Source organism: Platalea leucorodia, assembly GCF_965183815.1.
Source record: "Platalea leucorodia genome assembly, chromosome: 11".
NCBI lineage: Eukaryota > Metazoa > Chordata > Aves > Pelecaniformes > Threskiornithidae > Platalea > Platalea leucorodia.
The window spans coordinates 11951817-12074764 of record NC_138833.1 but is presented as its reverse complement, the minus strand read 5'-3'; the positions used below and the strand labels follow the sequence as shown (position 1 = coordinate 12074764).

The 122948-nt window shown below is 42.1% G+C and overlaps 2 protein-coding genes across 11 annotated transcripts; both read right to left on the bottom strand.

Moving 5' to 3' along the window:
* Positions 1-25108: 25108 nt before the first annotated feature.
* MAPK9 (mitogen-activated protein kinase 9) lies at positions 25109-58134 on the bottom strand. 10 transcript variants are annotated; one of them, XM_082323701.1, is made up of 12 exons: positions 57997-58134; positions 53203-53377; positions 48486-48615; positions 47226-47284; positions 46062-46200; positions 43738-43903; positions 42362-42433; positions 37913-38095; positions 36857-36981; positions 36223-36286; positions 34536-34607; positions 25109-26219 (listed from the first exon to the last, which is right to left on the bottom strand). In XM_082323701.1, the coding sequence occupies exons 2-12, from the start codon at positions 53322-53324 to the stop codon at positions 26182-26184; spliced, it is 1170 nt and encodes a 389-aa protein (XP_082179827.1). In that variant the 5' UTR covers positions 53325-53377; positions 57997-58134; the 3' UTR covers positions 25109-26181. The 10 variants fall into 10 exon arrangements, with proteins under 10 accessions (XP_082179827.1, XP_082179823.1, XP_082179825.1 ...); XM_082323697.1 differs by lacking the exon at positions 25109-26219 and adding an exon at positions 26550-33744; XM_082323699.1 differs by lacking the exon at positions 25109-26219 and adding an exon at positions 26550-33744 and having other exon boundaries at positions 53203-53358.
* Positions 58135-59453: 1319 nt separating this feature from the next.
* On the bottom strand, positions 59454-77433 carry GFPT2 (glutamine-fructose-6-phosphate transaminase 2). Its single transcript, XM_082323851.1, has 19 exons — positions 77368-77433; positions 72325-72432; positions 71526-71624; positions 70725-70850; positions 70082-70140; positions 69430-69564; positions 67900-67961; positions 66267-66346; positions 65859-65976; positions 64995-65158; positions 64348-64443; positions 64143-64240; positions 63677-63797; positions 63199-63356; positions 62949-63063; positions 62290-62417; positions 61429-61596; positions 60826-60987; positions 59454-60215 (listed from the first exon to the last, which is right to left on the bottom strand). Exons 1-19 carry the CDS (start codon positions 77372-77374, stop codon positions 60171-60173), a joined length of 2049 nt encoding a protein of 682 aa, XP_082179977.1. The 5' UTR covers positions 77375-77433; the 3' UTR covers positions 59454-60170.
* Between the last annotated feature and the right edge of the window lie 45515 nt (positions 77434-122948).

Sequence of the window (122948 nt, the reverse complement as noted above, 5' to 3'; positions counted from 1 at the left end):
GGCTCTCTGTGGGCAGCCCCGTCCCCTCTCCAGGCCTTGATTCCCAGCTAGACAAGAGGCAATATGGAAAAGCCCCATTTCTCATGGTCTGGGGGAAGGTAAGTAAATTAAAGGCCATAACATACCCTGATACTTCAGTGGTGTAGATAACTGAGGCTGGTCTTAGAAATACCCAATTCCTGCTTAGCTGGTGGAGTAGGTCCAGCTTTTAACAGGCTGCTGTCTCCATCACAAAAATACAGAGAGATTTAGCAGGTATGAAAATGTCTGACTTCCCTGCGGCTTGAGAGGCAGCAGGGGGAAGCTTGTGCCAACCACGATTAGAAAGCGCTGGGGTTTGGGTTGACAATTGCACATCGTCTAGAGGTACTGTGTGAATTAAGAACTCTCTTTGCTAGAGGCAAGTTGCATGGCCAGACACCGGAAAGGATTGTGAAATACTCATATTCTCTGCTGGAAAGAGCCTTGGGAGTGCAAACTATTTATTAAATAATAAAACTCAAACTGCTTTTAATATTTTATGTGAGGGGCAATGCATTGATTTTTATTATTTTTAATAAGGCAAATTTTAGACATCTTTGGAGGAACAGGAAAGGGATCTATTCAAAATAAGTGTAGATTCTCCACAAGCAATCCCAGCCTTTGTTTATTATGCATATTGTCACATTGCAAGATGCAAAAATAAGAATCAACAAAGCACAGCCTGTTGTGTCAAATTGCTTTATACTCTAAAAAAGCCAAAAGGGAGGGGGAGCTTTAGGAATGCTGAAATGACATCAACTCTTCTCTTGATCAAAATCAAGACTGAACAAGTAGAAGCATGTGATCTTTCCAAGCGCTGAATGCCAAGTGACCCCATACCAGGAAATTCTGAGGGCCGCATTATAGATTGAGCCTGACATTTATCAAGGAGAGGCAAAGAAACATTCAGTGAATGTTTGGGGGTTGGCTGGAGCTGGTAATAGGTGGCCATGAAGAAGATTGGTCAAATGCTAGCATAGCTGTGCAGCTCAAGAACATGAGAAGAAATCCCATTAAATGTGACTAATCAAAGATTTGGAGGGGAATGGCCTAATAATGCCTGCTGTTTGCCTCTCTGGCATGGCTTTTTCATGCTGCTAAACATTTTTGAAGCTCTGCATCCTGGCCATTTGTGTGTTCAGTCTCAGGCCACAAAAGCACCCTCTGCTTGAGCTTGTTCCTGCTGCTGCCAGCTACATTCTAGGGGAAAAACAAGCAAGCAAACAAAAAAATCTCTGGTCCAAATTTAGGAGAGCTGGACAAAAATAAATCACAGAGCTCATCTCTTGACAATTCTTCAAAAGAAATTAGTTGAAAGTAAATCAAAGGCTATCATCCAAGAACAGCAATGGAAAAACACCCTAGAGACATCCAGTTCAAGCAGTGACTTCAAGAGATGGGCAAGTATTGATAGGAGAATATGGCACTTTGTGCCTTCCCTCTGGAAGTCTTTATTTCTATCACAAGATGCTTTGCCCCAGGGCCTGCCTCTAGGAACAGGCTGTGCAAGGTACCAAAAAGCCCCAGCTGCACACACAAACAAGGAATTTGTTGCTTCTTGATGGCCCAGATTGCCCACACAAGCAAAATCACAGGATGAAGCCGTGCTGAAAATCTATTGCACAAACAGGAACATAACCCTAAAAAAAGGGATCTTCCTTCTCTGTTTTGCGCTGTAAGAGCCTCAGCTTAATTACTGTGTCTAGCTGGGCATCACACAGCAAAGCCAACCACAACAGGTCCAGAGGAAAACAAAAACAGCCTGGAAAATCAGTGGAAAAAGACTGAATGAACTGGGACTATTTAGCTGGAAAAGAGAGCAAGAGAGGATCATGACGAGCATTTCTCCATGTGGATCTGAGCTCCTCCAGAAAGTAGAACACAATGGGAAGCTGAAGAGCAAGATGGGCAGGTGGGGTCAGGTATGACACAGTGGGGGCTCAGCAGTGTCCAACCTGCAGCTCACAGGACCATGGGACACCATTCACAGTGTGCATACAGCCCTGCGAGACTGAAGCACATGCCCATGCCATGCCCACCCTTTGGGACCAGCATCGCTCTTAAGAGCCCAGCTCTGCAAACAGGGATAAGTGAGCTTTGACGTCTCACAGCACAAGAGCCCCATCCACCCATCTCATGGCCACCATCTACCGGGTGCAGCTCCTGTTTTCCCATGGGACTGGAGGGGAATATCTGGGTCAATCCGTACCCTGTATCCCTCGGGACTCGTAGCTTTCTCCTACTTCTGCTTTGGGTTCACATTCAGAGAAGCAACATTTCACCTCTCCCAGCCAGCACAGTTCCTTCACTACCAAATTGCTGGTTAAATGAGAATTCAAAGGAACATTTAAAAATTTCATCAATGCCACTTGGACATATGCCTTCAGGCTGTTTATCTTTAAATGAGATGTCACATGTAATTTAGTGGCTATATTAAGTATTGTTTTTCACTTTCAGCTGCATTGCTGTGGGCAGCCCTGTATCAGTGCACACCTTCATTCTTCATTAGGAGAGATAAATGAAAATGGCACCATTTTTCTGAATTAAAGTCCAAATATCTGACATGTCAATATCATCTAATGGAACAAAGCACTACAGATTCCTAGAGCAGGTGTTTAATTTGCATGTTATTACTGACAAGCAAGATTAATTCTTTCCTAAATACTTATGCTGCAATAACAAGAAAAGCAGAGGGGAGTTATACTTAAAACGGCAAACAAGGACAAAATATTCTAAGTTCCTTTTGCTCCTCAAGTGGTTCTGTCTTTTTAACACAACTAAAATCTTATAGCTTTGTGTTTTGTTTTTTTTTTTAAATGGCTTCACCCCCCCAAAAAAGGCAGCCTGTGGAATAAGGTCCTCGGATTGGAGACATTTATATTTTAATAAAAACAAGGAGGTGCTGTACTAGGTGTGCTCTGCCCTGACTTTTAGGGGATGCAATGGCTCTCCCTGCTTCTGCTGCCAAGCAGGCTTGGAGAAGTCTTTCCTCTCTGTGCCTCAGTTTTTCTAGCTGTAAAATAGAGGCAGTGATGCCAACCATCTTTTTTAAATTCCTTTAAAATACAATGTAAAGGTGATACATACAAATCAAGAGCTTTCCCATAGATTTTTATAACAGGAGAAAGTTTTTTAGTTTTTTTATTGCAAGCTGCTGGGAAGTGTTTGCTTTCAAATTTCATGGACGCTTGGACTTCTCCCTCAGAAAGTTCCAAGCTGAACAGCAGAAGGTAGGCAGAAGAGGTAAACCAGAGAGCCTGGAGCAGGCAGGGGCAGTGGGAGCGCTGGGAAGCCCGAGCCCCAGATTGCCCAGCCAGGCACCAGGACTGGGGGAGCCCCAGCAGTGCAGGCTGCCCTAACCCTGGCCCACAGGCTGCCAGCATAGCTTGAAGCCCTGAAACCAGCCCAGCATTACCTCCACTCCTGTTGCTTAAGGCTTCGACAGCATGAAATGAAAATGCATGTCATCTTTTCCATCACCTCCCCTTATGCTGCAAAGATATGAGCCTCAGTAAAGCCCTTTTCATCATCTGCAACACCTTAAACACACCAGATAGGCCCATGGCCATTTAGGGTAGCGATGCTGATGCCTTGTGCCTCAGTTTCCCTGTTTCATCCCTGGCAATGCAAATGCCCTCCTCTCTCCATCCAAACAGAAAATCAGAAGTGCAGAAATCTCTGGAGGCCCCTGCACACACTGAAGCCCTGCAGAGCTGAACATGCCTCATTTTTCCTCAGCTCCAGCTTGCAACCACCCCGCACTCTGTCCTCAGGAAGGAGAGTATCTGAATTTCTGAAGTTTGTTTTCATTAATGGGGATGCTTCTGTGACTGTTCTTTGCCAAGGATCAATAACACTTAGGCTCTTTAAGGTCTATTATGAGTGAGATGCAAGAGTTAATTAGATGAGGAATTTCTCGGTCATTAGGATGGGTTTCCTTGCAAGGCAGGGGGCTGTTGCAGTGGGCAGGATGACAGCAGAGATGGTATCCTAAACACACAGAGCGGCCTGCAGCCATCCAGGGCAGCTGACTGGCTCCAGGCCCCTGGCCAGCCTGGGCAGGAGGGGCATTGCTCCCAGCCCTTCCCCAGACCCCTCCTGGGGGCAGCTCAGGGTGGTGCTGGTGGCACGGCCACCAGGGAGAGCAGGCAGCTCTGTGGTGTCCAGGGGGTTTAGAAGGCCGTGGGTATAGAAAGGGCTGTTTTCCGCTCCTGTGCTGCATCTTGGCGCACTTTTGGGTCGTGCCAGCCAGAAATCCCACACATTGTCCCTACAGCCTAAAGCCAAAGCTGGGGGACAGCTGTGATGCTCTCAGTGGGAGCAGGGATGTTACCTGCTGCTCCGCTGCCTCAACCCTTCCTTCAGCTGGGAGGACTTGTGCAGGGACAAAGAGTTTAAACCTCATCCCTGAGGCATTCTGCCCCTCAGGATGTTTCTTTCTAGACCATAAGCTGGCCCTTGCCAGACTGTTTCCTACATATGGATATAACAGCAGAATATCACGGGAATCCAAACTGCTTCTGGAATAATAATAATAAAAAAGAAAAACAGAAATGCAATTAAATTACAGCTTAGGGCCATTTGCTTTACAGGAACTCTTTGCTCTGCAAAGACTTGCCACAAAAATTCAGCAGGATCATCCTGTTCTCAGCACCACCACACGAATGTGGAGCCTCTGTCCCAGCTTCAGAAGAGCTCTTCTGGATTTTCCCCAGCACCAGCATTTTGACAAGGATGGTGGGAAACACACTTGTTTTCAATTTGCAAAGCTGTATAAATTTATACATATTCAGTGCCCAGCTGCTGTTCTCCCCCACTGACCAAACTAGAAGACTTGTGCATCATCAGATGTAGGAAAAGCTATGGGACAGTGCTGGTGTAGAAAATCTGCCATTTTACACTGAATGCATCATTCGTCAACCAGACCATGTGACACCCCCAGGTAATTGCTCCCACTTTCTTTGCATACTTGCTCATAAGTACCAACCCAGCTACATCCTACCCCAGAGCAACCTGAAACCAGTAGGTCAGACCCTTTCCTTGGCACAAGCCAGCAAAGCTCTGTTGTCTTCAGTTAGCCCAGATACAACGAAGCCAGGAGTAGATCTGGCCCCAGGGAGCTGCACAGGGATAAAACCAGCAGCCGTAATGGCAGGATGCCAGCAGGGTACATGTTGTAACAGTTTTAGTTTATCACAAACACACAGCACCTTTATAGATCAAAGTTTAGGTGCAAACCCAGCCTGAGAAAGGCAAAGATCATTTCAGTGCAGCTCACCCAGCCACACCTGCACTTGAATGTTTTTGGCAGCAGTGCAGGCAAGCAGAGCCCTCCTTGCCATGGGATGCATTTGCTGGAGGAGGACAAGATGCTGCCCTGTGCAAAGGGCTCCTCTGCCTTTCTGCCGGGGCACCCACCGCTGCCATAGCCATGTTCCCCTTTCACTCACAGCCCTGTTCCTCTGTGGTTCACACCATCACTTGCTCAATGCATTATGGATGTGTATTATTCAGTTGCCCTTGAACTATAGCTTCAATGATTTGAGGTCTCATTTTTCCCTGGTACCTGTGTGGATAACATCAAGGTGATGTGATCGAGAGGGACCTGGGCTTTTCAGTGCCCCACCACAGTACGCCTTAGGATTTTTATAACCTGATCTTCCCTTAATCTTCCACAAAAGGACTTTTATTGTTTTGAAGACAACAAAATAAAGGCTACTATTCACTGGCTGTCAGGTTAATGATTCAGAACAGTTCTGCGTGCATTGTTTTCTCAATGTTCAATTTCAACAATAGTTTCAACTAATTTTCAACTAATTAACAACTAATTTCAACAATAGTTCAAGGAGCAAAACCAGCATTAATTGCAAATAAAAAGCAAGAGTGATGTTCACATTTATTCACTGCCCTGCCACAGCACAGTGATGCTTCAGCATCACTGGGAACCACCACCTCCGCCAAGCCAGCATCCTCAAGCCAAGCGAGTCCAGCCCAGCAGGTTGGCCTGCACCACCTCTGTGGGGCCAGGGCTCCCATCACATAAACCAGACACAAGGGAACAAAGCTGCAGGGACTGATGAGCCTCAGGCCAGAGGGGGAGGCTCCGAGTCACCACCTGCAAAGTCCTTCCAAGGCTTTAGAAAGCCTCTGACAGCCACAGTGCCATTTGGCCATTTTCACCTTTTCCCATGCCAAATGCTTTCAAAAAAACCAACCCCTCAGCTCCATGGTGTTTTAAAGACACTCAGTTTTAGGGAGGGTTCCCAGCTTGCAGGAGATGCTCATAGTGGCACCAGCAGCCAGCACTTTCCCCATCCCTAGGGCCAGTCCCATCAAACCATCCACAGTTAACCTATCCAACAGCTCTCCTTGCAGGCACAGGAGGATGAGGCACCCATCAGGGATGGCTCTTGCTGCATGGGGACACTGGGGCAGGGACAAGGAGCAGCCAAGGACACTGCTCCTTACAGCTGTGCTGAGGGACATATCCCGAGGTCACACACAGGCAGGTCCACACAGCCCTACTCTGAAGGCTTCCCCACATGGCTACTGAACTGAGGAGATGTTCTACCTCCCCCTCCCACCCTGCAACCCGGGTCATCATTCACATAAGGCAGATGCTCATGCCACATACCATCCATTTACAAGCCTGGCACCAGATTTCCAAGTGCTTGGTGAGGCATTTAAACACACCAAGCTCTCCTGCAGTTCCTTGCGTTAAAGAACTTGTTTTTTAAGAAAAGATTCTCACTTGGTGTCTCCTTTGGTCAGCTTAAAGGTACAACTCTGCAGCTTCACAAGCCACAGCTGCCCTTCAAAACTTGCAATCAAGACAAAAATCTTTTGTATAATCACACAGCATAGACTCAGCCTCCAACCTCACCCACACAGGGTACCCCTGATTTCAGGGGCTGCCCCTCATTTATACCTGCCCACCCCAGGGCCATTAGGTGGAGGGCCAAACTCAGTAACAAGCTCGTTCCTCTTTCTAGGCAGCTAACAGCAAATTGGGTGAAGGCTTTGGGGGATTATTGGCCCTGAAGTGATTAATGCAGCTGAGGGCACCGCCTGGGCCAGGGGTGCAGGGAGGATCTGGCCCCAGCAGCATGGCTTTCCCTAGCATGTCTCAGGAAAGGTTGGTCCAGGAGAGTTATCCCTGATAAGCAGCACCTTATCCCATCATTAATATTTGCTTTACAAAAAGCCAGCCTCATATTTCTGGGGAGGAAACTCAGTTAATAAACAGCTCCTTCAGCTGCTCCTCTGTGACAGCCGGTGCATTGCAGCCCGTGGGCTGGCAGGGAACTGTTGTATTCAGAGTCATTAAATAAAGTAAAAACCTGTGTTGCCGTGCTCCTGCTGCATTGCATATCATAGAAAAAAAATAAGAAAAACACCATTAATTACTATTGATTTAAATAAATGTGCTCATATTATCAGATGGCAGCAACAAATGGCCAGCGACAGGGAAGCCACTTCTCAGAAGCTGCGTGAGCGGCTGCCTACGAGCGGGGCTTCACTGGAGGCACAGCAGAAACACGGAGACAAACGGAGATGTTTCAGCATCTCTTAGCCCTAATGAAAACAGAGCTCAGTAACGTGATCAAAAACTTCAGTGTCTCCAACCTGTTTCTATTGTGAATGGGTGCTTTCAGCAATTGCTTTAATGTTTGGGAAGGTACAAATGATTTTACCAAAAGCCCTCCTGGGCTGCAGCACTGACCACAGCCTCTTCACCGTCTCCCCTCCAGCCCCAAGACATATGCAAGGCACAAATCCTACTGCACCAGGAAAGTTTCATGCATCCCCACACCCACCTCGTCCCCTGGAGCCAGGGGGGTGGCCAGGGGCTACGAATCTAAATCCCGGGTTGCCAAATGTGGCCAATTTGTCCGGAGCTAATTTGGTTCCTTCCCATTTGGGGTTTGCTGTTGCTGTCATGTTTTGAAGTCCTGACACTAAAGCAGCCCGTTTGGGGCAGATGAGGTTCCTGGCATCCCCGCAGGGGTGGTTGGTGGCAATTTGTCGTCTCCTGGGGCTGGGGCAGGACAGACCCATGTATTCCTGCCACCAGCAAGCAAATGGGCTGATCTCCACTGATGATGGAGAAGACCAAGCTCAAGGCACTGAGAGATGCTTTGCTCCACTGGTGAGCCACAGAAATTGAAGAAATTGCCCAGCATGATGAATTGGGCCATAATGTTGTGGCCATGAGTGCAGTCAATGCCCCAATTTGAGAGATGTGCCACCTTCACCCTTAGCCAACCCAGTCATGCTCAGGTCAGGCTGGCTACAGATCATCAACTCTGGTGCAGATTTGCCCAAAGATTGAAAAAAATGGCCATTTTCGGCAATCTCCTCCAGCAGCCACACACAGCGGGGAAAATTTTGCAGGCCCAGCGGTGTCTGGGTCAATGGCTGGGATGTTTTCAGCATAAAACCTGGCAACGTTCAATGGTTTGTACACAGCAAGACGTTTGGTGCCTGGTGAACATGGGTTCAGATTTGTATAAGTGGCTTCCTCTTAAACTGGCAACGTGGAACCAGGCTTTAGCTCTGCCATGCCCCTTACCCCCAGCAATAACTTATTACCACAGAAATCCTGAAATATCCACAGCAGCTTTAGAAAGTACTTGTAAATACCATGGCCACAGTCAACACTGGTGCTTTCAGCTTAGGGTCAGGCTTCTAACTTCTGGCCAACAAGTTTGATATGTGGCTGCCTTGGGTCCTTATTTCAACAGTGTTATAGAAATATGAACCGTGCATCATTAAGTAGCCTGATAAGAGCCTGATCCAGGCACAATTTATGTTGCCCAAACGCTGGAGTTCCTTCCAGATAAAGCGTACTTTTTCTTTGGAGCACAAACTGCAGAGCTGATCGCTCCCCGCGCGGTGATTTACACCGCCGGATTTGTGCCTGGAGCTCCGATGTCAGTGTGCTGGTGGCTGCAGCAGACACTTTGGTTGCCATCAGTCATTTGCTCTATTTTATTATCCTAGAGGAGAAAAAATAGCATGGTAATTAATTCTGCAGCTTCAATTGTGGTTTTGCTTTTATTTTATTTATTAGTAATTATGGACTGAGAAAAATGAAAGATAGTGCGTGGGCTCTATCTAAATAACTCCTCTGCCCACCACTGCACCCATGCTATCATCTGCAGGGCTGTCTGCACTCTCAGAGTAAACTCTTTAAAGATTTAATCAAACAAATTAATCCCCTAACTCACCTGTTCCCTCGTAGCTGTCATTCAGGAGGCAGCTTATTTTCCGATTTCTAAGAGCCCGATTTCTACCAAGTGCAATTTTAAATGAAACAGTCCTTAAAAAATGCCCAGATAACAGATTTGCTCCAAAAACCCAGTTTATATCCTGGCGTTTGCTGTATATGAAATTGAGATCCATTTAAATTCAACACCACGCCACCAAGCTCTGCTGAAGGCAGGGGCTGCTCGGCGCTATTAGAAGTGGTGATGGGATTTAGCAGGACGGGGCTCTCCTCCCAGCCCCACTGCTGTCTGCTCTGACCTTGGCCAAGTCATTTAAACACTCTATGCTGTTTAGTCATCTGTAAAATGAGTATATTACTATTTACCTACCTCCAAGAGATATAGCGAAGGTCACCATTTGCGAAATACTTGGAGACCTTCGGGGGGGAACAGACCTTACGTCACGTCCGCTGGTTTCCGAACAGCACCCTGAGCCTGATCCTGCAAATCCCCTGTCTTTAACTGAGCCTGAAGGAAGAGGCCCCAGCGCCATGGGGTGAGCTGCTTCTGGACCAGGGCCAGCAGCTGAGATGGGTATTTTTCAGGTCTAGTAACAAAATACTCTTGCTTGGAAACTAAGCTGAATCACCTCTGCAAACAGTTCTCTGGTTTAAGTAATGATTTGATCTATTTTACACTTGAAATAACGAAATAAACAGCCCGGTGACTGCCAAAACTCTCTGCCATGTTCATCTTTTAAATGTGAATGAAACTGAAAAACCTTTAATGGGTTCTGGCAGCCATTTCCCCTGGAAACACGCACTGTCCTACAGACTGCACGAGCTCTGCTTCAATCGCTGATGAAAACGGCCTTGAAATCTGCTGTACACATGGTTGTTGAGCCATGTCATAGCCCTTACTTTTCACCCAGATGTTTAGGATCTTCTCTGTGAAGAGATGCTAATACCTGCTAATAGGCAGAAGCAACTAAAAAAAGCTTTATAGAAAACAATTAAATTTAAATTTTTGTGCTTCAGGATCTTCCAGCCTTTTCATTATAGCTACACCAGAAAGGGATGCTGAAAGAGATGAACCAGAGGCAGATGCCTCAGGTCTAACGCTGTGCCCAGTTCAGCCCTCTCACCCAGCCTTTTGCCAGCAGTCCCAGTGGTCAAGGGAGCTGGTGCACTGCAAGCAAAGACTTGTCTGGATCAGATTTAGGGGCTGAAACACAGGAGGCAAAAGGAAACAATTGGGATTAAACCAATTTAAAACACCTGCATGCTACAAAGATGGGGAATGGTTGGCAGTGCGCTGAGCCCAGCCTGCTGAGCGCTCTCATTTATCTCCAGCGTGCATGCATAGAAAATAGGCTGCTGGAGAAGCAAGTTAATAGAGCCACTGCTCTATTCTCATTTATTGCCCTTTCTTCCATGCGTTAAAGGCAGTTGTCAACATTCTTAAATCCTGAGGGTTGCTGTTGGGAGAGCGTTACACCAACATGATATATTTTTGGCCAAGCTTCTCCAGAGCGTGGGCAAGGACAAGAAGATTTTCTAAGTGCAGAAATCCTGAGCAAATGGTTAAAACCAAGTACAGTGACACTGGCACACGCCCACACACGCCTCTCCATCACCTGGAGAAGCAACAGTACACATTTAAAACCCCTCAGCCCAAGGAACCGTGACGCAATTAAGATCTAACCCCACAAATAGAAAAGTGGTGCCAATACAAGCAGGGGTAAAGCTACCACCTGAAGCCTCAGGGCTAAGTCCCATGATGGGCCTGAACACGATCTACCTGCCCCAAGGCACAGGGGAGAGCCTCAGCCCTCCTGCAGGCTCCTACGCACGCCTTGCCTGCGAGCCGCGGTGCCGTGCCTGCAGGAGGGCTGCCGGATGGGTGCTGGGAGCATCACCAGGTCCCAGCGTGGGCACTCCACAGCCCCCTCGTCCCCCAGGACCGTGCCAGGCTCCGAAGGGCTGTTTGCAGGAGCTGCTTTATCAGCGGCACTGAGCTTCCCACAGAAATCACTGTATCATTAACCTGAGCTTGGCTTTGAACCAGGGCTTTAAGAGTTTATACAAGTAGTAGCTAAAAGGCATTTAATAGCACACTGCAGCCAATAAGCAATGAATTATTTAGAATATTTTACTAAGAATAATTGCTGTTTTTAAAGAGATTTTTTTTCCTCATCCTCCCTGGGGCCTGTAAATGATTTCACAGTAGTAATAGCGAGTAAGAAAAAAACCCAAAATACAAAGCCACCTAATAGCAGCTGCCTGGGATCAGCTAAACCATGATGCAGAGGAGAAACAGTATCTCAAATGTGGTTTCAGCGTATGTTTATTAATTAAAGTAAATACACAACCACAGACAATAAAGCAAACGCACTGCCAAGAGCCAGGTTCACAGACCAGCTAGTCCAGGCAGGATCATGCACACTCTCCCACTTTTTAAATTTATTATAACTCCCCCAAAATGCTAAAAAAGATGTTGCTTCAGGCCCTGACCCCATGCTTGAGCTCCACTGCATGCTCTCTGACGTGGTGCCATGCGTAGCCCTCCCGTGGGCATGATGCCACAGGAAGCCCCACGGCACAGCCCCTGCCCAGCCCCGGCACACAGCTATGCCTAAAACCATTTCACTGCGTTTTGTCTTCCTTTTGGCTCACGGAACTGTCACAAAAATAAGCAAAAGTGTTATTTTTTTGCAGTTATTTGTGTACTTTTTTTTTCCCCCTGATATATAACTGATGTTTGCGAGTGGGTGGACTGGGAGCTCCGAAACTGAATTTTGGCATGGGGCCATTTCCCAGTGGTCGGGGACGAGCAGCCAAAGGCCACGGCACGAATGGTCCCCTTTGAGGGTGCCATGAGCTGGGGATGGTGGGATGCCGCGGCCCCGGGGGCAGCTGAGGGCAGCAAGGCTTTTTCCTGCAGGTTCCATGCACGTCACTCCATTTGGATAACAGTGAAGGGCGGTGATCAGCCCACCTGCCCCGTCCTGGTCCTGCTCAGGCCAGGGCTGAGGCTTCCAGCAGCGTTCAGAGGATGCTCTGCCTGCCGAGAGCCCCCTCTCTGGGAAACCCGGCAGCTGCTGTTTCTAAAAACAACAAAATATGTTTCTAATTTATGTGCTATTTCAGGCCGTGAGCACTGCTGGGGGGGACGGGTACGAGAGAGGAGGGATCAGAGATTTACTGCCCAAAGATTTAAGAGAGGGGTTAAACTCAAGCAGGGCTGTCCCTGGCTTTTGCTCACATGTTTTGGAAATACACCCTTTCCCAAAATCCCGGGTGAGGAACCCCTCTCCTCCTTCAAAACACAGGTGGGAAGGAGATGCTTCACTCAGGACACAGAGGAGTCCAGAAGAGGGGAAAAAAACGCACCTCTAAAAACACAGTTAAAAAAAAATCTGAGGATTTTCCAGCTGCCAGTCATTTCCTCTGGATTGCAAATGTTTCCTCTAATTAACAGTACTCCGCCTCCTGAGCATCTACTAATGATAAACTCCGGGCAAAAGACCTAGAGCAGGGAGCTCTCTATTGATTCCTGTATTGATTTTTTATCTTTTTCCCTGTTGTTATTGTACATGCAAATGGCTGGTAATGACTCAACATTACGACCACTCTCTTCAAGTGACATTTAGGCAAAAGTGATTTAATCAGAGGGCCTAACGCGGCCGCTTTCCCTCTCAATTCCTAGCTGCTTGGCCAGGGCAACCCTGTGGCGCTGGCCTTGCCTGAGCCCCCTCCTCCGCTGGAGCATCCAAGTGGGACAGGGCTCACGCACCATTTCACTTTATTCTCCCCAAAATTCTGCCCGAGTGTGGGCTGAACCAGGCACCCCGGGGGTCTGTCCCTCACGCTCCCCTCCGGCCGTGAGGAGCCCCCGTCGATGGGGGGATGCAGGGAGCAGAGGGGACCGTCCCCCGCGGCCCCATGCTAGGCGTCCCCGACCACGCAGGCCCCTGAGCTGAAGGGCAATTTAAACTCGCCGTGATGAAGCACACAGCCCCCCGCAGTGGGTGCAGGGAAAAGCAAACCCCTTTTCACAGGGCAGCTATTAGACAGGAACGCCTTTCAATCAGGTACCTTCAAATTAGTAAGCTGTTGAGGCTTTTTATGGCCATAATTTTAAACCCCCTAAAGCTATCACTTGCTTAATTTTTAATATGCATTTTTCTAATCAGTTTGAATAAGAACATGGATTTATTCCTTCCACTGAGTTTACTGCTATCAGCTTGCTTTGCCTAGATAAAATAACTTGTTAAGTGATGTATCTCCTTTCTTCCCTCTTTCTTCAGTATCTTTGCTTGGGGCTGGTGAATTTTGTGCTGTATTCTCCAAGAATGCTAGCAAAGTGGTGCTACTTTTTCACAAGCCTTGCCATTTTCTTGCTGCTTTTTCCCGCTGTAACGTGCAAACAGCGAAGCCGTGTACCAGCCCAACACGCTCCTCAACGCAATCGTGTCAACACAAACCAGAAGAAGAAAAAAGCCAGAAGCACCAAATAAATTTTCTTCAAATGTGGCTACAAAAAAAGGAACCCTGTAGGAAGTGACCAGTCTGGGCACTGGTGGGGAGGCTGCACACCCGTGAGCATCCTAGACAGCTCTGGACAGTTCAGCTGGAAAGTCAAAGACTACAGATTTTTCTTGGGAAATTCCTGACATTTTCTCATTCTGGATGGGCCAGAAGGTGTCATGAGAGCAGTCTTTCCTCTGGTGTTTTGGTATTTCTTTTCTGGGAACCTCCTCGGTGCAGGCAGGCAGAGCCAAGTCTCCCCTGTGGCATCGCCCGTGGCTTGGCCAGCCACAAGGGATGGCATGAAACCACTTCGATCCCCAGCTTTGTACTCAAGCAAGTAATGTAACCCGCTAGATAGCAAGGGATCGGGGTTTTTTGGAAAATTTTGTAGTGTTTTACAAATTGACTCCTGCAGCTGGGAGATGGTTCATTCTTGCCCTGAAGAGCAGCCTGGCTCAAGAGGTGATGGCTACACTCGACTCAGAAACGGTCCCCAGCAGAACGAGCTGCCCCTTCTCGGGGTGCCCTGGTGCAGCAGCTAACAGAGCAGACGGGAGAGCATTTTGTGGCTGGGGGAAATGTTCAGAGTGCGGTCAGACCTCGGCTCTGTCCTGTCTCCACCACCCTGAGGAAAGGCCCAGGGAAGGGGACGGTGAAGGCGTCCGACTCCCCGGTACAGCCCATCCAAGCTCCAACAGCCTCAGCCCATCTCACAGGCACAGGCGCTGCCACCCTGCAACAGGGCTGGATGCTCGGCCAAATGAAGCGACCATATCCCTGCCCCGGGAGAGTCTGCAAAAAGCTGTGGGGTTTCTGAGCAAAGGTGTCAGCAAGGTTAATGACATTAAACGAAGGTCATTGTGGCATGCTGTAAGTTGTGATTCATTGAAGAGGTGACCCATAACACCCAAACCCAGATATGAGAGAAGGGAAAGAAATAAGTAAGAAGTCGGACAGAGGAAAGAAGGAGCCCTTCAGGGTTGTACCAGGGTCGTCCCTGGAGCAAAGTTCACTTCTCCCAGCTCTCTTTAAGAAACGTAGAGCTGTAAATGCCGAACGTACATCACATTAATCTGATGACTCTCCGAGATGTCTAGACTATGGTTGGAGCTGATAGGAAGCTGGCATCATCCAAGCTCTTTGAGCCTTTCTTGCTTTTTTTTTTTAAACTAGTAATAAGATTCTTTTCATATTATGCACTGCTGGAAAGTCCCGTTTGCATGCAGACAGCTGCTGTGTTTATAGACACCATCCAAAATGCAGCTAAACACGACAGCTCGCTTTAAGCAGAGCAGCGGGCATTTGTTAAAATGATCGTTTCCAGAGGGATTGCAGGAGCTCTCCGATTTTTTTTTTGCTATTTTAAAGTCAAAGCCTTGCCCTTATGCAAAGACAAAAGTCCCACATGGAAACCCGCCTTGGGAAGACCCTGAAAGGAAAAAGAATCCTTAAAACTGAATGACAGCCTGAAAATCAGCAGCTCCCATTAATGTTAACCAGAAATACAAATGCTGAACTAAACAGGCCATTCCCTGTGAGCAGTCGAGCGTCATTTTGAAAGCACAAGAAAGCCGGCTCGCCTTTACCGCTGAACAAACTGAATACTTGAAATCCTTCCTTGCAGATCTGCAGAGCTAAAATAAAACTGAAGTAGGGAATTGCACCAAAACTGCCTCTAATTAAAAACAAAGGCAGTTTGGGAGTGTTCCTTCCAAGCAGTTTTCCCCCATTATAACCCAGCAGGAGTTATTGTACAGAAAATACCAAAGGATGAGAGAGTTAATTTGAACGCGTGTTTCAAATGAAACACCATTTCACCCCCGATGGAAACCCTACACTTAAAGCAAACAGGTAAACTCTGTTTAGGACACAAAATACAGCTGGGAAGGGAGAAAATCAGCCTAGATTAAAGTTATTTGCAAACAGATAGTGAGGATGCTTTTGTTGAAGAGTGGAGCAGACGCTGCCGGTGCCGCGGCCCCAGTTCGCTCTGCCTTCGCCCCAGCCCTTGCCTCTACCCCCTTTCACCCAGCGCGATGCACAAAGCAGGTTTTAATGCAAAACCAGCGCGGTAGGGGAGGAGGAGCAGGGAGCAGCTCCGGGCTCACAAGCTCTTTCCTCGGCAGCTTTTCCCCGCGGCACAGGGCCTGTATCGCACCGCGGGGGAACGGGGCGGCCGCTCAGGCTGCGCAGCCTCCCACCTAAAATAAACTCATCCTAAATGCACGGTTCCTTGGGTATAGCAAAGTATACAGTGCCCTCTCCTGCCAGGAGCCTCTGTTTTTTAAATATTCCCCCTCGCCAGCCTTTTTGCCCTTGTTTAAGTGATGAAAATTAATTTCTGGCTTGCTTTTATAAGATGTTGGTCACAAACTGCCCCCGAGCCTGACAAAATTGTGCGATTTTTCCTCACCAGGCGCTTGGGCTCCGGCAGCGCCGGCCACAGCAGCACCAATCCAGACCCAACCGTGACATCTAGTGGGTAAGCAGCTGAAAGCAGTCTTTTCTTCTGGAGAGAAAAGAAAAAAAGGTCATTTTTCCCTTCCCACTCATTCCTGCCCTCTGGCAACAACAGCCCCTTACATTTGACAGCGTCTCCCGTCGGGGAGGGCTCCAAAGCCCGCAGCCAGCCCCAGCCCCGGAGCCTTGGGGCCAGGCAGCGGCGGTTTGCAGGGGCATAACCTGGCTCTGGCGGGAGGAGGGCAATCGCAGGCAGCTGCAGCCCGGCAATGAGCAAAAAAAACCTAAAAAACGCTCCCAGCTCTTTGCTGGGGTCACGGGAAGGAGACTCCAGCTCTATTTTGCAAGCAGCTTCCAGCTGCCCAAAAGCAAGCGCCCTCGTTTTCTGTGATGCTATCTAGCTGCAGACCTCTGTATTTATGCACAAAAACATTAGGTTACGCAGACAGGGCAATACACAATACTCCTGAAAAGCCCCAAAGCTTGAAGAGCTCAGGCTGTTATGGCATGCAGCCCTATGTGCCTCCTCCTCCTGTACTGGGATGCGGCAACACCTTTGTAGAAGAACAAGCATCATAAAAAGGCAAAAAAAGATTAAAAATTTAATTAGCTTTCAAAATCAAGTTATGAATGTTTGCTTTTTATTATTTTGTTTCTCTTTCTCTTTGCGAAAAGACTGGTATCAAACAATACAGAACTGCTGCCAAAAGTTTAAAAGCGCTCAGACTCCTGAAGTCTGGGCACCTGGAACCAGGGCCTGTCCCAGCCAAGAGTGATTTGTCCTGGGCCTCTTTCTGCAGATGCAGTGAGAACAGTTTCTTTGTTTCCATTTATTCACCATATTTAGCACAGTAAATAGATCATTCAGGGTTAAAAAGACCAAACGGGATTTGAAAAAAAAGCACAGGAAACTGATTTTATTTTTAATTCAGCTGCAAAAGGAAAACAGGAGATGAGACTATGGGATTCACCATGCTAACATCATGGAAGTCCAAGCTGAAAAAAACAGCAAGAACAGAAGTTTCAATTCATTAATGGCAAACCAGGATAGTATTAAAGTAGATTTTAGATGCAAAACAAGTTGAGTTTCATTTAATACAAAAATCAATTCATGCATTTTTATTGGGTTCTACTTTCCAAACATAGCTCAAGACAAACCATTCTGTAAAACGTCAGTCCATGAGAACTGTTTCATTACAACACGAAGAAGGTGTGGAAGTTCAGTCTGAATAAATGCGTGCAAGCAAACAACTTATGCAAATGTATGCGTCTAACCTAGCTCCAAAGTAACTATTTAGCAGAGACACTTCAGGGTAAGTAAGTGTGTCATTGTTACTAAAGAAAATTACAATATTTTCCCAAAGAATATCTGAAATTATTAAACTTCAGCCCCATCCATCCTGGCATCAGACACAGAGCATCCTGCTGAAGAGGGCAGCAGCCTCCCGGCGGTGTTGCCCCAGCTCAGGACACGCTCTCCAGCCCAGCGGCACAAGGGACCCATCAAGGGCGGGCTGACTCAGGAGCACAGTGCCGGTTTTTAGGTGTCGCCTTGCCCAGCCCTTCTGGTGCACACCTCCTGCTGCATTTTGAGAAGCACTTGGCTGCCTGCACACACTCCACAGAGCTATTTTAACACACTGACACGGTTGAGGCTGGCATAAGGAGATGCCCCGCAAGCTGTGTGCAGGTGACTGGTTTCTCCCTTGCTGGCAACTGAGCTCGTCTCTGCCACCAGGCTGAAGAGGAGAAAGTGCTGATAAACCTGGCTTTAAAAAAACAGAGTCCAATTATCATCAGCTTTTGTGTAAAGGAAATTATGAGCTTTTATCTAGGCAGTAACTTCAACCATGCACATCCCTGGGCAATTTGATATGCTTTTTGCAACAGTCGCATCTCATCTGTCTGCAGTGCAAATGATATACCCTACAAAAGGCAAAGCAAGAGAACTCTGGTCTCTTTTCTAGAGCTCAGAGGCGATGCAGGGGAACAGGCAGCTGGCACAGGACCAGGACTGAGGGAGGCTGAATCCCACAGCTTGCCTGGAGGAACTATTTCAAGCATGTTAAATTTTAACCACACGTGGCAGCATCTCTGCACTCCAGGGAGAGGTCATCGCAGAGAATCACAAGCTCCATCCCAAGTCAGTCCAAAATAAGAAACAATTTTTCAAAACATCCCAGCTCCCTGCAAGCTGAGAGTCTGGAACAGAGCTGCTCTTCTGCCTCGGGCCAAAAAAATATACAGCTCTTTTCATCGCTGACCTTTAAATTGTCAGGAAACTAATACAAGCAATCATCTTCCCTGGGAAACCATGGGGAAGGTGAAAGGAGAACATGGCATATGAATAAATGTAAATCCAGAGGGGCGTGGGGGGAAGAAATCAACAGTGCATGGTGCTGTGCCTGACCAAGGGTATAATCAGGAGAGGAAGCCCAGAGATTCCACCTGCCATACCCTGTTGATGTTGCTCTGATGCACTCCGAGTTCCTAACCTGGAGCTTGGCAGCCACCCTATAAAAGAGGTGTTATGGGACTGTCTAGGAATCACAGGCATGTGATTTCTGAGAAATCAGTTGTTGTCAGCACTGGCACACACCACAGAAAGCTATCCGAGATGCACAAACCCTTCTGCACCTGGGTCTGTGACCCAACTGCAGGCCACACAGAAGACAGTCTCCTGCTTGAAGAAACCATTTTCTGTGGCAGGACCCTCTGCATTGCTCCCTCACCTTCATCCCACCCTTGAAGCTGGCCCCTGTGCAGCAGCCTTCAATGCAGTGTTTTATTCACTCATCCTCCTCTTTCCCCTCTGACACTGCTAGCCCAGCTCATGCATTAACGACTTGGCACGGAGGAGCTGTCAGTGGTTCCTGCTCTAAAGCCCCACTGCTGGCACTGACCTCCAGGAGAAAGCGGAGAAGCCGCATCCTTCTCAGCCCCGTTGGTTACAGCATCCATGCTGATGTGCGTCACGTTGCTATGAAGCCACACCAGCACTGCAAGCGAGCATGTGTGAGGGGCAGCTGGGAAGGGGACTCCTTTCATCTATCATTATCTTTTCTTTGCACATCAGCTCCAAGATAACGTCAAGGTGAGTAATTAGCAAAATCCAAAAATAGAGAGTGCTCTCCCAGAGGAGTATGAGCTAACACAAGTGCCCAAGTCGGTACTAAGCTGCGTAAGGAAGGCGAAGCAGAGGAGCACTACACACTACACCTTCACGTGATTTTCCCAGTCACCTTAGCGCACGGTTGGCTCCACAACTGAGCTGTGGTTTTACACTTCCCTTGAGTGATCAAGTGTCAAGAGAAGGAACTAGTCTCTGTCTCAGTGTCAGCACACAGCTCCGGTGTTAGAGGCATGGGACTAAGGGCTGCTCATTCCCTGGTCCCTGCCACACGTGCTGAAAATCTGCTGCCTCCAAAGGGTCTCCCACATGAGCCACTTGAACCAGTTCCAGTAATATGCTGGCTTGGCGACCATGACCAGAGGTGACATGCCTTAAGCACACCTCTCCAAATTTCCTATATCCCATTGACCCCCTTAATTTCGCCCACATCAAGTTGTTATAGCACTGCAACTGCAAGGGGGACCATGAAGGTCGGACTCCTCCCAGTCTGTCTGCTCTCAAACGGGGACGCCTCAGCTGTCCCACTTCTCCACCCTGACTTAGCAGAGGTGACAGACTTGCTCCCTACCAGCCTCCCGACGGGCAGCAATGCCGGGATAGCTTCTCGACAGGCGAGCGGAGGTGCCTGCGGGACTCGGGGCCAGAGACACTCCCAGTTGTGCAATAGCAGCTGCTGGTCGGCACAGCTGCTGCCTCCCTCCTTAGGGGTGGGAAGAAAACAGATTAATCAATGAAACCGAATCTGATTCATCAGGAACTACAGCCATCTGTTAGATTATTAATAGACACAGAACTCATGTAAAGCACTGGCATTAATAGTCCGGGAATATCTTTTTCTGGAGGAAAAGTTTAGGTTAGCAGCAACTGCAGTGTTGGGAAGGGAGAGAGGGGTGTTGATGGTGGTGTTTAAATCGATTTATTATTTTACTTCTGCAAAATCAAATTAGTGGATTTCTCCCCACCTTCCTCCAGTACAGACTCACCCTCAGAAGGCTAAGGCCTCATTTACTTTTTTTTATATAATCCTCACCCCAGGCCTTCTTTAGATTCCTGAAACATTCACCTACCTGTCTGAGCATTTCTAAGGACTCTTCCTACTAAAGGGAGCGAAGGTTACAGTGGCGAAGCATCTCAATAACCTCCCAGCCCCGTCTTCGCCAAGGACTACATCATGGCCTCGTCAGGTGCACAGTGAGAGCCAGGAGTGGTTTCCACACAGGAGACAAGTAACACACTTACAGAAATCCAAGGGCACTTAAACCAGCTCATTTTCACTTCTTATACCAAGAGACTGAGCAGGTGGGGGGCAGGGAGAGGAAACAACTTTCCAGATTATTTTAAACCATCTCTATTATTTTTGAGATATGCATTTAAACTGCATGCATATTTTGCTCTTCCTTTTTTATAATCAAGTTATTTCTGTACTGTGCTTGATCCTCTTGTGAGAACAGGCAGCTAAAATAAACACTCCATATTTACTCATATCAAATAGTTTTTCCAAGAGGAACTGAAATGTAACTGACGAGTGGCCTATTTGTCCTTAACCTCCGGCTTCTTGTCCTTGAACCGTCATGACCGGAGGAACCAGCCTCCCTCGCCTCCACCACTGCAATTTGCTCTCTCCGAAGCAGACACAGCGGCTGCACCAGAGATGAGGCGGCACAGCGAGCCATTTTACCTTCGTGCAATTTTTCTCACGCCTGACCAACCAGACAGAGTGCAGCCCAAACAGATATAACGCATCTCTTTTCTAACGCATGCGAAGGGGAACACAAGGAGCCCTGTCCTTGCAGCCTGCAGAGCGGGCACCCTGCTCCCCCTGCGCAGCCCCGGGACCGGGCTGCTGCTGCAGAATCCACCTCCCCAGCCCGGGAATGAAACTGGCCCAGGGTGGACAGCTATCGAATGGGCCACCTACAGATGTCAGACAAACGCCACTGAACAGACCGAGGGTAAGAACGCAGTAGTAGTTCCTGGAGATGAGAATAAACCAGCCGTGACGATAAAGGCGAGCGGGCAGCAGATGGGCATAGCAGCTCAAGACCTCAACCCGCTACATACAAAAAGCAAAGCTGAAACAAGATCCAGGCTCCAGCAAAATGGACTGTTTCCAAGTATTTGAAAAAGCTTCAAACAGCTGTGGGGAGGAAGAAAACTCTCTCAGCCCGTGACAAGGCAGAGCAAGACAAACCCGAAAACAAGGTCCTCTCTAAAACAGGAAAGGCATTGAGCCATTGACAACGCCCGGGGGGCACGGGTGGTGCTGGCCGGGCACGCTCAGCAGGCTCCCGCTGCTAAACCATGTTTGAGGAAAACCCTCCTTCAAGATATTTGACAAGACTTGCCCACCCAGAAGACTCCCAAGAAGCCGACACAGCTGTAAGTCATGTTTTGCGGGATCAGGAAAACACGGGACATGTCCCAGTGGACAACAGCGACAGCTTCGCTTCGTCCGGTGACTTGCCAGCAAGCCCAACCTCCCCACAGAACCACCTGGCAAATCTGAAGATGCTGATGTCCAGACAGAAGGCTGAGTACGAATCTAAAATTGCAAGGTAAAGGATTTTAAAACCTATGAGGCTTCAGGGAAGGCACCTCTTCCTACTGTAGGCAGCTTGCGGGGTGCTTATCTGTGAGTAGGGTCTATGGGTGCTGCTGCAGTCAATGCCTCCACACACCTCTGGGAATGTCACCCAGGATCCAGCATCACAGGATTAGGTTAGCAATTATTCAGAGTTATTTGAATTCATTTTCACGCGAGGTGCTTGAGAAGCTCCAGAGCATCTGTAATGCTTTTTGCAGGGCTACGCAGAGCTCTTGAAAAGCCTCTGGTCTAGTGTGTATTTTCCTCTTGTGCTTTAATCCAGTATTAAGCTTTTCTCTAGGGAAAAATGTGCAGGCTTCTCGGCAGCGTTAGCAGTTAAGTCATTATTCTTCACAAATTGCAAGTCATGAATTTTAACAACTCAGAGGAAAGTGTTCATAAGTATTTTCCCAATTTCTAAGATTAAAAATTGAATAGAGATTTAGCCATAGCTTGTTATCAAGGAAAAAAAAAGAAGCAGAAACATTTCCAGGGTCTACTTTCCAAATAGCACTGCTCTTCGATTGTGTAGTTAAAAGGAATGAACATTTTAAACACAATATTGTTCATCAGTTGGAAGTTACAGGTATGTTGTGCAAATGGACTATTTGATTAAATCATAACCTACCTCAACATGCATCACTGCAACAGATGGCAAGTGGGTAATGTTGAATTACACTTTGCCTTGAACATCGCGTAAAGAAAAAAAATCCATTTAATCTTTAATTTCTTGAAGAAGCATTCATCAATTTCTTCTTAGTAAAAGGAGCTATTCCTAGGGTTTTGGCCTTTTTTTTTTTTTAATCATTTTGCTGTATTCTGCGTATGTTTTCCCTTGCAGTTCAAGGGAACTGCTATATAAGCAGAATCCTCAGTGTTTCCTAAAATACGTTGCATTGCCATTTGTTAGACTACTGTAGTATTCCATCACAAAAAAAACCCAACCCCAAAACTGACTCCTTTGGCCATATGGTTATTTATATTTATTGTAAATTAGGATAACTAAAAATTGCAGCTTTTATTTTAACACCATAAATTGGAAAAGTATTGGGGATGCTGATACTTGTATTTATAGTTACTACTTGTATGTTAAAAAAGGCTAGCTTGAAAAAAAAGCCTAGCTTTATTGAGAAAGGGGGAAAAAAATGCCGTAATTTACAATGTCGGCCTCCCCAACAGCCTGGAGCAGCGGAACAGGGAGCTGCAGTCAGAGATTAAGGATCTGCATTCAAAACTGGGACAGCAGCGTAAGTGGTACCGTCTTGTGGAGACGACAATGCAAAATGCAGAGAGAGCAAAGGAAGATGCAGAGAGAAGAAATGAAATGCTCCAAAAAGAAATGGAAGAGTTTTTTGAAACCTTTGGGGAAATTAACAGATGGAAATAAACATGAGGGTGTTCAGTTTGAAATTGAGCTAAACTGCAGGAGAAAGGCCACATCCCGATTTCAGCACATGCGCCCATTTCAGAGCTGAAATAAGAAACCCAACAGCAAAAACTAGGCTGTCAATGATACGGTGAGCCGTTGATACACCCTCAGGGGGATCCCTGAGCCCCAGGAGCTCTGCACCACCCTGCCAATGCCAGCGACACTTTCTCTTACCACTGGAAAAATCTTTCAGACACTTTGCGCTACCAACTCCCAAGCCTGCTGTCGTGGTTTAACCCGGCAGGCAGCTAACCACCACCCAGCCGCTCGCTCGCTCCCCTGCACTGGGATGGGGGAGAGAATCGGAAAAAAGGTAAAACTTGTGGGCTGAGAGAAAGATAATTTAATAGGACAGAAAGGGAAGGGAGAACAATAATGATGACAAAAGAATATACAAAACAAGTGATGCACAACGTAATTGCTCACCACCCGCTGACTGATCCTAGCCCGTTACCAAGCAGCAGCTGCCCCCCCCCAAGCCAACTCCCCCGGTTTTTGTTCAGCATGACGTCATATGGCACAAACATCCCATCGGCCAGCTGGGCTCAGCTGTCCTGGCTGTGTCGCCTCCCAGCTTCTTGTGCACCCCCAGCCTCCTCGCTGGCAGGGCAGTATGAGAAGCTGAAAAGTCCTTGACTTAGTGTAAGCACTGCTCAGCAACAACTAAAACATCAGTGCGTTCTCAATATTATTCTCATCCTAAATCCAAACCACAGCACTATACCAGCTACTGGGAAGAAAATTAACTCTCTCCCAGCCAAAACCAGGACACCAGCCTACGCAGCATGCTGGGGAAGCACTCTGGTAATTTTTTGGCTAGCCTTGAGTCTTGTACTGATGCACTAAATGCCTAAGTGGCTGAGTGGTTTTAATCAAGAGATGTCGTGCTTCCTGGGGTGTGTTTTATCAGCCACCCCAGAGTTCCCATAGGTATTACAGGGACTGTAAAAGAGTGCTGAGTGCATATCTGCATCCCAAAGTCAGATGTTTCAGAGACAAATACAGAGAAACGACGAGCCAACACACTTGCAGCTCCCTACGGTTCCCACCAGCACTCTTACATAGCCCTGTGCCTGGGATCCAGCGCTGCTGGGCAGTTCCCGTCCTCTCACTGAAGGGATATTCATTCACGGAGGAGAAGGAGGAGGTCTCTTATAAAGCCATTTGCTCCTCTGGATTATAATTAGCCTCCCTACAGGGCTCCCGTAAGAACACATTAGTCTTAAGACCATCACTGGTAGACTCCCTCACTCACATCTCTTCAGAGCTATCTCTCTCCACACAAGCAATGTGTTAACTATTTTTGATACCAGCATTAACACCACATATACAGTTAAGTATCAAGAAAATAACCGCTGTTCTTTCAACCCGATGCAGAACTTTAACATGAACAAAGGCAACTGTATACGTAAACTTGTACTGAATTTAAAATTATACTTTATATGAGAAAAACATGTGGCTCATTATTTGCTCTTCAGCAAGCTTAAAGGTAAGAGTGACCATCTACTTGATAACTCAGTGTCTCACTAAAACAGCATACGACGCGTAAGCAGAAACTGCACAGATGTTTTTCTTCTTCCCCAGAGAGGAGCGAGCAGCTTGTTTTAAGATCAAATACGAATGAATCAAAAACCCAAGAGTCTTATCCCACAAGGTTCATGTAGCAAAGCAGCCCTGCCCTATTCCATGCCCAGGGCAACGCTGCAGGCCCTTTATTCATTAAGTGGCCATCCCCTTCCATGCATTGCGTAGTCTCCACAAGTGCATCCTTGAACCATAACTTGTTTCTTTGCCGCCTTACCTTCACACCAAGTAACCATGAACTGAGCAGTTTTTTAATTTGAATTCCATGCACTTACACTCTTCTTGTTTCTTTTTTCCAGTTTTTTTTCCCCCCATCTTCTGAGACCTCATTATTATGAAAAAAACCCCCACACTTCGGAAGTCCCACTTTCCTCAAAAATTATTTGGATCTTGTTTATTCGTTCCCTCCCTCCTTACTTTTCTAGAACTTCAAGAACTTGCAGGAAATATAAAGAAAGGCATGGCATAAGGCAAGGAATGTACTTGGGTAACGCTATGTAAAGCACTTCCCTTCACGCACGTCATGGTCCTACTTTTTTTTTTGTTTGTTTTCTATTTAATGAATTAGGTCTTCCTCTGTAGCTGAAGAAGCAACCTGAAAAATACCCTATTACCAAACACAGGGGAGCATTGGGATCTACTGGCCATCCCTGCTTTACCCAGATACTCTGTTGCAATGCCCTGTAGAGAAAACTTCAAGTCCTCCGCGCAAGAAATAGCGATGTTGCTGTAAAAATTATTTCAGACTGTCATAGGTGAAGCTTTTACAACACCAAGGTCTGGCTGAGAGCCCTACCCATGTATCTAGAAAGGCAGCTATGTTAAACCTTCCTTTAATATTAGAAAACCTCCATGAAAAGCAATTAGATCAAAGTAGCAGTTAAGTTTTACTTCACCCTCCCTGGAGTTAGAGCAGACAGCTCTGCAAAGCGCCTGGAAACCTCATCACTGTCTTTGCAAGAATACTTACTTCTTCCTCAAAATAAGTACAACAGAACTATTTTTTCAAGATAGCTGTACCTCTGTCTTGTTCAGTGAGAACCAAATGAAACACAACATTGTTTTAGCACAAGGTGAGCAGAAAATTCTTCCAAAGTCCCTTTATATATGTACATATATATACACATACCTGTATATAGCCAGGAGCTTATCTGAAGCTTGCACGGAATTCTGACAATCTGACTATGATGCTGGTTAAGCACATGGATGGGAATACAGATCTGTCAGTATTACCAGGCAAGCCTCTGCAATTTATAAAAAGCAGCTTCTGCAATTAAAAAAAAATAACAAAACAAATTTCAAAATACACTTGGCAGTAAAACCAAGTGCTGTTGATGTGCCCAAATGTTCCAGTTGATCAGGAGAAAGCAGCTCCAACCAATCTCTTAAAGCTGTTCTTCATTCATTTTTCATACCAATACTTACTTTTTGGTTAACTTTTTGGGTTTGGAAGCTCAAGTGCCAACTGAAACTTTACGTTTTAAGATAACTAAGAGCATTCATCATTTTGGTTACATAAAAACATTCCACTTCAACACAGGAAGAATCAAGAAAAAGAAAACATTGCCACAGTAAATAAGACAGACTGCTCAAATCATTTAAGTATACATATTTATTTGTAATTTTACAGTGGCTTTAGTACTGTTTTATGATAAGGTTTTTGGAGAAAAAAAAACAAAAAGCTTCAGAATGAGGCTTTAACTAGCACTTCAGAACTAGTTATTGACAGTTTTCCTTATGAAATTCTAGTTTTCTTAAAGAAAATCAATCCAAAACTAAGGAAGCATGACTGCTGTCCATTAAAAAAACAAAACAAAACACAACCCAACTTTCTAGTCATCCTGAAAAAAATTCCAGCATCAGACAAAATAGCCACTGCATTGAAAGGAACATGTTCCTATTGCACAAGCATCAAGAATGAGATATGACAATCAAAGCCTAATTTCATAGGCAGAAGAGGCCACATGTATCTATATAATTAGACTTCAAAGCACATCTTTCTTCTGAAATTATATACCATACTATAACTAATATTAAGGCCATAAAATCAGAACACTATAACAAGTGATAGGGCTTGATGCTACTTTTTGTGACATTTGGTAAACAGAAGGTGGGAAAGAGGGCCAAAACAAGACGCACAAAGCATTCTGAAGGGAGTTAAAACTTGAAGGCAGTTCAAAATAAATTCTCAAAGAACTGATTTTTGGAGAGGGTTTATTTTGAGTCATTAGATAAAACTGGATTTCATAACAAATCACTCAAGGAGCCTATTATACTCTTTAATAGCATGTGTTCTGGAGTACGCTATAGAATATATTCTCTGGAATTAACATTTGAATTTGTTCAAAAACAGTTTATTATTTCTATTTGTTATTCCCTCTTTAAAATAGATGAAAATTTGTATTATCTTTACAAATTATCTTAATGACCAGGTAAGGCTTCACTGTACTAAGTTAACTGCATACAGGTATCTGTGATTTGCTCTTAATTAGGTATCTTGATTACACTAAACTGCTAAAACCACCTGGGGAACCCAACATGTCACGTAATTTAAAGAAAGGGATAGTTATGTATTGCTATCTTTTCTAATTGTGTTCATTTTACTAGTGTATAACACATCGGAAAGCAATAGCTCCAAAGAAGGAGTAACTGCCACGAAGTTTAAACATTTTACTTTAGGAAAATCTGGGAATCTGAAGAAGCTGAAAATGCACATTAGTCATTTTATAAAGTTTGGCTTGCCGCCATTTAAGAAAAAATAGGTATCAAAAACAGACAAATACACTGCTAACCATCTGTTACATTTTCTTTTAAAAAATTAGCACCAATTTAAGCATCTGAATTCATAGAAAAGCTAGTGACACACTTGGTTTTTCAAAAAAGTTTTTCCCCATTAGAAGACAATACAATAGCATATGCTCACAGGTATTAAATTAGCTCTGTTATCAGTAACAAATATGACTACTGTTTCAGGTAGTGAACGTAAAACGTTGTTCTTACCCGATTACTTTCTCTACTGCTTTTGTTATCCTAAGAAACCATGGGGTGCTGAACTACAGACCCAGCCTGGGAAACAAATACACATGTACTGGCTTAAGTACACCCTAGAAAGCATCAGGGTTTCGGACTAGCGTTTTAGAGCAGGGGCAGGGTCTTCTGTGGTATTCAGAGAACATCTATGACAGTGGAGGACCAACAAGCGTATGTTCTGGCCTTACCATAACATACGCAACTACCTCATGATGCGTAGTCAAAAGTTAGTAAAAGTTTTTTGTTTAAGAAAAAGAATCCTAGTGCTCATAGCTAGCTGATCTTGCTTTAGGAACAAACACTGTTGTATCTTCGTTGTATCTTTATCTAATAGATGGCTAGGTAGTCACATTGCTATTCAAGTAATCCTACAGGCATTTGAGTACAAGATGTTTCTCAAATGATCTCTTACTATGTGTTAAATTTCATCCCATAAAAAAATTTCTAATTTAAAATCTCTGAAAACAGGTTTATATTTAAAGGAACATGCTGATCAAATCGATCAGAATAGCAAAGATTGCAACCAAAATTTAAACACATTAAACATATTTTTTTTTATGTCATTCCTTTTTACACCATATACTGGTTGTATTTAGAAGAATCCTAAAGTGCTTCAAACCCAGCAATTAATAAAGTTGATTTGGTTTGTGCAAAACCGCAAGCACCTTTTCAAAAAATAAGCAGCAGCATCAAGGAATAAAAACTTAGAGAGTTAAATGTATCTTCTCTATTTTGTTTTGAATTCTTGGACCAAAATAATTTGCCATATTTTCAATAACAAATTGCAAAAGAGTGCATTTTATTAGTTTAATTTTATACTGGACTTGTTACACATATACTGTTTGAAATAGCGGACCCAGGTAAATTTATATCCACAAAGCAACACTGTGGGATTGAAATCTGACAACTAAAATTTTAGCTACAAAAATAGTCATCTTACAGAACACAAATAGAAATGATGGTTATCTCTCCACTTTCCTCCAACACTAATATGAGAAAAGATGGTTTACCTAAAACATTAGTTTAGCTCCAGACATTTTTAGCATGCAGAGCAGGCAAAAAATAAAACTGATTTGATAAGTTGTGTAATAAGCTTTTAGAACATCACTATCACTCATGTAATAGACAATCTAAAATATATGTAAAATAATGAGCCAGAATACATTTTTTCTGTCATATTTCAACATGTTAAAAAAGAATAATCAAAAGACACTCTGGAAAAGCAAAGAAGTTACTAGATTCATCTATAGGAACTCAAGTCCAAATTCTGCATCTGGGTGCAGGTGTCCCTGGATCAAAACCAGTTTTGAGCAGGAATTACACAATACACATCCCAGCAAAGAATTTGGTTCCCAGTATATGGCATCACTAAGTTTAGCATCAAGCCCTGATAGAATCCATATGACATATGTAGAATATACAGACAAAGGCTGTTCAGCATTTACCCCCCACCACACTTAAAGTACTTCCATTTCAAGTGTCACAATTCAAATGAAACACTCCACACAAACTGTATTGCTGCAAGACTGAACCCGTACTCCAAAACAGCATTGTGTTCAGTAAAGATCTGTCTGCACTTTAACATCTGAACTTCCAGCGCACACCAAACTAGAGGACTGTACTTCTGCCAAAAAAAAAGGGTCATTCACTCAGTTCTTGGAGACTCTGTATGTCAGCTGAATTTTGAATGTCTAAATCCTACTTCATTCAAAGAATTATAATTTTAAGCCAAATACATCTTTATAATTTTAAGCCAATACATCTAGATCTTAAAAGGAAACCAATTTAGCATTTAAGGACCTTCCTTTAGGAAAGAAAAATTAAACATATGGAATCACTTTTTTTAAATTAACTTTGAATAAACACTTATGCTCTGTTAGGACTTAAAAAAGACAAAGAAAGCCCCAAGAGCCCTCTGGTTCCTAAGAGTTTCTGAAACGTACCAACCAACTAGTTAATTTCTAGTTAAGGTTGAGTTTCGTTTTCATTATTTTGACAAAGAAATGCAAACCCTTACCGGAAACATTACAAAACTTCAAAGGCTGTTTGCAAACACTAGTTTCCAGTCAGTAGACTAGTTTATTTTGTATGATCCATGCAGACAAAGCCTTAATTTTGACATTCATTTCTCATCTTTTTCAATAAAAAACTAGACTTGTCATACCACAGTATTTCCTCAAAGCACGCTTACAGGCTGCTTGTCCAGATTTCAAGAGGCCAAGCTTCTCCTTCCAAGTTGTTTTTTTTTTTTTTTTTTTTTGAGGAAAAATGATATGAGCACAGATGAAATGAACTGTTCAAAACATACTCCATTTCTGCAATGCCATTCAGCTACTCAGTGTTCATATATTTAACATAATGTTTCTGGTAAATAATCTGATTGATAGCCATAGATTCCTCTCTTTTTTCAGGTGAGCAGTTAAGATTACGGATTGTATCTATGTTGACCACCACTTATTTTTAGTCATATTTCATAAATTGTTTATGTATACTGCAGTAGTGTTAACACTATACAAAGTCTCTCAAAGAAAACATTCATGTTTACTAAACTGAGCAGGTTTCTTAAAATATATATATGTATATGTATACACACACTCACATATTCTTAATCTTTAAATACATATAAATATCTATAAATGCCAAAGTGCAAAAAAATGGTCAATTGCATCACTTTACATACATGATTTTAGTATTAGGAATAAAAGTGATTATATTGCACACCAAACTCTCTAAACTTTTAAACCCCTGTCAAGTTACATGTGCATTTTGTTTTCCATCAATGATGAGGTTCTCACAGCATTGATGACCATTTCACAAACGTGGCACTGAACTTAATCTGCAGTCAGGAATAAAACTATATGTATAATCTGCATGCAGTGCATTTATAGCCTATATGCGCACACTGAAATAGCATGGGAACTTTAGCGTGTATCTATTCTGCATGCGTTTTTCTGAACATAATCTGCATATGTGCCTTCTTGAGATCAATGTTCATTCAGGTTATTAGCAATTTGGTTTTGAATTATACTGGAATCAAAATCTACAATATTCACAGACATTTCATGCATGCTCCGAAGGCAGCAATATTTCTGTAAAATTGTGAAGCTTCAATGTATGCGATAGCAAGAAAACATTAAAAAAAATAAGGTATGAGACAGCTTTTCCTACAACAAGATTTACAAATAAACTCAGTTAACCTCAGGGGTTTTTTTGTTCCACGAGCACATATTCAAACTAACAGTATGTACTAGGAGAAGGTCAGATACCAGTTCAAAACACGGAAATAGGGCAGTTGTGTTAAATAACATTAAAAGACAATTTGAATCACAGAATAATTTAGGTTGGAAGAGACCTGGAGGTCATCTGGCCCAACCCCCCCCCTTGTTCTGAGCAGCCCAAGTCCAATAGGAAAAATTCAACTCTGCAAACATCCGAAACACAGGGGGGGAGGGGGGAGGGGGGAAATCTTTGTTCTGTTAAGTCTCTAAAGCAGTAACTGTTAAAATGAGCATAGCACAGTGCAACTTCAGTTGAAAAAGATAAAAAGCTTGAAAAATGAAATCCAGTAATTACTTCCATAGTGAATCACTAATGTTCATTTGGAATAGATGTCTTTAGTAATTTTAACTTACACAAATAACAAGGATCAAAAAAAATGCAGAACAGCAACGTATACCGTTCTGCTATATGGTAAATAGGTATTTTTAAATGTTTTTTCCAGTGACAAAAAGCACTAAAAATATTTCACATACACCATCAGTATCCAAAGATACACTAAAGTATCCATAGGTTTAAAACAAAACAACAAGAAAAAAACCAAGCCCTAATATCCCGCAATTCAATTAAACAGAATTTTAAAAATCCAAGATTCCAGGTGACAATTCTGAAGTTAACATCATAAAGTACTTTGTTAATTTTTAATTTTTTTTTAACCTTCTGGGGCAGTAAAACCTTAATATTTTTGCTACAGCAAATTAAGCTGTTAAAAAGGGGTACAATTTTAATGTAAAAGCAATGTTTGCATAAAGAGAAATTGCTGCTTTTCAAATAGTAAGGTCAAAAACAATGGACAACTTTCTTTCACAAGAGAAATATGTCAGTAATGCAGTGGCTGGCTGGGCCAGTATATTTTATAAGTTCTATTTATGTATTCAAGTCAAGAGCATCTGGATCAACAGCTAAATATAGTGCCTTTAAGAAAGTGGTGTTTTACCTCATCTTGTACATCTGTATTACTCTTTAGTTATATAGTTTAATCTCACACGCATGCACACACAAGATCTTTTAGCAAAATTTCATACGTGTGCACTCCAAAGCGAACGTGCATAAATTCACAAGTGTGTAGTATAAAGCAATTTAAGCCCTACTCTACTGCAAACACATTTTCTAATTCAACACATTGTGCAATGTAACACGCAATGTTTGTCTTATCTGATTCTGAAAACTGTATTGATAAACCTGTATTGAAACAGCAAACAATCTCCTCCTCTCCTCTGACACTGTATTTAGGAAATATGGATTAAATACATTTTCCTCCCCCAGTACAAATAGAGATGTTTTTCTAATGCAGGAATAGAGCTAAGCTTTGATAACTAAATACTTAATTTATAAGCGACTCAAAACTACTGTATTTTTATTTCTTTAATTACTCGCTAGATAGAATGGACCCATTAAAAAAATGGAAAACATTTATGCAGCTCTTTTTGAGGCTGCAAGTCTCTCCAATTCATCTGTCCTTTTATCAGAGTTCGCAGTGAATGAAGAGCATCACAGATACAATTTCCTTTTCTGTTTGTTTTTGTTAAAGGACCAGTATCACAAGCTAGAAGATGCAGAACATTTTAGCACTCTCTCCTCTTCTAAACAGGTGCTGCTTCACAGATAAGTCACTCATCCTTCCTTAAGATTTAATTAAGTCACTGTATCTTCCATCCACATTTAAAAAACTGAAAAAGTTAGACACATAGGTGAAATACAAAGTAACGGCTATATTCTTTAAACTTCACGTTCATCTCTTCTACAAGAAGACAGACAGAATCGTTGGAAAGTGAAGGTAGAAAGGGCTCAATAAAAAAAAGTGCTATGTGGAAGAATAACTGCCCTTTAAACATAGTACTGAGAGCGTTCAATGTGTGAGTTCACACTTACATACAACACTCCAGTCGTTAAATAAAGCAAACTGCCAGAGTCACACGTTAAAAGAAACTTCACAGAGACTATACATTCAAAAAACCTACTAATAAGCAATACTGTACTAAAATGTAAACAAACGTTGTGTCACAGAAGCCTGCTAGTTGGGACTGAAGATTCATGAACCCACTTAAGAGGAGTTATTGGCTAAAAGTCTATTATAACTGCTCACCTGAAATAGGCTGAAACAAAGAAAAGCTTTTAATAGTGTCTAAATTTAAATTTTTTTGTTCTTTAGACATTGATTTGCTTTCATTCTACAACATTAAGCAGGCAATTTCATAACAACTGAGTAAAAAACACAGGCATTACTTCAGCAGAACATGCAGAACATGGAGTTTTTCTACTTGGTTCCATTAACTTACAAGCAATTCAGGCGCAATGGAAGCAAGAGTTCTTTTCCAAAGTCAAGTCTGCAATCCTGGCTGATCATCGACATCCTTCAAGGGGTCCTGTCAAGGCATCGAGGCTGCTGTCTGTATCTGAGGCCAATGTTTGCTCTGTTGACATGGATGAAATGTCATTGATAGATGATGACTGGGAAGGACTGGTGTTGCTATTCACTGCTGCATCTGTGCTAAGTAAACCAAACATAATAAAATCTGAGGCAAGACAATATTGCAGGTACAAATAACCATACTTCTAGGCTCTGAGCATCACTTTCCCCATAGAAATCCTTAGAAAAGAAAGAAATTAATAAACAGTAGAAAGGCAAGTACTAAGTTCCGTAGCACTCAAAACCCAAGATGAAGAGATTTTTATTTTTCATTAAGAGAAGAGATTTGTATTTTTCTCCCTCTCTGGGGAGGAAGGAAAAAACCAACCACAACGTATAATGTGAATAGTGGCCCAAGTATCAGGAAATCCAATAGATGTAGTTAATAAAAGTACAATATTCCAATTACCGAACCAAGAGAACAGCAGCAAACATCAAGGATTCAGTCATAGGCATAAATACTTTGTGCTATTAACTATTGGAAAACAAGGAGCCCTAACAATGTTTAATCCTGCATGAAAGGGACTCATTCATGCAGAGCCACAGAATAAGCATTCAGCATATCAGACACCTATGCAACAGCTCATGTAACATGGTATTGATTATTTCATTTGATGACTGAGCCCTTTGGGGAGAAGGCAGCTCCGAGGGTTGGACACACAAGACTTCTGAAGTTTTCCTACAACTTACTTCATAACAATGAAAAACCACTGTACATGGATCTCCAAAGGCTGACCAGAATCAAGAGTCCTGAACAACAAAACTTTTGCCTACCTGGATTATTAAGCAGGATTTCTTCATTGACTAGTGCAACAAATCAGCACTATGTATCATAGTGACAGGAGAACTACTGAAACAATGACTAACCTGAGGGCTGATCTTTTACCACACCATTCTTGCTCCTTTCTTCCCAATCCATTACTTCTTTGTATATTAATTCTTACCAGAGAATGGTGGGAGGAATGAGAGAAGAGACAGAAAAAACCATTGTAAGATCACAAAGGATTTGTATACAATTTACATATGTGTAAAGGTACAACGAAATGGTTAAGGGTCAGTCTGGAAGTACAACTGCATATGTATCTATTCCCCCCTGCCCCTTTTTTTTAAAGGCCTATGACAATGATTAGAGAATTCTACAGATTTTCTTCCTGCATCACAGGAAGACACCAAGCATGTACCAAAATCAACATATTTTATAAGTAGAATAGCTGTCCATTTAAAAATAACAACCATCACACCCAAAACTTTATGTATACCTACAATGCACTATTACTTGTAAAAAAAAAAAAGAAAAAAAAAATCAGATTTGGATTTAAAAAAAACCTATGGATAACTCCCATGGAAATTTCACTTTGATAACAAAAGCATACACAAATGTCTTTATTCTTAAAGAACAATCTCCATGGATACATTGAGGAAAGTCTGCAAATTTGGACGTAGGTTAAACAAATAATTAAAATATTGCATGAAAGCCCTCATTTACTCATCAAGGAAGATTTATGATACAGGCACCTGAACAACAACAACAAAAAAATCAGAGCTGTGACTTTAAAGGAGCATCCATTATTCTGTTTGTTATGTCTGTAGTATGGCTCACACAAGATGGCTTACCTCGGCCCCTTCCAGAGCAAAAGGGTTATTACTGCTGCGGAGCATCAGGTACACTTTAAGTTATACTTTCAGTTAACTCACAGTAGCTTGTGTATGTACCCATAGTCTTACTGTGACTAAGAGTAACAATATTTAAATAGATTAAGACCTCTTTAATTCTGAGTAACAACATTTACAAATGGAATCAATTAGATTTAACTGATCCATTTTGATTTTCCACCTTGCATTAATCCAAAATAATTTGAAGTGTACCTGTGCAGATATGCCCTAAAGAAAATACATATAAACCAGAATACCTGAAATTTATAAACCTATTTTACAAAAACAAGTGATTTCCAAAGTATTAAGCAAAGATGTCTATCACCCTTGGTCCTCTGATGGTAGATGTGTAAAATCTGAACTGCCTCACCACTTAATGTTTTTGACTAGAACCATATGGTGTAATTGATTTCAATACCACAATGCTGTTTATTCTCTTGTTTAAGTCAACAGTTTAACCTATTCGGTCAATAAATAAGCAATGATGAGAGAAAAGAGATTGTCAAGAGATACAGCTTAAATAACGCACACTGAGAACAGGCACGTGTTTCTCTTTCAGAGAATTTTCTGAAGAAAAAACCCATTGAGATTACAAACACTTAAGAATAACAAAATACTTGGAGGAATGGAAGGAAAAAATTAAAACTGAGGCATTTTGTTGAATAGACTTCAGAGCATTACATGTATACATATGTCCATATATGCACATATACATTTTTTTTTTTCACTCCGAACAGAACATTTTTCCATTATTGATTTCTTTTCATAGTGCCACAAGCAGTACTGCATAATTGGAATAGCAGGTTCCAGTCAGTCACACAATCCAGCACACATGTACTGAGTCACGCATTAATAATACAAGTTATTACAATAAATGTCATTTGTTATGCTCGCTTTTTACCTTTCCATTCTTCAATTGCATGTTCTCTTTCTTCCAATTGTGCATCATAGATTTGAGGTGGAGGCTACAAAGAAAAGAAAGTCTATAGTTTACCTACTACATCACATTAACACAACCAATCATAAGTAAAAAAACCCTAAAAATGACAACATTTTTAGCATTTTTTAACCTTCATCTTTGGCAGTCTATTCCCTATACCTCAATCACACTAATTTTAAAACTCCAGAATTTGCTTTTAAGTCCTACCTCCCACTGAAATGCTGTTTAAAAGCATCAACAAAAATTACACTTATTGTAAGGCTTTATGGGGCCTTAGAGAAGTCCCCCTTTAGGCAATTCCCTTTGTGGTGGTAATCTAGATAGATTTACCACCTTTGTGGTGGTAATCTAGATAGATTACTTTACTCTTTCTGTAAAGTAAAGGGAACTATCAACAACCACTTTCAAAATTATATCGACTCCACTCCAGCAGCTGTTCTTCAGGTGATTCTGCCCATAATGCTGATCTAAAGGCTTTATGTGTGACTTTTGCTAGCCAAAGAATGAGTTCAAAGTATGCTCTTGACTAAAAATAAAGGTGTTCTTTTAAATTATTAAACCAATATCTTAAAATTTATTTTAAATGCAAACTTACAGCTTCTGCTTCAGCTGGATCATACCAGACAGTAATATAAGGATGACGTAAGGCTTCATCTACAGAAATTCTCTTGTCTGGATCTACTACAAGCATTTTTGACAATAAATCTCTAGCTTGGCTGGCTAGAAAGTAAAAATGAAAAGAACATACACGTAAAAGAGCTGTAGAGTTTAACGTCTGGCACAGAAAACGAATACTGGGAACATAGGACATACACTAACAGATATCACTGTGAAAACAGGCCTACAAATCCAAGCTTTACTATACAGCTACATATTTTTTTTTAAGAATGAGGTCACACCCCTCTATTGTAAATGTTCTTTTGCTATTATCCAAAATAAACCCTGCAGCTGACACCAACCAACCTCCATTTCAAGCAGTTCTACTGTTACACAAGTCACAGTTTATTTGGCACTAAGTACTGAACATAAAACACACTAAACATTTTAAATAAGCTTTTAAAAAACATCTTGGTACAGTAGTGATCTGATCAAATTAGTTTTTCTTTTAAAGGCGTTACTGCACAGTAACTGGCTACACATTGTTACAGTGGCACTTCACTGACATTTCTTTTTTGTCTGAATGATCATTGTAATAATAAAATAGGCTATAACAAGTCATTGTATTTAAAAAAAATTATTTGACCATCTAGAGAATATAATAAGGCGGGGTTTTTTCATATTATCAGTAATTATCTAAAGACAAAGTATAGTCAAAATGATTTATATACACACACCAACTAGAAAAAGAGAATTACAAATAACGTCCATAACAAGTATTACTTTCAGAGAATGTTTAAGAGACAGACATTATTCAATGGATTAGAATTAAGAGAATTAAACAGAATACTGGGAACAGGGAAATAGTTCTGTATTTAATGACTACTATTAAGATTTCAGAACATGTCATAAACGAAAGAAACAGAAGGTATGCAGCTTCTAATGTTGGCATCTATTGCAATAAACATTTTATATTAGGTTTTTTAATTAAGTGTATTGCAGACATTTTAAATTAACAGCTTAAAAAAAAAAAAGAGAAGAAAACTCGCCTTACTTTTTAACTTGTCGCGATCAGATTCTGATGGAAATATCCAGTCTGGGAAGAGTTCTTCAAATTTAATACCAGGATATTTTGGCCTATTTTCTACATAGTTTCTCACTGTAGGCTGTAGTTTCTTCATGAAGTCTGCTGACGGTGTTCCTAATTGTTCAATAACTTTATTCCATTGATCAATATCTGCACCATACCTTTAGGAAAATCAGCTGAAGAATTTGAACTCTGCACTATCAAAAATATCACTTACAAAAATCTGAAAAATTAATGAAAACTTGAACAAAGGGGACAAATATGAACTTCATTCTAGCATCAACAGTACCCTGAGCTGCCATGCAAAAAGCTAGATTGACATAAAAATATGATTCACATTTTGTAATCTTAAGGACAGGCTAGAAGTGCTGCACAATGCATTATGCTTAAATATCTTTTGCTAATTATTATCTATTGGCTAGTATTGAAAGTAGTACTTTTTTGGAGTCCAAAAGAAGCTTTATTTGGCAATTGTATCCACAGCAAAATAACTGTAAGGACAGAAGAGAAAGGCTGCTGTTGAATCTTCTGAAGTACAACGTAACACCGTCAACACTGAAGATTCTTGAAGGTAGGGAAAAATACATGAAAAAACCTAAAGCACAAATACATCCCATTCAAAGTAAAGAATTTTGTGCCTGTCTCCTAAGGAAATTAGGCTTTGGGTTGTGGGGTTTTTGGGGGGGTTTGGTTGGATGGTTGGGGGCTTTGTTATTGTTTTCTGGTTTTTTTGTTTTTATTTTTTAATTTTCAACTTCAGAAAAGTTTCAAAGGAGTTCTGAACAGTGAATCCAGATCGCTGTAGGTTTTTAGCAGATTCTTTTGTATAATTGTATCAACTGTGATAATACTCAAAGACTACTCTGTTCTTAAATTCAGAATTTAGATATTTTATACGAATTGCATTTACAAGCCACAAGTTGAAATTGTGCCTCATGTTTCTTCTGGATTGTCCCTTCTCCCTCTTTAAAGTGAAGGCATTTCCCCTAGACATGGTGACACTTGTTACAGAGATACCAGAGTCTGCTCTGAACAAGACTACTCAGGATAACAGAGCTCATTTATCACACTGAGAAGACACTGCATTAGTATTCCTGATATTTAAGTTTACTCGGATTTACACTTTACAGTTTCTCTGGTAAAAAGAATGTGCAATTCCAGCAGAGTCTAACCATGGACCTTGCAAACATTCATAGCTAAATTCATAATCTAGCACTTCAACCTATCCATTCTTACAGACAGATTTTGTAACAAAACAACAAGTTTGCTGCACTATGAATTAAGATTTATTTAAAAAAGACTGAGGTGCTTTTATTTCAGTTAATGTGCCAAGAATACAACTAGAAATATATGCATAGTCATTGCTTCAGGCTAAGATTTTAGACTTCTGATACAAAGATTGAAAATTATATTTGCTTATTGAATACATTCCAATGGAAAAAACTATATCAAAATCAAAAAGAATTCAATATTGTTAACTCTCATGCTAAAACAAAGCACAACAAAAATTTTAACGTACATCAGGAAATTTTGTTCCTAGCTGGAAAACTGATTTCGGAGAGATGTCCACCAATCTACAGTCAAGAAGATGCTTTGTCTTTGAGTAACAGCAGTCTGGCTAGTCAGCTAATTAAATTACAGTCCAGTCTATTGTGGTCTCAGAGCACTGGAGGGAGGGCAGAAAAACTTAATGACCTATCCCACTTTAGTGGTAAAAAATGGGAAAAAACCAATGTCTCAGTAGGATTGCTTCAAAGTGCTTTACAGATACTGGGGGGGTGGGGGTGAGGAAATCCCCAATATAGGGTTGGACTTGAAATAAGCTAAGCCTGTTATCAGAAACCCAAATGGGAGAAAACCTTGATTTCAATGTAAAGCACGCAAAGCATGCCATGTGAATAACCTTGCAACCTGCAGGTAAAACTACCCTTCCTGTTCTAGTGACCTCAAGGTCAAAAGTAACCAGAAGTTTAGCCCGTGCCAAGCGTATCTGCCTACTTTTTGGGACTCTGGAAGAAAAGTTGAAAACAGTGTCCTTACTATAATCACAATGAAGCATGATTTTTCCAAACAAAGCATGAATACCCCCTCATGCTTTTTGTATCAGTCAGGCAATTAGTTTCCTTTACCACCTGGGCGGAAAGAGCATTAAAAACGCTCTGGTGCTGCTAGACTTTCCATTATTTCATCTTGGGTATCTACGTTGCCTGTTTTTTCTACATTTGTCATTTCCAGTGCAACAGCAACCGCCAGTAACTCAGACCAGTAACTGTAAGAGCCCTCTTTGTCCTCCATAGCACCAGTCAGGAGCAGGCTCAGTGCATCCATCACCCTGGCAACGCGGAGCATCTCATTCCACCCAGAGCACTGCTGCAAGTACCCTGGCAATCCCCATCGACCATATGGGAAAATACAAACTACTGAGTCTAAGAGCAGGTTTTCCTGAAGATAGTCAAGGGCACATCATTAGGCAACATGCTGAACTTGGTTCCCTGCTCTAAATCGCCAAATACTAAGACATTTTAAAATTTAAGTTAAAAAAAAAAAACAAAAAACAACAACACAAGAAAATGGAAAGCTTCATAGCCATGAACACCAGCGTCCCCCACAAACCACACTCTCAAAACAATCCTGCAGCTGAAGGTAAAAGACGACGACCATCTGACTGAAGCAGTTATCAGTCAGGAAAAGTTTCAACACCACAAACAGTTATCAGTATTTCACATTAAAGAGAACTGCAAGTCTTGCAAGAGGAAAAAAAGCCCTGTAAGCATAGCTGTGCACTTTGATAAGATACCGGGGCAGGAGACTCCTTGAAACATAGACTGGTGGAGCTTCAGTGACCTCCAGAGAACCACAAGTGATAACTTGCATATTCAACAAGTATGGACAAAATTTCCTTCATTTATTCATGAATAAATCAAAATAGTCCATGCTAACATGCAGGTGAAAGACACATAACATACATGAAGAATTGTGTTAGGTTGGTCTGAAGGCTTCAAAAGGTAAAACAATAAGTATATAAAGGAAGAAAGGTGGAAAACAAAAGGATTTATTTAACAATTAATCATTTGTACTACTAAATAATGCATGATCAACTGCTGAAGATTAGTGTCGTGAAATTTAGCATTAAAATTGAAAGTCCTCCTCTATAAGATATGTAGGCATCTATGAAAAGATTCTGTGAACATACACTTGATATTTTTAGTGGTGGACTCAACTTTTCCTTGGCGACAAGCAAAAATATTATACTTTCTTCAAAATTTTTGACCACAAGTAGCTATAGCTTCTTATGACCTACAGCCATAACTGGCAATTGTGGTTTAACTACATCATCTGGATTCTATTTATTTACTAATCAATGTTGCATGTCTAGTCCTACAACACTACTACTTCTTAAGATATTATTTATAAAGGATGAAATTGGTTTAGCTCAAATTTTTATAATTGGAACTTGAAAATGAGTCAAATGCTTTAAATTTTGTTTCTAGGGAAGTATTCTGAAATACATCAAAACTTCAAAGAACATTTACTTTATTGAGGTCCTTTCCAACCTTAATGACTATGATTCTATGATCACTTCCGTTCACTTAGTACAGTGTAAAAACTTATTTGTGATCCAGTGATGCATTATTGAGATTTCCAATCTCTAAGGCATGAAAACATATATATGAGGGTTTTGTTTGCTTTTAATACAGTAAAATTTCCCACAATTACTATTGTACAAGAAAGCAGAATTTTATGAAGACAAATTTAGGTCAAAAGTATTGGAGGGAAGAATGGAGGAATAACAATCTTATAGAAAAAGTGAGCCCAAAATAAATTTTTCATAGAATGAAAAAAAACTCCAAAAAGAAAAGGTTATCTTTTTATAATAAATAAAAGTAATAAAAAACACTTCTCATGCAGTGTGCTTGCAGTTAGGACACTGCTGTCCAGCAAGTGCTAATAAGCAAGAAAAAAATCTGATTGAAACTCAAAAAATTGTACAATAAAAAAAAAAATATGAGTCTACTGTTCAAACAAATAGTAAGCAAAATCCATGCATAGTAAAAAGTAACTTTGGAGGCTTTTGTTTGTAACACTTATCTACAAAGAACAAGAGTAAAAAAATATACTTACTGATATTTATTTTTTAAACCTAACAGTATCCTTTTTTAAGCTACAAAAGCTGAAGCTCTTAATATAAATTCTATGGATTCAACCAGTACAAATTACATTAAATATAGTCTACTAAGAAAACAAAATGGAAAGCTCAACAATTTGGTTAATGACACTAATTTCAAATAGTACAGTAGATCTATTAAAATATATATTATTGAAAATATCGCTTATGCTTTTGTACTTATACAGATCAAAATAATTGTGTTTCTGTTGGAAGTGGAATGGGATTCAAAGATGACTAGGGAAGGATACGATCAGTGCCTTGGAATATCACACAACCTTTCACCAATTCTCCCATGATGCACCCAACTGACCAGATATCAACTGAAAGTAAAAATGAAATGATCAAATTATGAAGTATCATGAACAAAGGTGAGGAAAACAAACAAAAACATCTAGCATCTACAATAAAACACAACAATGTGGAAAACCAAACTGCTAACATGAATTTTCAATCATATCAACACCGACTGACTGTTGCTAAATTTTGTTATTAGCATTTTGTAAAATATAATCAGTGTTTACATTGCTGAAACAACCGTGAAGAAGGATACAATCTCTTCCTGGGAACAGGACTTTATGGAGGACCATTTCTGCCATAATGCACCCAACAGACCAGATATCCACTATCATATGTTAGGTGCAACAAGGACAAAAGATTAGAGTTTTTTTTAAATACCACAGTTATTTATTTTTAAGCTCACACTGTATTCCTACAGTCCTGCAGATAATTATTTTTTGTCCCATCCAGAACATCCTCTACTAAAGTTCTGATCCACATCAGCACTTGCTCTACAACAAGCTGCCTTGTGCATTAATGAAAGTTTTTTGCATGATCAGTGGCCCAGCAAAGTCCTGTGAGTCCCTTGTGTTACACAGCCACAGTTATATGTATACAAAAGGCATGGTATCCCCAAGCCCCTGTGATAAAGCAAAAAGATGTACTAGCATAGAAGTCCAGAGGAGACAGCATATTATTCCACAGCTACTAAAAAATCAGCAGGTAAAACCCCCAATAATGTAAGTCAAGGACAATTTCCTAGCCAGCAATTTTTTGACTGAGCATTCAATACATTATAGCTGTGTTGTTTTTAATAATATAACACCCAGCCTCTTTGAGCGCTATGCAGATTTAGGAGAGTATAAGACATGGTTTATCATAGGGATCTGAAACAGATTTTAATAAAGTAATCAGAGATGCAAAAGGGGACAGACTGTTGAAAGAAGATGCTTCAGAATAAAATCACATTGATAGAAGGGTTTATTATTTATAGATCGATGGTTGTTAATTTTTTTAACATCATCCAGCATAAGCGTCTCAACAGGTTTTTTTTTGTAGGATAAAAAAAATGGCAAAAAGACAACATGACAACACATGAAAAAATAACAGTAACAGGCGAGAGGGAGCAGTATATGTTAAATGGAGATAGGCACACAGAGCAGAAAACTATTATATTCTCCAAAATTATTAGTGTAATTTTTATTATTCCCAATACCATGATTAACATACTTTAACAACAGACAATGGCAGGAGGAAACCACACCTCCCCCCCACCTTTTAAAGCTGTTATGTTCTGAGACAGATATGCTTTAGACAAAAGATTTAAAGCGTCATTCTAGCAACTTACCATTCTCTTTATATCCCATTCCAAGGATAACCTCTGGTGCTCTGTAATACCGTGTTACTACATATGGAGTCATCATAAAGTTAGTACACGCTGTTCTTGCCAGTCCAAAATCAAGGATTTTGAGCGTACAATCTGATTTTACTACTATGTTGCTGGGTTTCAAATCCTAACAAGAAATAAGTTCAGTTAAGGAAGGATCAACATACAGCATAATACACCCCCCCCAGTCAATATATGCCACCAGTTCACTTCACATTAACAACTGCATATTCCTGCTCTGACGTATCTGCTTATTTATACACAGACTGGAGATAAGTTAAATGCTGCACAGCTAAGTACCCAAAAAATTCCAGGAAAACCAGACTCAAAGTTGTCTGCAGAGTCTTAATTTACCCAGTTGTGCACTGACAATATAGTGAGTTACATAAGGGTCTGTATATAGGCACAATGTGTACACATATCTGCTTCCTTTAACACATTAAGTGGACTTATTTTGGTTATGAGTAGTTGCATGACTGTTCCAAATACTGTCATTATTAGGGCACAGATCCTAAAGACAACATCATAAATTAGTCAGGTATCTGTAGGAAAAAGGAGTATCCCAACACACAAAGCATTACCAAGTGCGTGTGTTAATGACAGATAAGGCACACGCACAGAGTGACTAGCAAATTTCACAGTTAGAATTAGGATGTAGTGGAAACACAAAGTTACCCACTGAGTGAGGAGAAAAATAAAACACTTTAGGAGATACACCTCGTAGGAACAGTCGTTATTGCACCCAAAGGAATACACAGTTAGGGAAAACTAGAATAATTGGGTTTTATTCATAAAGAATCAGAAGTAGCCGAATTACTGATGTACTAGTACATTTAATTCTGCTCAAGTATTTGACTTAGTTTCAACCACACGAACCATGTTCTCAGGTACAGAACTTCCTTTTCTTAAAGGAGATGGGGACATGCAAATAGTTCACGTGGGTTTGCATGTTTTCAGAAGGCAAGAAATCTTCTGCAGAACGCTACTGCATTTACTATCAGCTAGGCTGGAATTTCTAATCCTGTACTCAGACTTTTGTCTTGAGAACAATTATTTGCAGTAGTTGTTAGTAAAATTTTTTGTCATCTCCTCTTATTATAATGCTGGGCCACGTGAAGGATAACAGATTTCACTGTTCATCAACTCATAACAGAGGTGGGAGTTGTGTACATTATTTCAAGCTCTATTTGGTCACAGACTCTCTGAGTAATTTCTAGATGTAATTCCTATTCCATTCCTTCTGAACTGTCCCAGCTCTGTTCCCTTCCTAGCCTCGTTTCTTTTCAAACCCAAATCTCTCACCTAATCAAGAGTTTTCACTCCAGGAAGGTCATTTTGTTTTGGGCCCAAACTAACCCAACCTAATGCTCACCACTTTAGCCTCTCCATTCAAACAAACTTCACACCTCTGTTCAGCTATTCACAGTGCGGTTCCTCTCGCTGCCCGTTTCATGGTTCAGCCGGTATCAGTTCTGTCCTATTGCTCCTGTTCCCTCCTCTAAGCTTAAATTTCTCAGCAAATATTGTGTCTCCCCTTTAGCTCCAAATCACAGTCAACACGTCAGGTGGAGTTCAGCAGGAGTTCCAGCCCTCCCCTGCTTCAGCCTCTTACGCACCTCACTCCATAATTCTAGGAAAGCCCAGTACTAAGACTATCTGGGTACAGACTTAGCTTAACTATACATAACTTCCTGGCTAATACCACAGTATTTTCATGGTAGATTTTTTCAGCAAAGTAAGGAAGTAGATTTGTTGTAATTTATACAGCTTTTCAATTATATTTATGGATTGAACATAAAGGAAAGAAGTGCATTAAACTAGAACTGGATAAAGTTTTCTTTCAAACTTTACTTTTCAGAATCACAGAATGGTTGAGGTTGGACAGGACCTCTGGAGGTCATCTGGTTCAACCCCCCTGCTCAAGCAAGGCCACCTACAGCCAGTTGCCCAGGACCATGTCCAGACAGCTTTTGAATATTTCCAAGGATAGAGGTAAATATTACATGTTAAAGACTCATTCTTTAGTAATTTGAAAGGTCCACAGGTACTCATGTTTTATCTTTTAATCAGTTCAGCATTAGTTAAATCCACAGGTCTTAAATCAGGTTAGCTCTATTTACAATGCAGTCTTTATCTTTGAACTAGAAACAATCTTAAGGTTTAATAATATTCTTATGAATGAAAGAAATATAAACTTAAGAAATAACAACCCCCTGCCTTCCCCCCTGTTTTGTAAGAACATCTGTGTTCATAAAAAGTATTGGTAATGATCTAATACTACCTACTCTGTGGATGATACCAGCTGAGTGGAGATGTTTGATTCCACATAGCATTTGGTAAAGAAGATAAGACATTCTTTCATGATCCAATTCCATATGAATAACCTGGCACAAATTTGCATCCATCAGCTCCATAACCAAATATCTAAACCACAAGAAAGAAAGCATTAAGAAAACTCAAGTCTTACTTTTCATATCAGGTTTAAGCTTAGCATGAGAGATGTTTAATAAAAGCCAACTACTTTGCTAACATAAGTGTCAAAAAGCTTATGATTAAAAAAAAAAAAAACATGCATGACCAGTGTAAAAATTAAATTATTATCTATTCAAATAGTCTTACTGTTAAAAATTAAGTGTTCAATAGTCCATCACAAGAGATTAGAATTCCACTAGTTTTATAAACAGTAATACAGAAGAATAATTCTGAATATATGCAGCATGAAAAACTAAGACTGACTGAAGTTGATGCAGAAATTGCAGATATTACAATGTCTCAAAAATGATGCTTTTCATTGTATTTTAATTCAAAAAAAAATTAAGAAAATTAAGAAAAGCACAGTAAGAACTAAGAAGGAATGATTCGTTTTCAAGTTAAAATATCATCTGCTTACCCCCGTCAGACACACACACTCCCCTGTTTACCCAAGAGCCCCATTCACAAACCACAACAGCATATTCACTGGAACCTATGAATACCCCCCCAATTAAATCACCATGAATCCTTTCTAGACCCTTTGACATAGCTTGCATAAAAACGAAATACATTCAGTTCTTAATTGAGGCCAAAAATACTGTTGTGCTGATGTGACTGCTATGGCAAAAAAAAAGATGTCAGGTTATCCCAACCAAGTTATTATCCTGAGATGACCCATTTAGCTAAAGGACAATGCACAGAAACCAGATGCATATGCAATCAGCAAAGTATGGCAAACATGAATAAAAGGTAAATAACTGGGTTTTTTAGTTCCTGCTGCCATCTTATGCATGTAGTGAAAGACCTTTCTTGGTCTTTCTTAAAGAAATCTAGAAATAAAGACTAATTAAAGGCTAAATTCAGCCTTTAGCTACCCTCTGTTTTCAAAGTGTGAAGTCTGTAGGATACTGGAAATACAGCTCCAGGGCTTAGGCCAGTATTTGTCAGGAAAATTAAAACAAAAATCTAGTACTTACACATCCTGAAATTCTTCTAGTGACTTCTGTGGTGTAAATACATTTAATAAACTAATTATCTATAAAATAAAAATAAACATTAGAAGAAACTTCCGCTTTAATTCACATAAAAATCCACTATTGCAGAAGTTACTATTCAAAATCAAATGCACACTGCTACTATATACAACTTGAATGCTACTTGGCTTCACTTGATTCACATGTGCTGAAAAACTGCCAATTCAGAAATAGTTCAGAACTGCAGCATGTATGCCAAAGGAACTAAGACAGGACAAACCCACTTTTTTCTTTTTTAAGTTATATGACACTCTCTATCTCCCTCCCCAGTGCCTGAAATATATCCCGTTTTTTTCCCTATAAATAATAATCTCTCATTTTAAATCACATGTTGTGCAAGGAATTTTATCGAAGGTTGTCCAACAACACGTACACAGAAGTGCCCCACGCCATCCCATTAAATTTAGATTATGATGTACTATTTCTGGAAGAACTGCTAAAATTACTGTACTGCCGTCCTTAACAACCACCTTGCTTTTATTCTGCTACTTCTGGACTTCACCAAAAGCTTACTTAAAAATCAATCCTACAAGGCTAATTGACTCCAGGAAGTTTGAGACCTGAGTGCACAACTTCAGTGATCAGCAATGTTTCTAGTTCATGTTAGTATCAGAGCATAACAGTCACATAAACCTTATATTCTTGTACTTGAACATTGAGGTATTGACATTAAGGCTTGTTACTTTATAAGGTTCAAAGATTTTGAAGTATATATGTATTGTCCATAGTATTTCACTTCTGTTTACCAATAAATTGTTAGATAGTGCTGCACCCCTGCAAACCCCACCAGTTAAACACTGTATTTAATAAAAATCGTGCCTAAGCTCAGAAGATTTAACTACAGTGCAGTTACAAGAGCCAAACCCACAAACAAAGCCAATGCCAAACAGGCTTTGCTCCAGTACGACTTAAAATGGCAAATGCAGTACAGCAAGGTGAGGTGTATAAAGCCGATACTGATGCTAAACCTATACCAACAACACAGCAAAAATCTCCTCCTCTTGGCATTTCATCCTCCAAACAGCTCACCCAATAACTTAATCAAACGTTGTGGAGAACTGCATTACCCACAGCGAATCCTTCCAGTCTTTCTCTCACTATTTTTTCCACTACTTTGGTTACTAACAGCAAGTAAGAGAGCAAATCCTGATTTTTTTAGGCAACTTACAGTAATGAGGGAGAGAAATATAAAGCCAAACTTACATTTTTGTGATTGACACATTTTAAAAGAACAAGCTCTCTGTAAGCTCTTTTTGCGTGGGTTTGATTCTGAAAAGGACGACTCAGCTTCTTTACAGCAACATTTATTCCAAGGACTGTATCAAATGCAGCACTAGAAGTTTTCAAAGACAAACAACTTAAGTTGAAGTCTGTTTAAGGGAAAGGAGGGGGCAAAAGGGAGACGGGAGTGAAGAAAGAAATCAAGATTTGAAACAAAGCATATCCACTAAACTGTTTATACTAACTTCAACTAATTTTCATTTAGAAAAAAAACATCCTTTAAAATCTACACATCCTGTAATAAATACAAATAGGTTAAACAGAAGCCACTGACACTGATCAGAAGTCTTCCTGCCCTTAAGACCAAATCTGCTGACTCAAGACTCATATTCAAAACTGCAAGACCTAAAAATATTCTAAGCTTATTTGAAATCAAGAAGCATTTCAGTTGCCTAATCTGTATATTTGGAGTATTTTTTTGGGACACTGTTGCTGACTGACAATCATTTAATATTTGCAATAGAAATTTCTCTTTCCTAAAGGAGAGTCACATCCATGTCTCTGTGATCTGTTCTGCAGGCATCAATACTCTCCTGTACGTGGACAGTTTACAATTATAAACACTTCTAATGTCTAGCAGAAAATGACATTCATCATCTGGTTTTGGAGGAAAAAACAACATAGAATTGAGTAATATGGAAAACTCAAGATTGCAGGGAGCAAGACAAGAGTTTAGAAGTGAACGTGACCGTTAATTTTATCTTGTTTTTCAGCTGTGCTTGTTCCTTCCCTCTGCAGTTTGAGGTACAGCTGTAAGCTTCCTTTAATAGCTGTAAGAATCTAAAGCTAAATTATCTGTATACCCAGAACAAGACTAAAGTGGAAATATTCTTCATTATTAACTCACAGACTATTTGGCAAAATATATGTGAATTCATACCACAAACTGCTCAAGAGTTCCAATCTTTTAATAGCTCCAGTTTTAAATAAGGATTTCCCCACATTACTCTATTCCCATTTAATGTTACTTTCATAGGGTAAGAAAGAATTCTCATTCACATACATTTTCCAAGCACAATTAAGCACTTTGTGAGCTCCTTCCCTATCTCATCAAGATATGTAGGATACCAGGCTTAAAAGGACCATCATATCGTAGTACTCTTAAAAAAGTACAGCTCCTTAGTGATAACAATACTCAAATTATATGAACTTTACCAGCATCAAGTCAATGCTTTCCCTACTGGAAAAAGCAATACCACCACAAAGCAGGGCTCACCCATGAGATGTTGTGTTTCTTGGAGGCACATCCCAAATTTGAATCAATGTGCCGTTTGCACTAAAGGCTTGCTAGCATTTATTTCAATTAGTTCTGTGAAATACATAAGCCATTATTCAATGATATGATCACTCTCAGATTTAAAGTCTTTATGTCTGTGCAAAACAAAACACAAAATGGGAGGAAGGCAACTGGCCAGACAACTGGATAAATTATTTTCCTCCCAAATATGAAAGCACTGATGTTTCAGCATTCACTTCACCTAGAAGACGTTATATGTAAATTAAAGAGTTTTGCATATGTTAATGACTTTAACTACACCTGGGAATTAGTATAAAATCAATAACCAACAGGATCTGCATGAATTAGCTGTTCAAGTCAACCACAGGTCAGCAGTGGACAAAGAAGCAATTTTAGGGGAAGTGTCCCTTTGGCATCTGACGAATCAGGTGTATGTCAAGGCTCAGTCTGAGCACATATGACGAACTCCACCTGAACCTCTTAGTTTGCTCATCTACATGGGAGTGACTGATATTCCACCTCAAAAAAAAAAAAAAAAAAAAAAAAAAAAAAAAAAAAAAAAGGAAGCTGTCTGCTACCTACATAGTCCAAGGGGAAGAATTAAAAACAGACCAGTAGAAGAAAAAAAAATGGTAAAAAATTGTGTGAGCATGTATTTATTTAATTTACCAAGAAAAAAAAAGACAGAATATAACCTCTATTACCACTAAGATCACACTTCCAAATATCACATAATTTTACATAAATGAACAAAAAAAAAAATCATGGATGTAATTGGTGTTAAATTTCTTTCTCCATCCCTGCTCGTTTGAATTCAAAAGAGACTTTTTCATCACGGCAACTGTTTCAGGCACAGATTTTTAAAAAGTGGATTTGCCAGAGTCTACCCAGTTATCACTTTGGCTACTAACAGAATGTCTATAAATTATTTCAGCACTTGATATCATGGAAGAATCTCAATGTCTATCCCACTGTACAACAGTGACTGTAGTAGGTGTAACAGTGAACTGTAGTAGGGTCTTCACTGCACTTGTGATAGTTTTGCATCTTGAGCAAACATTTAATATTAAGAGTAGTAATGCCACATACATGATGAAATTATTAACGAAACATTATGACCTAAATTATAGTAGGAAATCACACTTCATTTCTGTAGGCAAATGACCTTTGCTTTGAACTGCAATATGCTACTACGGACTCTTGCTCTGCCAGTCCCACTTCACTAACTCTTTCCCTGCTGTCTAAACAGGAGTTTGTAAGTAGTAACAAACTTATCCTGACTGTTTCTTCAACTGCAATTTTAAGTAAAGTTATCAACACAGTCAAAGCTGTGCTATTTATAAGATCATGGTTTTGCTGCATTGCAGGACAAAAGAAATTTGCTGGGACAGAAAAATAAGATTCACTAGAAAATTTAGGAAATGAAGGACAAGAAAGGAGAAAGAGAGTTCCTTTTTCATCTTCCTTGAGCTTTCATTTATCGCTTTCCCTAAGTATTTATTTTTAGAACTACTTCTTTTCCTAAATTTTAGTCTCAAAGAAAAAACTAAGCAGATGTAATACCAATGGAGTTTCCCATTAATATTTTGAGAGAAAAAAAAAAAAAGCAAAATTCAGACCTCTCCTAGCTGAAGTGACACATGTGGTATTAAAACTTTCTCACCAAAAAATAAAATCCACACACAAAACTCCAGAAATACTTTTCCTAATTTTTATGTTAAACACTGGATGATAAAAAAAGCATCACATCTGTGTGTCACACTACTGACTTGACAATTTTTCCAGCCAAGCATGACAGAATAGCTCTCATCTTACACTGAGTTTTCTACAGTTTATAACTTAGTATTTTGTATCTTTCCCTTGTGTATTGTAAGGAATTGTAGGAGAAATTAAGATTTTGCACCTTCTTCAACTTGGACGTAGTTTTCAGATGTTTCACATGAAGATGACAATTTATGCAATGTTTCGCTCTGGTGTTCCATAAATCAAGTATTCTCAAAACAATAAATCAGATCATTCCTTCCTCTTCCCAAAACGTTGACCTTAACACTACTCTACCTTCATTTTGAAGCAGACACCCAGTTTAAGTCATACAGTTTAGAAATGCACTTCTAATGAAAGGAAGAACACTTACAACCACCCTAAATTCCTGCATGCTATCTAGAATAAGTATAACTTCAAGAATATTTACACCTGGAAAATATTAACACTATACTAAATCTTACCCAAACACTAATAACCAAGATCTAGTATGCCTATCCCCTCATCACTCAACCCACTAAAGAAGAATGAAATATGGCGTTTCCCATTTTCACCTATTAGCAGGGCAACAGGGGTATCTAAATAATTTAAAAATAATGGCATGTTCTCACAAAAATGCACTCTTTTCCTACATATATAACTTATTATGGTTATGAAAAAGCCAAAAAGGCATAAGCAGGTGCTGTATAAGGAGTCGCTCACAATACATGAGTCATCACACTTATTCTGCAGAATTTATAAATGAAGAGAAACCGCAGACTGGATTTAAAGCATGAACAGCCCACCATGGGTTGTGATTAAGTCTAATATTAGAGCGTTCCTGAGCATATCTGTTTGCTCTCCTGAGTATGGAACCATAAAATCGCATCAATAAACATTGCTGCTGTTACCAAGTAAGTTTTGCCCAACAAAATAGGGGCTGGCACTAAATCGTGTAGAATGGATTGCTGCACTCTAAAAAACATTTGAAAGTGTTTACCTTTAGCTGGCCCAGAGGTGTGGTGCCATACAAGAGACTAAGGTTCAGGATCAGACTAACGACTCTCAGGTCCTGGACCAGTGGAGGCTGGACACATAGCTGAGGTGGCACACCAAGGAAGAGCCGGCCAGCCCAACCCCTCACACAGCATCCCTTTCTGGTTAATCCATGGAGTGACAATGACACTGATTTGCCTCATCCTGCCAGTTAATGGCAAGGCACTGCATTGATGGCTCCTAGAAATGGACAGGAGTGATCGGGAATAAAAGGGGGGGAAAAAAGGGGGCCATGATGAAGAAACGAGTAAAACCCAGAATCTCTCACCATCGCATTGTCATACCTAATACTGCAAAATTATAACTACATGGGCAATGTGAGAACTAGAAACAGAAATAAAGTGGTTAATGAGAAGGAAATCTGTTGACCGTTTTAATTTATGCAGTTATCCAAATATTAATTTTCCCCTAAAAATAAAATAAAAAGAGTTTTGTACATGAACTACAGAAAGCAGGTGTTTTAGAATTTATTTAGTCCATAACCCTGTAGCAAGAGAGAGAAATTATCATCAGCGTTTGACATTCCGACACCTCTATCAGGAATACATTCAAATTTTGTTTTATATTTATAGCTTTTTATATTTAAATAAAATATTTATTACTCACCAAACAATGCCCTGTGCCCCTGATCCTATGGGCTTCAATTGCTGGTAGCGTTTTAGTACAGTGAATGTTGAATCTGCAACTTGAACACTGTAAAACTGACCATCGCATTTACTGTCACTCATGGTGTAGTGTCATGTAGTTTTCTCTCTCAAGGACCTGGTAAAGTTTTCAAGATCTTAAAGAAAGAAAACAAATGTTCAATCTGTCACTAATTCCAGGCAGACAACTTGGAAAATATATGATATATATTTTAATACATATGACTTTTTCAATAGCATACCATTAAATAAGCATTCTTTCAACTTTGTGTATTACCACTGTAACAAAAAATACTTGCAGACAGCCAGCAAATAATTATAGCCTTCACAGCTTTAAGTAAATGCATGTTTCTATTCCAATCCCTAAAACAAAAAGCAGCTAAGTAAACAACTGTAAAAACAAACAAAACCACCCAAATCCAACAACTCTCTACTCCTTGAAGGATACTCCCTAACTTAGAATTACTACTACATGCTAGGACTGTATTAATTTCTGTATTACAGAAAAAAAAATCATAAATAATGTCTTTCAAACACTGATAATGCAGGTAAAAGCATCAGCAGAAACCCACAAAGTCCACAGACATCGAAAGAAACAGGGGTTTAACACAAGACTCGATTACAACTGCAAAACAGGTTTGAAACAAAACAACTGTCCCCAAAATCCCCATGGCTGCTGCAGTTTCTCCAACAGTCCCTTTCAATCTAGTTCAGTAGGAAATTTCAAGCAGGGCTCTGCCTCCTCACCTCTGCCAGGCAACCCTTCCCTGATCCACACCTATCGCAACCCACTCTCCTCCCCATTTTAAACACACCGTAACATCCTACGCTATCAGGTAATGCACCTATAGTCCTACAAGAACTACGAGTTTTGTGCTATAGTTTGAAAGAGACTTTAATGCCATAACAGAGAATAAGTTATATCCATCTGTCAAGAATGAATTACAGGTAGGTAATTACATTGAAGAGCAAGGTAATGGACTAAACCTCTTTAGCTCTAAAGTGCTACAGTAAGGACAATACAGACCTCCAGTTTTCCTGGGCCTCCCTCCCTCTTCCAAACCTTACAAGAACATTACCTCAGTAATTATTGAAGAGGTCTCTATCAAATTCCCCCATTTTTAATTTCCCATTCACTATGACAGGTAGTGTCATTATAGCTCAGAGTAAATTGCACAATCAAGTGTTCCTTGAAACAGGAAATTAAGCAGATCACCTTTCCGTGGAGCAGCTGCCCTAACTGCCGTCCAGTACCACGTCTGTTCTAGCTACAGAAAGAGCAGCAAGTCTCTCTCTCTCTCTCTCTCTCTCTCTTCACTGGCCTACAGAATATTAGTGAGCCAATGCAAAACAGAAAAGCCTCTAGAGCAACCCAGAAGCCCATCCTACAAGATCATTCAGCCACACAAATAATTTTCGTTGCTTCAAAAATTAGAATTTGGACCTCTCTCTTCCTAGGTGCACATAGGAGGGAGCAGCATCTTTTCCATGGCTTAAGCTAGCAGATGAACTCCAAGAAATCTGCAAGTAAAAGAGGCGGAAGACCTACAAAGCCTAATAAAGACTGGGTTTAAACTGAACTGGTAATGGTTAGACTTAAGGAATTCTCAAGAAATGTCTAGAGTTCCTTTTACCTTCAAGTTTCTCAAAACCTAAGCAGCATTTTAAGAAGCAGATATTCAACTGGCAGCAATTTAGGCAGTAAGTTTACTTGGTATTTCCTCTTAGAAGCTTAAGAAAAAAAGCAGAGGAGAAAGGATCAGCGAAAGGAAAATGTGAGCTACCAACTTTCTGCCTCTGCCACAGCAGCAGTAGGGGTGAGGAAGAGAATTGCATCTCCTATACAATATTTTTAGGGGCAGTCAGATGCAGTTCCACAATCAGCTCACACTAACGCGAGACCAAAACACTGGCTTAAGAGGCGCTCTCAGCCTTTCCTACTACCTCCCAGGAAAAGCTCAACTCTTCTTTCTGACCCTTTTTATTACTCCAAAGCTACGGACTCTGAGGTACCAAATTTTTTGATTAACAGCAGCCATAGTATTTTCTGTGAATCTTCATACACTGGAAAAAAGGTACGGCTGGAAGGTCAAGATCCTATCTCTGAAAAGGACTTACAGAACAAAACTAAAAAAGTATAGATTTTGCATACATAAGCTAGGTATCAAGTTAAAGACCTGTTAGTTACACAAGAACTACTATGCTGCACCTCTTCATGGGTTAATGAAACACTTCTATAACAGAGATAAAGAAGTAGGGGAAAAGGAGGTTATCCTGAACTAGAGAAACCCCCCTTTTAAGGAACCTTGTCTGCACAAAGCCATCTTTTAAAAATCATTTAGAGATGAGGATAAGCTCTTTAGACAAGGCCCAAAGAGGGAATCAGGCATCACAACACACAAGTTCTATGTATTCTGACATCCTTCGCAATTCACTGTGCTAAGTACCCGGCCTCTCCATAATCTGAGCCCTAATTTTCACTTGGGCTGCAAGCTGCTTGGATGCATCAGGACATACATTGTTTCAGACATACACTGTTTCAGACATACACATGTAAAATTAGGTACCATGGGATTGTAGCTGTTCGCACAACTTCAGACAGGCAATCTATTTTGGCGGCAAGATAGATCCCTCAAGTAAAAACAGATTTCCCATTGCTCAAGGGAAAAGTATATCTGGCAAATAAGTTTCTTAATCCCGAGCTGTTACTCTCCTACCTGAAATAACTTGATTCATCACCCCAGCTAACCTACTCCACGCTTCTCCTATGCAGGAACTTTTTGGAAGTAGGCATTATTGCCATTTCTGAAATATAAGTTTTCATTTATGGCTTCCTAGCTGCAGCTGCACCAAACAGGACCAGCAGCAAATGTAAAAGTCACAGGATGGGCAGCAAACATACTTCTACCTATTGGTAATAGCATGCTACTGAATCACAGTGTTTCAAGATGTTTTTCTATTTTAGAGCATGCACAAGATGCACATAAATTGAGTGGTATGTTTGGTTTGTTTTTTCTTTTTTTTTTTTTAATATAACTTGCTTGTACAATTGAGGAAATTTAAGAATCATGAAGCTGACTGAGCTCATCACATGCAGGAGACTTACAGGCGTGGTTCTCAACCTGTAGTTCGTGAAAGATAACTAGAAAAATAACCGACACACCAAACCTACCATCAGTAGGCTTATGAGTTGTTACATGGAATTCCACTAAGAAATTTTTAGAAGTTGAAAACAAGTGCACTATAGCAGACATCCTGTATTAAACAGCCACTTCCCTAAAACACATTTATTAAAATGGCAACTTATTATTAACCAGATCTGTCCTCTAGATATCTTCAAGTCCAAAGCTTCTGAAACAAACAGGTTGTATCAGTTGGGAACACATTCCCAGGGTTGTTTTGGTTGCAGAAATGTTATTACTGACAACAAAGCATAAGAACATCAAGAAACTTAGCCTGATTTTTAAGCTAAAGCTGAAATTCTACTGCTGACAGAATGAATAGACAATGAACATATATATATATATATATGTATTTAAAAAAGATATGGAAATTCTGTGCAGAAAAATCTCCCCCCATTCTCTTATTCATCCTTGCAAATGCACTTCAAATTCAGGTGTGCCCTTTTAAGGACTATTATCCAACAGCGTTGAGGTTTTTTTAATGTTTACAGTAATATATATCAACAGGTATGAGTCCAACTACAAAATCACAGTGAGTTACCTTCTGCCCCTCTACTCACAACCCCTGAACAGTGTCACAAAGGTAAGTGTAGTAAAGCAGTAGGTGAGTAATGTCAGTTGGTTACAGCAGAGTTCAGAGGTACTCTCTATCTGTTTAGCTCTTTGAAAACTCAACCTTTCTCTTTAAGCAACCCAAACTATTACTGACCAAAGATTTTACCAACTACCTGTTATAGTATCATTCAGCTGTTAAACATACACTGCAGAGAAACATTGGATGTATCTCAGCACCCCTGCTAGGGCAAGTTGGTGGAAAGAGGGAAAAAAGTTTAAACGTGCATCTGCTGTAACCAATTACGCTGTTGTAAAATTATGTAGCAGCCATATAACTGAGCAAGAGGACTTCTAACACCTCTTCTAAAACTTCTGCTGAGGAGTTGCTCCGGCTCAAGAGAAAGCTCAGGTTCCCTCCTATTGCACCGAGCAGGGCGCGCAGCACGGGGCCGCCCCTCGGCTCGGCCGCCCTCCCCTCGCCCCTCTCAGGACCGGGGGGCTTCCAGGGGCCGCCGAGCGCGGGCCCGGCCGCACAGCGCGGCACCGGCGGGGCAGCACTCCGGCCCCGGGCCGCTCGGCGACGCGGCGGGCGCGGGGCGGGGGGCGATCCCGCCCGGGCCGGGCACAAAGCAAAGGGGAGAAGGCAGAGGAGAGGCAGCGCCCGCCGCAGCGCAGCGGGCGCGGCTCCCGCCGGGAGCGGAGCGGGCCGGGGCCGGTGGCGGCACTGCGGCACGGGGAAGGGCGGGGGGCTCGGCCCGGGCAGCCCCGCAGGAGCGGAGCGGAGGAGGAAAGGGGCCCCGGCCTTGCTGCGTCGCTCCCCCCCGCCTCCCTCCCGCTCGGCCGGGCCCGGGGCAGCGGCACGCGGGGAACCCCGGCTCTGCCCGCGCCTCGGCGGGCGAGGCCCGCGGGAGAAGCCGGGGCTCCGGTCACCACAGGGCCGGCCCCGCGGCCGGGAGCTCGGCCTGCTCCAGCCCCGGCCCCGCCGCCCGCAGGGCCCCCCTCACGGCGGCCTCCCTCACCGTCTCCTCCCTCGGTCGGGCTTCGGCGGGGCGGGACGAGACGGGGCGCGGCGCTCGCGGGCCGCGGCCGCCTCCTCCTCCTCCGGCGCGCAGAGCTGCCCCAGCCACAATGGCCTCCCGGGGCTACACACAGGCCGCGCCGGGCCCGTGCCCGCTGACAGACAGCCGCTCAGCCCAATCGTAGCCCTTTGCCGGGGAAGCCCAACCAATCGAGCTCTGGAGGCGGGACCTGCTAGCCGCTATATAAGGGAGGGCGGCGAAGGACTGCAGTGGAGACAGGGAAGTTCAGGCCAATCCGGGCGCAGCCCCCGCCCCCTGGCGGGATGTCATCATCGCACGTCAACCTGTCACCATATTCATGATGTCACCTCGCAGCAGTGCCTCGTCATGAGTTGCTGTAGCACCAATGCCCAGTGCCGGGTAGTGCTGTCGCTTCCTCACAGCCGCCCTGCTCCAGCAAGCGGGGACGAGTGCTCCGTAAACACCTCGCATGTATGGAAAGCCCCCAAAGCACTAGAGCAAAATTACATCACACATTGGCAGCCTGTCACAGCACCACAACATGCCACGATCACCTCACATCTGTGTTTTGGGATGACAAGAGAGTGCCCAGTTCCACAGTGCAGGGTCAGGCAGCTGCAAGCCCTGACCCCTTGGGTCAGAACTGGGGCATGGGCTTCACAGAGCTTTTCCGGGGGATGGTTCAGAAGGGAAGCGATTTATTCCCTCCCTGGGTAGCCCAGCTATTTTTGACCCCACTCAAAAATCATAAACCTTCTATACATTACCATACCATCTGCCTTGACGTTAAGCCTGCTTGTTTTTTAAAACAGGTGCTCACTAAAAATAGATTCAATATATTTTTCCACCTCTCCTAGGACTAGCAACAGCCTTTTCTGTAATTTCTATTGTCCATAAACGATTTTAGAAAAACACACCTGTAATTTTTTTAATAAATCAATTTAATGTATCATGTAGATTAGATGATGTCAGTTTCCTTTAATAGCTCCACTTTTTAATATGAAGAGGATACTAATTCTAGACAGACAGTAAAAGGGGCCTTTGCATCACTTAGCAAAAGACGTTGGATACCAAGTTACATATTCTTGGTATCTGGGAGATCCGTGCAAAGACAGGAAGAACTAACCCAAGAAACGGGAGAAAGAACTCCGATATCAGGATTTAGACGAGACCAGGGGAGAACACCGTCTCTCCTACTTGTATAAGAGTACTGCAGTGTTGTACCTGTGTTCAGACCTGAGATGAGGAGTCATCATCAAGTTAAAAAAAAAAAACAAACAAACACACAAACACACCACCAAAACCACACAACAACAACAAAAACAAACAAACCCCCAAAACCCAAGAAGAATTATATAATCTTTTAATTGCATTGTAATTTCATTGTACACTCTTCAAACAGAAATATCACTTGAAAGACATCCAGTTCCCTTATTTTGTTGCACTGCACGTTATGCAAATAAGAGCTGGGGTGGCATACAAAACAAAATCTGGCTTTTCAAATAATTAGTTGAAAGAAGCAGAAATTTAAAACACAGCTGAGAATTCACAGCCACAGAAGAGCTTTGCAAATGACTGGTTAAATACGAAACACAGATGCAAAGGGGGGAGGGGAAGCTGAGGAGGAAGAGGGACAACAAATTTCCAGTTTGAGGCTGAAGTAGGAAAAAACCCTAACAACTGTACACACATCTTAACATGCTCAGTATTTACATTCTGAGCATTACCAATGCTACAGATAAGCAACATACTAAAAAAATAACTTAAAAAAAGCTATACAATTGTAGTTATAAATACTATATCTTTAAAATTGGTTAAGTAGTGTAGGCTAAAAAAAAATGTTCACAGTTACTCTGAAGAGAGCTGTATATATATATTGCACAGTAGAAAAGTTCATTCAGTATACCATGTGTAAACAATTTTTATCTTCTTTGGCAATTTCAGGACTTTGAGGAATATTTGCTGTGAGCAAAAGCACTTGGGTACAAGGCACATCAAAAGCTTTTAAAGCTGCAAGATAAATCCTTCTGACACTTTCCAATTAGCACTGTCATTCTCTTTAGAAAAACGTGTACCTATCAATTCAGAATTACACATTTCTACAAGTATAACTCAGAGGTCTGGTGACAAAAAACATCAGCTGTTCTTGGCTGTTATTCTACAGTAACAGACTTGGCCAAATTTCTTGGAAAGTCCACCTAGAATGAAGAGACAGACTTTCAGTATATGACAGAGTAATACTGACATTCTGCATTTGACAGTTCATTTAGTGTGCTTTTTTTAGACTTCCTAATGAGTTCTGCTTTATTCTAGACACATTAACACATGCAAGAGACTATAGATCTGCAGATAATGACTCACTGTTGAATTCACCCTTGCTTCCAAAACCCTCCTAACAAATACATTTGTTTTGCACAGGGTACCTTTCCAAAGCAGTCATCATTGTCAAACTGACACACCTAGCCAGTGTCAACAAACTAAGCTGTACAAAGCACTGAACCATTTTAGGTTAAAGAGCAATATCACATTTTAAGACTTAGTTCTCTGAAAAAGTCCTACCTGCACTCTTAACTAATCAAACTAAGCAAACAATCCTTATAATTTTTTTAGAAGGATACCAATTAAAAATATAAAGCTGAAGAATTGGCACCGAAATGCCACCTCTACTACCACAGTCACTATAAGCTCCATTAACTATGATAATCGCTCTTTGTTTGATATGTCGTATAACCGCGTCTCTCACTTTACACTGGTAGGAGGAAGTTCAAAACTGCACTAACTGGAGTGCTAAATATAGAAAGCACTTACATCGTATCCTCTGAGAACAGCCAGGTGGAATGAAAGCAACTGGAGAGGAATAACACTCAAGACTCCTTGAAGGCAGTCAACTGTATGAGGCAGCTCAATGGTTTTGTAGGCAAATTTTGAGCTTTCTGTGTCTTCTTTAGAACACAGAATGATTGGACGACCCTGAAAATAAAATTTTGCAGTGTTAAGCGAAGAGCTGGCTTAGAACTGCTTTGAAATATTGGATCACAGCATGCCTGTAGTATGTTTGAAGACACTCAGGTAGCTAACAAAGACAATGCTGGTCTTGCATAATGACTTTTGTCATTCACTGTTTTGTGAGACTTGACTGTTTTCACCCTGTAGAGTTTTAACATTATTCCATTTGTTTCAAAACAAACAAAAACCCCAAACAACCCACCCACATGCAATCAGTTTTCACTACTGGTGTTAACCTTTAATGACAGCCTACAATACAGATATAGCATCTTATTTCTAACTTAATAATTAGTGGGGAAAAAAAAATAAAAATCACCAATTCATCCTTTTTCTGAGGCACAGTCAGCAGCAATACAACGTGCACAATCTCTTTCCCTATGACACTCTATTAGTTAAACAGCTTACCTGTCGAGCAGTGACCTGTTGCAGAGCATTCTGGCACTTGGTGAAACAAGGATCCTTCATTATCACCATGATAACAGGCATTTGTTTATCTATTAAGGCTAATGGCCCATGTTTCAGCTCACCAGCCAGGATACCTTCAGAATGCATATAGGTGATTTCTTTTATTTTCTAAAAAAAGCAAATGCCATCAAGTTACTAGTAAATCAGATGAGAAATAAAAGCCACAAGAAGCAAAACACCAAGGCTGTACATCTGCCACTTAAATACAAACATACGGTATCAAGTCGGTATTTTCAACGATCAGTTAATAGTGAAAACAGACAAGCTTGTCTGCTGGGATTTCCAGCAGGCTGCTGGTCGAAGCAGAGCTTGCCCATGCACATACATTTGCAGATAAAGAAATGGAGTAGTTAACAGGAACTTTAAGCATCAAACACCCAGCACAACCTTGACTACTGCAGTCTACCTTTAACATTTCAAACTTCTGAGAGATGGGTATGCATCCATTCCACCAGAATGTTCATAACAATTTATGCATTTCCTGCATGAGCATCTCATCTGAACATCAGCACACTGTTCTTCTGATGTTATTTTCAAATGGGTCAGCATTTTAAATTCTTTGTTTGTTTTTTAAATAGACTCATTAAACACTGCATTTATTATGTGAAAGAAACAAGAAACTGGTATCTTACCCAGGTTCACCTTATGTATGTGTTCAATCCAACAGGACTAAATGCTCTCAGCTACAGATAGCAGCTTTATTGCAGCAGAATTAAGTTGTAATGAAATATTAGAAATATTGTTGCAGAAGCCACAAAAGCTCATTTTAAATAACATCCAGCAATATTGAGAGGTTCCTACCAGAGCTCCTTCCAGACAAGTGGCATAATTATATCCACGACCCATAACCAGCAGTGATCTTTGTCTGTACAGTTCAAGAGCCAAATCATGTATCTTCTCATCCAAGGACAAGACTTCTTTAATCATCTCTATTGGGGCATACAAAAATCACATATAAAGAACTTCTTAATTGGAAAAAATAGTTTGCTTGTAGTAGGATGTTCTAATGATCTATTGGAACAAATACACTTAATATAATTCAACCATTAACTTTGCATCTTTGACTGCAGTTTAAGGCTATTTTCTCCAGCCTTATTTACAGTAACAAATATAAAGCACCCATTGGTTTAAGCAGTGCTCATACATCCCATTTGTATTGCAAAGGAAGTTGTGATATATTTCTCAAGTTGTAATAATATTTCTCATACAAAACCACCTTATTGTAATTAGAAAACCTAACCCATGAAAATTCTGATCTTCCTGCCAAGTTCCTTGGAAGGGCACTTGTAAAATTGGCAATTAGTGCAGAAACTAATAGTCCATTTTTCTTATATTGTCTACCTTTCAGGAGGAGGGGGAGACCGAAACTTAAATAAGAAAGAAACATCCCTGAGTAGTATTTTATATGGCCCATTAAACAACATCCTCTAGCCCTCCTCAAACCCAAAACATCAATATACCTGGCAATGATTTTAGTCCACTAATGATTTCCTGTCTCCTTTTCTGCAAGGAAATTCTGTCTTCAGACATCATTAGGCCAAACATTACAAGAGACACGAATTGGCTGGTGTAAGCCTGCAGACAAAACAAAACATTTAGAGCTAAGTCTGCAGAGAGTTTGTATGATCTCAGTCTGAAGTGCTACAATTAACATTTTAATTGGATTCCACAGGTGTTAAGTATGAAAGTCAAACACTGAACAGCAATTACCTTTGTGCTTGCCACACCTATCTCAGGTCCTGCATTGATATGTACACCACAGTCAGTCTCCCTGGATATTGAGCTTCCAACTGTGTTTGTGATGCCAACTGTTAGAGCCCGACGTTCCTTACAATACCTCAAGGCCATAAGCGTATCTGCAGTTTCACCTGGAAAACATTTACATCTTGACTTCAAGTTGACAGAGGATAGTAATGATTCCTGAAAAGCATAAAATTCTACACAAGTGTGTTCTAAATAACTGCATCCACACGCAGACAATGCAAAATGCAACTGAAAACAATCTTTCAGCACTCACTCATTGTCCATATATTTGAATCAAGTCTGAAAGAAACTTTCATTCAAGACAAATCTGGCCCATTAGCCATCATCCTCCTGTGCAACATGCAGGAAGTAGTAAGTCATTGGCTTTTTTTAAACTTTTCTACAGTTTTCACTCAACTGAAGACAAACAGTAAATGCAGCTCACCTGACTGACTTATAAAAAAGCACACATCATCTCTGAATACAGGCGTGTTTCTATCCAGGAAGTCACTAGCAAGTTCCACCATCACTGGTAATTCAGTTAACTCTTCCAATACTTGTCGAGTCTGTATTCAAGCAGCACACAATATTTGTTAATACTGCCACCCATAAAAGTCTTGACATCTTAAAGAGTCAGAGATAATCTAAACGGATTCTTATTACAAAAATTCATAATTACAGCTCACCAGGGCTTTAAAAACCAAGGTGAAAAAAGTTAATTTCAAGCATGCTAAGTAACAGCACTGGAGCATTAATAAAGAGTGTGGCACAAAGGAAAACTAAACGAAAGGGCGAGACCCCTCAACAAAAGGCAAAGTTTGAGATACAGAAGAAAAAGCAGATGAAGAGCTGTTGTCTAAAAACCTAGCAACTAGGAGTTATATATGCATTTCAGCTAAGGCTGAACATACAGCTACTGCGGCGTGGTAACTGGTCCCACAGCCAATAATGATCAGTCTTCGGCATCTTCTGATTTCTTTCAGATGATCCTTCAGCCCCCCCAGCAGAACTGTAAGCAAACAAACAAAAAAGCATATATCAACTAGGAAATAAAATACACCATTGATATGTTCAAAATTTGCACACAGCGCAGCTTGAACGCCTGTTCTGAGTTACCTGTGCTGCTCTCAAAATTCACCCTGCCTCTCATCGTATTGACAACTGATTCCGGTTGTTCAAAAATTTCCTTTTGCATGAATGCACTGAAGTTACCTGTTTAGAAAAACATTACACGGTAATGCTTAGGTACATGGCTTGTTATTTGAAGTCTATTACAGTTACAAAGAGAACTTTTAAGATGACCTGTGCTAGCAACGTAATTTAAGTTGACTGTTCGCTTAAACAAAAGCTTAGGAATAGGCGAGAAGAAAGAAGGGATTGGTAGTTCTCTGTATCAGGTTGGTTTCATTTCCCAACACTGACACGGTAACTGAATTCCTTTTCAAAGAAACTTCTCTATTCCACTTCAGTTCTTAGTTTACAGTCAAAGTTTGCCAACAACTACAACAACGTGTTAATATTAGCTATGTTTTCACCAAATATTGAGATGAATAGAAGTATCTAGGACTTTTCCAAGGCTAAAAATGGGTAGGGTCCCATACCACCCCATCTTCCCTTGGTCTTAAAGCTTGGAATTGTCAGCTCCCAGTACAAACAGCCTAAATACCAGGTCATTTTCACAACAAATTAGCAGTTTTCTGCTACACAAACAGTCAGTAACTATCCGTCTTTGATGATACTCATTCACAGACGTTTCAACCCACCCTTCATGATTTGCTGCAATTCCATCTGCAAGGTTTGGATGGCCCGGGAAGGATCATCACTAGCTGAACGCTCGAGACGGTGAATTGAAAGCTTCCCATCCATTACTGCTGCAATGTCATCATCTTCTAAGAAAATTACTCTGTTGGTGTGCTCAATGATAGCACTACAGAAAAAAACAGAAGCAAGACAAACCTGACGCGTCAGTAAGAGTTGGTAGCAGTGCTCCTCAAAGCAATTAAATATGCCACACAGCACTTCCAGCCCCCCTTCTATTTTCCTGTTGGACATAGCTACAGATAGAGCCATCTTAAAGGAAATGGCTCCATCTGCTGCTCCTCCTGCACTCTCACAGGAGCCTGGAGCGGAAGGTTTGGGACCCATGGCATCTTGCATCGGCAAGTTCCTGCTGATCTGATCCTGCCTCCCAGGGTCTCTGATGGACTCCTAAGGTCAGGATCTTGTTTCTGAGAGAGGCAAATGTGTACCTGATGTCCAGGTTCCTGCTAAGTTTGAAATGACACCACTATTCCACTATAGCTAGATTAAAATGCCAAAACCCAGACTAACCTATAGTCTGCCCAAATACTGGGCTGATAGTGTCTATTTGTACCCAACTTACCTGCCTACACTGGATTTATTTTACGTAGAGGTTAGTAATTGGCAGATATTTACAGTTCAAATGCTGATGTCAAGCCTCCACATTTTTCAAGTACCTTAGCCTGTGGCCTTTACGAAGGTACCTGGATTAGAAGCTGTCCTATCAGAAAACAATTGTACAGCAGCAAGATAACGTAAGATTTCTAGAGCTACCTCATTTCTAGACAAAAAAAAAATATTGAGAAGCATTTAAGTACTTTTACTACCTTGCATCTGAAGCAAAGAAAAATTCTACTGCCTTATCCCCAACAGCATGAAGGCAGGTAGAGCTGTCCAGCCTTTTCATTCGTGAATTGCATATGTTCTTCACATTTTCAATATCGCCTATTAAAGAAATGAGACACTTTAAATGCAAAAATAGATCTATTCAAGTTAGAGATTACAGACTACACAGGTTCAAGGTATCACAGTTATGTAAGTATTTTGGGGGGATGGGACTTTTACATGAACTATGCATTCAGTAGTATAAAAATAGAATATCCTCAGCTAAGAAGCTATTGGGGGCATCAGCTGGTAGTTTTATAGTACAAAGACCAATTAACCTAATTTCTAATCGTAAAGTAACAATAATTTTAGCTCTTAAAAAAAAAATGTAATTGGATTTATCAACTTACATGTTCTATATAAAACAGGAATCTGTTCAGTGGAGAGCTTGTACTTGCTCCTAACCCCAATGAGCAAAGGACTCCCTCTCCTACAAAGGGAAAACATGCAAGTTTATAAACAGAAAGGTGCATAAAAAGAAGTCAAAGGACATCTGTGAAGTTGAAAGACAATATCCCATCTACCTTCCTAAATAGAAAGGTCCACCTCAACCCTGATCCTGAAGCCATGGCAGGAGTTAATAAACTTGGTTTGTTTCTGTAAGGTTTGCCAAATATTATATGAATAAGCACCATATGCCTTGGTGATTGTTTCCCCATGAACTACACCCAGGTAGAGGAAAATGTATACGAACTAGTTGTTTTCCTTCACAAAACAGCTTACCACAGGCACCAATTTGAATACTGTTTTTAAACAAAGCTTTCTCTGCCTCTGAAGTGAGCCAGCAATAAACTGCAGTGCTCTTTACTATTGAAATACGGTTCTACCCTTTAGCCTTTTAAACTCAGAAATGTCAACTGCACTGCTGAAACTGCAGAATATTAAGATAATTTTTAAAATTATATTATTTAATTATATAAGCCATATTGAAGACCTTATTAAAAAAAAAAATCTCACAGGAATAAAAGAGTAATTCACCCCCCCAACACCTCAGATTACAAGTTTAGCTACTCTTAATCCCCTTACTCCTAAAAACCCAAACCTGAACCACATATAGAATAGTTCATTTCAGAAGATGTTCTCCAGTTAGAGTGATGGTACAGCAGGCTTTTTCACAATTTTAATATAGTCCTATTTTAGACCACAAGAGCAATGGGCTTTTTGGTTGTAGGATGAAACAGTCTTTATTCCCACTGCTACTTCACTTGCTACTTTAATATCTTGACATTTCCTGAAAGTTGTTTTCCAAGTCATAAACAAAAGTAGAACTTATACAGAAAAAAACCTCATAAATGCTATGAGAGCTATAGAACACTATTTGTATAACCTATTAGTATGACAGCTTTTTAGACAACCTGAACATACTTCTCTCAGTCTTTATTCAATGTGAAGTAAAATTGAACCATACCCTTTCCCTCCCCTTTTTGATACAGGATAAATGTTATCAAACTCTTAATACAACTTTAGAAATGGAAGATACGCTGAGCTCCTTTATCGACACACTGTAACAGATAAAAGGACAGACTATGGGAATGAGTTTGTCAGTGGTACATTCTTCTGAGTGTCATTTGGCCGGTCTCCTACCAAAAGCGTATTTGCATGAAGCAAGAAAACACCATCTGATTACTTTTCACTACAGTCTTTGCATCCTCAAAAAGTGAGTAGTCACATCTAATTTATTAAACAAAACCAAGTTAAAGACTATAGAGAATCAACACAAGCCTCTGGTAATTCTGTGACCTGCAGTCAGAACAGTTCAAATTAAGTTATATTCAACAGTCAGTTGAAGAGATGCTCAGCAGAGCTTTCCTGCCCTTCATAAGGATTCCACTAGTGCAGCTATCTAACTTCGGAGTTTTGGTTAATTAAGCACTTTAAACATCAGTATTCTAGGAATTTTTTGGTTTTTTTTAAAGAAATGTTAGCATTTTTTTTTTTAACCTAAAAAAGCATGAATTATGTATAAAATGGACTTTTACTAACCTGGTAGCAACAGCTTCACCTGGGTAATGGATGCTCTTGAAAACCAGTGCAAAAGCACCTTCCTGGAAACCATGCAAACAGAAAAGAAAAGAAAAGAAAAAAAATCCTCAACGACTTATCTCAATTAGTTGCATCTCATTAAACTGGGGCCCCTCTTCCTGCGGAGGCTGTGAAGGAAAGCTCTTTACTACTATCAGGAATCTCTTCCTGGAGGGCAGACTGGACCTTTAAAGGAATTGGTCATGGAGCAGAACAAGCTAACATGCAAGTAACAGTGCAACAGCTGAAAGATCAGGAAGTGAGCACTTAGCCTCTCTTTATAAATAAAAACAGTACCTTCCAATGCAAGGGTTAAGAAAATCTGAGATGTTACTCATAATCAACATGAAGACTGCTAGACATTTACTTTTAGAAAGACTTTGAATAAGAATGTGCATGTAGCTGCATTTTATCGTGCATTTTCAGCTAAAATTTTAGAGTTACTAATTCTACTTTAAGCAGCAAATTCTCACTGAAGTATTTCCAAAAAATACCTTCACTAAAAAGAAAAAAACAAAATCCACAACAGAAGAACAAAAACAGGAACACACAATCAACCACTATAGTATTAACACAGCTTGCTACTTGAGGAGTATTCCAAAAACAGGAGCAAAAGCCCCCCCCACCTACCAAACAGAGGAGAGATGGAAACACTCACTCCTCTGCAGGGACTCCAGTCTGAGACTACTCTGCTCTTCTTCTGCAGTCAGGTGAAGTCACCCTTCCCCTCAACTAGGTGGCTGCACCACTATTCCCTCTTGTCTCACACAGGCCTTTACTTCGTGTGTATTCCAGCCCTGCTCTTGGGGAATCCTACTGAGCTGCTTTAGAGAGGAGAAAGGGGAGGTGAAAAAAGTGTAAGAATCTGCAGGAAGGGGAGGGAAAACATCTGCCCAGAGACTGGGGGAGGAAACAAAGGAAGCTTTCTCCAAGTTTGCAACGCATCTATCGAAGTTTTTAAGCGTTCACATACTAACAGTAGATTCCCACTTCAAAGTTTGGGAACCAGCTATGCCATGAATCAGTACAGCTTGTTAGATCTACTTCCAAATATGGGAGCCAAGGCATACTACCAGACAAATTTGAATCCCAGCAGTATTTTAACATGATCAGAATAGCCTTTAAGAACACACTGCCCTTTATGAGAGATTTCAATCCCCAGAGGCTCCTACAGTCAAGGTGCTTCATTAAAAAACTGTGATAACCTCTTGCTTTAAAAAAAAAAAAAAAACAAACAAAACACACAAACAAAAAAACAAAAAAACCCACTACTAACACAATTTAAAAATTTACCACTGAAAAGCCTTGGAAGTTTCCAAAATTTTGATCTAATTTCTTGGTCTATTAAGCACTGTTTAGAGGCCAAAAAGGGTTATTTGCAGCACCTTCTACGGACTCCTGCAGACGATCTAAATGCATAAATGTGGAATACTAAGGAACCCCACAAATAGGTTATACAGTAATACAGGAAAAGAGGAACTGCCCACTTACCAACTGTTGAATAACTCTTTCCACCAAAGCTGAAAAACTGGTGTCTTCGCTCTCTCTGTTGTCATACATGTATTTGATCAATTTAGGGATCGTTTCTGTATCTGTTTCAGATTCAAATTCATAGCCTTTGCTCTCCTGAAATATCATATAGAAGAGTAAAAAGTGTTTTCATCCTCAGGCAAGTAAACACTGAAGAGCCTTTCCGCTGTCTCCCACCAGAAGCTGCACAGTAGGACAGACTGCTTGGAGCACTGCACTGGACTAGTGGATATATATCACTACAGACAAAATATAAAGACTTATCCTGTCATAGCTTACTCTTTCAGAAATACTGTAATAAGACATGTAGTAAGACTTGCTTAGCATCTGTCAAGCAACAAGAGACAGGAGAGAGCCCACTCCACACACCCTCTCACACAATTTGAGCGCAAATTGCTACTCTACTCATAAGTACTTTGCATTTAGGATTACAAGAACATATTGCACTTCACCAGCTCCCACATACCTTTATTAGACAGACTCCTTCACGTTACTATTTTATAGACAATATCAAGAAACTTGAATTCAGATTCCAACAAAGTCATGAAAGATGTGACAGTAGTTGATGGGGCATTTACTTTCTAGTTTTAGAATCAAGTTGCCACAGACTCACCAGAAATTTTCTCAGGTCCTTATAATTTGTGATGATTCCATTATGGATAACAACAAATTCTAAAAGGAAAAAAATATATATACATCAGTAATGGAAAATTAAGATATTTAACTCAGACCACAAAATTAGAGGGAAAAAAAGGCTTAGAAGTACACTAGAAACTACCTGCTATAGCTTTCAGACATACAGTTTATCATAACATGGACAACAGAAAGCAGAAGCTTACAAATGCTGAAGGCATAGGACGGTTGCTCCAAATCAAGACAGTTTTAAACTACACCCCATAGAATAGCACCAAGCCATCTCAAGTGAAAAATTATATGAAATCTCCCTTTTCCAGTCCAAACAATATTGATGCACTTACATTTTCTGAGTCTTACCTTTTAAAACAAGAATGTTGTCCTTTGACTAACTTGCACCAATTTTCAGAAAACAGATCTCATTAATCTTTTGCAGCATTTCTTTAGCCTCAGAAGAGGCTATTTTATTGTAAAAGTGTCTAACCTCGATAGAATAGCAACAGCTTAGCTCTAGTATACAAAACAGATACCATAACGCTAAGTAAGAAGAGAGTACATATGTACTCTATGGGTTCAACCATTTCAGATTCATACAGTGCCAGAGTGCTGCAGAGACTACATACCATTCCTTTTATCTGATCTCTGAGGGTGACTGTTTATTGCACTTGGTACTCCATGGGTTGCCCAGCGGGTATGAGCAATTCCAAAATGTGTTTCAAAATCTGCTTTTGAATCCAGGTCATCTTGTTCTATACACAAGAAATTCAGTTTACTGAATATTTAAAGTTGAGTCTCTCTCTCGCACACACACAACTAGTAAAACACTAAGAGAATTCCTACAGGCAAAAAAATCTAAAAGTTACCTTCTGGCTTTCTTTTAAACCATTTGCTTTCTTGACATTACACTTCAGGTACTGTGATTAAAACTTTGTTTGCCAAGACTTGAGCATTTTCAGCCAATACTATCAGCTAGGCTAACAGACCACATTACTACAAAATATAATGTAAATGTATTAAAACACGATTTCAGTTCTTCACAGATGGAAGCACTGCATAAAGCAGATTGTGGTGACAGACAGATGCTTAAATGCTCATAAATTCTGTCAGAGTCCACATTCCGATGTTTCAGCTACCAAGCACAGAAATCATCCCAGTAAAGCACCAAGGGAGCCCAGGTCTTGAACAAAGAAGCAACTAAAACAGGGGAGAGTAAACTGATAATTTCACAACACTAGACCTAAAGATCAAATTGCTTTTCAAGTGCAGATTTGAGGGGCACAAACAATTTAATCGCCATTGGATTACACAATGCAGTTATTACTGGTACCAAATCATAACTAATTTCATGGTCTGACTTTCTGCTGAGATGCAGACATTATCTGACTAGGAGGCCAAAGTAAAGGGGTAATTTTTAAGACACCTACTGTACAACTCTTCTTCCAGGGCCTTTACTTTTCCTCTTTTCTTAACTAGTTTGATGAACCTTTCTTTATCTTCATTATTATTTCCATCAATTGCCACTCCTACAGTACAAGACACAGTCACAAGTGTTATTTAAACCATTACTTGTTTTATTTATATTATTTAACTGTTATTTAAACCACTGGATTAAAAAAAGGCTGAGAAAATACAGACAAGCACACACTAGTGAAACAATTATTTTAAAATTATCCTGCAATGGGATATACTTGAAGTCTGTCAACAGACCTGTATATGTTCAAATCAAACTAGATGAAGTCTATATCCACTGCATAAATGAAAATAGCCATGAGCCATCTCAAATTTTCCTTGAGGACAGACTGATATATTTTGCCCAATGAAATTAGCCAACTTAAATTTAAAGACAAGTTTAATCTTCTTCATCCTTTCACTGGGACTCACGTGCACAAAAAAGGCTGAGGCACCAACTACATGACCCTGTATGGAGGTCATCTTCCTCACACACTGGTTGCTTTGCTTAGGTGTACTAAACCTCAACCACCATCTGATTACAGAGCTAAACACCCAATTTAAATTCCTGAGAAAAGCTGAAGAAGAAAATCCTGTCATCAAGGTAATTCGTCCTTATCTTTCAATCTCCATGACAAAAAAAAAAAAAGAGAGAGAGAGAGAGAGAGAAAAAAAAAAAAAGAGAAATCCAACACACGGACATTGAAAAGACTCAAAAAGTCACATACATTGCTACTGGTTGCCAAAATTAATTTGTGGAGTCAGTTTACATACCTGCAGAGTCATACCCTCTGTATTCCAGTCTCTGTAATCCTTTTATCAGGGTTTCAAATATTTCCTTCCGAGTCCGAGGCACTCTGTAGTTTAGATAAGCAAAAATTCCTGTTTAAAGAGAAAAGGGGAAGGGGAGGGGAAAAAAAAAAAAAAAAAAAAGATTTTTTTTAGAGTTTGTATCCCTTCAGAGTCAATATAAAACCCTTTAAAACTAGCATAACAGGGAGGTCATAGGGGTACCCCACCTCCCATTTAGTACAGTTCTTCCTACTGGGTTTTTAAATGGAGAGAGTTCAAATACAATAAAGGAACCAGGACCCTCATTTTCACCACGCAAACACACACATTCCTAGCCAGTTTCGCTCTCCTGTTACCCACCAAGAGTTAAACAGTTGAGAGAGCTTAAAAAAAATTTCTACTTTTCATGAAAACCACAGCTGAAAATGGGAACATTGTGATCTATTTCATATCCAGATCTAAAACTAGACATTCAAAGAAGGAATATATTCACCAGTACTAACACAAGGAGACTTTTGTAATCAAAGTCATGGCCTTAAATACCCACGGGTAGGTACTAGGCACAACATCTATTTCTGAAAGGCTCCAGCTTAATCCTGCACACAACAGTCACTTCAGCAGGAACAGAATAGAGAAGAAATCATAAAGAAAGGGCAAAAGTCAAAAGGATAGGACAACAAAGGAAAGAAACAGAAGATACAAAAACAGGGTCACCCAAAAAACAAGCATTCACCCTTTGTGCTGCCTCAACACAATGCTGCCTGCCAAACCCAGCTCGACAGAGACATAAGATCCGTTTGCTTGCCCCAGGTTACTCAGGTCAACTCTGACAGAGGCTTCCTAAGAAAGACGTGAACTCACTCCTTGCCTACTCAGCAAACAGGGCCTGGAAGAGTCTGCAAGTCTGATCCCTCTTCTCTTGAATAGATCAGTCATCCACCAAGAAGTGGCTTTTTAAAGTTTTTGGGTTGGTTCTCCCCCTTTGCACAATTTTTTTTTTTTGGAAGGTAAAAGTACACAAGCATTTTTTCATCAAAATGAGTTTGGGGGATGTTCTATCTTTAGAAAAGGTGTAAGGTCACCTCCAAAGGAAAACACAACCATTCCTTTTCTCTGCCTACTGCTCTTCCTGGGACTTCTGCGTTTATAAGGATAGATTAGGCCCTTTCATTAACTCTTGCAAATCTGTACCCCAATAAAACAGAAACGTCTAACTTCACTGTTTCAACAGTTTCTCCAAGAAACAAGTCAGGACTGGAGACTACAGCTAGCAAAAACAAAACTTTAAGAGCTCAACAGATAAGCAGTTCAGACAAGCAAGTGTTTTAAATGGAGAAAGCCTTTGTTTGAAATTTAACACCCTCTTCCCCTTCAATTAAGGCTTTTGAACTGTAAATGGCTGTAGTGAAGCTGTTATAATGATACACCAATAAATCTCCCTCATAAATATTGTTGTGAATTCGGTTACTCCACTGGTTTTAAGCCATTAATACTGTTGATTCGACAGTGAGACTAAGAGACTATTACATTGGTCTCTGAATTTATCTTGGAAGGATTAAAGGGTGGAAAATGCTTTTTTGCTACAGAAGTGGGATTTCTGAGGAGCCCAGCCTAATTATTTCTAGAATGTCCAACATTAACAGAGATATTAAGACAATAGTTGCTTTTAAAGAGGTATTTGGGAATTTGGACAGCTAAATACTGTTTTTTATGGATGCTTTGAAAAATAATGCCTCCAGTTATATACAGTCACCTTAGACTGAGAGCTTGTTGATCATTTTTCCAGACAGATATTTACCATTCTCTGGCACTAACCACGAACCTCAAGAGCAGCATTCTTCAATTTCTTCAATACAGATTTCTCAACATCATTCCAAAACATTGCTCACTTCAGATCCAGTTCTACTTTCTAGGCCAGATTTCACAATGTCTTTAAGATGCATCAGCCTTATATGTTCCATGTGGCATCTTTGGGTACACCGAGCTCCAGGAAAAACCTTCCTTCGGGACCGTCCTTACAATGCTACCAGTGTGCTGCAATTGTTAAAAAGATCCTTGTTTCCAGGGAACTGTAGCTGTGCTTCCACACATGTGAATTCGAAGACGCAGAAGTCACCAGAGGCCATTTATAATGAAAGCAATAGCTGCAGCCTGACTTCTCAAGGAATATATTATAAACTCTTTTGGTTAAAGGAAATAAATCTTACTCTCAGCACCGCTTCTCTAGTACTTTTCTGTTTCATGATTTACCCACTTGCATATTTTCTTCCCTACTCAGTCATCACTTTGGCTAGATTTAAAGCACATTGCTCAACTCATGTAGAAACAACTTTTGATAAAGACTTCTTGTAGCTTAACTCCTTCTGGAAGCAAACCAATATGACTGAATCTTAGCTGAATCATATTCATGATAAGAGGTCTGTGATGCTCACAAGTTACTTTATAATGGCCTCCCCAAGCTATTAGATGCAATTTCCAGAGCTTGCATCTCTCCTCCCCAGTGAAGACTCAAATACTCTCTAAGCCAATGCAATACTGAAGTGATATGTATCAAGTAAGGTAATGTTTGTCAGCACAACATAAGCAATGAAATACTTTCCTAAGTCATACATATAAACATAGAATCCAATGAAAGCATTTAAGAGTATTTTACTAGGGTATTGCTCTCTTGACCTGAATGCTAAATCTAGTTTATAACTTTCCATAATTACAGAGTTTGCATAGAAGTATGAACTAGGTTGGTCATGTATGGCTTACCTTTAGAATCAGATACTCAAAACAGAAACAGAAGGTTGTTAAAACATTACTAAAAACCAGCTTTAATCAGGTGCAGACACTGAAAGCAAGGCTCTCCCTTTACGTGCATATCAAGACTTTCGAGTTTCCCCTTTCCCTTTCAGGACTGCAAGCAGAGTGTCAAGAAGAGGAAAAGTTCATTGAGTATTTTTTTGTGGGAAAAACCCACAAGAACTCTTGCAATTGCAAGACTTCACCAAAATCAAGAAGGGGGCAGCCTACACTTGAAGTCTGAACAAAATTAATGATTGTTTTAAAACTAAAAGGATGCCTCTACTGGGGCAAGCACATTGTTGATGCCAGAACCTTAGCTCTGAGAAAGTCCTGGTCTCAACTTCATATCCTGATGAAACTAATTTTGATTTAAAATAGGTAGATCATCAGTTTAAGAGCACCTTACCTGTTGTTTAAACCCTGCATACTTTTGCTATACTGTCTTCTTACATATGAGTGTGATAACATCTCAACTTTGTTTCCTAAAGAGCATGTTTATGAAGAAAACAAACACGTTTAAATCTTAATGTGCTACCTGAAGTCAGAGAAAACACAACAGGACATGTTTTCAACACTCAAACCTGGAAAGATAAGCAAAAGTAAAAACAAACAAAGTAATTTAGAAACTGTCAGCTGCAACCTCAAGAACTCTTGCACTTCCTACAGCAGACCAGCATAGCAAGGAAGATATGGGACATCTTTCATGATAACAAATGTCACGTAAAAGGTCTCCAAATGTTGATGGGAAGAAAACCAATACTGCTCTCACTGCACTTCATGAACTGCTGCTCTCTTTGCCATTTCATACTGAGTCAGTCACTCCACCCCAAGCTAGATGTTTTACCAAACTCATTTAACACTGTTAACACCCTAATTTCCCAATCAATATACAGCCCAGATAGGCTAAGTTTTTGATATTACCATTACATGTCTCACTGCTTAGTGCTTGCCACCAATACCTTTGGTTTGCTTAGGCACTGAGCCAAGTCTCTCACCTGAAAGGGTTTTGTTTAGAAGACACCAAGTTTGTTTCACTGATAGCAACCTGAGAGTCACCTAAGAGCTCAAACAATATCACCTCGTGTTTCCATTCAAGTGAAAGGCACTCGCTAGACTCCTTAGTCCTTCTGAGGTTACAATTAAAGAGGATGTAGAGGCAGGGAAAAGATATCTAGCTCAGAAAACACATTTTTGGGAGCTGCAACTACTCTCTTTCAGTCTGCATCTCACAAAAAGAGGTTTTGTTCACGATGGCTAAGAAGTACAAGCGCAAATTTTTCTGCTTTCAACAAAAGTATCCTTCCAGACTTGAGAGGAGGTTTCAGTGAAGGAATAGGTAAAGTTTCACTAAAGCGCATTGCATTAGCAGCTTCTGAACCCGCACTTTGATTTTAATCTGGTCCAAAGCATATCTAAGCAATTGTATAGATGATGTAGGTATTATCTTCACCACTCATCTTTATTAGATAAAGGAAGGTGAATAAACTCGCATCAGCTAAAAATTAAGCTCCTTCACAGCCTTTGTTTGAAAACCACACACTCTTCCTCTCGCCGCAGCTGGGAAGTGAGTCACAGCTAATCCCAGTCCCGGGCTAGGAGAGACAGAGCCAAGCGCACGAAGCAGCCTGTGCATCAGCCAAAGCAGTGATGCACAGAGGCATCTGGACCAGGAGCAGAGGTTAACAACGCAGCCAAGATACCCCCAGAGCAGCCGGGCGGTGGAAACGGGACGTGTTCCCATCACAAGACCTAGGGACAAGCCGCCGGACACGGAGGAGACAGAGAGGCGAGGCTGTGGGGAACGGAGAGGCCATCTCCTTTCCACGGAAGGAGGGGGAGGACGGAGGAGCTGTACCTTTACCTGCCATCCCCGCGGGAGCCCGTCACTCCCCCTCCCCACCCCACAAAATGGATGCAGCGGAGCCAGTCCCGGCCGCACCGGCCGCGGAGGCAGGGACGGCGGGCTGCCGCAGCCCCGGGACCCGCTGTCACAGCCCCACGCCCCGCAGTTCAGGGACAAAGCGGCGCTTGTCCCGCACCCCGGCAGAAGAGGCGGCCGGACCCCGGCACAGCCCGCTTCGTCCGCGGGCACCTCGCTCCTACCAGCGACCCCCGCCGCGGCCGGCGGGGCCCCCAGCTCCGTCCCGCCCAGAGGGCGAAGGGCTGCGGCGGGCCCGGGCCGTCCCCGGCCCCTGACGGCCGGCGAGGGGCGGCGGCCGCGGCCCCGTCACTCACCGCACATGGTCGCGCCGCACGGTCCCTCCCGCTGCCAGCAAACGCGGCTCCCGCCACACGGCCTGACTCGGGCACGGCCGCCGCCGGCTCTTATAGCGCGGCCGGGTCGGCCCCTGCCTCCCTGCTCATTGGCCGGGCAGCGGGCGCTGGGGCCGCTCCGCCCGGGGCCCCGAGCGGGTGCGCGGCGGGGGCTGAGCCCCGGCGCGGAGGCGGCCCGGGGGCGGGGGGCCGCGGCGGTTCGCGCCCTGCCCCCGGCCCAGCCCTGCGACCGCGCACGCCTGCCCGGCTCGGCCCTGCCCGGCTCGGCCCTGCCCGCGGCCGCCGAGGGCTGTGGCGAGTGGCGGGGTTTCCCGGGCTCCGCACGCGGAGGAGCCCGGGCGGGAGGCGAAGCGGTCCGGGCTGTCAGGGCGACATGGCCGGGCCCGCGGCGGAGGGGCAGGGCAGCCCCTCTCCGAGCTTAGCGGGGAAGGCGTCCCCCGTTTTCCAGCCTTTTCGGCCACAAGCGTTTAGAAGCAGACACTCAGCAGCCGGCTTCATCTGCACGGGCAGGAGCGAGAGCACCTGCGTTCGTGCTCAGCTGAGCAAGGGCCAAAGGCGAGGGCCATTGGGCTCTGCCTGAGGGAGAGCCTTTCCCTGCAGTAGCAGACTGAACGGTCAGTCTGTGTGGTCTTCTCCATTTACTTGGCAAGAAAGGAACTGCAGATGGCCTCCAGGAGCTCCTCCATCCTCTCCTTTCCCGGGCTGGGCTCTCTTCTGGGGGCAGACGCCATGAGGGTGAGGAAGGCCACAGGCCCTGGCCCGGCCGGCATCGTCTGCAGGGCGCACCTCAGCCCGCGCAAGTCCAGTCCTGCAGACGTGACCCGTGCGGCAGGACCGAGCTTTATCTTCTAAAGAAGCTTGTGATCTCTTATCTCAGGGGGCCTCCTCCAAGCAAAGGGAACGGTGACTTAAAGCGAGTGCCTTGCAACGTGCTTGGCTGCATTCACAGAAGTAGCTCAAGCTGCTATTCGAACAAACGTTTTTTAAAAAATACGTAGAGTTTCATGGTGATTCAGCCTGCTTATAGTTTTTTCTTCCTTATTAAAAAGTACCAAAATATTTCATAGAGATGATCCTAGTTATCTCATACATTGAGTTACTGAAACTCAAGCACATGGCATCTTGTTTAAGCTAGAACTTAAGGGCTCCTTTTCTCTTGCATTTCTTTTTTCAGTTCATTTTTTTCATAAAGTAGTGGTTCCTTCAAACTTTGTCACTTTTGATGGAGAGGTTGCATGAAGAATAAAGATTGGAAGATCAACATTTCAACTACAAAAAAACACTTTGATTTTTTGTAAATTTTCGTGCCACTTTAAGAAAGGGAAACTGTCTAAATTTTAGGACAAAAACCTAGATTTAAAATATTTTCAAGTCATAAAATGAAAGAAAACAGTGTTAGAAATTCTGCTTTAAATTAGTTTATAAGAAGGAATAAATTAAACGTATTTTTTACTGCCTGTGTGAAACAGCTATGCACACCATGCTCTGTAAAGCACAGTTTTGTTTTCCTTCCCCCCCTTCCCCCAGAATAAGACCAAACAGGCCCGTGATTCGTCACCGTTGTAGTCCCAGCTCTGTCACCGACCTGCCGTGTGACATCAGACATTTTGACGCTCCATTCCAGTTTGTCTTGTCTGTTTAGGTTACTGTGCTCCTCCTCGGAAGCAATCTGGTCTTGTTTCCCCCCATCCAGCCCAAGCAAAGGGGGAGGTTCCTAATCTCAGCTATGCTTGTTAAGCAGCATTGCTATTTATATTAAATTATATACAATAAAGATACTTTTTTTTTCTCCCTGTGCAACATGCATTTTAAATAATCAGTGGTGCAGTGAGAAAGAAGCACTTTTTTTTTTTTTTTAACATCACTGCAACACTAATCACCGAAGATCACGAGTCAGAGCCCAAAATTTCACTCATGCAAGACATTTCATGTTTCCATGTGATATTCCCAGGGAGAAATTAAACAAAAATGAGACTCAGCTGCAAGTATGAACTGCATTAATTAGCAGTTAACATGTCACTTTGATAACTTATCAGTCAACACTTCCCAGACTCATCTGTCTCATGCCATTTGGCTTTTTCATGACTTTTTGGAAGTATGTTAGAGAATACACTAATTGTATTTACTGGCGGGTTTGTTTGGCTTGAAGGGCGAGATTTTGCAGCACTCAGATGAGATGATCAAACTGATCCCATCTCACCTTAAAACTTGTTAAAGTCTAAAAGCCAAAATGTGTGAAAGTATCACCTACCATTACTCCACAAGAATAATATAGCAATTCTGCTGTGCTCTGGAAAAGTGCTCTTCTCAGGAGACCATTAAAAAAAAAAAAAACAGACAGATAGCACTTTTGCTAAAGACTTTGTAAATTGAAGGTTGCCGTTTTCATGCTGGAAGAGACAGGCACCTGAGAAGCAACAAGGAGATCAACTGATGCAACTTCCCGTGACAGTCTGAACACACATCTGAGCGATCCTCTAGGGATCAGGAAATTTTGCCCAGCTACTTCTTTTTTTCTGTTTTCACACAAGTAATCAAAAATAGGAGTAGGAAATAGTAGGGTACGGTATGGAGAATACCGTGCCACTGTTTTAGCGTCAGGTAACAAGGAAGTTGCCTGGGGCACCGCTAGGCAAAGGCAAGGAGCAATGAAAATCATTCAGGATGTGGGTGGAAAGAAGAGGGATTTATGCTTAGGCTCTCTCTGAGCCTAATGCAGGTACTAGTTCTTACAGTGCTTATGATCTGCCCTGAAAAGCAGCCAGCAGCATTTTAAGGACAGATATTTCAAGCTGCATTTGCATACTCAAGAGATTCAGATACATATCGAAATACTGTGTTCTCTTCCATTCTAGACACCAAAGGGGACTGAATTTCCTACTGAGGAGTTTCAGTAAGTTCAGTTGTCCCAGGGAATAAAAGGACCAAAACACTCTTATTAGTAAACGGGCAGAAAAAGTAGTAGTGGGTGTGAACTGCAAAAAGGAAGAAATGTGATAAATATCAGGAGAAAATTAGGAGCAGCAGTTAGGCAACAGAACAGGCTGCAAAGCTGGGTTCTGGCCCTTTCGCTGGTGACCCTGCTGGAGTAGACCCTGTCCTGTGAGGCATCGTTAAAGTGAGTGATCTGTGTAGGGTGCGAAGGATGATGGGTGACCAAATGGAAGCCCCTTCCAACTCCAACACTTCCATGATTAGAGCTGGGTTATAAAACTGCTTTTAAATTACCCTTTTTGGACTGCTGATTGAGTGGCTGCTACATCCTCTGAGAACTAATAGCCTGTTGCTAGATGCATACTAGAATACACAGCACAAGTTCTTATATGAACAGTGACAATTCATTATTTTATTTTTTAATATATGTAAAAAAGAAAGAAATAACAAACTGGAGAAAAGGAACACTAGGAAGGATTCTCTTGAAGAATTTTTCTTGCTTCAAAATGTGAAAGTTGAGAGACCAAGAGCAGCCATCGTACATCACATCCTCCTCCTCCTCAACTAGACCCCTGCACTTCTGCAATTTTTATATATTACTCCCAATAAAAATATTTAAAACATTGAGAAAAGCTGAGCACTCCCATCACCATCACTTTAATTTTAACAAAATGGGATAGAGTTACTCCCTACCAAGGCTCTCAAGAATATTTTGGCTGCCAGCTTGATCTGGATTTCTCTCTGATTTCTTCTGGTAACGGTGACTGCTATTAACCAGGAGTCACTCCACTGAAGCTGAATTTCACCAATAGAAAAAACAGGTAAGGAGCTGACCTTGCTGGCGTTTGAAGGAGGTTGCGCTGTGCGTGGATAGTGCCTGTGTGCTTCAGGACAGGACACAGCTACATAGGAAAGGCCGGCCACCCTCTGCATCCATCTCAGCTCCACAGTGAGTTTTGAAGATAATCAGCAACTGCCTTTGAAGTGAAGACAGCAACACCTTTTCTCTGCTGAGAAGTTCAAAGGAGAGGAAAACATGTTTGTTATATTGATGGTTCTCTCAGCAGCGGTGTCAACTAGCTGTTTGCCTAGGATCTGTCTAGGACTAAGTAGTTTGTATTTTCAATTTGAGAGTACATAATAGTAATTAACAGCTTTTTGGTTGAGAATAGGGGAGAGTTAATCATCCTTCATTGTTGTCAGACAGCTGTCTTCGAACTGCTAAAAAATATGTGTTAGGAGGAGTTACGCGTAAATGTGAATCAACGTCATACCTATGATTGAGAATTCAGTAACCATGATTTAGTTCAATGATGGCTTTTCAGCAGAATTGTCGTGATGAGCATGTGTAATGTAAAACCAACCCGGCTAATTAACTAGATTTGAAATACTTTAAAAACACAAAGGCATATTTAGTAATAATTCATCTAAAGCATTATGTTTTAAAGAGCATTAAGTGGTTTCCTGAGTTTTTGATGTCAATTCCTCATAACAGGAGCTGCAAATAAGTTAATGGGAAGTGTCAGGGAGAAAAAGAATTGTTTGGAAAAGTCTGTAGATTTTTCAAGCGAGCCAGCTTTTGGTGCTGGATTAATTTTCTCAGCCTGTTGTGTGGTCCTTCAGGTCAGGAGTGAGAAATGCTGATGGAGCCATACTGATAGCTGTATACCTGCCCTCCCCTGCCCCATTTCTGGGGATCAGGGCCATCCACTCAGTATTTTTCATAAATACAAGATTCTCACAGATTACGCGGAGTTGGAGGGAGCAAAGCTAGCTACTTACAGTAGCTAGGGAAAGCATGTCCATGTAAGAAGTCAAAAAGCTTAAATTCCAAAGATAAAGAAAACATTAAAAGAAATCCTTAATTCTTTCCAGTATACACCAAATTATGGCTTCACTGCAAGTGTTTGAACAAGGACCTGACTGTAAAATCAAAAGGTACCACAGCTACTCCGTATGGCTCATACAGCTAAATCACACCCCAGGACCAGCCACAGCATCCCCTTTTACTTCTCCACTAAAGGAAAGCCTTACACTCCTTCCCCAGTTCCCGTAGAGCCCTCCCAGCAGCAGCCACCCTCCAAGTGCAATAATTCGGCACTTCCCAAGCTGCACTGGCTCACGCAACACCACAGAGAAGGGTGAAGGGCAACTTCTACACTGCTCTGGTTAATTTTATTTCTAAGCATATGAACCTGGCTTGCTATTTTGGTAAGAACAATTTCATTCCATTCTTCTCTTGATTTGTTTTCACAGCTTTAATACTTAAAGGATTTAAACTGGCCTTTGAAAGGAACACCTTTGAAGTCAGAAAACAGTTTTGCCACTGGCTGCCCTCCGGTTTGCCCTTCAGACAGTTCTCTGGCAAAAAGCTTCTGATTTTGCAAATCAAAACCTGCTGTTTTCCAGAACACATACCTGCACTCTCCACAAAGCAAGGGAAGGGATGCTAAACAACAGTCCAGTTTTCTCCACCCTGTCACCCCCCAACATTGCTTCTGCCACTGCTGCCCAGCAAGAAGCTGCTACAGCAGCAACTGGAAGGAGCTGGAGGGGAGCAAGGTGCTGGGAGTACGAGTTGCTTCCGTACAGCTCCAGTTATCAGTGGTTCTAGACTAAAAGAAAACAAATCCAAATTTCCAAAAGCAGCCTGTATAACTAGATGCATCTGGCTTTACCTCACACATTCAAATCTGCTGTCCCTATCACTTCCTTCTACAATCAAGATAGGCATCAAAAGATTACATACTGGGAACTTAAACACTACCCTTCTTCCCCCTTTTCTCTGATCTGTGGTTAAAATAAATAAGGGGGGGGACACAGATTCAAGATACGGCAGTAATTCTAGGACTGGTGTATTTAACATTGCAGCTGCTGTGTTACTATTTATCTAAAAGGAGGCTGAAAGTAAAGTACCTCATGCCCGAACACCACTGAATGCCCAGGTGACCAGAGATTCCCCAGCTTTAATAGCTACGTTAATGGTTAGATATGCGATGCTATTGTCTAGCAACTGATTAATGATTGAAGGAAACTCATCTCACAGTGGGTTATTTTCAGTCTTGGAGTCATGGCCATTGAACTGGTATCTGCTCTTGCCTACATTTTCTGTATTTTTCCTTTTTGAATGCTTGGCACAAATCACAGCTACAGTATCTTTAAGTTGTTTTTGTAAGAGCTTATGATCTTGTTCTTTTGGCAGCTTATTCAAAGAAATATGGCATAAACTATGCTTAAATAGAAGCATTAATTTTCTTACACTGCCAATTAACGACCCCTCTATATCTCTGTTTCTAGAGTTTTAGGGTTATTAGATCTACCATAATCTACCAGTTTTCAAAATCAGGTTTGGGCACATTTGCATTGGCAGAAATAAAGACATTGCACACAAGGGATTTCAAGGTAAACATCCATATGCAAAACCAGCTCAGTTCTTGGGCAGTTCCTCTGTACTAGGGATTAAGAAGCACCTAAGAAGAAATAATGCAGGGCATCAGTTTGTTCACTACATACATAGTGTTGCTATAGGACAGGGTGATAGACTGCTGAGTGTAAGTTACATGTTGATAAATTGACGGAGATAGAGCGCTGTACAACCTGTGGCAAGTATGTAGGATGTTAACCTTAAGTTAGGATGGAATGGAGGAAAAGTTGTGCAGCGGTATGGCAGCTGCACCACCTGGAGCACACGGCCCACACCAGCCCACCTCTGCCACTACCGCCCCTCAGTCAGGCTCACGTCCAGCCGTCAGTCTGCCCTGGCAACTTCTGCAAACTACACAGGTAGGCAATTGCTATGATCAAGCTATGAATTGCACTGTTACTGCCAGTGAAAATTCCTTAATTTCCCTTTTTTTTTTTTTTTTTTTTTTTAATATAGTTTCCCCTCCTATGCAGCATAGGATTTTTGTGTTGCAGTAAAATTAAAAATTTCTTTTTGGGTTCACTGAGATGGACTCTAGCTACTCCTAAGAGCTCCAACTACTAACTGGATTTAGAACCTCATGATTAGGGTATCCCATGAGATGCATGGAAGGATGACACCCCCATGGGGATGTTTGTGCTGTTGCACTGTGAAGTTGCCTTTGGCAACCGAAGTTGCCTGTGGTGGTGGTGTTGGGCTATGATTATTTTGGTGTGAACACACCAGATGAGGTGAGCTGTAAGTTGGCCAAAAGCAGGAAATTCAGTTTTGAAGCAAAACATTGTCCTCAACTTACTCCATTGTGTCTAGGCAAGGGGGAGACAAGACGACATTTTTTCCCCCTAAAGATTTTTTTCCTGGGCGCCTTCTTTGTAAAAGAAGTATTTCCACTTTTAACTGTACTTCTTTGACGTGTGTGCTGAAACTGAACACACATTTCTTAAATGCTTTTTACTGCTTCTGCAATTTAAAGAGAAAAAAATATTAAGTCACTATAACGTGGACAAAATTTAGGGAATAATTTGGGGGGGTGGGGCGAGGAGAGAGTTGCCAGAAAACCAAAGAGGAGTAGATGTTTTTGTTTTCTGTATTTTAGTTACATTTTAAAATGAAGTGGTTTTACTCTTAAAAAATATTCTCCTCCAATCATAATACTTAATTTCAAATCAGATCCAAAACCTTTTATTTAAGCTGTACATTTTGACAGCAAACTTAGGCAGTTCTCAATTCCGTTGACCAAAATTGGCTGGCAAACTTGAAACCACAAAAGCTAAATCCCTTATTTGTACAGCTGCGCACACCAGACTCTCCTCCACCCCCCATAAATGATGGTGCTGCAGGACATCAACTCTACGTCAAGGCAGTTAGCACCACGTCCTGCAGCAGGCGGACGGGATGATCACAAGTCTCTCCTGGCTTTACAAGCTATGAAAGTCCTGCCCGTGTTTTTGACAGAAGTAGTGCTAAAGTCTTATAGCCATAGCAATGTTTAAACTGGTGCTTGTACAGCTACACACGTGGCACTGCTGTAGCCCAAGAGAGCATCTAAATGCAATACAGTCAATTCAGGTTCAGAGCTTGGCCTCAGGTATTTTGTCATAATACAGCTTGATTACATCAAATTAACTCAAGCACAGATAGGTGTTGAATTGGCATGAAATGGCCAACATTTAACAGGAGTATGTGCATTTATAAATCCACCTGGCATGAAAAATTGAAATTACTTCTAAGCAACCTAAACAAATGCAGTTTTAACTTGCATATGCTAAAAACATCGTAAGTTCATGAGAAATTTTTAAATAAGGAGCCATTCTATTTTATATCACATATCTTCTGAGTTCATTTACAACAAGCAGCACTAAAAGAAGGCAGAAGGAACAGCTTCACAGCCGGTCTCACATCTGCCACTGGAGTTGGAACAGGAGTTTCTGTGCTGGGAACCGAAGGCAGCGCTCTTGGGGAAGACTGTCAGTTCACTGAGAAAGCACCAGCACCCTTGGCACTAAGGACCAGAAGTTTGCTACTTTAGCTTTGCAGTGATTTCTGTGAAGTGTCATTTGCTTTTTGAACTGGGTCATGCCAAGGAAATCCCAGCTAAGAGTCTTTGCCTTTTCCAAGAAATGGAGGATTATTGTCTGCCATAATTACACATTCCAGTTTACAGGAAAAAAATTGCAATTTTGTTTTCTCTGAGTCACGTTGTTTACTGGCTGCCTTGGAGGGACGAACACAGATGTTAAGTGAAGTAACAACTGCAGCACCTTCTCTGCGTCATAGATTAGAGAAGGTGCTGCCGAGGGGTTAGCTAGTCCTTAGCTCCAACTGGCAAGAGTCCTCGTCCTGTCCAGATATGGGTAAAGCTTTCTCATGACATGACTTCTGCTTCAAGGCTGCTGTACACATTGAATCTGCTCCCCCCATCTCTGCATAGGAGGATAACACCTCACTCAGCTTGGAAATCTAAGAGGACTAAGAATGCGAAGCAGACACAGGGATTTTTCTTATTTTTTTTTTTTAGACAACCAAGTCTCCCAGTCCTGAAGAAGTTTACCTAACACTTTTAAAGTCCCAGGCAAAGTAGTTTTGTTAGCCTGTATTGACGTAAGGCTTAAAGGATTTCCCAGACTGTAGGTGTGCATAAACCACCTCAGCATTCACAAGCAATACAGCCTCCAGAAGCTCATGTTGAAATACCCTTTGTAGCAGATCCACAGCGCGTGCTGAAAAAATTTAGCAGTAGAGGTTTCACATGCACATTTTCTCTCTCCACCTCCCCTCACTTACTGGAAGGGCAGCTCTCCAAAGCCGCATTGTTTGTTACTGTGTCGCTTGTGCTTGTCAGAAAGCCGTTGGCCATGGACCAGGACCCAGCCTCTCCTGCAGCTTAGCATCAGAGGAGTGTAACAAGATAGAAAGTATTTGGAAAGTAACATGGCAGGGAAGGGTGGCTCCTGAGGCAGGCTTGGGGCACAGGACCTCAAGGAAAACGCTCTAGAAATGAGTTGCCAGGAGCTGGGACAATGCCATTGCCCACCCAAACAGGGGAGGCCGGGAGCAACAAATCTAGAGAGTGGGAATGGATGAAAAACCTACAAAGTGGAAGAAACAGATATGAGACTCTGAGAAGGAAGGGCTCAAAGCAGACCTGGCTGAGAGCTGTGTGCCAGGGCGGCAGGCCGACAGCAGGGCTAGTGCCCAGCTCAGGAGGGCTGCAGCACTTCTGTACTTTTACTCACGCGAAGAATTTTTCACTGCCCCCAAAATAATTCCACTTCCAGCTTTTTCCAGGCAATTGCATTATTGAAATGCTGCAGTCTGCTCTCTCTAAGTGCCTAGAAAACAAACTCCTCCAATAAAAAGTGCAAGCACAAAACTCCACCTTTCTAAGACAAGGCACCTCATTATCAAAGAGCTTTGCTCCTGTCTTGAGTTGGGATGTCACAGGTTAACATTCGCTGTGCAGTTTTATTTCTGTGCAGGGTTCCTGTGTGTTTTTTGGTAGGAGAAAGAGATCCTTGTAGGGAAAACTACATAGTTTGAACTCTTCAGCGAATAAATTAACATCACTTCTCCCGTCACCTCCCCTTTCCTTTTCGAGGCTAGCACAACTGCAGTCTTTAGTAGCAAGTATCATGTTGGTGTTCTCCAAATAAACCTGAGTTCCAGAGAAGCTCTTAAGAGCTCCTCTTCTCAGTAAAAGTGTGCTCTCACAGATAAAGCAAACCAGGAAAAAGAAAATTGCAAGTGTTTGATTTTTTTGTCCAGTCACTTCTTTGGTGAAAGAGAGCAAAGAAACTCTTTCACACCCCTCACTATGAATTTTCAGCTCTGTTTGCTTTAACTTCTTGTAGCTAAGCCAAGGAATAAAAAAAAGCCCCGCGTCTGAAAATTTCCACTAATGAATTCCAGACTTCTGGACTGCAAAACCATCTGCTTTCTCCCAAGTCATGTTGTCAACAACTGAGCAGAGCTGTATGAAGGGCAACAAAATATTATAGAGTTACTTGTGTTTCTACACCCCCAAATTTGCAGGCTTATTGAAGTACATTAGAGAAACCCACTAGGTTCAATGCAAGGCTTTATCACTACATTTACCTTTGCAAAAGCCAGCAAGATTACCCTGATCACACTGGGCAGACAGGTTACACAGGTGGCCCATCTTCATTGCTTTTGCATAATCTTATAAGAAAGAGCCAGTGGACAGCAAAGCTCACTACCAGGGCTTTTATCACCTGACCTGGGAGGCAGGAGTTGGGATGTTGCACATGAATGATATTAAATAGCTCGGAGTCTCTCCTGTTGTACCTGGGCAGCCCAGCGGGCTCTCAAGGAGACAGTATGTATGTAAACAAGAAGAGGATCCGTTGAGCTTATGCCGTTTGTCAAACCAAATCATTGCATTAACATTGCAAATACCTGGACAAATTCATTTGTCTGGCTCTGAGGCTCTCAGTGACATCCGTCTACGAGTCTGCTAATGACTGTGTGCAGTGTATGGGCAATAGCTTGGTTTGCTACCTGAATGTGCTGCTGACACCATGGAGCATCCTCTGCAAGAACAGCAACCACCACCCACCATCACACCCATTTGATGCAAAGAACCTGATTAAAGCACTAGCGCTAAACCCTTTCCTCTTTTGAAAAATAGTATAGGATCTTCAGTGACTTCAAGAGGATCAGGACCACCCTTCTGCGCCTTACCTGCAGACATCAGCTCCAGCAGCACAGGGCTTCTGGTCGCACACCGGGTGTTGTTTCAAGGCAAGGACATCATCACTGAGACTTGACAGCAAAGGCACCAGCCTGAGCCTGCCTCCAGCCTCCACCAGTCTGCTGTCAGCAATACACGGCTTCCCACCAGAAATCACACTAGGCAGCCTGACACTCTCGTTGAATGGGGCAGGGCTTTTTTCTTTTGCCTCTCAGAGGTGGTTTCCAGGTAAACTTTCTTCAGACACATACAGTTGAAGTGATTGCTTCATAACTTCAGCCCAGTAAGGATATCCTCATCAACTGCGGACAGTCAGATACACAATGACAGCGCTTCATCCTGAGGCAAATAAAGTTTGTGCTAAGTCTAATTTGAGAGCTCTATCCCTAAGTGCAACTTCTTCCTTAAAAAGTCCTAGATGCATTTACAATTTTTAAAGAAATACAAACTAATTGATCAATAGAATTAATATAGCTACTTCAGTGCACTAATAAGAGGCCAAGGAGAGGTGATACTATGGAAGGCTTGCAACATCCTCCTCGTTCTCTGGGCAAACCCCTAGGATGTTTTTAACTTTCAAGTTCTGTCCCTTCCTTTCTTCCAGCCTTTCTTTTAATAAGGCACAGGGGAAAGAGAGGCTTTAAGATAGACATTTAGAAACTAAAACCACATATTTAACATACAGCCTGTCAAATATCTCAAGTAAGAAATACCCAGCAATGCATAAATAGCTTGTGTTTCAATTGCTACAGCCTAACCGAATATATTTTTTCCAGATAGGCTGGGAAAAAACACAACTCAGAATAGAGCACATCTCCTCCTAGGGACAGAACTCCTATAAATGTCCATGAACAGGAATAAATACTATTTCAGTTATTTTACAGACTAGCAAGATCCAAAACCCAATCCTAGTCTTCCTCTCCCTGCTCTGTTAATGGTGTAAACCACAGCTTATCCATTGCCTTGAGCCTGGTAGGTCCCCATTTGGCTGCTAATACTGCACCAACTTAAGCTTCCTCCTTATCCTTTAAATTGACAGATCTACACATACAAAAATCACTTCTTCTTCACAGGCATAACCAGTCAGATAAAGTTGGGGGGAGAGGGGTGAAGGATACAGCCCTTAAATATAGCCAAGCGTTACCCACTAGTAAGAGAAGTTCAGCCACACAACAGAGTAATTTACCTGATCTACACCAGCTGAGGGCAGCTGAGTTAATTCACAGATGGAGACTATAAGCTTTTCAAAGAAAAAAACCCCAAACACGTGGCTGCTTTGGGAACCTTAGTTCCATTTTCCATATGGATGTCTTAAGGAGCTAGGATGAGGTCTGAGCTTTCAGAAGCATGAGTTACATTTGTGAATGTTGCATCCATCAGGCTCTTCTGAAAACCACTCTTCTGTAAACTGGCTCAAAATTGAGCAGCTCCCACAGAAATGCTCAGGCCAAGCAGTGGCCTATGTTGTACACTGCTGCACCAACCACCTGGTTTTGCCTTGCGGCTGGCAGGACCTGGCCCCCAGGGTTATCCTGTGATCATCCCTTGAGTTAAAATAGGTGAGAATGAAGCTGGAGCCTATTTCTTCCTTTCTTGTTCAGGCTGGTTGTTTCTTGGATTTTATTGCTTCTTATCAGCTCCTGTCCAGGTCATCACTTGCTTTACTAAAGCCTGACTGTTGGCCTCAGGGAGTCCCTGCCCAGTGACAATTTGTATCCAGTACCTCTGTGTCTGTTTACACTCATATCTGTCCATTTTCCTTAGCCAGGCAATCAGCTGCTAGGAAAATTCCTAAGTAAGCAAGTCTTTATGGCCAGAAGTTTCAAAGCACAGGAGTATAATGCTGTGGGCAGTATGTACACTTTGTAGGCTGGGGCAAGGGCTGTCTTTTATAGGCTGTGATCTCAGATTTGTGCACGTGGCTTTTAATGAACAGAGATGTATGTAGGATGGATTATTCACAGCACCTACAAATCAACATTTGTATTTGGCTTTAACAGGGCAAAGCATCTGCAGAGGAGATAAGTAAAGTGATAAATAAATATTCTTGTTCCTGCTCATGGGGTAAGGGACTTGCCAAAGGCCCCAGAGAAAGCCGGAGGCAGTGCATGATGCTGAGCATGGAGTCCCTGCAGCGTCTCTGTGCCAACCACCAGCCCATCTCTCACCTCTCTGCTCACACTTGGAAACAAAAGGTGATGAAATATTTCACTTTTCCATACAAGAGGTATCCCAGATGATCTAGACAGGTAGGACCTGCCCTTTACAAATTTAGCTTCTAAAGACTCTAACTCCTCTTCCCTTGCAATTCTTACTCTATTGGTGTGTTACTCAGCACTTGAGAAAACATATCCAAGAGGACATTGAATGCTTTTATTGCAGCCAACAAAAATAAAGGAGCAATTCCAGCACCCTTCTCCTCTTTACCTGTTTTTACTATCCTGTGATATGCATTGCTAGTGAAACAGTACCAACATGCAATAAAAACTTTCCCTTCTTCGGTAACTTCTTGGCAAAAGAAAGAACTAAGAAGTATGCCCTGAGTCAGCTACGTCCAGCTCTTGTTCCTCTTTTATTAAAGGATCCCCTCTAATAAATAGCTTTTGTTTCTCACTTAATGACAACTTAGAGGGGGTTTCATTAATGACTGTCTTTTAACAGATCTGACCTCAATTCGCTGGGCAGAAAATTAAAAGGCATGTCTGCAAAATTAACAGGAAATACATCCTTTTCTGGCATGCAAGAATACAATTCTATTCTACCAAATTTGGCTTAGATTTAACAAAACATGTTACACAGATGGAGATTCTTTCAAAAACAAATTAGCCATCCTAAGCTAACCAAGCTTTAAAGGTGCCGGTAGGACAGTAAGATACAAAATAAACTATCCAGCAAGATTAGTTATATTTTCCCTTTTCTGTTGATATATTGCTTGCCAGTTGATGGTGTTTTATATGGACATAATTGTTAGAGTAATAATACTATAAGGCAAAGTTCAACCTTTGAGTTTCTGAAAATGTTCGTTTCCACTATTTGCGGTACAACATTTGGGGCAAAGCGATTCTCTGCTATGCTTTTTGAATAAATTTCAAAGTGTTAGAATACAGCAACAGTGAATTAGAATATGCTTTTTCCCTATGTGAATTTTCTGATGAAATATTGTTTGTAACTCTTTGAGGAATCATAAACTTTTCCAGAAATCAATGTTCAACCATTCCAGTACTCAGCTGATTAACAGTCTTACTTGTGCTAATAGCAACTGAGTGAATTAATCTTTTCTGTTTGATAAGATTTTGTTGTGTTCATTCAGCTCTAGCCTCGTGTATGGAAATGGTTAGGTTCCTCTGCTTTCCTTATTTTGATTCGGGAAAAGAAAGAAGCTGGTCTTTTGATCCTGTACTGCTCAAAATGACATTAAACCCACAGAACATTTTGCCGGATCTTTTGTGGTAAAGCAGTATCCTAACTGTTTGCAACAAGCCTTTCTGCTTCCTTCCACAAAGTGAGGCATCAGAAGAACGCCATTGGGAGAGGAAGCTAACAAAAGGAAGGTATCTTCAGTGAAAATTATTTCCTTCTTCAGGCTGTATTTAGATATCTAAAAAGCTTCCAAGGAAATGACTTAGCACATGCATTATATTCCCCAGCACCCCAGCTGTTAGCAGCTGGATGCAGTGTTTCAGCCGTCACTCTTGTAGGAAATATAACAGCAATTTGCAATTACAGACAACAAGTATCCATGGATGTAGACTAGGAGCCTAATTTTGCAATATAGCCCCCCCGACTTCCCTTTGAAGCACAATCCTACTAGCCAAGATGCTGAAGCTCCCAGTCTGCAAACTGTTCAGAACAGGCAGCAGCTGATGTCCTGCCCTTCAGAAAGTGCTGTGAAAGCAGAATGTACGCCTTAAGGGACATGAAATACCTATCAAGTCTGCTTTCCACTTAGAGGTGTCTCCAAGGTGAACCCTAGAAGTAAGCTTGTGGCATTTTCCTTTAGCTCTAAAGCACCAGTTAGACCAGGGGAGGATGGATCAGGGGTTAAATGGGCTTTAGCAGACCCTATTTCAATCTCATGCTCCACCACTGATTTTTTAATATAAATGTAGGTGAGTCAAGTCACTTAAATCCAGATCATTAAAAATACCTGGGTACCACTTTGCTTGGTATCATAATGCCTTGTGCCTAGGCAACTTGGGAATTTAAGTCCTGAGCCTCTAAAAGCACTTCAGCAGCACTTTCAGCCCTCGATAGCCATGCTTGCAAATTATGCATGGGAAGACATGGAGAGGGTCCAGAGGAGGGCCACAAAAACGATCGGAGGGCTGGAACACCTCTGCTATGAGGAAAGGCTGAAAGAGCTGGGCTTGTTCAGCCTGGAGAAGAGAAGGCTGCGGGGAGACCTTATTGCAGCCTTTCAGTACTTAAAGGGGGCTTATAAGAAGGATGGGGGCAGACTTTTTAGCAGGGCCAGTAGCGGTAGGACACGGGGGAATGGTTTTAAACTAAAAGAGGGTAGATTCAGACTGGATATAAGGAAGAAATTTTTTACAATGAGGGTAGTGAAACACTGGCACAGGTTGCCCAGAGAAGGTGGTAGATGCCCCATCCTTGGAAACATTCAAGGCCAGGCTGGATGGGGCTCTGAGCAACCTGATCTCATTGTAGATGTCCCTGCTAATTGCAGGGGCGATGGACTAGATGGCCTTTAGAGGTCCCTTCCATCCCAAAGCATTCCATGATTCTATGATTCTATGATAAGACAGCAGTTAAGGAAGAAAGGATGTCCATGGCGAACTGGGAAATGAACCCCACTGAAACACCAAAGCTAACCACGAATGACCTGATATAAAAGATGTTCAGATGATAAAGCAGCTGCCCAATACATCTGACTGCCCTGATGCGTGTATCTGACACAAGGAAGAGGCAGTTCCCTCCGCCAGAATAGCTGTGAACCCTCTCTGAGACGCCTGTGTGTACATCCCGTAACCCATCCCCTCCCACCCAAACCCATCTCATGTTTGTGCCCTCCTGTAATGCCCCCGGTGTACCTCCAGCTCTCCCTTGTGTGGGTGCTCTGTGTTATCACTTCTCCATCTAGAACATATTCAACTTTCTGATCCCTGCCAGTGACTATTTCCCTGACACACTCTGCATGAGCCACATGAGTTCAGATAATAAGGATCCATCTGTACAAAATGTGTTGGGCTTTATTCTACTCTCCCTAGGAGTTACTTCAGCTCTAAAGCAAGGCTGAATTAATCTGTTCCTCCCAAAGTCATCTAAATATTAAATTTATGTCCCTAACTCTTTGAAATCTTTTGATGAAATCTAGTCTGGAAAACACTTCACATGACTATGCCAATAACATCTCTAAACGTTCTCTCTAGTGAAAGGACTGACAGAAAAAATGTAATTCCTTCCTAACTACTCACTCTGCTGTCTGCCTTTCCCCTTGTGCGTAGAAACACAGTCAAGTGATGGGATCATGTGCGTCTTAGTGACACATACAACTGAGCTAATGCAGGAAGAGGTTATATTTGAGACGAAAATGACCTGTTGAAGTTGCAGCGTCAAGTCTTGCACCATTGGGAATTACATCTCATAGTCTTTTACAATAAATACAAGCTCAAGAGTGAAGTCAGCTAAGCAAGAGGTAGGGAAATTGACCTACAGAAAGTCCAAACCATCTTCTAGCTAACCAATTTACATTAAAGTTGGCAGATTTAAAGATAAGTATGGAAAGATAAGTATGCAGCTACTAAAGACCTGTAAAAGAACCACAGAAATTTGCAGTCTTCTATGTGCATTTGCTGGAAAATTACTTGTAGTTGTGTTGCTGAATTGCCTATAGATCCTCAGGGCAGAATCCAGCTGACTACACAGAGAGGATGAACTGTCTGGTGGCATCTTCCTGACTTCTAGCGGCTGTGACTTTATTGGCTTTGTGCTGTCTACAACCATACTTTGGGTAACATGGCTCATCTTCTGAGTCCCCCTTTTACCGGGTTATAAACCTGTCTAAACAGACAAACTGTAAGTGGAGCTGGGCTAGGCTAGCAGCATAGATTCAGGCTTGTATTTAAAGGAAGGGCCTGCAAGGAAAAGCATGGAATAGCACAATTTGGGAAAGAGCTAAAGCTGAACATTGTGGTTTGTTCTTGGTGTTCCCAATGAAGACCAATAGTAGAAGACTTGTAATTGTTTGTATCGTCTCAGTAGGGAATGATGGGAAGTTTTAGCATTCTGCAGCAGAAATGGATCCTAGAACATAGCTAGAGAGGTGATTTCCAGTATCACCATTTTTAGATACTCAGTTTGAATCACTATCCAGCGGAAAACACCTCTGTAACATCTGGTGTTCAGTTGTAACACCGGCTCTCTAAGATCATCACTGCCTTTGCAGAAAAAGGTCTTTAAGATAACAATGATAATCAACTTTTTAAACAAGATAGCAGACAATAGCACTGGGTCTGAAAAGCTTCTCAAACAGACACCAGGTTTACTGCAGGGCGAGCCATCCTACCAGACACTAGTTGTAGCAGATAATGACTTCTTCGATGACATTATACACAGAGCTAGATTTTGGGGGTGGGAGAGCTTGCATTATGACAGTTCAACAGCCTTCATTTGCAATGCAAAATCTATCAGAATTGTTTTTCTAATCTGACACTGCAGATTACACAGCAGTTTTGACGCTCATAAAAAGAATTTTCTTCTTGATCTTCACCATTCGACTGAGCCAGTGTTAAACTTTCCCAGCAGGGCACACTGATGAAAACAGGATGCGATAGTAGGTTCTGCTTTCTGTACAAATCCAGACTTGCGCATTAGCTAAACCATATTTGCTGCAGGGGAAGAATTGTTGATTTTTTTTTTTTCTTTCCCATCTCTTTTTTCTTTTCCCTGGGGCATCCATTCTAACATCTAATCCTAACACTGAGCAACAACATCAGTGCACGCATGACGCCACTAGTGAGGTAGGATACTTATCAGGAACAGCAGCAGCAGCCAGAACTTTAGCCTCTGAGCAAAGTTACTCCATGGCCATCTGAACATTTACACTGAATGTTTTCTTTTTCGACTTCCACCAAAGGGTGTTTGTTTTTATCCACTCCTTTTATTTCCTCAGTAGCAGCAGAGACGTTTTGAATAAAGCAAGGGGGATACTTCTGATTGTTTGGATTCTGTTCAAGATGGACAGATTTATATGTTTACCCTGGAAATGACTTATTGAATCATACTTGTGAGCAGAGCCAGGGAGCCCCCTTGCCTCCACCTCCCCCAGCAAGTCCTCAGGGCTCTGCCACAATGTGGTTTTCATTATAAGGAGGAGCTGCTGCCGCATTTTCTTCCTTACTACAGTATTTTTCATTATACAGGCAGGAGAACAACTAGGAAAATCAACCTCTGTTAAGGAAAGCATTGATTAAATCTATTGGGGGACAAAAGTGCTTTTAGACTCATATATGCGTAGTTGTGTTAAAGATGTGATGATGGAGGGTGAGTGGAGCCTTACCCTGTGTGTACAGTGCAGCGGTGTGATACAGTAAGAATTCACTGACAATGGACGTCAAGACTCAGTGTGGATCTTTGGTGTGCCCCAGGTTATTGCCTGCAGTTCAGGCATATTTATTCGATTTGGTTACTTCGGTGGTGATCCTACCAAGGAACGCTTCTGCTTGCCAGCTCACCACTTCTGAGCAAAAACAATAAGCTGCTTCTAGAAAGATGAAGACGTTGAAGAAATTTGTCTTCAGTGTCAGCTTTCCTTGGGCTTTATTTTTTCATGCCTTCAGTACATGAGGGTTAATCAAATCCAAGATCTCTCTCTTGTTTCTGTTATGCCATTATAATGCACTCTGGAGGAATACCAGAATGTAAACATTCGCTCTATTGCCTGGAGGGAGAGAAGACAGAGATCCCATGGGTGAAGAAATAATTGCCACTTTTTGGTGGCAAAAATATTTATCCCAGCAACTTGCCAAATGACTGTGCTTCCACAAAGCTTTTTTGCCAGCTTCATCCATGTCACATTTGCTCTGCCATGAGGGATTAGAGGCCAACTGCCTCCTCAGCAAACCATTCTTGTAGTTCTATAATCTGCAAAAAAGCCATGACACCAACAGAGAGATCATTCTTGTGCATGTCAGCCCTGTTCACCCCAATTTCCACCCATGCTTGGCACAACAGTGGCCATCCAAAGGAGATCGCTCGCTGCAGGCCCCAGGGGCTGTGGGTTGCTGTGAGCGTTTCAGCACTGTCTTTTGCCCCCTGGAAGTATCCTAGTAAATCCCCCAAATAGTATCAAAGCTTGGAGGGATTTCTACCTCCACAGCCCCTCAATATATATCAGTTTCAGAGGCTGATATATATCGAATTACTAGTGTTAGCATCATAGTAGCAGAGAAATTTCACTGGATGACAGAAAGATCTCCTGTTACCCTCTTAAGGGGAGAAAAAGTGAAGGGCTGTAGGGCAGAACTGCTCTTTGACATGTCAAGTTACAGCCACAAGAGGTTATCATCTAGAACATCCGCTGTTGATTTGCGTGACCCTGGAAGCAGACGTGTTTCACAATCAACTTTGCTTGTGCATTTGCTTGTGCCTTTCTTCAGCTTTCTCCTTTTCTTTTTCATCTCTCACTCCTTCAGTATGAGTTAATTTAGAGGAAGCTTTACTGAGAAGTATCCTGTTTTATATGATATTTTTACTTTAATGAGGATGAGAGATGATGAAGCTGAGCGGTGAACAAGCCTATCTGAACTTTTGTGGTTTCCACGGGAATTCCTGGTCCAGGGTTCACGCACCCCTCCCACAGCAGTCAGTCATGAGGTAGTCTTCAATGCATGAGACATGACAGAGTCACCTTTCCACAAAACGAGACATTCCCAAATTCATATATTTTCTCTTTTGATACTTCCTTTTCAGCTGTGGCTTTGCATGACATAACTCAATTCTGTTGTTTTTTAAAGAAAACACAAAAACTAGCAGATATAATGACTTAGGATATTGAGCAAGGAACCATATACCAAATTGTAACCACTTGAATCATACTCCAGATGTACCTAGAGCATCCCTACCATGTTACATCAAATTTTCTGGGGCAGAGAAGACCAGCTGCCACGTCTCTGACAGAAACAGCGCTGCAGAAACTCTTGTAGAGACACATTTTCAGTCTAATAGCAAAGCTTGGAACAGTGTGACATTTCTTGCATTGGGTGGGACGACTGATATTTCATTAATCATTGCTTGTTTTGGAGTTACATCACAGTCTATGAAATTGAAAAACAGAGTACGTTGTGTAGTTTCAATAGGTTTGACCATCAAATTACGCGAGTCATCAGTAGCAGGAGAGTGGACCAGGCCACCCTCATGGGTTATAATGCCCAGTGCGGTTTTTTTGTCCTGCCTAATGTCTTTTTCATCTGAAAGTGGCTGCGTCTAAATCGCACTGAAAATGACACAACTAAAAAATTGTGTCACTGAGTTCAGCTTTACCAAGGATGATGTTGAATATGCAGTCTGTTCCAGTAAAAAGACTTCTATTTTTCATCTGTTAAAAATCAGACATAGAACTGCTACCGTGAGGCCTGTTAAAATTTGTCAGTGATATTTTAAATAACGGACATTAGGGATTTTTGAAACTTGCCGTATTTGTGAACGGGAAATACATAACCAGCACTCTGAATTGCCACCACCTTTCAGCGTTACAAGGCAAGACTGGCCATTTTCAGTTGCGACCTTTGCCCGCTCTTGTATATTGCTCAAGCACAGTAAAATGAATACCAAAAGAACGGATGAATTCTTTGAGGGATCCAAGCTATGCGCCGCTGGGTACCCAGATCCAGCTGGCTGCCCTTCGCAGCAGGGGGTCTTCGTAGATGTGGGCTATTGTGGAAGGAGCAATTCTGTATACACAGCAGAAGACAGGATCCTGCAGCAGATGCTGGAAGTTTCTTGCCAACCCTTAGCCTGGAGAGGCTGGCTGAGCACTTGGAGATTTGGCCAGTTCTTGTTCCTGTTGAGTTAATAGATTTTGGCATCATTTTCCATGGGCAGCATAATCAATCTTCCAGGGGAGGTTTCTCCCACATGTGTGATTAAGTCTGTGTACAAGCTCCTGACTCAGTATTTCATCGGTCGTTCCTTTAATTGAGTTTGTACTTTTCAGACATACAAAATAAACATTGATTTCCTTTGTTAAATGGAGAGCAATAAACTGGGGTTGCATACTTTCATTATCAGGAAATAGTATAATACGCAAAAGTCAAAAGCATGCAGTTTAGTATGCTGTACATCTAACCCTGGAATGAAAACGTCCCATTATTGATATCAGAAAAAAACTTTGCACAATAGTATTCATTTACATATGTATTTACATTCATACATGAAGCAAGATGTGGCTAGCCCATAAAAATGTAGAGAATGATAAAGCAAGAGAAACAATATATAAAATTATAATCTTCTCCATCTACAACATTCCACTACATCTGTGTTGGATCAGAGTTTGGCTGCTGAGGATGAACTTTCAGAATATGTTGTTCCCATTTTTGGTTCTTTGGGGAATTGGGGAGCTTTTCCTCTGAATTTTCATAAGCTCTTCTTTTTGTATTGCAAAGAGCTCAGCAATTACAGAGTTATAATGTGGTAGATACTTAGGCAGGAGAAAATACTATATGGCATTTTCTTTTTCACGTATTTGTAAACTTCATGTGCCAGCAAAGACTTGGGCAGAAAGCTCCTCAGCACATAACCATTAGATGGCTGGGAAGCAGATGCCCTCTGATTTCTAAAGTGGAAGAAGTCAAGATCTTAGAGCCTGGTATGCCACTGCAGTGGCCAAAATCATAACTAGTGAATAGTTCCAACCCTGAGACTCCAATATCCAAACATAGACAGTCTGAGACTCTGCTGTCACACCAGGAATGGAGCTAGGCAGTCCCTGTAGTAGCTTGTAGCAGAAATGTCTATTGAGAGGCAAGGGTTGAAGTAATTAAAGAAAATATAAAAGCCAAGAGTACAAATAGATGGCTACCTTTTGAGATTTTAAGACCTAAGACTCAGAATACATCGTCTGTTGTATAATGCTTCATAATGAATTTCTGTATAGTCCAGTTCTTATATCACTTTCAAGAGCTATCATTTACCAGGTACAGTGTCAAAGAGCTCATTCACTGGCATTTGTTTTCCACTGACGTGACTTCATGGCCAAAAGCTGCCCACGTCCACTCAAGCCTCTCAAAGACTGATGCTGTAATTGAGAGATGGACAATTTCTGTGTGCTCGAGGGTCCACTTCATTTCTTGTCACATATTCACATGGCAGGCTCGAATCTGCAGCAGGCAGTGTTCCCAGTGGCCAGATTAAAAGCCATGGGCTTTTTAATTCCAGATCTAGCTCCTTCTCCTAAGCTATAACTATATGGTGGATTAGAAAGCTGGATTTTAGTAAGCAAGTGGGGTAGTGCACTGAAGACCATATCTGGGAGACCTTACTTTGTATGGTGCCATCAGCCTGCGGTAAGCACAGGTTCACAGTAGTGATGCTGGAAGTACCACACTGCAGTGCCACTAGTGACAGGGTCAGAGTGGAAGGGGTTTAATTAGTAAATGTTTTCATCATAACACTTTGGGATCCTAGATCTGATCAGGCAGCCCCGGTAATGCTGCCTACTCTGTCCTTTTTTCCCTGTTCTTCATTATTTTGTTGCTGTGGGAGGTCTTGGTGGGATGTTCCTGATTTGGAGATCAGTGCTTTGCATCATTTCCTTTCTAAACCAGATTTGCTCTCTCTCTTGTGGTAACCAGTGAGACATTATAGTAGTTCACATTTGTTTAGGTTTGTGGATTTTTTTGATGGTAAGTACTTACACATCCCCTTTTTGTAGCAGCTGTTTTTCTGTAACTTGCATCTGTGGCATGTTTTTGAGGCCAGGAGATAACAGATTTGTTGCTGAATGTAGACATAATGTACATTGTCAAGACTCATACACAGTGAAAATCTGCACCCCTTCAGAATGCACCAGGGTTTATTCGTTTTCTCAGTTTAAACATCCCTAACTGATCACTTGCTGGCCGGAGTTTGGCACAAATTCTGTGGCAGAATTGGGGGGGTTGATAGCTCAGGAATATTTGAGACACTAAATCGGGGGGGGGGGGGCATTTTACTCCTACAACTTGTGCTTTTCTAAGGCAATAAAGTAAAAAAATGTAACAGGCTGCTGTTCGGTTTCTTATGACACTTACAACGTTCAAGCTAATCTATCCTAGTAAACTGCAGCATGGTTCTACCCGTAAAACAGGGGTTTGGATATACTCATATGGCAAAGCCACAGGACAACCAGCCAGATTCAGACCTCACTTCAGAACTGCCTTCCCCTACATCTCTGAAAAAGAGTGATGTTCAGCTCTGAGACCTGGGCAGTCCCTGCTACTTGTTAGTCACAGGGGGTTGTACCTAAGAGCAGTGTACAAGAGGACACTTGACCAAACCTCGGTTTGTATCGTCAGAGAAGAGCTGCTGGGGTTTCCTGTGCTAGTTGCCCTTCGTGAGGCCAGCACGCTGCGCTGCAGGTGACTTGCTTTAGAGGGTGTCCAAAGTGACTGGCATCGGAAGCAGCACGCAAGAGTGACAGAAGACTTTCCCATCTAACTTACACTGTTTGACCCCGCTATGAGCATCCAGGTTGGCAAAACTGTGCTGAGCTCTTGAAGTCCCGCATTGAACCCAGGTGGTTCCTGGGGGCTTGGATCTGAATCTCTCCCATCTCTTTGGCACAAGGCAGCTCTGATCAGGGATGGGCAGATCAAGTCCCTTCCACCCCCAAAGGCTCATCACACATGGGCAGAGCCTCCTGCTGCTTGTTCTAGTGTTTTGAAATAATAGCATTCATGGTCTTCATTGCAGAATTCTTCCTTGCTCTCCACCAGCGGGCACCAAACCCCCCAGCTTGGCATCTCATGAGAGAGGGGAAGGAAAGGTGACCAGAAAGTATGAGAAAGGCAGAAATAATGGATTTTCGGGGAGGGTCTCATTCACTAGATCCACAGTTTCATTCACCCTGTCAAGACCCAAAGTCTTCCAAGTGTCATGCATCAAAAGGAAACCTAAAAGGAAAAACACAGATTTATTTTTTTTGCTTGTCCTAAATCCAACAGAATGGAGGATTTTCTTAAGTTTAACAACCTGAAGCATTTTCATTTTGCTCCAAACCTAATTTCCTTATGTTTTATCTATCTTCTGGAAGATGACCATAGCTATGTTCTTCAAATCGCTCCTTTAACTTTAATCACTGCATTTCATACATGGAGTAACCATTATAGCACCTGAGTGTGCCTGAAGTCTCATTCCATATTCAGATGTAGAAAAACAGGATAAACCCATATTGCAAGTTATCAAAGGTAACACCAGTTACACTAACAGCATCTTTCCTTGAGATGTGATTTTTTAAACAAGAGGAATATGGTAGATCTCAGCTACCAAGACTTCAGTAAAGCCTTTGGTTAGGTATCACCAGGAAAATCAAATAAATTGGAGGAAATGGGTATTAATAAGGAACTGTTGATTAAGTAATTTCCCCAGCTACAGAGAAAACACCGATTTTGCATTGAAAAGGGAAATACCAAATCAGCAGCAGCAGAAGGAACTACAGACTGCCCATGTCACATGGGGAGTTCCTCAAAGACAGATTTTGAGAAAGGACATCTTCAGTCTAAGAGTGAGAATGGACACTGATTGCTTTCTGTAAATACTTGGAAAGATAATGCCTGTGAGACAGAAGAGCTATTTAAGAGCAATTTTGGCATGGGAACAGAGGAGGTTAACTGACCACAGAGCAGTTCAGGCTGGGAATCTGGGGCTTTCTCACCATCTGATGAGTGCGGTTCTGGAATAGGCTCTAACAGGCAAAAAACCCAACTGACTGCACCATATATTGTGGTATTACCCTGGAGGGGGCTGTGCCACAGGGTGAATTATTTATTCCCAGATTTCTGCCACTGTAAGCCCTTGCAGCATTTGCCACAATGGTGGCAGCTGTTCTTTAGCTCTACAGGTGTCACAGACTGAGCCATAGTGGGGTGATGCTCCAGCTCCTCTCCCAGTGCCCTGTTGTGTGCACCAGCCTCCGTGCACGGCCGCTGAATCCACCCTCTGGCTCCTGCGTCCTGCAGCACAGAGGCATCATGTTGCAGCCTCTAAAAACCTCAGAGAGAAACTTCTCTCTAAAACAGAGCAAAACTGAGCTCAGCAATGCCAAAGGGCTAAAAATCCTCATGTGCTGCTGGCACTCTGGAGGCAGTGGAGGTCTGGCATGGTCCCCAGGGTAACCTAGAGCAGTCCCATGGCAGCTTCATGAGGGTCTGCACAACGGCAGCCCACCACCCACCCTTTCTACCGTCTTCCTCCCTCTGCCATCGTTCTTCCTGCTGTGTATTCACCCAAGGGAGGCAGGCAGCACAGGGATGATGCCTATCACGGAGACAGGCGTGGGGTTCTGGAGGGGATGTTTTCAGCCTCCTTTGTGGTCCTTTCACGACTATGTGAGTGGTGCGAAGAGGTGAAATGCAGCTGCACATCCTTCCCTGGCACTGTGGAGGTAGGGCCTGCACTCTCCCAGGCCGGCTTTTTGTGGGTGCAGCATGCCTGGGAATGGTGGGTGCTGTTTGAAAGGGCAGGAGGAGGGAGATTTCCTCAGCTCCTGAACAAGGGTCACAATTTGACCCTTAAAACCAAAGAATGTAAAGTCAACTTGTGATGATTAGAGATGTTGGGATTTGGATTTTTTTGAGTTTGCTCTGCGCTTTAAAAATCCCACAAGCATGGAGGAAAAAAATGCACCCATGCAGTCTGAAGCTCTTTTGGCTTCCAGCTCAGCTCAGGATGACTGTGGCACAATCGATTCCAGATGCCGAATTTCCGGCGGCAGCTCACACACACACACACACACACACACACGCACACACACACACGCACACACAATTCCTCAGCTCCGCAGGCTCAGACACAGTCCCAGAGTACTACAGACGGTGGAGTCTGGCAGCATGAGAAAGAGAGACATTATGAACTCCTAAACTCATTCCCCCTGGACCTGACTAGTGCACAGGCTAGTAAATATTTTGGATATTTTTAGGAGTGCATTAGCCGGATGATGTCCCCTGCCTGTGGTAGCCACGAAGGAGCCCAGCAGATTGCGCCAGGAGCGCCAGTTCACAGAGTTTGGAGCAACGTCATTTCTAGCCCCATGGGATTGCAAACAGGCTCAGGATCAGGCCTCCAGAGGTGTAGCTCAGTGATAAAAGTGGCTGGTTAACCTGTTGCTGGTTGTAGGCAGAAAATTAATGATCTGATTCCAATTATAACTATTCCAGAGAGGGCTAATGATGATTAATCTGTTGTTACAGAGTGAGTCTTTTATGACTTGTTATTTATTGCTCGTATGACTGTACTGACTCGTGACACCTGTTCCTCATGGAAACATCTATCACCTATTAAATCTTTTAAGTAATTTAGTAGGGTAACCATCATGTATAAATAATACTTATGTCACTTTTTAATATGATGAATGACACTAGAGATCAATTGACAATGCATAACCAAAATTTACAGCATCAAAAACCCCAGATAGATTTTACATCTTGCATTTTGTAAGGCTGCTGCCCAGTATCAGCAACAAGAAGTGATTAAACCATAGCATCTCTCTGGCATGATGAGGGAGACTGTCTCTACTCCTCCCGTGCAACACAAGTCAGAGCCTCTGCTGCAGACAATAGACTCCAGGAATACCCACAGGCAAAGGCTCTAGCTGGGACAAGGTCAGAGGAAAGCTAATTTTATTAAGAATTTTTACTATGAAGATATAAACTTGCAATAAAATGTTAGTAACTGCTTTAGGCTGGGATTTTCCAGAAACTTAAGGGGCAATAGGTCCCCAAATCCCACCGAACTGGTACCCAGCTCTTACAGGCTTCTCTGAACAGCCCAACCTTCACTCTGACTCATTACCCATTCCACTGCCATTATTTCTTCATAAGTTTTTGTTTAAGTTATTGTGCTCTTAATTTCCTGTTTCACAATCCTTTAGTGATGCCAGCAAAATATATTAATTCAGATTTCTGGATTTTCATTTGAACATTTAAAGGATTAAAATTAATCACAGCTTCTCATTGGCTCAAGGCAATCAAAGGTTTAGTATACACATTTCAGATTGATATTTGTCCTGACTGTCATTTGCGAAAGCCCAAGTAAAAAGAAGGCAACTGGATCTTTACCAGATACATAAATACTGGGGCAAACCCAAGTCTAGCACAAACAGGTTAACCTCCGTTAATCGCAGTGAAGATACACTGGCTGCGTATATGTTCATCTTGATCCTAAGCAAGGAAGCGTACCAACAAAAGTAAGGCTGTACTCACTATGAGTAATGAACTCCCGCAGCGCAGGTCTCTGACTAAGGGCTGCTTCACCAGCACCGTCATTATTTCATCATATATGAACCTTCTTTTTTTTTCAGCAAGAAACCATTTCTCCCAATAGATGTATAAAAGCAGGTTAAGTGGGCGTAAAACTGGGCATGAGCGAAAGATCTGTCAGCGGAAGTATCAGGTTTGTAGGAAAGGCTTGGAAACGCTCCGACATCAGGATTTACTTCTGACTTGACTGTGCCTCCAGAGTCTCTGTTATGCAAGATTTCTCTAAAAACCCAATAGCTGTGAAGCATCTGGACTGCCAGGAACATCTAATTGCAGAGTAATTCAAGTGCCTCCAATGAGCCACACAGAACAAAGGTGTCTTGCCCAGATCACCCAGTGGGCCCATGGCCAAACTGGAGTGAGGATCCCAGCCTCCTAAGCCCCAATGGGCTGAGTGTATCTCCAGCTAAAAGATTTTTATGGGCAAGATGGATTTATCTAGAGTTCTTCAAACAGATTTTTGTCCCTGATTTATGCACAGTCCACCCTCACCAATTTAGCAATGGAATCTGGCCCTTTTAGTCTCATTTCCATTGCAGATTAGCAAACATCTTAGAAAAGAGTCTGGTGTCAAGATGTTTGTTGGGGTTGGTGGTTTGGTCAGATGGAAATAAGGGAAGTTAATTCTCTAGGGGGATATGTGTGTAGTCCTAATTCTTTCTTCTAACCATGTATTTGGCCAGACAAATCCACAAACATGCAAGATGGTAACAACTGCAGCCAACAGAATTTTTCTAATTATTTTTTCGTGCACAAGACCTAGTGTTTCTGTACCTCAGATTCCATCCCAAGTGTGTTTAAGTTGATGGAAAGACTCCTGTTGGTTGCAGCGGGCTCTGGGTCGGGGCCCTGGGGCAAGAGGCAGAGCAGTGGCTCCATTTACTTTAGAAATTCAACCCATGAGTGCAACACTTGTTGGAGGAGTCCCGTTCCCTCAACATGAAACAGCTCTCAGTGCTCTGGTCTGTTGTTCCAATCACTGCTCCAGCCAGTGACATCTTGGGTACATAAATAATTACCCCTTGGACTCTGGAGGCATTGCTTTCCCTGCCAGCCATCTCCTGCCCCCTTCCCTCGTGTCTAGCACTGATCTACAGACCTTTTATGAGCCTCGGGTGTGAAAAACAGGCCAGTTCCAAGGCCTGAAGGGGAAACTGGAAAACAAACCAAGCTAAATAAAATACCCAAGCCAGGCATTTTGTGCATATTAGCAACATGTGCTGCTATCCAGAAAGTCTGAAGCCTCTCCTAGACTCTAGATGATGAGCATCTTTACTGGTGATGGGAGGAATTTGGGTCATTTTCTGTTGCTGTACCCAGCACTGAAGAATGGGGATCAAGCACAAAAGAACCACTTGTTTTCTAACCCGCTCAATATTTATAACTTCTGTTTTCTTAGTGATGGTGCATGTCTTTTTCTCCATTTTAGGACATGCCCTGGAAGGTGGTGACTGCTGCGTTCCTGAAGAGGGAAAAGAGCTCCTTTTAGCTACTGCAGTTTGATAAAACCAGCATTGCTGGAAGCTGTGAGTAAGTCCAAGAATGACAGTTAATATCTGTCAAGCTTATACCATGCAGCATCCACTATAGATAGTCCAGGCAGCTCAGGGTGAGTCAGCTCTTGTACTGGAACCAGTTGGCTGCAGGGGAGAAGGATGGGAGGGAGGGACCGAGGGAGGGAGAGGTGGGGGCCACGATTCTGCCAAGGGATGGGGGAACACATCCTGCACCAGCTGATGCTCTGGTACAGCTTGAGGTCCTCCTGCCCACCTCAGTAAATCAGTGGCTGTGTTACTGCCAAGCTCCAGGCAGCCTAATTTATGTTGCTTAGACACCGAAATGGCGATGCTGATCTCTGCGGGGGGCAGATGTAGCCTCAGACCTGAGACCTGCCTGCATTTAATCTGGCTGCATCCCAGGCAGGTGGCCTGGAGACTGCTTTGGGTTGCACTTGCCTCCAGCAAAGCAACAGGGAGGCAAGTGGATGGTGGTGGTGCAGGTTTGGGGAAGCTGATAAACCTGTGGATGGAAAGGAAGGGATGGCCCGGCCAGCCTGGTTTAGGTCCAGGTGGCAGCAGGGGACAGATATTGTCTGCATGTTTGGAGAAAGAAATGAGAGTTGAAAGCGAACAGAAGGGAAAAGCTGACTCCAGCAAAGTTAATGGCAAGACTTCCAGTGACTGCACTGCATTTCATAAAAATTTCACTGCATTTCATAAAGATTTCTCTTCTGTGGCTTACATCCATGGTTATTAAAAGCCAGGTGTACTGCTCATTTTGAATAAAAGGTGGTGGATATTTAAATTGGTACAATTTGTTGCATTTATAGTATTAATAAAGCTAAAGCCTATAAAAAGGAGGCATTTTGGGGAAATAAAATCCTTCTGAAAGTTTAGTTAACACAGGACAGATGTTTCTTCTCCTACTGACAGTCAGCAGTTCATAATAATGGAATTTGCTCCCTTTTTAATTAAAAAGGCTAGCGTTCGTTGAAAGGTGAATAAGAATAGATGTTTGGCAAAGGATCTTAAAGTATATTTTGAAAGAGGTCTGTTTTATTTCCATGCTCACAGCTGCTCATAAGTCTAAATCTCTGAACTGACCCTGCCACTTTTGTAATTAAATACGATATATCCCCTTATCTTCTCACTCTAGAAAGTGCTCAGCATTGAATGCTCTGTTATGCCACTTCATCTGCTCACGGGTGGGTGAATACGGGTAATACGGGCTGGTTTGGGTTGGATTCATTTCACTTGCTGGAAAGCAACTGGAAACAATTTTCTATTAGAGTGCTACGCTTTGTCATTTCACGTCAGGCAGAATCACACGACTTTCCCTTTGAAACGTCATACAGCAAATGAGACCGGTGTGCCCTGATGGTTAGATACTACAAGAGCTTATGCAGCATTTCTAAAGGGGACGTAAGCAGCAGGCTGTGTGGGTAAGAAGTATAAAGATGAGTAAAACTCACCATCAGGATTGCTGGGGCAGCAAGTGGGGAGAGACCCCTGAAGCCAGCCTGGCTTTGGCCACGTTCACCAATGCGTTCTGGCTTCAGACTGAAAGAGTCTATTCAGTGCCTCCTTCCCCGGCAAATCTGCCGCCATGGGAAGGAGTCAAGGCAGGCTGTTTCTCAATGTGTGTGGTCACATTTCTCATGCACTGGAGCAGAAGGAGCATCTCAGAAGTTTGAAAAAAAAAGTCCAAGCCAGGCTCGGCCAGTGGCGGGGGAGAGGAGGGAGCGGCAAGGAGTGCAAGGGTAAATGCAAGAAGATAAATCTCCCAAGCCCGTGTGAAGAGGCTTGGCTGTTAACTGCTCAGACAACCAAGAAAGAACCAGTCCCTTGACACAGAGGACAGGGGCCGAAGGGCTCGCACAAGGGACAGGCACTTGGCTGGGGACTGAGAGCCTGAATTATTGGTTAGATAAAGGGAAGAGATCCGGGGCTGGTGGGCCTCCCATCCAGTTTTCCTGGAGAGGAAAAAGTCTCTCCAGAAATCCTGCCCTGACCTTTCCCCGTGCTGCTGCGCCTGCCCAGAGCACACTGGTCTCTTACCCAGGTCAGAAAGGATTTTCCTTGGCACCCAAGATTGGATCATGTTAGTTTTTGGTTGGTTTTTTTAGACTTAGGGTTGGCTAGAAAACAGCATTAGGTTTAATAAAAAAATGGAGGTTTCAAAATTTATTTTCTTTCAGCTTAGAAATGAAACTGAAACTGTTCAAGAAAATTAGCTCCCCCCAAGTCACCCTAAGAAATCTTCCAGCCGAGTGGAGCCAAGGGGGGCTGTTTGCTCACTTGGGGTTTTTTAGCAAAAAGCATAATCAAAAAATTCCCCAAAATTTCTTTTATGGAGGTAGAGGGGAAAAGAGACTGAATGGGTGTTTTCAAACTTTTTAAACCACCTCGAAAGAATTCAGAGGTCTGGAAGTTAACACATTTCCTTGGTGAGGGTCAGCTTTCACCCCAGCCGGAACCAGCTGTGACTGCAGTGAGAGACAACAGATTGTGACAGAAATGCCGGTGACAGATGGCCCATATATATACCTATCTATCTCTCTGCATGTATACATACCAACCTTACATTTGTCCACCTTTGCAAAATGTTTTGTGACCCTCAGATGAACGCTGATGTTTTAAGAGCAAAATATTATTATTGCTTCACTGTGGCAGGAAAGCAGCTTTCCATCTTGAGAGCTTTATTAGCTAATGTGGAACAAAAATAATTTAACTGCTTGCTAGAAATGCGGAAATTAATTACATTCAATTTCATCTAATTCCTAGGGAAAAAATATTTGGGTGTTTTAACAGCTTTTAAATAAATGGACTGCCAACTGCAAACAGCTGAGCTCTGGATCAGAGGGCTTGGCTCAGTGGGAACCAGCCCAGGGCTAACTGCTAACGTGGCTTTTATTCATTGCATTTTTCCAGGTATGGCTGTCATCCAGGAAGACGATAAACTCCAACACCTTATAATTATTTCAGCAAAACCAACTTGGAACAGCGCATCTGAAATTAAAGGGTACTGAAAAGACGGAAAGTGTGGTGAATGTACTTTCAATACCTCTTTCTGTTGTTCTTCGAGGATAAAATTCTCTCCTCTACAATTTATATGAAGTGAGAGCAAATCTGACAACTCCCACAACTAGTGGACACCCCATGTGTCAGCAGTCACTTTGGCTGGGATGTGCAGAACAGAGTCTGAACCGTTCTTCGCCCCAGGCTTATCGCTGGAGCTGGGCTAGCTCTCCAGAAAATATTCTATTTACACTTAATCCTCAACTGCACATCAGAGAGCCTCTCACAAGGTGGGGGTGTTCCAGCAACCGCAGTCCATCAAATGCATTTAAGAATGCAAAAAAAAAAAAAAAGATAAGAAAAGCTGTGGATGAGATGCTGGGCTGGGAGTCAGGAAGCTTTGGCGCTGCTCTGGCGCAGCCAGAGACCTGGCAGGCGGGGTGGGGAAGCACTCCCCCTGCCCCGCACTCCCCTTCCACTCTTTGCTTCATCTGTTTAAGAGCATGAAGCCTTTTGGGAAAGCAGTGTGTCTGCGAGGCCGTACGCAGTACAGAGCGCTAAGCAGCTACACTCTCATATCGAGCTTTTAGGCACCAGTGAAATATCAACAAGAATAAATAGGCTTAGACAGCAACCCTGCCCTCCTCTTCATCACCTCTAGGCAACCTAAATCTCTGCAGCACCTTCCCAGACCCAAAAGTCCCCTGAGCCGCTCTGAGCCCCACGGGAGATGGCTTGGGCAGAAGGGCTCTGCAGCTGCTCTGGGAAGGTCAACGAATTCTGACATTTGTTCAAATAAAGGCTCAAATTCATTTGACTGCTGTGGTGTCTTACGGCTTCCTGAAATTGGGGGGGCTGCGGGTACATATATGTGTGTGCATGCGTGTCCATGAAAACGCCCTGGAAAAAAGCCACGTAACATGCTTGTGTTGGGCGGAAGGGGCATTTAGCATAAGTATTCTTCCTCGAGGGGCTGCTGTACTGCAGCCTGCAGACAGTAAGGGATTGAGACAGAGGAATTTAAGAGATACCTCTGTTTGTTTCTGAAAGAGGAAAGGAATTAGGATACGAAATGAAAGCTGAAGACAAGATTAGGGCAGATGGAAATAAAGGGTAGGCATGTTGAGTCAAGTGCCTTATTCCTAAAATCTTCTCCAATATTTTTAAAACAAAGTTAATGAAAATTTTTCCAGCCATAATTCTCTTCAGATCTGTATTTGCTTCTCCCGTGTGTTGTAGCATGCCCCATGGTGGACCTTGTTATTTTTGAGAAATGTGAAGGCAAAGGGATATATGTGCATTAGGAGCACTAACCCTCAAATCTTTACAGGACTTTTCTCGTAGAAGAACCTCAGAACATCTGTTTATTTTATCACATCCAATTGCCATGGAGATGTGAACACCCTGTGTTATTCACAGGAAGATGACATAGCTATTCTTCTGCAAAACAGAAATTGCTTTTTAAGTATTTCCAATCATAAATCAGGAAAACACCCCAAAATCCATGTTCCACCCATGGCTGAAAATACCACACCCTATTCTGTCAATTTAAAATAAATGCCTATGATAACCTTAAGCTCAATTTGGCCGTGCCCAGCACTGAGAATGTCAGCAGGGCAGCTTGCCTTCAGACCCCTGGTGCTGCCACAGCCTTTCTCTGAGTAATGAAAGGATTTGCATGGGGAGCCTGGCTGCAGAAGCAATGCTCACCCTGGCAGAAAGCATTTCTTTGCCTGAAATTTCAGATATCGACTGTTCACAGTGAATATCTCAGAGCGACCCAACAGACTGTGACTCTTCTTGGACAGCCTGTCTGGGAGTCAGTTAATGTGTTTTAAGGAAGAAGACCATTACGATTGCTCTCCAAGCAGAAAGCTGCTAATGGAACAAAATACATGCGGTTATATGAGCCAGTCTCTAGGCTCTATCCTACATTAAATCTTTCAAGTCTGTCACCGACTGATTATTTTAGCAATAATGTCATGTTAAATACCAGAGGCCCTGGGGTTTTACCCCCAGAGTGCAGTCAGTGAACAACCCCAGCGCAGACCTGCTCGTGCAGTGCCGTCCTGTGGTTTCCCTTTCCTTTTCCATCTACCTACCAGCAACCCCTCTCTGCATTTTCCCTCTGCCCTGCCGGCAGGAATATTAGTTCCTCTGACACCTGTGTGTGCATCCACCACCAACAAGCCTGGAAACCCTGCTGAAAGGTGTGGTCTGCCTTCTCCCCTGGACTTCTACTCATAGGAGCACGAGAGGTGAAAGAGGGAAAACTGACACCATCAGCAAGTGATGAGAAACCCTCAGATCACAAACTACTGCCTTTGTCCTTTTGGGAATGTAGCTTCTTCAAAATACATGGAAAATTGGCTAGAGATTGCAAGCTCCTCTGCAGATACCTCATTGTTCTGCTTTCCTTTTGTACCCCAATCACCATTATCTCAGCATGAGTTATGTCCTCCTACTTGCATTATCTAAAGAAGTGGATGTCCCATCTTTATTTATAAACAAAAACCCCAAGCATCACTTAGTATGTCATTGAGGTATAAGATTATGTTGACTGAGGTGGCTGCACACACAACATCTCAGGGAACACCAACATACTGCTTTGAAGTGGCTTTGCGAGCTTCAGTGGGGGATGTATCGCTGCTGGGTCCCCTGATCTATTTGGATAATTAGAACTCAGCCGTATTGGGAATTAATTCAACGCCTCCGGCTCTTGCAACATTACAAGGACAATTGCCAGGCACAAGGTTTTCCTTTATAAAACATAGCTTTAGTCTCATAATCCCAGCCTGATATTTCACCCTCCAGCTATTTCCCACGTTTTATGATTGAAGTAGGCTTTCAATTAACTTCTCTTATGGATCAGATGCCACCTGCAGATACAAATAATACAAACATAAAAAATGGAAGGTTGCTCAGAGGCTAGAGAAAAAACCCGCACTTTATCACTTGTTTAAATCCAGCCAGCCTGATAGAGAATGGAGGCTGTCGCTGAGGGCTCTGGAGGAGGCGATGTTTAGCTTTCTGTGCATCCACCATTTAGCACATCTTCCGTAAGCGCTGGCACTGCTGGCTTCTGTAGTACTATGGGACACAAAAGGGATCATCCTATAGACAAGTGACTTGTTTAATGGAAGAAGACTATAAGCATGTATGATTATTTATTCTAAAAGTATTTTAATAAATAACTTCAAATATCTTTCAGGTTATTCTTCTGCAGGATCTTAGCAAACATTGACCTTCTTGTGCTGTGCTGCCTTCTTGTACATGTTGATGAGTGAAAGGGAACTCCACTCTCCTACACCTTCACACCAGTGGGAAAGCAACCATTAAAATCTAAAATGACTGGCTAATATTATCAGAATAAAACCACGCATTGCAGGAATTCCAGCTGATATGAAACGAAGCTGACGTATCTCGCTGCAATTTCCGCTGGGGGAACGGCAGTGATATACAGTGGGGTTTGCACGGCATTAGCTCTCCTGTGGCAGACTCGGCCGGGGGCATTGCCAGCTGAGTCCTTAGGGCCCTCAGTGGCGATGCAGAGGAAGAATTGCATAAGTCTATGAGATAACTTGTCTGTTCTTCTGTGAGAGAGAGCAGTAAGGTTTTTAGAGGACTTCCAACACGCGAAGTAATATTTTCTAGTGGAGTTCAATCAGTGGCTCACAAATTTTTAATGTTCTATAGACTATTAAGTGGTCTGGAAGACATAGTTGTAAATGTCTGTATTCTCTTTTGCGATCTACATATGCAAAATTTGTATAATTTGTATTTCCACTAGGAAAATTTTCGGGGAATCACTAAGCTAAAAAGGGTTGAAACCCATCCGTCTGTGCCTTAACTGCAGGTTACCACCACAGGTAAAATAGCACGTGGATTTTAGCCCCTGTCTGCAGCTGTGCCAAGAAACCTGCCATAAAAAGATGACTGCAGTCAAATGAGGGATCTGTGCATGAGGGAGCATTAAGGTCAATCCCAACAGGATTCATAAAGTAGAGAAATACCCTAATTACCCCAGAACTACCTTTGCACACAAGGTTTCAAGCTATTTATAACATAGCTGAGCCTTTTTTCTTGTAACATTCTGGCAGAGACTGCAGGAGAGCATCAAGTAATTTTCCTTTAAGACAGACGTGTGGATGATTTTCATGCCTTGGCTTTGCTTTCCAAGATTCCCAAGAAGCAGCAGAAAGAAGACAGGCCCTCAGGGGCAGTGCGAAGGGGCAGCTCAGCCTTGCCGAGCCCCGCGCTGCTCCAGCCGGGCTGCTGGTGGTGCAGGAGCTGGCTGCCCTGGGACATCTCCAGGGCCACCGAGGGCCCTTCGCCCGCTCGTGTCCACAGGGACCTGGGTGAGGCTTTGCCTGGTACAGAAATGGGTTTGCAGGTGACAGGGCCTGCCTGGCAGCCTCTAGTGGCATCGCTGGGCCTTGCAGAGCTTTGCTTGGCTTAGTCCCGGCTTTAACCCAGCAAAATTTGTCTTTCTCAGCTCTCCAAGTTTTGTACACAAGCAGGTGTGGTGCCTGCACGGCTCTGCCCTCCCTTCATGGGTAAGTCAGGGTCTTGCACGATGTGGGGCAGGGAGGTGACGGCTGCCAGATAATCCGGTTACTCCTCTTAGGCTCCCTTACGCTTGCCGCTGCATGCACATGTAGGGTTTGCTTATAAACAGCATATTCAGGCCCAGCAGTCACAATTAGGATCAAATCAGGATCCTGCTGTGCTAAGGAGTGTGTTCTTCTGGAGAGCTGTAAATTTATAAATGATGAGAGCCAGGAGGGTGGATAGCACACAATATAATAATGTTTTTAAAACTTCTAGCATTTGTGGGGTATTTTTTTCCCAATTTAATACTAATTCTCCTTCTTTGGCTTTTTGCTAGACAACCACTAGCTAGTCAGTTAAGTGACACTACATCAAAAATAAAAATCAAAATAGTATCTGAGGGTAGGGAGTCCTGGTCTTCTGAGTGAAGTCACAGCAGGGGATCAAGATACTAAAGTCAGGAGAGAGGCAGGGGAAGGAGCTGCCACGTCGACAGGAAAGGGCTGTATCGCTTTTGGAGCAGGCATGGTGCAGGGCAGGAGGAGGCACAAGAGGACAGCAACAGGAGAGGGAGGTGCTGGTTTACAAAAGCCCTGGCAGATGGGTAGGCATGTGCATGAATCAAAACACCTCCAAAGGTTTATTAAGAGCCCAAGGAAAGACTGTCAGTTGAAAGGCAGGTATTTACCCCCAAATCATCTTACTTTCAAATGAGATGGAAACAAAAGAAGAATTTAGGAAATACTATTAAGTAATAAAATGCTTGTAACACAGTCATAAAAGTCATCCAGTTTCCCTACAAAGGCAGCTGTGATAACAGAGTTGCTTTTCCTTTCCATTTCTTACAAGCAAGTGAACAACTGCAGAAAATCAAGTGCTCTGTGTAATGCTCCGCTTCGTGGTTGGCACAGTCGAGTTGAACTTTTTAAGGAGCGTAATGTCCTCTGTGGGGAAGCTCTGCAGTGCCTCACTGCGAGCAGAGCCAAACCGCAGGGCACGCCAGCCTTCCTCCTGCTGCTGCCGGTTATTGGAAACGAGACTCCAATATCTTCAGGACATTGCATGGAATATCACACCGGGCATCTATCCTGTGCCGCTTCGCAAAAGTCACAGGCAACCTGATTTCTAAAAGGCAAACAGTGCAAATAGTTTTATACCATTTCTTTTTAAATTGCTTGTTCTCTGATTCCACTTCTCCGCTGTCTTCCAGAGATGAGCTTCCAGAGATGAGCTTCCAGAGAGTCCAGGATACTTTCTCGTAGATGCTTGGAAGTGAGGAGTAGTCCCTTGGAGTTACTATAGCTATCCCAGGGAGTGGTGCCAAAGAGAGACAGGACATTATAGTGCCCTTTCTAATATTGTTAAGTGCACAACGACCACCTGTAACAGAGCTATCACTGTTTCAATCAATTGAAATGATGCTCTAAAGGCAGCTATCAATTAGAGGGAAGAAATAGGTTTAAATGAGCAAAGGCAAAACCAGTGACGACTTTGAGCTGGCATTCAGTGCGGGTCTTTGCTCAAACTAGACCACTACCACTCCTGGGAGCACCCAACCCTGCTATTTCCTGGGTGCAGTCATGCCTACTGAAGCACAGGTATCTTTACCCCACAGCTGGTAGCTGGACTAGAGCGTCTGGGCTGATGCAGAAACCTCCTGATGAATTCTGTGGTTTGGGTTACAAAGCAGGCAAAAATGACAATTGCTTAGTTCTCTGTAACATTTTCAAGTCAACTTTCTATATACTACTAAGCAACATATGAGGCAACCGATCAGTTCTGACTGGGAAAGGCTGGGATTTGTGTGTTCAGCTGTTACTACTGATGTAGGAAGGAAAACATCTGCATCAATGCAGTCACCTCTGTGAGCAACAGCATAGATCAGACATTATGGAGCAGGCAGAACTTTTATGAAAAATCTGAGGATTAGGTCATATCTTATACTACCTTTTTTATCTTTTAGTGCAGTTAAAAATACGAAGCAATCCTTTTAATCATTAATCTTTCAGAAAAAAACAAACAAACAAAAGTGAGTCTTTTACAACTGCCTATACTGGTAATCAGTTAAAGCTAAAACCAGACATGGCTTTTTTTTTTTAACAACTTTGTTATATGGAATATATATGAAACGTCACTTTTCCTGCGCACAGCAGTACAGCAGTTGAAAAACAAAGGTCTTTTATGGACAAGCCAGAGGCCCTTCAAAATACTGTCAAACATTTCTCCTGCCAAATGAGAACAATTTTACACCATATAATATAGTGTAATAAATACACCCAACACACCCTATGATGCATCAAGTAATACTGCGTCATTAACAAAGTTACTGGAACCGATGCTTAAAGAAGTAATTTCTTTTAAAAATATGCTCTTTTACCCTGCATTATCTGCTTTTTTAATCTGACCTGAAGAGGTGGTCTGATAAGTCTCATTTGAATTCAGCCAGTCCAGCACGTAGGAGGAGTTTCTTTTTTAGAAGCACTTGAATGTTTCAATTAAATTGCTTTTTTCTTTCCTAGAGGCCTTTATAACCACGCAAAGCACTCCAACACCTAATTTTAAATACACCAGCAGTTTCAATGAGATCAATGAAATTATTCACATTCATTGCATAAGCACTGAAATGCTTTGTAGGGCCATGATGAGCAGCTACAAAGTAAGTGTGAACCAGAGCCTTCGATCTGAACCTACGCATCCTCTCACTTGGAGAAAGCAGGATTGAGGCTGCAGACCAGTTTTCAGTGATAACTGACAGAATTCCTGAAATCTCCCATCAAAAAGGGTATTTTTGCAGCTTGACTTTATTACTGCTGGGGTCTGGAGCAGATCTCCCCTCTGCATTCCTGCATGCTAATCGCCTCCTCTCTCCCTTCGGTCTGCAGCCTGGGCTGCTCCTCCTTCACTTCCAACTCTTTCATGGTGTTGAGCCAAAAGGTTACTTCACCTGCTGCATTGTATTATGATTTTCTTCATTCAGTTCTGTGCTGGTGAGATAGAGTTTGCAGCAGGGCCAGTGTGTTCCTTAGGGTTGTACAAGCCTCCAGGGATGTATGCTAGAAAAATGCACAGAATAAAATCCTCTGACCCATTCTGACCTCCACAAGCATCACCTAAGCACCACAAGCACTTAAATGAAAGCTATTTAATATGAGAAAAACACGGGCTTGGACTGAATCTTTTTGGGCAAAGCTCTGGCTGAGCTGCTTTTTTTTTTTTAGCGAAACAAGACTTACAGGATTTGGCCTCTGTAGGGTAACTGGCAACAGAATGCTCTCATAGAAAGGAAAACCATTTTGTTCTGGCTGGACCATACTAACCCCACAAATCTATAGTAAAAGGTCTAAATACATTTTCAGCTTGCCCTCGTTCAGATCCACTTGGGAACACATCAGATTTACCATTTCCTTAAGTTAAACGTTTCTCAGCATCAAAGGTCAGTTGATGGATTCTTATCAGGTTTACTGGAGTTTTCCATGGGAATCTCCCAGCAGGGTACTGTATCTCCACCATATAGGGTGGAGTTGCTCTGATTACTAATGTTCTCCTTAGCCCCCATCTATATCTAATAGCAGGACACTGTATGTGAGATATCGGCTGCCTTGGCTGACAGCCAGAGGACTGAACGCGTGACATTCCCAGCAAAAAGCCGGAGCCGCAGGAGCCGGAGCTGATATACAGCTTTGCTAAGCTAGTGAAGGAGACAGCCTTTAACCTGCTCACCCATCAGTAATGATATGAGCACCTCGTTCTTTGCCAAAATTAAGTGAAGCATCCCTTTAGTCTCTAGGCATGCACACTTTCTCACTTTGGCTAGAAAACAATGTCAAATGGCAGCCAAGGGACATGTTTAAGTATTGCACCATGTGAACCACCACCAAGGGGGGCCGAATGGCAGAGCTTCCCAAATCAGAGAAAAACATATATGAGCTCAGCTGCACTTTCAGACTGAAGTGCCTCTGCTCCTGAATGAGGCTCTGTGGCTTGTCTCTGAGCAATTCTATTTTTTTGTTTTTAAAAGACACAGCTTAGAAACAAAGTTAAAATCATTTACACCACTAAGCAAAACCAGAAAGATTGTCCCAGCCCCACCTTCGTGCTAGTGTTTATTCACGACTTGGGTTCTTCTCCTGTGAGCCATAAAAGATACCTTACAAAGGAAGGAATTTGTTTAGTAGACCCTGGTCGAGCCCCCAATGCCATCAGCCACAAGGATGAGAAGATGGAGGGGAGATTCAGGTTTTAGGTCCTGTTTACAGAGCTGGGCACCATCCTGCACATCCATGTCCCTTCTACAATTAATAGCATGTTCCCTGTTGTACTGAAATTAAATAAGAAAGAGCTGATCAGCCTGTTGGGGATATCTCTAATAGCATGAGCCATCTGCACTCCTACAACGGGTGGTTCCTCCCACGTCACTGCAGTGAAGGTTACTGGCAGGACACTCAGTTTAGGTTAGGACTTGTTCCCAGAGCTTTCCTATCATCCTGTCCTGAAGGGAATTTTACTTACAAGCACTGATATTTCTGCAAGCACCACCCTTCCAAAGCAGCATGTTGCAATTACACGTCAGAATCTGGCTGAGTTTGACTGGTAACTTCATATCAGTTGCTACTTCTACATTCACTTAAGAACAAATAAGTCATCACGAGCAACCCCCATTCTCCTCCACTTAGAATGTGTCTTTCATAGGATGGTTTACTAGCTAGCCTTTTTTTTTTCTGTAAAATTTACAAAAAATAACTTAGAAACATGCAGCCTCATTGAGGAACCATTCCTGCTATTAACACCTACCATGTGATTTACTAGCTGACTGGGACACAAAATTATTATCCACTCTTTTGGAAAAGTTGGGGTTTGGCTCAACTACTAAACTGGAAAACAGGAGACCTGTAATGATAATTCATCTTCTAGATTACCCAGATGAGAATTAATGAGGTTTTACTGGTAAAAGTTCAATGAAAGAAAAGGTAATATTGCCACATATTGTAATAAGCACCTACCTGAGACAGGTCTGCACTGAAAAACAGATGACACAGTGACTTCAGTGTATCAAGAACTAGTTTAAACTGCACAGAACAAACCTCCAGAAAATTTGGAAGTCTGGCCAGTTCCTTGGAGAATTGTTAATTTTTCTATGTGTAAGTTGGTTTACTCTTTCTGCATTTAAGTTGGGAACAGGATCCCAGCCTGCTGCTGCAGAAGAAAAGTTCTGGCTTGTCAGAATCAAGACATAAAACCTCAAACACAATTTAATTACAGTAGGCTTATAGTTCAATCCTGAAAAAAACCCAAACAGTTCAGAATAAGCAGAGCCAAGTTGGATCACATATTCTTGTGACAGCATCCATTTCCTATAGCACAAAATGCTGTCATTTCTGCTCTCACAACTATAAATAGATATATACAAATATCATAGATTAGATGCATAATATTTTTTACATGACCAGCCACACCTGAAAATACATGCCATGTATGTGGGTTAAGCCTCTTGGTACACGTCAGCTGTGCTCTGGCCTAGGTCTGGTGAGGAAAGAACTCAGTTGTTATTCCAGCGGCCAAACTGCAGATGTTGTTGTCCAGATGTGGGTGCTTTTAAGGGCAGTCTGAAAGCAATTATAATCTCAGTCAGATGAGAAACCTGAGGTTAGAGCACCGTGATTTCATTTAAGAACATTTCATTGAAGCTCTGCTTTTAAGGCCGCAGCAGACTGTCGTAACACGCAAGTTAATTATGAAAGTCCAGTTATTAAACAAAAAACCCAAGTCTGCACCTTTATTGGAGCTGAAATATTTCCAAAGCGAGCAGTAAACAAAGTGTCTGTACTAAATAAATCATGGGATGAATGTATTATTGACATACAAATTAACTGGGCCAAATGCTTCAAAACAGTGTCTGCATCTTTGTCCGGTCCCATGCAGACGTTCTCACCAGGCCAATTCAAAACACCATCTCATCAGAAAACTTACAGGAATATTTGTCGAAAATAATTTACATTGCTCCTGTTGATGTACAGCTTGTAGGGAGGAGGGCTCTCTACGCCAGCTCCTGCCAGCTGGACGGCAGCCTCAACCAAGTGGCCAGACCCTGTCTGTTTGAAGCGCTGCCCTGGCTATCGGCACACCTCTTGGGAGCGTTTTGGGCTGGAAGAGACTGTTTGCTTTCAGCAGCACTGCTAGCTGATGCAACCAGTTTAATTTGGCGTTCCCGTGCAGGTACACACAGTCTGAGCTCGCTGATTTTCCCAGTCCCGGTGCTCTGCTTGCTCAGCACTACCTGCATGCTTCCGCAGCAAAATCATCCCGCACGGTATTACAGAGTCAAGCCAAGACAAGCTCTTTTGGTAATATGGCGAAGGAGCTCACAGAGGAAAAGTGTCTCTAGAAATGGCAGAGTAGAAGGGAGGGGCTTTAGCTTTTGCGGAAAAACAGAAAAACTTGGAAGCAAGCCAGGTGCTCATCCCCTCTGGAAGCAATCTTCCCACCCCCTACCCCTTTTTATAAAATAAGATGAAGCTTTGCAAAGGCTAATTCTTTAAAAAAAATTGGAAAGTAATGAAATGAACATGTGCTACCCCCTGCCGTCCGTTATTTGCAAGAGCGGCCTCCTCAGCGCAGCCTGGCACCGGGCAGCTGGGGCGGCCGCGGCCTGGTGTCCCGCTCCTGCCCCGCACAGCGGGAGCTGCTGCGGCCTGTGCCGGGGCCGCCTCGGAGGGCAGGCAGCAGCCACGCCGAAGAGAACCGGTTGAGATCTTGTTGAATTTGTGACTATGTTCAATAAAGAGCAGCATCGAGGACAGAATTAGGAGATGAGGTTAAAGGGAAGGTTGGGGCAGTTCCAGGGGAATGTCAGACCCATGGACGCACATGGAGGTACCGAGACGGAGAAAAGAGCAAGGGCAGCTCCACACACCCACGGCCCGGGCGCCCTCCCGTCATCCCCCGCTGGCACATCACTGGCGGGCTGCTGCTCTTACAGACAGCCATTATGGCAAACGACGGCAAAAGATTCACTGAAAAAATATGGGTTTAAATAAATAAATTGCCATACAGGCCACTTCATTTCCGCACCTCCCCACCAGGTCATCGACTCGGAGCTAGCAACACAGATCTGAAGCAATAAATCACCTAAAGCTGGCAAGAATAACAGCCCAGAGCTCACAAATACAAAGAATGCATTTAATCTTTTTCTGTTGCTGTGGTGAGCAGAGCGAGCCTGGCATATTAGGCAGCAAAGGTCCAGGCTCTTCTTGTGTTAAGGAGTTACACATAATTATTTGTAAAACAGAATGGAGATGAGTGGATTAGGTCTAGGTAGTTACCATTCACTGCAGCCAAAGGACTCCCAGGAATTGTTATCCTCCCAAAGTCTTGACAAATAGGGAATTAAAGGAGAAAAAAAAGATCTTGTTCCAATTGTTGTAACCAGAACCACATATGTCCTGAACCCATAGTTACACATGAGATCTTACAGGAGAAAAAGAATAGAAAAAACTTCTGGACACATCAAAAATCCACCTTTATCCTTCTCAGCCTGTGCAGAGGCTTTTGTGTTTGCAAGGGTCCTGGGCATAAAAGTTACACATCTCAGTCTTTACATCTGCTGCTTTTGCAATGTGTCACTGGTCCACGGCGCCTCTTATCCAACAGCCTCAAAACACCTCTACAACTAATTAATCAAGCACATTGTTGTACAAAGGTTAAATGAACCAATTCCTCACATACAATGTTACATAGCTGAGCAGTAAGCTTCAAACATCAAGTCAGTGCAGAACATGTTACAGATTTGTCTCGAACAGCCGATCCGCTCAGCTGTGCTGGCAGAGATCACATGTTGAATGTTTATAAACAAGAAATTGGGAAGGATGTTACCTTTTCCAAGCACATGTATGAAAATAAAGTATGGCTAAAGTTAATTAATAAATTAATCAGACATAGTATTTTGATCAACTGCAACAAAAGGTTTGATTGCAGCAGAGATTTCATCAGTAACTTCCCTGGCCTTCCCAAGCCTGTTGCAGTTTGCTCTGAAAGCAAACCTCCACTGGATTGGTTTGGAAGTGATCATTTCTATAAGCACGTTTACCCCAGTTTTATCTGAAACCACTTCTGTTCAGCCAATGTGCTGGAGCAGTAACTACCAAGGAATAAAAAGGCCAATCCAGCATCGGTGTAAAGTAGAAAGGAAAAAGGTATTCAGAGAAAAAGCAAAAAGGGGAATAAGTTAATGGCAATCCAGGCTTTACAAATATGTTTCAAGGGCTCTTCTCATACTTTCCATCTGCCATAAAGAGAAGAAAGAAACAATCTACGGTGAAATTAAAATGAGGAAAGGAAGAAAATAACGTGTGCTAAACCCATTTTTTTCAAAACCTCGATGGCATTTCTCTTCTGCAGCACTCCACATCTATCTGTAGGCTTGAGCCAGTGAGCGGATGCTGGGTTACTTCACTCTCATAGCATGAACTCATACTCCTTGCTATTCTCAATCTGTCACATTCAACAATCACATGCAAAAATGACTCAAGCTGCCAGTTGTCTGCGTGTTGTGCTCGTTGAGCATTTGCCAGTTCCTCAGGAGTAGGCTTGATATTGAAAGCCACACTTTTGGAAACATTATTTAGCCTGAGGCTGTTGCAGTAAGCTGAAACATTTTGATTTTTATCCTACAACTTTTTATCTTTTTTTTAATCTTGCAGCCCAACGTTTTTGGACACAGAGGAAACAACGGCAGGTCAGATCGGTGGCTCATTCAACCTGGCATTTCACCCCAACTGAAGCTATTTATTCAAAGTGCCTAATATTTTGGAAGAAGTGGAAAAACCCTTAATGCCCCACACCAATCACCAGCTGTAAATGTTGGACAAATTTTCTTCCTGTCACCTGCACTGGTCACCTGAGAAGCAGGCAATGATTTTCATCTTTTTCTGAGCAAA

What these genes read in the sequence shown, in the direction of transcription:
- MAPK9 (XM_082323697.1), bottom strand. Translation starts at nt 53,324, where the DNA reads ATGAGTGACAGTAAATGCGATGGTCAGTTTTACAGTGTTCAAGTTGCA. An exon ending in TGATCGCGACAAGTTAAAAA is followed by an intron (nt 36,982 to 37,912) that starts GTAAGGCGAGTT and finishes TTTACTTTCTAG; the next exon opens with CCAGCCAAGCTAGAGATTTA. An exon ending in TGCAATTGAAGAATGGAAAG is followed by an intron (nt 34,608 to 36,222) that starts GTAAAAAGCGAG and finishes TTCTCTGGTAAG; the next exon opens with AATTAATATACAAAGAAGTA.
- GFPT2 (XM_082323851.1), bottom strand. An exon ending in TCCTGTTTTATATAGAACAT is followed by an intron (nt 65,977 to 66,266) that starts GTAAGTTGATAA and finishes TTTCTTTAATAG; the next exon opens with GCGATATTGAAAATGTGAAG. An exon ending in CTTGTCTGGAAGGAGCTCTG is followed by an intron (nt 61,597 to 62,289) that starts GTAGGAACCTCT and finishes TGCTTTTTTTAG; the next exon opens with AAAATAAAAGAAATCACCTA.